Source organism: Phacochoerus africanus, chromosome X (assembly GCF_016906955.1).
Source record: "Phacochoerus africanus isolate WHEZ1 chromosome X, ROS_Pafr_v1, whole genome shotgun sequence".
Lineage (NCBI taxonomy): Eukaryota > Metazoa > Chordata > Mammalia > Artiodactyla > Suidae > Phacochoerus > Phacochoerus africanus.
The window spans coordinates 14,698,441-14,842,619 of NC_062560.1; the positions used below are offsets into that span (position 1 = coordinate 14,698,441).

General features: G+C 40.5%; 2 protein-coding genes across 7 annotated transcripts; one reads left to right on the forward strand and one right to left on the reverse strand.

Annotated features, from left to right (window-relative positions):
• Positions 1-6,831: 6,831 nt before the first annotated feature.
• On the forward strand, positions 6,832-35,463 carry ZRSR2 (zinc finger CCCH-type, RNA binding motif and serine/arginine rich 2). The gene is made up of 11 exons (XM_047764996.1): positions 6,832-6,912; positions 7,316-7,395; positions 11,311-11,413; positions 16,130-16,238; positions 16,454-16,540; positions 19,361-19,399; positions 20,009-20,127; positions 28,463-28,676; positions 31,831-31,886; positions 32,658-32,767; positions 34,951-35,463. Exons 1-11 carry the CDS (start codon positions 6,872-6,874, stop codon positions 35,424-35,426), a joined length of 1,434 nt encoding a protein of 477 aa, XP_047620952.1. The 5' UTR covers positions 6,832-6,871; the 3' UTR covers positions 35,427-35,463.
• A 2,693-nt stretch (positions 35,464-38,156) lies between these two features.
• On the reverse strand, positions 38,157-68,482 carry AP1S2 (adaptor related protein complex 1 subunit sigma 2). 6 transcript variants are annotated; one of them, XR_007132816.1, is made up of 7 exons: positions 68,343-68,482; positions 66,025-66,203; positions 58,912-59,020; positions 58,160-58,297; positions 53,611-53,705; positions 40,773-40,781; positions 39,688-39,703 (listed from the first exon to the last, which is right to left on the reverse strand). XR_007132816.1 is itself a non-coding variant. In XM_047764680.1 (6 exons), the coding sequence occupies exons 2-6, from the start codon at positions 66,201-66,203 to the stop codon at positions 39,656-39,658; spliced, it is 483 nt and encodes a 160-aa protein (XP_047620636.1). In that variant the 5' UTR covers positions 68,343-68,482; the 3' UTR covers positions 38,157-39,655. The 6 variants fall into 6 exon arrangements, 4 of the variants coding, with proteins under 4 accessions (XP_047620636.1, XP_047620638.1, XP_047620639.1 ...); XM_047764680.1 differs by lacking the exon at positions 53,611-53,705 and having other exon boundaries at positions 38,157-39,703; XR_007132815.1 differs by lacking the exon at positions 40,773-40,781 and having other exon boundaries at positions 39,642-39,703.
• Positions 68,483-144,179: the final 75,697 nt, after the last annotated feature.

Genomic DNA, 144,179 nt, shown 5'->3' on the forward strand with positions numbered 1-144,179 from the left:
TCAAACGTACACCACAGCAGTGAAAACTGAATCCTTAACCACTAGGCTACTAAGGAACTCCCGTAATGTCTTTTTTATGTCTGACATTTTTGAGCTATCTTTTTATGTTTATCAATTGGTGGTTCTATAGAGTTATAGCAGGAATGATATTTAACAACTGATAAGGCAGAGACACTGACTCTCCAAAATGTAGGCTTTTAACAAATGGTCACTGGGCCCAGACTGGTTCTTCTTGGCTGAAAAGTGGCCTCAGTTTTAAGTATATTTTATTTTAAAGCAGGAATGTGTAATCTTTTATAAGGCCTTCTTGATGGGTATATTTGCCTCTCTCTTTAGTTGTCATTACTGGTACATGATATGAATACTTATTTACTATCAATTTATAATATAGAAGAATATTTTGTAATCTTCAGAAAACAAGGATTCATTTATATCCAGATAGCCTTTTGCATTTCTGAAGATTAGATGTTTTACTTAAAGGCTTGATCATAGAGAAAGCTTATGCAGAACATTTTAAAGAAAATGCTTTAAGTGCCTAGAACTTAAATTTCTTTCATGAACTATTTACAGAAATATTTTTTCAAAGACTAGTAGTATAATAGTCTTACGGTTTACAGTCTTATCTTGCATTGTTTGAACACTGTTTTGTAGAATATGGCAATCTTTTCTACAGTGAAAGAGCTATCTTGACTTCTCTTTAAAACTGTCTGAACTCTATTTTATTTCATTAGTTGAGGTTCTGTGCAAGGCAGGTGATCAACATAAATCTCCCAATTCATACAGTGGTTTAGAAGACTTATGCTATAATAAGGAGAGAAACTTGTCAGATAGGCAAAAATCCAGATAATTCTACATATTCTAAGGAATCATACCACTGATGCCCTTGCTTGTAAATATCTGGAATATTTTGAATTGCCTATAAGCCTGTGTTCAAACTCAATATTTCATTTACTACTGTATTCCTTTCATTAATATGCCAGTCATCTGACCTGCAAGACAGGGCTGGATGAATATACTTAACACTACTGAACTGTACACCGAATTTTAATGTGTATTTTTATCACAATTAAAGAATAATAAATTCAGTAGGGAAAAAATAGGGTTAGAGTTGCACATCTAAGTTTGGGGCATATCTCTGCTCTTTAAAAAGGGAGGGAGTGAAGGCATTGTTTCTAAAGTGTATGCCTTCTCTGGAAAAGGGAAGCATGAATGCCCTAGGAAATGAATAAAATTCTTTAAAAGATTAATACAGGGGAAAAAGTTACGTTAACTTTATATAATTTATATGTTATAAACCACAGTTATCTTTAAAAGGTAGGAACACAAGATATGCATTTTCCAAGGCACATAAGGCTTCCTTCCTAGGCCTCTTGCAAATTCCTAGTGCAAAATTCTACTGTAGTGAGTCTTCCAAACTGGAGTGAGAACCAATGCATAGAAGGCCTGATTTGCCCTCCATCTTAGAGATACAAAAGGTGTATTCATAGGGTGTGTCCGCATCTGCCACCCCTGATTAACTGACACCTGGCCTTCTGGTGTAGCTACTAACAGCGCCCAGTCTTTCACTCTCAGCCCTGTCCTGCTTTGCATGATAAATTCTTGGTCAGCTTCTCTGCCAAGGTTATGGAAACTGCCTTGGGGACGTGTTTTCTTCCATGCCTTAGTCAGATGACCAAGGGGGTGGTGTCAATGCCCTGGCTACTGATACACCCTAAAGAGAAGCTTTTTAAGTCTTTTATGCCCCCCCCTTTGGTTTTATTTGTGCCTTCCAAGATATAAAGGGGAAAAATGGGCTTAAGGTCTGTCGAAGGGCTTGACAAAGAATTTTGTATTAAATTGCTGCTCATCTTCATTAAAAAATACAATAAAACCTTTTCTTTATAATATTAATATTTGTCAAATGACTTTTTCTTCCTATTAGTTTTTTTTGAGTATGTAAGATGTCTGTAAAATTAATGACACAACATGAAGATCACAGAGTGACTTAGACTGGAAAACTCACAAGAGATTTACTGGAGAAGCAGGAATGGAAAGATCCCCCCACTCCTCCTTAACTCACCAATTCCCATGGAACCAGTGCACAATCTGCTGACATCACCAGAAGGGCAAGCTGCCAGCCCCTTTCTCCTTTTCCAGGGCTACATGGGTTAGGGTCAAGTTGGCTCTTCTAAAACCAGGGATCCACCTCAAAAACGTTTAAGATGTCTTTCCCTTGCTCACCAAGGGGGCACATTCTTTAGCACAGGATTAGTAAAAATATAGTATTATAATCACTCTAGGTATTTTTCTTTTCACTAGACAACTCAACTTTTGATACCTATTCTACTTATTTTTTTTTTTTTTGTTATTGTTGTTGTTGTTGTTGCTATTTCTTGGGCCGCTCCCGCGGCATATGGAGGTTCCCAGGCTAGGGGTTGAATCGGAGCTGTAGCCACCGGCCTACGCCAGAGCCACAGCAACGCGGGATCTGAGCCGCGTCTGCAACCTACACCACAGCTCACGGCAACACCGGATCGTTAACCCACTGAGCAAGGGCAGGGACCGAACCCGCAACCCCATGGTTCCTAGTCGGATTCGTTAACCACTGCGCCACGACGGGAACTCCCAGAAGTCTGTTTTTTTTTTTTTGTTTTTTGTTTCCATTTCTTGGGCCGTTCTCGCGGCATATGGAGGTTCCCAGGCTAAGGGTCTAATCGGAGCTGTAGCCACCAGCCTACGCCACAGCCACAGCAACGCGGGATCCGAGCCACCTCTGCGACCTACACCACAGCTCACGTCAACGCCAGATCCTTAACCCACTGAGCGAGGCCAGGGATCGAACCCGCAACCTCATGGTTCCTAGTCAGATTCGTTAATCACTGGGCCATGACGGAAACTCCTACTTATTTTTTAATTGTCATTTTAATTTAACTTTGTTAAGTTCTTTCATGTAAAATTTTATTGACCAAAATGGACACTGTTCAATTACGTGAATAAGCTCTAATTTTTACCATATAATTAGTACATATTAACAATATTGGCTACTTTACATATAAATACTAATGCATTCTTGCTATTAGGAACTGAATGTTTTTGCCCCCCTCCCCCAATTCATATGTTGAAACATAACCCCTCAATGTGATGCTATTAGAAGGTGGGGCCTTTGGGAGATGACTAGGGAATGAGGCTGAAGCCCTCATAACGGAGTTAATGCCCTTATAAAAAAGACCCCACAGAGCTCTCTCGGCCTTTCCACCATGTGAGGATGCAGAGAAAAGATGGCCATCGATGAACCAGGAAGGAGGTACTCACCAGACACCTGCTGACACCTGGATCTTGGACTTCCAAGCTTCTAGAACTGTGAGAAATAAACTGCTATTATTTATAAGCCATCCAATCTATGGCATATTGTTATGGCAGCCTGAAGAGACTAAGACAGTTATCCCTATGTACATTTTGATTCCTGCTTTTCAAATTCAACCTACTTGTCAAAAATGGTACTTTGGTTTGGATTCTAGGAGGGAATATAGACTCTGCCATCACTCTAGCAGTTGTGTTGCTTTGAGCTTATCACTAGACAAAAGAATCAATAAGAATATTGACTGAATAAAGGATAACTTTATTCACTAATAACTGAATAAGGACTGAATAAAAAATTGTATAAAGAATAACTACCACTGGATAGCTCTCTCCTCCAAAGAAAACTTTTAATCAGTTATAGAAATAGAGACTTGCTTTATTTTCATATTCATATGCATTCATAAATATCTTGCTATTTTAAGTTAGAACTGTACTCTGGAAAATTTATAAAGCACTTGGCATGGCAATGAGTTTGGAGAGGAGTTGAGACCTCGCTGTATCTCCTTGAATAAATCTGGTGATTAATACTGAAATTAATGACAGGTGAGAAATAAAATGTTCTTTCTTGAGAATTTCTGCATTGACCATTCATTGAGTCCTTATACCACTGTTCTATTAGAGCAAAAAAACAAAAAAACAAACAAAAAACAAAAAACCAAATTAATTGAAAGAGTCCCAATCTGGCATTCAGAGCATAGACATTTTTTTTTTCTTGCTCTCCCTTTATGTTTACAATAAATGGAAAACTAATTTATGGATAATTCTTTGGTCATTTTATGATAACTAAGACTCATATAAGGTAATAGCATTATATATTACACCATTTATAAAAGTAAAATATTTTCTTTAATTTTTAAAGATAATCAGCTATTTTCTACTGACAATGTAAAATAAAAATTTAGGCGTTTCCCAAAGGGGATAAACCAAAACACACATACTTGAGAATAGGTAGATGTATTTCAGGCACCAAGAGAAACAGAAAATATATGTTACATTGTAGAGTAAAGGTAAATTTTTTCTATTTATCAGAATATCAGAGTAGAATGTATCATTGCATTAAATTTTTACATATAGTATTTTTAGCTCATGATTTAGAGAATTCAAATGACGGTAACTGTAGTTTGGAAATGGAATTGGTTTTTAGAGTAACCTCTGTAATGAAATTAACTTGAGCAATTTAAGCTTGTTCATGAAAATGAATTCAGCAGTTAATTGTTGAAGATAAATACCTAACTCTTATCAAAGGAGATTCACATTCATTTCTAAATCATGATAGAATAAAATCTAAACCTGTACATTTTTAAAATTAGGAGTATTTTCCTAGATGACAGTCTTATTATTCTGACACAAAAGTCTGGTCTGATTCACAAGAAATGTTACAGCAAACCAAGCATTGACACTTTCAGAATGGCAGCAATTTTCAGTGTAAGTCCTGGTCATAGGAATGAGCAAAATTGGAGATCTGCACAGCTGTGTTTTGTGCCACTCAGGGCATTCTCTAGTTAGGGGATATAGCTGCCAAGTCTCCACCTTCAAGGAGATTAAGATTTAGTGCAAGATGCAGACTTATGAAGGCAAGAAAGTACAATATAGTGTGATAGTCATTATCAAAGGTGGAATACTCGTGCTAGGAGCAACTGCAAGACAAGTCCTTAGACTACTTTTGAGGGGATTGGGAAGTTTTCATGCTGTTGCCATTAATAACAGGTAATGTTTGGGGGACAGTAACTATTGCCAGGCATTATGCTAACATACAGCATTCCTCTGATTTTTACAGATGAGAAAACTGAAGACTAAACATTTGGAATTTACTTGAAATCAGAGAGCTAAGGCTTGAGCTTCCCAGTCCCATGCAACTCCAAAGTCTATGTCTCTAATTACGGATGACCTGAGCTGGACAAGGTCAGCTTGGAGGTGTGTTACTACAGCAAGTTGTCTTTGTAAGAGGGATTAGGGCAGAGTTTATGCAGAGTGTGGGCTTCTGGTGAATGTTTTCAAGGAGGCACTAGGAAAAACGGGTAGTTTAGAAATTGGGTACCTCAGTAATTTTGATTTGGAGGAGAGGAACAAAGGTAAACCAGGGAACTTACCCAATTATCAAAAGATTAGGGGAGTTCCCGTCGTGGCGCAGTGGTTAACGAATCCGACTAGGAACCATGAGGTTGCGGGTTCGGTCCCTGCCCTTGCTCAGTGGGTTAACGATCCGGCGTGGCCGTGAGCTGTGGTTGCAGACGCGGCTCGGATCCCACGTTGCTGTGGCTCTGGTGTAGGCCGGTGGCTACAGCTCCGATTGGACCCCTAGCCTGGGAACCTCCATATGCCGCGGGAGCGGCTCAAGAAATAGCAAAAAAAAAAAAAAAAAAAGAAAAAGAAAAAGAAAAAAAGATTGGGGTTGTTAATCATGTTGCAGTTACAATGTGTCCTTCAGGGAAACATTTTTTCTTGGTCTTGTCTCCGACGTTGTATGTGTACGTCTAATTATTAGTAGGGTTAATTTTGCTTTCTCCACCCCTTACTCTCATTGCCCAGTTTAATCCTGTGTCACTTCTCACCTAGACTGCAATATTCCAGCTGTATCTTTTATATTGCAAACCAGAGTAACTTACCTAAAACACAAATATGATCACAACAAACCTTAAGGCTTCTTGGAATGGCCCTCCTCCATAACCTAGCCCCAGCCCTATCCCTACCGCTCACCTCTTCCTCTCTCCCTGCTACTCTCGAATTGCCCTTTATATTCGATGGCCAAAATTCTCGTAGTTCTGGCAGATTCCACACTCTCACCTCTCAGTGCCTTTGCTTATGCTGGCTTACCTGCAGTTCCATCCCCACCCTTCGTCGCCTGAGTAAAGACCGTCTGCCTTCAAAATTCAACTCAGGCGTCAGAAAGCTCTCCCTGAATCCCCAAGGGGACTATGTTAAATAAACTTTGTTGTCTATGAATTATCTAGTCTATGAATTGGTCCTTCTCTGCCTTTAGAGTTCAAATTCCTAGCGAGCAGAGATGCTACTTTGTAGCCTCAGTTGTTAAATTCGGCGGCAGGTGTAAAAGGAGCGGGGGCGGAGTGTGGAGCTTTGTCTGAGGCGCTGATAGGTGGAACCACGGAAGGAGGCAGAGCCTGGGACTGGAAAGCTAGGGAGCAGCGTGTGTGGGAAGAGGCTTCGTGAATGGACAAGAGAAAATAAGAGGAGGTGTGACTTTAACTTCTTTGCCATAAGACACCTCATTTTGATGTGGAGAGAGGCAGTGATAACGCACTGGGGAAGCGCTAGGAGGAAAGAATTACTTACAGGGTAGAGGGGGGACACCAGATGATTTTTCGGGAAGGAGACATTTAGTTGTGCAGGGTTTCGGAAGACGAGGGACCTACCTCGGCTCCTCCGTCTTTGGTCAGCCCCGGCTGAGGCAAGTTCCCCGCCCCTCTCGCCTGAGAGGCCGCGCGGCGCCCGCGCCTGCGCGCTGCCGCGCGCGCAGGCCCTCCAGCCCGCCCCTTCCGGCTGGCACTTGGGGGGGCGTGGCGGCGCTGGCAAGATGGCGGCGCCCGAGAAAGCGTTGTTTCCTGAGAAACTAAGGTGAGCCGGGCTGGGGATGATGAGCTGGGAAAGGGCGGCCGAGCGGGCGGAGGCTGGCCATGAAGGATGTACAGGCAGGGAGGAAAAAGGAAGTAGGCTAAGCAAGCAAGCCACCGCGGCAGCTGGATCTCTGCCCAGGGCGTGCCCCGGACTGTCAACGGGCGTTGGTGGGCTCGGGGAGGCGAGTAGGGGTACAGGCGGTGAAATGGTGAAGATCTGCCCTCTGGGCACGGGACGGCGAGGCGGTGGTAAAAGTATGTTCTCTAATTAAAACACGGGAAGCAAGATTTCATTCTCCAGCACCCAAACAAGTTCCTGTCACTGGGCACGGAGGAGAGGAACTCAGGCAGTGCTGCAGGTGCGGCCACTGACGCCGCGGTGTGTTTCTGTCTTATTTCCCCAGCCACAAAAAGTACAGGGCCGCCTTGAAGAAGGAGAAACGAAAGAAACGTCGGCAAGAACTCGCTCGACTCAGAGACTCAGGTAACGGACTCATCCTGTTTTCTGTGAGTGAAATTGCTCCGCCTATTGCCGTCCTAACTTGAGACCCTAGTGTCAGAAGGAAGCCAAGTACAGTATCTTATAAAGAATTGCTGTGGTCACTGTCTCCTCCAAAGTTATCTTAGATCCGTGTCAGAAACAATATTAAAGTACTAAAGAGGGAGGAAGAAGTCACAGTAAATCATCACCCAGTGGTTAACTGTATTTATGAAGTATCTAATATTACAGGTGCAGGCATCATTAATTACAGCAGCTAGCACAGCTCTTTCACATAGTATTCGGTGAATGTCCTTTGTAAAACCAGAAGGAGTTGAGGTCTTTAGGCATTTTGCACGTTTTTTCTCAAACTTCACTAACTTAAGAGACCCGTTGTTGGAGTTTCCCTGTAGCACAACCGGGATCGGTGGCGTCTTGGGAGCGCTGGGACCAGGGTTCAATCCCCGGACTGGCACAGTGGATTAAGGATCCAGACATTGCTGCAGCTGCGGCTTAAGTCGCTACTGCGGCTAGGATTTGATCCCTGGCCTGGGAACTCCATATGCCACCGGGCGACCAAAAAAGAAAAAAAGAGAGAGGGAGAGACCCATTGTTGATGTTATGTAAATATATATGCATAAAACTAGTGATGAAACTTAGTCGACTTATAAAACAATATACTTATAGATTACAAAACCAAGTGAAATTATGCATCCAGTAAAATTAAAATCCACGTTAATGTGATGTTAAGGACGATGGGAAACATGCTCACAACATGAATTTGGTACCATGTGGATTTTGGAATGCCACTGCTACTGCTGTCCTGTAGTTATTTTTCATTTTTTTTTCCTATTAAAATACTGTTGGAATTCCTGGCATGGCTCAGCAGAAACGAATCTGACTAGTATTCATGAGGAGGCAGGTTCCATCCCTGGCCTTGCTCAGTGGGTTAAGGATCCAGCATTGACGTGAGTTGGGGTGTGGGTCACAGACCCAGCTCAGATCCCACCTTGCTGTGGCTGTGCGTGTGGTGTAGGCTGGCAGCTACAGCTCCGATTCGACCTAGCCTGGGAACTTCCATATGCCTGGGGTGCAGCCGTGACAAAAAAATAATAATAATAAAATAAAAATACAATGAAATATACTGTGGAACTGTGCTGGCCATGGTGTCATTTGACCTTCACATGGCGAAATCGATCATTTGTGTGTTGTTTGTTTTTTGTTTTGTGTTTTGTTTTTTGTTTTTTTGTTTTTGTTTTTTGCTTTTTAGGGCTGCAGGTTCAGCATATGGAGGTTCTCAGGCTAGGGGTTGAATCAGAGCTATAGCCGCCAGCCTACACCACAGCCACAGCCACGCGGGATGGATGCGAGCTGTGTCTGCAGCCCACACTACAGCTCACAGCAAGGCCAGATCCTTAACCCACTGAGTGAGGTCAGGGATCCAACCCGTGTCCTCATGGATACTAGTCGGGTTCCTTAACCACTGAGCCACGACCAGAACTCCTGCAAAGCATGTTTGGAGTGAACCTTGGTGGAGGGGCAGATAGGTGTGTCCTTTAGCAGTTTAGTCAGTTGAAGGATGGAGCTCATTGATCTGGTCGTGATTACATGTGGCTAGTGGCAGATTCAAGACTAAGCACTTGTCTCTGGATGACTCCTCTTGCTTTTGCTTACTCCAACTCACAAATTTTTTTTTTTTTGTCTTTTCTAGGGCCGCACCCTCAGCACATCGAGGTTCCCGTGCTAGGGGTCAAATTGGAGCTGTAGCCGCTGACCTATGCCACAGCCACAGCAACGCAGGATCCGAGCCGCATCTGCGGCCTACACCACAGTTCACAGCAACACCAGATCCCTAACCCACTGAGCAGGGCCAGGGATTGAACCCACAACCTCATGGTTCCTAGTCGGATTCGTTAACCACTGCGCCACAACGGAAACTCCCCAACTCACAATTCTTTACTCAGTGGGTCTTCATGAGTACTGTGCCCTACCAAACACTGCTGTTTGTTATTGTATACATTGGATGGGCAGACACTTCCCAGAAGGGTAGAGAAGAGATATTCTATAAGAAATGCTGTAAGAGTGAGTTGGCAAATGATTAGTAGAAATTTCTGGAGTATCAACCTCTCTATTATAGGAAGCCTCTATTGTAGGAACCCACTTCTTGAAATAACCTGAAATGAGCTACCTTATCAGAAATTAAAGTAACACAAAGTATAAAAAAAGCAAGTTGCAAAACTGTAGCATGATTCCATATATGGTTACATTTATAGTAGAGTTAGATACACAGTTGACCCTGGAATAGCATGGGTTTTGAACTGCCAGGTCCACTTACATGTGGATTTTTTTCCAACAGTAAATGCTATAGTACTACATGATCTGCAGTCAGTTGAATCCCAGGATGCGAAACTGCAGATGTAGAGGAATTGGGGATCTGGAGAGCCTGTCTGCAGCTGCGTGAAGGGCCAGTGCCCCTCACTCCTGTGTTGTTCAAGGGTCAACTGTATGGCAATCCTCGAGGACTGGATGAGCCTTGAGTTAGACCTATACTTAATATATGTCACAGACAGTATCTTTTTCCTTTTAGTCTGAGATCTTTTGTTATGTTTCCTTAAGATCACTTGTTTTCCTCCTCTTTTCCTTAAATTTAAATTCTGAGTAGAAGCGGATATAAATTTTTGTTATATTAAAAATTATTTTCCTTTGTTTTCATTTTGAAAATGTCCCAATGTGTAGAAAGTTGGAAAAAATGATACAATAAACATCCATGAATCCTTCCCCTAGATTTGTCAGTTGTTACCATTTTGTCTTTCTCTCTTTCTATAGATAGATACATATGTATAAATATTTTCTGAACCCTTTGCATGTCAGTTGCTTATACATAGCCCTCACCCTTAAATACTTAAGTTCGCAGGTCTTAAGAATAAGGACCACAAGGCGTTACCGTGGTGGCTCAACGGTAACAAACCCGACTAGTATCCATGAGGATGCAGGCTTTATCCCTGGCCTTGCTCAGTGGGTTAAGGATCCGGCATCGCCGTGAGCTGTGATGCAGGTCCCAGACACCGCTCAGATCTGACATTGCTGTGGTGTAGGCTGGCAAGTGCAGCTCTGATTTGAGCCTGGGAACCTCCATATGCCACAGATGCAGCCCTAAAATTAAAAAAAAAAAAAAAAAAAAGAATAAGGACCACAATACTAAACAATAAACAAGTAAAGGAACAGTAATTCAGTAATATGATATACAGGTCATATTTTAAATTTCCCAAACCAAGATTGATTATTTTGAAAAGTTCAAGCCAGTTGTCCTATGGGATGCATTCTAGATTAGTCTGTCTTCTCCTGATGAGCTTCAGGTTACACTCTTCATTGCAAAGTACTCATAGTTGATACTGTATTACCTGTCCTTAGGGGCCTATAATGTCAAGTCCTTCTACTCCTAGTGATGTGAACTGTTGCAATGTGAAGTGTTGCCAATGAGTTGGCTCCATTGTGAAGGATGTCCCAGCTTTGTCATTAGCACTCATCTCTAGGCTGATATTTTGAGACAGTGTAAATAACCCCCCAGTTGTGCCTACAGGGGTTTTTGCAGACGTGAGTACTTCTCTACTTAAGTCTTTGTACATTTTTTAGTTGCCATGTTCCTATAAAGATAGATGTTCCCTCCCAGACGCCACCATCTTTTGGGGTATCACTATGGAGCCATCACTGATTTTTTTTAATTCAGTGTGTTACCTACTACCATTATGGTTCTTTTCCATATTCCATTTTAGGTGATCAGGGCCATTTATTAGAAAGTTTTAAAAACAGATTTGTACCATAATTGTGAGGACGAAAATTGTGTATCTTTTTTTTTCCTGAACTACTGATCGAGGTTTTATAATACACGGGTAGTTTAATAAAACATTGAAATTCCCTCAGGACTCTCACAGAAGGAGGAGGAAGAAGAGGCGGCGGTGGCGGCAGTGGATGCTTTTATTGAAGAGCAGCAACTGGAGGAAGAGAGGCTGTTAGAGATAGAGAGGTCAGCACTGATGGAGGCGCTTCCTGCGAACCCACTTATTTTACTTGAATTTTTAAGTCTTTACTAACTAGTATGAGTCTTCTTTATAAAATCTGCTACAAGATAGGTCTTAGAAACTACCCTGGATCAACTGTTTAAACCTCTAGCTGATGGGCTGAAAGGATAGCTTGTCTTTAAATATATATATATATTTTTTTCACTCTTTTTGCTAATTGGTAAATGTTTTTGAAAAAAAAATACAAATAATTTAGAAGTATAAAAAGTGAAAGGGTGGAGTTCCCTTTGTGGCTCAGTGGTAATGACCCTAACTACTATTCATGAGGATGTGGGTTTGATCCCTGGCCCTGCTTAGTGGGTTAAGGATCCAGCATTGTGGTGAGCCGTGGTGTAGGCAGGTCACAGATGTGGCTGGGATCTGGCGATGCTGTGGCTGTGGTGTAGGCTGGCAGCTGTAGCTCCAATTTGACCCCTAGCATGGGAACTTCCATATGCTGTGAGTGCAGCCCTAAAAAGCAAAAAAAAAAAAAAAAAAAAAGTGAAAGGGCTTCAATAAACTCAGCACACCCAAAGATAGCTATTGTTAAGAAAGTAAGGAGTTCCCATCATGGCTCAGCAGTAACGAATCTGACTAGCATCCATGAGGCCACAGGTTCGATCCCTGGCCTCACTCAGTGGGTTAAGGATCTGGCATTACCATGAGCTGTTGTGTAGGTTGCAGACACGGCTTGGATCTGGCATTGCTGTGGCCATGCTGAGCTGCAGTTCTGATTCGACCACTAACCTGGAACTTGCATATGCCGTGGGTACAGCCCTAAAAGACCAAGAAAAAAAAAAAAAAAGAAAGAAAGAAAGAAGGTATACGTTTATCGTGGGATCATATTTATACATATTTTTCTATAAATTGCTCTTTTTGATAAATATATAGGACATTTCACTATTGGTGCAGAGATCTAATTCAAGCATTTCAATGGCAACATAGTATCCATTGTATGGATGTAGCATAATTTATTCTTTATTCATAATTTATACTTCTCTATTGATGGACATACAGGTTATATACTATTAAATAAGGTTCACTTACCACATCCTATTAATGTACTATTACATTAATTTACACTCAGGCTTCTTACTGTTCTATAAAAAGTTGTGTTGAATATTCATGATTATATATCCTTGGTGATTGTCCTACTATTTCCTAAGGAAAATGCCTAGAGAAGCACATATAAAATGTAGGTAGGCAGGTAGGTAGGGCATCCCATTTTGCAGCTTGCAGCAAATTCAACAGTAAAAAGGTGTGCATCTCTGCATAGTTTTTTTTGTTTTTGTTTTTTTTTTTTTTTTTTTTTTTGCTTTTTAGGGCTGCACCCGCAGCATATGGAGGTTCCCAGGCTAGGGGTTGAATTGGAGCTACAGCTGTTGGTCTACACCACAGCCACAGACAGCAACACCAGATCTGAACTACATCTGCCACCTACACCACAGCTCACGCCAGCAACTGACCCTTAACCCATTAAGCAAAGCCAGGGATTGAACCTACATCCTCATGGATCCTAGTTGGATTGTTCACCGCTGAGCTACAAAGGGAACTCCATCTCTCCATACCTTCGCTCACACTAGGCTTTATCAATTCTTAAAACTGCTGTAGTGAAAAGTTATATTTCATGGTTTTGAATGTACATTTCTTAATTAGTAGGATTGAGTATCTTTTTATGTATTATCTATTTGTAGATTGCTTAAGTCTTGCACCTTTCTCTTTTGGGATACAATTTTTTTTTAGTTTGTTATGTAAACAGCGTTATTACTTGATTAAGGATATCAATCATTTAACTGTCATGTGTATGAAATATATTTTTCTTGCTTGTCCTCAGTCCTAACTTGACTTACAGCATTATTACCATCATTTGATTTCCATGTTAGCAGCTTTCATCATGTTATCTGGCCTTGGTGTGTGACTTAAAAAGGCCTCCTCTGTCCCAAGATGACAAAAACATTCTGCTATTTTTTCTTTTAGTATTTTTCAGGGGATTTTTTTTTAAGTGGTGCACAATAATACAAATGTACCTGATGCTACTCAACTGTAATACTTAAATGGTTAAAATGATACATTTTATGGTATGTATATTTTCCCACAATAAAAATAAATAAATAATTTTTTTAAAGGAGAAAATAGCTTTATAGACATTCTCTAGCTATTTAGTGTGTTCACTGGAAATGTTGCTTTTCTTGTAATTAATTCCTGTTACCTACCTAAACACATAAATAGGTGGAAATATAAAAATGCTGAAGGAAAAAAAAAAGTAGTAATGATTGGGAACATGTAGTTGAATTTAGCCAGATTTGCATCCCAGTCCTGGCTCTGCTGTTTACTAGCCGTGTTCAAATTGTTTAATCTCTCTAAGTTTCAATTTCCTTTCCTTAAATATGGAAGTGGAATCATTCATAGTACCTACCACATAGAATTGCAAGGATTAAATGAAACTAGCAGGTGGTAAGTATAGAGTTTTTAACAAAGTGTAAGCAGATAGGAGGTGTTGTAATAATTCTGGTTGTTCTTATATTAGAGATATCTGTTATGATGAAGATGATACGTATATGGTATGAAATAGGGAAATAATTTTTTTTTGGTTTCCATTTTACTTGACATGCTTCTTTTAAATCACATACACATGCCTTTGTGGTCTGTTAATTTTTTTAAATTCCTATATGAGTTGCATTATACTTTATTGTTGAAAAGCAGGAAAATTCTGTGAAAATACTAGATAGCTGTACGTCCTTCTTAGAAGCAGATGTACAGTGTCAAAGGTAAACACAGCCGGACGTCGAAGTGGCAGAAACAGACTTTATTCAGTAACTCCTGACAGTATGAGGAGAGCTCAGCTCCATTTTGGTTCGTGCACAGGCAATTTAGGCATTTAAAAGGCAGAGTGAGGAAAATGCACAGTACAAAGAGTTGGTCCCTATGCAGGTGTCTAGGTGGCCATGAGGGACAAAGTTAGGGCTCCATCCTCCCACAGGGACTGGGAGGCAGAGGCCTCATCCTTCTTCATGATCACCTCTCCCAGGTATGGCTCTCAGGTCCTTGAGCGAGACCCTTACGCGGGGCAGGTGACACAGTCACAACGATGAGCCCTTGATAGCGATGCTCGAAGAGAGGGAAGGCAGAGGCCTCTCGGGTGTTAGCTAGAGCCAACGTTCTGTTTTCCTGGCAGCATTGAGGTGTCTCAGGCCTGGTCATGTGTGCTGCGAGGGGGCGGGTGCTGAGGTCCCCTAGGGCAGCAGCCTTCTGCTGCTGGAGGCCGTGCTTGAGTTTGTGCAAGTCCCTTAGGGCACGGAGTTAACACAGTTGCGTGCCTAGACTTAAACCTTGTAACATTTTACTTTTTTGTGGTCTTAAATACGTATACACTTTTGTTCAGCTTCTATACAATTAGTATGGTTCTTAAAAGATACATGAATCGGAGTTCTATATACTATATACACACCCTCTAGCATACACAGGAACGCTGACGTATGCAATATGCCAGTCTCTACCGTGGCTAAAAGGTGTATTCCTGGAATCTGTAGTTGGACGTGGAATACTTTTTTCCTATAAAGTATTTGAAATTGTGGTTGGTTCCCCAGGCTAGACATAAAACCTTATTTAACTCCTAATGTAATATAGAACAATATCTCATATTTCATTTTCCTTTCATAGATTCAGTAGGGAAATGCAGTCTAGGTTTTAAAAACCCAATTGGGAGTTTCCCATTGTGGCTCAGTGGTTAACGAATCCGACTAGGAACCAGGCGGTTGCGGGTTCGATCCCTGGCCTTGTTCAGTGGGTTAAGGATCCAGTGTTGCCATGAGCTGTGGTGTAGGTGGCAGACGCAGCTCGGATCTGCTGTGGCCGTGGCTGTGGTATAGGCCAGCAGCTACAGCTCCGATTCGACCCCTAGCCTGGGAACCTCCATATGCCATGGGTGCAGCCCTAAAAAAAATAAAAATAAAAACCCGATTGGTTAGTAAATTTTTGAAATATAACCCATCTTTAAGTTGGAAACTTGTGACACCATTTTAAGATTGCTGTTTATAACTGGTCACTTTTAAAAATAAACTAGACACTAATTTTTTTTAATAACTCCTTGTCATCTTTTCTTAAAGCCTGCAGCTTGTGTTATTTTAAAGACACAATCATGATTAGTTTGCCTTCTCTCAGCAGTCTAGGTGCTCAGGGCAAACCACAGGAGTCTCTCAGCTGTAGAGTAGCAGTTCATGAGTTTATGGCAGGAGATGCCAGGTTTTCTTGGTGCTGCAATCCTGTGATTGGCACTTTCAAAATACACAGAACAGGAAGGGTAATACTTTCTAAATGTGAAATGCTGGATGTTGTTTTGAAACTTATTACTCACAGTATTGGGACCTAAACATCACTGTTGTCAACCTAGAGGAAAAGCTGGAGTGTCATCGATTTGCGTAAAGATATTGCAGATAGGAAATGTACAAGTAGTGATTTTACACTGTTACCCTCTGGGGGATAGTTGCTAAAATGTAGTGCCTTTCCAAGAGCACTATGTATATCTTTTGGTCTTCTTACCCTCACTTAACTACTTTCTAGAAAATATCTTTCATGACACTTGAATCATCCCCAAAATGTCATCTTGCTCTCATATCTGTGTGTGTCTGTATTTGTAGATTAGTGCCCATTCTTTTTATTTGATTACATCATTACATCAATAGGCAAAAATTACATGAGGAATGGTTGCTGCGGGAGCAGAAGGCACAGGAAGAATTCAGAATAAAGAAAGAAAAGGAAGAGGCAGCTAGAAAACGGCAGGAAGAGCAAGAGGTATGGTATTAATCAGACACGTAGTTAACTAATTAGTTAACCAAAATTACTCTCTTTAAGAGAATCATGACATTAAGAGTCATGACTACCCTGAACTTTGAAAAACAGGTATTATCCGTTTTGCCAGTGTTAAAGTTTTTCATTTATTTGCCCCATATGTTAACTGCTTTAAAGCGAGTCTGAAAAAAATTATCTTTTTTTTTTCCTCTGCAAAGAGAAAGTTAAAGGAAGAATGGGAAGAACAGCAGAGAAAAGAGAGAGAAGAGGAACAGCAGAAGCTACAGGAGAAGAAAGAAAGAGAGGTGATTCCTGTCACAGGAGGATAAACGCACTGCGTATCCTCTTAGTGAGCGGACGTGGCGGGTGATGGGGTTGAAGAATAAGCTATAGACACAGCAGGGCTTGGGCTTTGCTTTTTTCTTTAGAAAGGGTCATGTTTTTAGTTTGTATATACACTAGCATTTCCTTATGATGTTCTTCTTTGGGTGTGTGCTATGGCAGATGCCTTAAATTAAGGTTTTTCTTCAACTCCACTTACCTTACTCTTTATACCAGGGATTGGCCAGCTTTTTCTGTAAGGGGCCGGAGAGGAAATACTTGAGGCTTTAATGGTCTGTACGGTCTCTGTTGAAAACATCCACCTCGGCCCATGTCCCATGAAAGCAGCCATAGGTAATGCATAAATGAATGGTTGTGGCCATGTTCCACTCAAACCTTAATGTTTTATTTATTTAAAAAAAAAAAAAAAGGCAGCTGGCCCCTGCTTTATACTGCGTACCATTCTAGAGCAAATGGTGTTTTTCTGAAGTTTTTGTTATGTATGGGTTGACTTAAACCTAGAGAATACTATTTTGTATAGTCTCCACCTTTAATTGGTTCATAAGAGATTTCACTGCTTTTGACATGTCATCAAGAACTAATTGAAAGAAATCAGAAACTCAAATATTGAGGAATTAGGAACTATTTTTTTTTGCTATTAAATCTTGACTTCCTTTCTAACTTGGGCTCTAAAGGCAATTGTAGCTAACACATAGTTGCTCACCGAAAAAAGAATCTATATGGTATATGTATATGTCTTCTGTATCTTCCAGGATTCTTTTAAAAAATTGCTGTGGTCTATTTTGCTGCTGTTCCTTAACAGTGTATTTATTCCAAAGATATCACAGCTCATCTTTCCTTGACTGATTCATCAGGATGTATCTTTTCTGTGATATTGCTATGTTTGCATAGCATAAAACTGGGTAATCACCTGATCATGGGGAAAAATGCATTTGTTTACATGCCGGGGTAGAAGCAACCTTTGTTTTTTGTGTCTCAGGCCATCACTTAATTCCAGCCAGATTTTAAATGCACTTACTTGAGTACTGCATTCCAGATGAGGCAAGATCATGCTAGGTTTTCAGGGGGCAGGAAAATTATTTGGAGCTTTTTTTTTTTTTTAGACAGTAATAAACTCCCATTTTAACAGTGGAATGTTCTTCAACTGAGGTCTTTCTGGCACCAGATAAAAGTTAAGACTTTTGTTTCAAAGAGAGCCTGGGGAGACATGAAGGAGAAGTGGGTAAAATGAAGTCGAGTCTAAGCATATAATATCAAGGAATATGCCTTCTGTGTTTCTCCTCTGAGCTAGATAATTCTCTGGTGGTCAGAGATAGGACAGAAAAAAAGATCTGCACTCACTGAGTTTGGTTTCTAGATGAGGGGAGCTAGATGATAGGCAAGTAAAGAAGATCATTTTAAGTGCTCTAAGGTCATGTTATGTGGTATAAAGACATAAAGCAGAAGGTCACGTGACAGAGGGATGGGGAGGAAGGTACTTCTTTCAGCTGCCCTCAAGGAAGACTTCTCCAAGGAGAAGCATGTGTGAGCTGACGCCTGAGAGCGGACATCTCAGGGGGAAGGGCTCTGGGCAGAGGGAGGAGGCCTGAGCATGGAGCTGGAAGGAGGTCAGGGTCCCTGATTCCTAGAGACCAAAGGCGAGAGCGGCAGGGGTGGGGAGGAGGTCGGGAGGGTAGCAGGGTCAGATCCTGTAAGGCCTCCTGGGCCAGCGCGGGGGCGGATGGAGGCATTTTGATTTTACCTGAAGTGTCAGGGGAGGCCATTAAAGGGATTTTCTGCAGGTTGGTGACTTCATCTAATCTGCATCTTTAACAGATCACTCTAACTTTTGTACAAAGAATGGAGGGTGGGGTAGAGAGTGGTAACCGAGGAGGCGAGAGTGGAGATAGGCTGACCGATTAGAAGGCTGCTGTTGCAGAGAGGACGTGATGGCCCTCTGGATGGCCACCTTGCCCAAGGCAAAGAAGTACACAGGTCTGCGGGCTTTGCGGCAGAGTCTCTGGAACTCTAGCCGGCGGGCCGAATGGACGGGGAGCAGAAAGAAGGGCAAAGGGATTCTAGCCATACCTTTAGGTTTTTAGTTTGAGCAAGTGAGCAGAAGGCAGTACCCTTTACTGAGATGGAGCATCTAGGTGGCTCGGGGCAGGGGAGAGCAGAGTTCCATTTTGAGCAGTTAAGTTGCGGAGGACCCTGTGTGATCAGGTGGAGTTACTCAAATAAGCAGCCAGAGAAATCAGGCTTTTATGTGATGCTTTAAGGAGCTGGGGAAGAGAAGTCTGTGGAGCATAATTGAAAACTTATTTAAATGCCAAGAAGGTCAAACTTTCCCAGCATAATTGCAGAACTGACTTTGCCTTATCGGAAAGTTTGAGGTTTTTCATCAATCCCAGTTGCTTCTGTTCATGTCATCGTGTAGCACCTGTTACGTGTTTGTGATGTTTCAGCTAGCATCGTCTTTTATGCTATTCACTAATACCTCATCTTAAAAACTAGAATGTGGAATACACATTTAAATCTACTAACTGCTACTCTTATTGAATGTTAGAAGATTACGTTTTGCAATGTGAGCTGTCAAATGTCCTTGTTGACTAAAGCTTCTCAGCTGTATGTCTTTTGAACGCTTTTCAGAAGATCTGTGCTATAGAAAGCAAATTAGACCCTGAAGCCTTTTGTGTGCATGGGTTTTAAAAAACTGTTACACATGAGATTCTTAACCAGCGAAACCAGATGTGACTTACCTGACTTCGAGGTTTTCATTAGTCCTATGTTTGCACCATTTGTAGGAAGCTGTGCAGAAGATGCTGGAGCAGGCTGAAAATGAGGTATTTTTCAAAACCTTCCATTAAGAATTTGAAACCAACGAACGTTTCCTTAAAAACAATACTTCCAGTAATGTAAATTTGGTGGTAAGCTATTAAATTGTGTCTGAATGCGGGAATTATCTCTGTGGCTCTGTGATTTGTGTGTATAGTGGCAACAACAGACGTTAATGGACGAACAACAGCAAAAACCACCCCTGTGGACTGGACTTGTAGTTCCTAAAGTGTGTGTGAGCAACATCACACACTCCCCCCGCAGGTGGATGGCTTAACTGGACTCAGAGTACCTTAGATTGCGCTCAAGGGGTGGGTGGGGTTAGTCCTAATACCTCCTTTGGTCCTTTTCAGAGTGGGTGGACAGGAGGGAGATCTCGTGACTGCTCCTGGTAGCTATAGTGATGCCCGGTGATGGGCCGTGACTGGGAGCCGGGAGAGATGCACAACTCACATCTCACAACAGTTGTTTGTCGAGTCTCGATTGTGTGATACAGCTGAAGCGTGTATATTCTTACATGAGTCTGTTTTATTTTTGACCAAAATATTCGATACCTGTTGAACATTTACCTCTCTGTGAATTTTTACACCAAGTAAAGTCATGGTTATTTTCAACAGCTGGAAAACGGTGCCACATGGCAAAACCCAGAACCACCCACGGAATTAAGAATAATGGAGAAAGATCGAGCTAACTGTCCATTCTACAGTAAAACGGGAGCTTGCAGATTCGGAGATAGGTAACCGATTTTGCTTTCTCACGTCCGTCCGAGTTGAGTGACTCAACATGGTGAGGTTTGTGAGTTCTCCCTGGGGGAGCGGCACGGGCGTGAGTTTGAAATGTTCACAGTCAGGCATCTGCTGCGTTCGTGCTGTTGATCCCGTTCCCCAGCTGACCGGCTCCTGCTCCCCCTGTGCCTCTTCCCTCCCTGGGTGGGCTTGTTCACTTCTCTGGCGGGGCTGCCTGTGCATTCCTTCCACAGCTGTCTGAAGACTTTTTGCTTTAGTTTCCCTCCTGTGCCTGTATTAGCCCCACACGGGACAACTGGGATAGAGAATCTCTTTCAAAAGACTGGCGCAGCCTGGCTTTAGTTTTTGAATGGCAAGCACTGGGCACAAAAGAGGCTTTAATAACTGGCATGTCCAAAGGGAAATCTGTGAAAGACAGGATCTGAGGGAGTAGAGGAAAATTCTTTTTTTTCTTTTTTTCCTTCTTTTTTTGGCTGCTCGCGAGGCATGTAGAAATTCCCAGGCCAGGGATTGAACCCATGCTACTGCAGTGACCCAAGCCACTGCAGTGACAACACCAGATCCTTAACCCGCTGTGCCACAAGGGAACTCATGTAGAGGAAAACTCTAATGCACATTCTCAGTCAGAGGGTGGGTTCCAAAACTGGCTTTAGCAGCTGTCACTGGGGGAGTTTCTTAAGCCCTCTGTGTCTTCGTTCCTTCATTTGTAAAATGGGGATTAAAAATAGTATCCCCCTTCTAAGGTGGTTGTGAGGCTGAAAAGAGTGAATGCAGGGAAAGCAGGCAGAACATGCCAGGCCCATGGCAAGTGCTGAGTGTTTGCTGATATTTTCATTTTGTTATTGTTGCCCTTATTCTCTGAGGCACTCTTGTTCCCTGCCTCTTTTGAATCAAGAATTTTAAAACGAGACATTCATATGAATAAAAACTAAGTGTTAATGTTTTCATTCATTTAGCAAATATTTAAATACCAACTACATGCCAGGCAGTGGTGATTTTTATAATTTGACTTGTTTACGTGAATAAACAACTTAAAGTAGATAAATAATTCATAATGGTGAATAAATCCATCTGAGGCAAAATCTAATTATTACTTGTCATTCTGCAGAAAAAAAGGTCAAATTATATCTTGTATCCTATTCATCATAAAAAGGGATATGAATAGGCAAGTTCGTATGTATTTAATGAGAAACCGTATGTTGTAGCTCATGCTTAGTTTATTCATAAAATTATCCAGGCTATTTTATTTTCTTCTTTGAAAATATGAACCTTCTCTAGCTTTTTCTTTTTTTCTTTTTAAAAAAAATTTTTTAATGATTTTATTTTTTCCATTATAGTTGGTTTACAGTGTTCTGTCAATATTCTACTGCACAGCAAAGTGACCCAGTCATATATATATGTACATTCTTTTTCTCACATTATCCTCTGTCATGCTCCATCATAAGTGACTAGATAGAGTTCCCAGTGCTATACAGCAGGATCTCATTGCTCATCCATTCCAAAGGCAATAGTTTGCATCTATGAACCTCAGATTCCCAGTCCATCCCACTCCCTCCCCCACCCCCTTGGCAACCACAAGTCTGTTCTCCAAGTCCATGAGTTTCTTTTCTGTGGAAAGGTTCATTTGTGTCATATATTAGATTCCAGATATAAGTCATATCATATGGTATTTGTCTTTCTCTTTCTGACTTGCTTCACTTCGTATGAGAGTCTCTAGTTCCATCCATGTTGCTGCAAATGGCATTATTTTGTCCTTTTTTATGGCTGAGTAGTATCCCATTGTGTATATATGCCACATCTTCTTAACATCCATTCATCTGGCGATGGACATTTAGGTTGTTTCCATGTCTTGGCTATTGTGAATAGTGCTGCAATGAACATACAGGTGCATGTGTCTTTTTCAAGGCAAGTATTGTCTGGATATATGCCCAAGAGTGGGATTGCTGGGTCATAAGGTAGTTCTATATTTAGTTTTCTGAGGAACCTCCATCCTGTTTTCCATAGTGGTTGTACCAGTTTCCATTCCCACCAACAGTGTAGGAGGGTTCCCTTTTCTCCACATCCTCTCCAGCATTTGTTACTGGTGGACTTATTAATGATGGCCATTCTGACTGGTGTGAGATGGTATCTCATACTAGTTTTGATTTGCATGTCTCTAAAAATCAGTGATGTTGAGCATTTTTTTCATGTGCTTGTTGGCTGTCTGTATAGCTTCTTTGGAGAAATGTCTATTCAGGTCTTTTGCCCATTTTTCCATTGGGTTGTTGGCTTTTTTGCTGTTGAGTTGTATAAGTTGTTTGTATATTTTAGACATTAAGCCCTTGTCAGTTGCATCATTTGAAACTATTTTCTCCCATTCCATAGGTTGTCTTTTTGTTGTTGTTGTTTTTTTTTTTTATGGTTTCCTTTGCTGTGCAAAAGCTTGTCAGTTTGACTAGGTCCCATTGGTTTCTTTTTGCTCTTATTTCTGTTGCTTTGGGAGACTGACCTAAAAACACATTTATGAGGTTAATGTCAGAGGACGTTTTGCCTATGTTCTCTTCTAGGAGTTTGGTGGTGTCTGGTCTTATGTTTGAGTCTTTAAGCCATTTTGAGTTTATTTTTGTGCATGGCGGGAGAGTGTGTTCCAGTTTCATTGATTTACATGCAGCTGTCCAGTTTCCCCAGCACCATTTGCTGAAAAGACTGTCTTTTCCCCATTTTATGTTGTTGCCTCCTTTGTTGAAGATTAATTGACTGGAGGTGTCTGGGTTTACTTCTGGACTCTATTCTGTTCCATTGGTCTGTATGTCTGTTTTGGTACCAGTACCACACTGTCTTGATGACTGTAGCTTTATAACATTGTCTGAATGCTGGGAGAGTTTTGCCTCCTGCTTGGTTTTTGTTCCTCAGGATTGCTTTGGCAATTCTGAGTCTTTTATGGTTCCATATGAATCTTTGAATTGTTTGTTGTAATTCTATGAAAAATGTCATGGGTAATAGGGATTGCAATGAATCTGTACATTGCTTTGGGTAATACGGCCATTTTTACAATATTAATTTTTCCAACCCAGGGGTGTGGAATATCTTTCCATTTCTTTGAATCCTCTTTAATTTCCTTGACTAATGTTTTATAGTTCTTAGCATATACGTCTTTCACCTCCTTGGTCTCTTTTTTAATTTAAGCCCTTACATCTTTTTACTTTTTGTTTTGGCCACGCCCTTAGCATGCAGTTCCCGGTTCAGGGATTGAACCCACACCGCAGAAGTGACCCAAGCCATGACGATGACAGTGCCAGATCCTTAACCCACTGGGCCACAAAGGATCTCCCATTTTACTTTTTTTTTTGTCTTTTGTCTTTTTTGTTGTTGCTATTTCTTGGGCCGCTCCTGCGGCATATGGAGGTTCCAGGCCAGGGGTTGAATCGGAGCTGTAGCCACCGGCCTACACCAGAGCCACAGCAACGCGGGATTTGAGCCGCGTCTGCAACCTACACCACAGCTCACGGCAACGCGGGATCGTTAACCCACTGAGCAAGGGCAGGGACCGAACCCGAAACCTCATGGTTCCTAGTCGGATTCGTTAACCACTGCGCCACGACGGGAACTCCTCATTTTACATTTTTTGAGAGCAATTGTTCTTGACCTTGGATGCGCACTAGAATTGTCTAGAAAGCTTGAATACAATTACACCCTACCTCAAATTGAGTAAATCAGAGTTTCTGAGACTTGAACAGCCTGATTTTTGCACTGTTCTCAGGTGTTTCTAATGTGCCCCAGGATTGAGAGTCACTCATGTAGGATTTGTCACTCCTTTTATATTTTATAGCTAGGATTGTATACACCCAGAATATCTATGAAAGGATTCACAGGCTCTGGTCAGTAGTGAAAGCCTCTCTCAGGGAGGTAAGAACTACGGAGGAGAGATACTTTATCCCCTTCCTATTCTTAGATGTGTTTCCCAACTGTATGTTTAATTTCCTCAACAAATAGTAATGACTGGTGTAAAACATCCTCCACCAAAGGAAAAACAGACAGTGGGTTACCTTTGAAAGACAGCCGAGACTCAGTATGAGTTCACATTTGCATGGGGTCGGGGGTTTGAACCAAATTGCATTTCAGGTTTCCTGGCTGCAGGATTCCTCACTTGTGATCTATCGCTCACATCTCCTTAACCGTTGAGACTTGTGGTCATCTGCTTCTGAGTGCCTCTTCTGTTGGGCCTCAGTGAGAGAAGGGGAGATGTCCTAAATGGTTTCAGGAAGCCAGGTGGCAGCACTTGTTTGTGACAAAGTGCGAGAATGGACTGTCAGGCTCTCAAAATGCACCCCTCAGAGCTGCTGCAAGGAAATATTGACAGTGGTCAGCTTAGCGTGTGAACATTCTTAACGTGTTCAGAGGCATGCGACATTTCACCATCGCAACTATCCAAACAAAGTATGAGAGCCATTCGGGTATTTTCTTTGTGCGAGTGATGAGTTGTGAAATAAGATTCCATGAAACTAGCAGTTACAAACTTCAGCACCATCCCTCCAAAGACACTGCTCCCCTTTTACAGAGAGCCCAGTGACTTGCTCCAGATCACACAGCCGTTCTTTTCTGTCAGTCTGTCACTTCATGAAACACGTGCATAAGCTAAGCACTTCTTCAGGTGTTTTGTTTTTGTAATTAGTACAGAGTTCAATTCTGGAACCCTTCTGGAGTTGACATTTCTTGGAGTCATAGCCTTGAGGGGTGTTCAGGTGTTTTTGTCCTAAAAGAACATAATCACTAATGAAAAGTAACATTGATTGATCAGAAGTTATTGATACCTCTCTTGTTTCCAGAAGTGACTTAAAGAAGGCTCACCATCTACTGCACTAAGTTTAATAAAATGAAAGAAATTGGAGTTCCCGTCGTGGCGCAGTGGTTAACAAATCCGACTAGGAACCATGAGGTTGTGGGTTCGATCCCCGGCCTTGCTCAGCGGGTTAACGATCCGGCGTTGCCGTGAGCTGTGGTGCAGGCTGCAGACGCGGCTCGGATCCCGCGTTGCTGTGGCTCTGGCGTAGGCCGGGGGCTACAGCTGCGATTTGACCCCTGGTCTGGGAACCTCCATATGCCGCCGGAGCGGCCCAAGAAATGGCAAAAAGACAAAAAAATAAAAAATATAATGAAAGAAATTGAAAGCAGGGAAAGGAGAGGAAAGGAAGTTATTGTGAATGCAGATTCATTTGGCTTTGGAGGTTTTACATCCCAGGCAGAAGCGAGCCATGCAGTTCTTGCCAAAAAGGAAGAATGAGTGGTATCTCTGGAAAGGCAAAGAGTTTCTAGGCGTCGGATTCTTAATGTTTTTCTCATGGAATACTGTATAAAAACATTGAGTAGGAAGGTGGACAGTACCTTTTTGTTTGCCTGACAGTTGCATATGGGATTTTTCGAGATGATTTCTCACAAAGACCTTCAATAAATAATCACAGCCTGACGTTTGCATATAACTTGATTCAGTGACGAACAAGGGTAGTAGGTGCCTGGAATATGTTCCCCTGAGAAGAGAAAAAGGGGCATTTGGACACCCATGCCATTTATTGGCTGTCTTTCAGCTAAGGCAATGTCCTCCTACATAAGATTCTGTAGCAGTCTAACTTGCTTCAAGCATCTGAGTAATGGATAAATCGCATGGCCTACCCGAGGGGTTCAAAACATGGCTCACCTTTCGGACCAGGTAGGGAGTTACTTTGAAAACATGGGTTCCCCACTCTGTGAGGTCTGAACAGATGGTTTGGGGCAGGATCTGAGAAATTTCAGTTCTTCCCAGGTGATTCTGAGAATCACACCGGTTTGGTACCACATCTTTAGACTGTCGTCCCAAATCTCTCTCATCTTAGCTGACTTCATTGGGGCTGGCCTGAAATTCACTCAGTTTATATAGACATTCCCCAGGCCAAGTAAGGATCTTCCGGGCGGGGGGAGGGGGGGGGATTTTGGCACTGTTCTGGAACTTACAAACACTCATTTGACATCCTGGGTATCAGAGCCAAGTTCATTCAGATATAATAATCCCTTGTTAGATTGGTTTCTCATTTAATTCTTTTTTTTCTTTTTTCTTTTGCTTTTAGGGCCACATCTGCAGCATATGGAGGTTCCCAGGCTAGGGGTCTAATCAGAGCTACAGCTGCCGGCCTTTGCCACAGCCTCAGCAATGCAGGATCTGAGCTGTGTCCGAGACCTACACTACAGCCAGATCCTTAGCCCATTGAGTGAGGCCAGGGATCGAACCCACAGCCTCACGGTTCCTAGTCAGATTCATTTCTGCTGTGCCATGACGGGAACTCCTCTCATTTAATTCTATATGTGCTTCATACTCATAAAATTCTGGTCCACTGCTAACACTGCCAGCTGCGTTGAATGCTCGTTCTTTTTTCTGCGAGTACCTGTTCTTGAGAAGGTGGATCTCATTACAAGGTCTCTGACTGAATAACGGGGGAGGGTCCTTTGAAAAATAGAAAATTTCACATTCATAAACACTGCATATTTCTGAGCTGGGCGCTGTGTGTTCAAGGCATACTTTGTGCATTATCTCACTAGGCCTACAGCTGTGTGTTACCGACAATGGAAAGTGACCATAAGTTGAACATTTACTCCTTTCAGGGCCATTGTTTTTTCTAACACTGATCTTGTTTTTCAACTTTTTTCTTCCAAAGCTCCGGGGATTTTTTTCCTAAAAATTTTGTTTTAACCCCTTTTTAAAAAAATTAATTTTATTTTATTTTGTCTTTTAGGGCTGCACCCTCGGCATGTGGAGGTTCCCAGGCTACGGGTTGAATCAGAGCTATAGCCACTGGCCTACACCACAGCCACAGCAACACCAGATCCGAATCACGTCTGCAACCTACACCACAGCTCACAGCAACGCCGGATCCTTAACCCGCTGAGCAAGGCCAGGAATCAAACCTGCATCCTCATGGATGCTAGTCAGATTTGTTTCCGCTGAGCCACAATGGGAATTCCACCACTTAAATTAAAAATCTAATCAGGAAGATTGTGGTGATTTGGAATCTTGAAATCTATTTTTCTCTATTTTATTTTATAAGGAAGTAATAAGGAATTAAACTCATATAAAAGATTTTTTTAAAAATTATTCACTTACAACCTGGTCTCATTTAAACTACAAAAAGAAAATTATTCCTGCTGTATAGCACAGGGAACTATATCTAGTCACTTGTGATGGAACATGATGGAGGATAATGTGAGAAAAAGAATATATATATATATGTATGTGTGACTGGGTCACTTTGCTGTACAGCAGAAATTGACAGAACGTTGTAAACGAACTATAATTAAAACATTTTTTTAAAAAGAAAATTCCGGAGTTCCCGTCAGTGGCGCAGTGGTTAACGAATCCGACTAGGAACCATGAGGTTGCGGGTTCGGTCCCTGCCCTGCTCAGTGGGTTAACGATCCGGCGTTGCAGTGAGCTGTGGTGTAGGTCGCAGATGCGGCTCGGATCCTGTGTTGCTGTGGCTGTGGCGTAGGCCGGTGGCTACAGCTCCGATTGGACCCCTAGCCTGGGAACCTCCATATGCCGCGGGAGCGGCCCAAGAAATGGCAAAAAGACAAAAAAAAAAAAAAAAGAAAGAAAGAAAATTCCTCTTCACAATAGTTAACCTCCTTCATTAAAACCCAACTCGACATTTAGCACATCATATAACCAACAGGCAGTAGACTATGGCTTAGCTCTGGAATCTTCTCTCCCCAGCCATGTGACGTGGGTACCTGTGCTTCTCTAAGCTTCACTTCCCTTCTTTCAAAGTGAAGAAGATACTAGTCTTAGCTGTCCTGGCAAGTTGACAGGATCAGAGGAAAAAATATAAAAATGCCATGAACACTCTGGAATGCTCTCCATTTAGCTGAGACTCTCACAATACCCTGTTCTCTCAGTGCTGGGTTAGTTGGCAGTGTATGGAACCAGGGTAGCACTGTTGTCACCTTCTCCTGAGCGCCCCCACCCCCTCCCCCGCCATGATGTCTGTGGGCCTGGCATCGTGGTATGTCACGCCCATGAGCTTCCTCTTTCCCTGTGCTGCCACATGTGAAAGGCCTCCTGAACTTCAGTAAAAGACAGCCGAATGGCATCTGAGCTTGGAAGTAATTCTCAGCTTTACATTTTAATGAGATCCAATAAATTGGTCAGCCTGAGAACAGTGTTGTTGAGTGTTGAAATTTAAAGTCTGAATGTGGCTTGTCATCTGGCACTTCTGTCAAAACAGCTGTATTTCTTGAGCCTTTTCATCTCAGAGTGTAAAGCCAGCTTTTTACGTGCGATTTTCCAACACTGGACCACTCAAGTTTTTCCTTCATACGCAGGTGTTCACGTAAGCACAATTTCCCGGCATCAAGTCCCACCCTTCTTATTAAAAGCATGTTTACGACATTTGGAATGGAGCAGTGCAGAAGGGACGACTACGACCCCGACGCAAGCCTGGAGTACAGCGAGGAGGAAACCTACCAGCAGTTCCTGGACTTCTACGAGGACGTGCTCCCGGAGTTCAAGAACGTGGGCAAAGTGGTCCAGTTCAAGGTGGGCATGCGCAGTGCGCGTGGCGGAGCGGACGGGCTCACTTCTCCCTGAAGCGCGGGGGTGGGAGGGGCGTTGAGAAAGTTGGGGCACAGGCCCTGGGCCTGGGTGGGGCGGAGCGTGATGGTGCGGCGCCCCCCACTGTTGGAAGGAAGGTTTACTTCCGTTTCTCTCCCTCTCCTCCCGCCTCGTTGCCCAGGCGGTGGAGGTAGCACATGAAATCAGTGACCGGGTCCCAGCATGCCGGTTCCTGGGTTCTCAGGGGAAAGGATCTTTTCAGCCATTCCGTACCTTTATGGTCCAACTCTTTTTTTCCAGCTGCCACATTTTGTGCATAAGGTCCTCTGCCGATAGCTGTCCCAGCGTTCACTCAGAGGCTGGCGCCATGAGAAACGCGCTGCCTCCCTCCCCGCCACGGTCGGTCTCCCCTGAGCCCGGCCTGCACAGTGGAACATTCCCCAACTTAACTCCACACACCGAGATTGTTGATTTGTCCTTGCTGTATTGTGTTGACCGTGCCTGCTTGCAACTTCCACCCAAGGTGCATGTCCCTCCTTCTGGGCTACCCAAGAACGTAAATCGTGATGCCCCCACCCCACCCATTTTTGGTCTTTTTAGGGCCGCACCTGCGGCATATGGAGGTTCCCAGGCTAGGAGTCTAATCGGAGCTGTAGCCACCGGCCGACGCCACAGCCACAGCAACGCCAGATCTGAGCTGCGTCTGCAACCTACACCACAGCTCGGGCCAACGCGGGATCCTTAACCCACTGAGTGAGGCCAGGGATTGAACCCGCAACCTCACGGTTCCTAGTCAGGTTTGTTTTCGCTGTGCCACGACGGGAACTCCGCCTCCCCCTGACCCCCCCCCCCCCCTTTTTTAACGTTGTCTTCTCTTAGATGCAGCATTGGGGGTAAAAGGCATTCAGATGACACAGAGTTATTTTTAACATTCTTTAAAGCAAGAGTCAAGTCAGCTGTAATGATTGTTGCTCCCGGGCTTGAATCCTGACACAGGGAAGCCTTCTGCTGTCTGCAATTTGATCCAATCTGAACCTGAATGATTTCATTATGTTGGGATGGGGGAAATGGCCCATAATTTGGGAAAGATAGGAATAAAGCTCTGAAGGTTTTTTTTTTTTTTTTTTTTGCTGTTAGTTGGACATGACAGTGGGAATTGGAACAGCCAAGGAACAGAGCAACTGCTAACCAGCAGCACTCTTGAGATTCAAGGCCATCCTTTCTACTGATTTCAAGATTTTAAAAAATTCTTTGGCAGTTGCTCTTTTCCCTTTACCTTTTGTTTCTGTTGCGTGCACTTTCCTGTCTTCATACTATTTCTCGCTGCAGCCAATAAACACTCAAGCGGAAGTGCCCAGCCACACGCATCTGGGTGCCCATGAGAAGCACTGCTGAGGAGTTGGTGTGCTGGCTAGTCCTGGGCTCTTGAACACGGCACTGTATCTCTTCGTACCTTGTCCTCATCCCGAAAGTACTCCATCAGTGTTCTTGTGGGGTCCCTACATCATACTGCTTCTGGGAAATTAAGAGGTGGAGCTGCTTTCAAAACCTCAGACTGCTCAGTGGAAATCACCCCACTGTTGCGAGTGCAACCGGCCGCACTTGCTAACCACGGGGTGTTTTGCTTCCTTTTGTTGAGGATTCTGTCAGCCAAGTTCAGCTAATCACATTGGCAGTTATAAATGGAAAGCTGTTTAATACATTTTCAGTAGAAAAATTTCCAAAATATCAAATTCACCATGGAAAATTAATAACAGGTCTTAGGAACTGTTGGCTTAAATGACCTCTAAAGTCCTTGGTGTGGCTGATTGGCCTCCTGAGGCCTTTCAGTCTTCCCTCTAAGAATGGTGCTATAAACTGTCAGTCGGTATGGCTCCTGCCTCTCGTGGGATGCTCTAATAAAAGTACTCTGGAACAAATTTGTAAAAGTATAGATTTATTTTGAAAATGAAAGCTAAGTATTAGTATGAAAATTTGAGGACCTTTTTATACCATGACATAAAACCAAATCAGGTTTGTCATTGTCGAAGGCAAATGATCAGATATTCAACCTCACTAGTAATGGGACAGTGCATATTCGAATGAGATGTTATTCATACCCATCAGTTAAAGAAGTATGCATTCTAATACCAAGAGTGGGCGAGGTTGTGCAAATTAATAAAACCACGTTAGAGAGCAGTTTGTCGATAATCTAGTAAGGTTAAAGGTACGTGTAGCCTATAAATCGGCATCCTACTTCCGGTCATGCAGGCTAGACAAAGTCCTACCATTCGGGCATGCTGACTGCAGTACTGTTTATTGATGAAAAATTGGAAGCACCTTGGATATTCCTCCTTAGCGGAGTGGATAAATAAATCTGATAATCTGATATATCCAGTATACAGCAGTTTAAAATGAGTCATTAAGTTTACATGATTACATCTTAAAAAAAAGGATGTGGGATAAATATTATTATATAACAATAAATTTATAATAATTTTATTATATAAAATTTTAAAATGTACAAAGCCATACTGTACATTATTTATCAATGTGTACATGCTTCTTTGCATATGTATTCATAAATAAGTATATACCCATATATGCATAATAGACATGTAATTTTTTGTATGTCTGTATATTACATATATATTTTTTTATGGCACACATATGATATATGTGTATAGGCATATCTGTGTGTATGTATGGCTATGGGTATTTGTGTCTATGTAGATAGGAGTGTGTGTGCGTGTGCGTGTGTGTGGGTATTTAGAAGGGGGGGGATAGGCCCAACGTCAGAATAGTGCTCACCTATGTGAGAGAGGAGGAAGAAGAATATCGTGGAAGGGCTTCAGCTGTGTCTTTCATGTTTTACATATTTAAATATTCTCATTCAAAAATGGGAAATGTGAGTCTTAAATCTGGGTGGTGTATGTATGGGCTGATTTGTAGTCTGTATTTTTTCTTTTTTCTTTTCTTTTTTTTTTTTTTTTTTTTTGCCACACCCATGGCTTGTGGAAGTTCCTTATTCAGGCAGGGATCAAATCTGAGCCACAGCTGCATCCTGCGCCAAAGCTGCAGCAGTGCTTGGTCCTTAACCCACTGCAGGAACTCCCTGTTTTGTTTTGTTTTAATGATGGAATTCTTCATTGCTCCTTAGGTCAGCTGCAACCTGGAACCTCATCTGAGGGGCAATGTGTATGTTCAGTATCAGTCGTAAGTATTCTGAACATAAGCATCTTCATGTTTTATCACAGGATGGTATCATCTTTATGTTGACATCTGGGGTTTTTTTCACGAATGCATAACTTTCATATGCATGGTATTTTTAGAAATGTATGTTAAAGAGCTGATCTAGAAATATAGAAGGGGTTTGAAAATAATACGTTTGTATTTCATTCTTTGTATACTTACAGAGTTTTTCATCTTTTGCAATAGCTATTTTTTTTACTTATATAATTTTAATAATTAAAACACAAGCTGAAAAGGGATAACTAGAATAGAGAACAGAAAACTATAAATCGAGAAAGAGCCAGAAGTTGAAGCCTCATATAATTTCAGTGCATTCGGCCTGTTAAAGGAGCAGTTAGTGTGTCATTTCTGCTGTCTTGCTGTCTGTGCCGTGCCATAGCTAACGGGTTAAATTAACCCTTGTAATAAGAAGGACAGTGATCTGAGCTGAGAAACCACACGCTCTGACAGTGGAAAACACTGCTGCATCTTTAATGGTCCAGTCTTTTGGTTCAGGAAGCTTTCACTCAAGCTGATTTCCTTGCATCACAACCTCTGGGAGGGTAGGAAAAAGAGTTCCTGAATAAATTGTGAGCTTCAGGAGCTGGAATGTGGTAATGAGGACTCCCTAGGGAGCTTAAAAGCACTGAATGTGGTGGACCTACAGTAAACAAATACATGGGTTAAGGAAGAGTAGGATGAATCTACATATTAGAAAGTAGCTCTGAAGTGCATCCTTTCATTTGTGGTTTAAAGGGAAGAAGAATGCCAAGCAGCCCTCGCCCTGTTTAATGGACGGTGGTATGCAGGACGACAGCTTCAGTGCGAATTCTGCCCAGTGACCCGATGGAAAATGGCCATTTGCGGTAAAATTCAACATAAGTTTTTCCCCCACTGTTCCACTGTCACACAGAGATATTCCTATGGCGGGGGGTTGGGGGGGACACCCAGTCTTTTAAAGGAGTGAAGCCTAACTTTTGCCTCCACTGGGGTAGATGAGCAGAGATGATTACATAAAATACACCGTAGACCTGTAACCAACCTCGTGGGTCACTTTACGGATGAGGTGACAGAGGTCATGTTGTGGCTTGAAGTCCCGGGCTCAGCAGGAAGCCCGAGAACGTGGCTCCGCAGGACACCTTCTCTGTCGCCGGCTCAGAGCTGTTTTCCATTCCCTGGCTCTCCTCGCTTGAACTGCGTTCCGGTTGTTTTTCTCCTTTTCCATCTTTGTCCTCTGATGAATCTTCTGTCAGCTTTGCCACCTAAAACATTACCTATAACACTTCCTGCCTGATGGAAATGCATGCTTTTGTGCCGTAGAGATTGATTATAGCTGTAGAACCTGGTCGGGACACATTCAGTCAGACTGACTCATCCGACAGTGGCTGGAGAATCAGGAAATGAGTCAGTCCTTCGAGGCGCCAGCACTTTTGAAGGGCTCTTGCTTTTTTGATTTCTGTCAGATGGGCTTCGCCGAGCGACGTGTTGTCAGGTGCTCAGGAAGCAGCGAGGGGCGCGGGCCATGCCTTGGGGGCGCACGTCTCTTACTTAGCCTTTGCTTTGCTTTATACTCGCCTGCTCAAAACCTCTTATTTAAAAATCTCTGATTTCCCCGAGTCTGAATCTTTGGCAGCCTGGTCTTAATGGATGTCCTCCTCACGTAAAAACCGCTTATTTGAGGAGGGAAAACAAAGACTTTAGAATTCCTTGCTTTGGCCAACCAGAAGAACCATTTCACCTTATTCAGAGTCCTGGGGGCTGAAGGAGATGGGTGTTTTCTCCATGAAGGTGGTTGCCCTTGTCTCTTGCTAAGATTCCAGTGTGATTTCAATGATGTGCTTCTGAGTGTGACTTTGCTTCCCTCAAAGCAGGAAAGTACTTATTTCACTTATAATTTTTGAAATAACAGCTTTATTTTCCCTAGTAACTAATGATGTTGAGCATTTTTTTCATGTCCTTATTGGATTAATGGCCACAGTATACATCTTTGGAGAGATGTCTGTTCAGGTACTTTGCCCATTTTTCACCAAGTTATATGTCTTTTTATTACTGAGTTGTAAGAATTCTTGATATAGTACACAGAGAAGTCCCTCATCACACCCATGGTTTGCAAATATTCCTCCCATTTATGTGCACTGTCTTTTCACTTTGGTTGTGTCCTTTGAAGTACAAAAGTATTTAATTTTGATGAAGTCCAATTTATCTTTTTCTTTTTTTGCTTTCACTTTAGGGGATTTACTGCTTTTAAAAATGTTTGAAAATTCCCCAAGAGATCTCTAAATTATTAAAGGAGATTTCACCTTTGTCAAAAATCTCCCATATTTAAAGCTCCTGGTAAATTAAAGTGTTAGCCCAATGTTTATCATCCTCTTGAAGTGTTAGAAAATACAGGGTCCTTTTCTTAAAATAAGCTCTTTCTTACGCCATTGATTTTGTCCTGCGCCACTGGGCTTCCCACGGCTGCTTCTTCAGTGTTAATTAGGGTTCTACATTGTCAATCCGCAGGATAGTAAAACCCTAGGAAAAATAATGTGGTTGCCATGTGGTGGGTTGCCCTCCACACCATAATCCAGTAGGGGAATAGGACATTTGGGTCAATGAATAGTTCTGATCTGTTACTTTTCCTGGTGCCCTTTGTTAGAAATTCAGGGAACCCAAACTATGACATCAGTGGACTAAGGGGAAGATAGTCCTATCACATGGCCACATCAGAAATCTACCTTCTGAGAGTCCCCGTCGTGGTGCAGTGGAAACGAACCCGACTAGGAACCACGAGGTTGCGGGTTGGCTCTCTGGCCTCGCTCAGTGGGGTTAAGGATCTGGTGTTGCCTTGAGCTGTGGTGTAGGTCGCAGACGCGGCTCGGATCCCGCGTTGCTGTGGCCGTGGTGTAGGCTGGCAGCTGTAGCTCTGATTAGACCCCTGGCCTGGGAACCTCCATATGCCGCGAGTGCGGCCCTCAAAAAAAAAAAAAAAAAAAAAAAAAAAGGTACCTTCTGAGAAGGATGAAGTGCCCGCAGCAAACGCCGTTTCCTCCCTGTGCCATTGCAGGTTTATTTGAAATACAGCAGTGCCCAAGAGGAAAACACTGCAACTTTCTTCATGTGTTCAGAAACCCCAACAATGAATTTTGGGAAGCGAATCGAGACATCTACCTGTCTCCAGATCGGACTGGCTCCTCCTTCGGGAAGAACTCGGAGAGGCGCGAGAGGCCAGGCCGCCACGAGTACAGCCGGCTGCGCAGGAGGCGGAGCCCCGGGCCGGCCCGCTCCTACAAAAGGAACGGGGAAGCCGAGAGGAAGCGGAGGGGTAGCCACGGGGCCAAGAAATCTCACAAACACAGGTCCAAAAGCCGGGAGAGGCACAGCTCCCGCAGCAGAGGAAGGAAAAGAGACCGCAGCCGGGGCCGGGGCAGCCGCAGCCGCAGCCGCCGGAGCCGCAGCCACAGCCGGAGCCGCAGCCAGAGCTCGTCGAGGTCCAGGAGTCGTGGCGGGAGGAGGTCAGGAAGCAGGGACAGAACGGCTTAGAGGCCCAAATCCAAATAAACAGTATGTTCTTCGGTGATTGTACATCTTATTTATTATGGCAGCTGCATACCTGGATAGAGGGCCCTGAGCGCAAAGGCGTTGCAAGTCTGGCAGAATCCTATGTAGTCTGGAACCCTATTTTGCAATACTTTTATATTCAGATAATCAATGTGTTTAGTATGGAAAACCTAGAAAACACGAAAATGACTTTTAATCCTGACCCTTAAAGATAATCACTTAACACTGGAGCATTGTCTTTTATTTTTTCTCCTTGTGAGTGTGTATATTTTTTTTCCCCCAAAATCATATATGCCTGCAATTGAAGATGCCTTTTTTTCAACACCACTCTCCTCTGTCATCAAACCCTGTTCTTGCTGTTTTTACTCACTGCATAGTGTGGATCTATCAGTTAATTCAACCATATCCCAATTGTTGGGGTTTTAAGTTATTTTAAATTTTGCACTAATTAAAGAATCCTGTGGTATAAACAATCCTATGGTGAATTTCCATAAATACTCTCACACATTTCTGATCATTTCCTTTGGGTAAATTACATTGAGATGAATACTAAAGCATTTCCAAATTGCCCTCCATAGAGATAACAACAAATATTTATCAAATTTTGTTCCCACACCAAACTACTTTAATCTTTGCCAGTTTGATAAATTTCATATGTTTAACCATTCATTTCCGTAGATACTGTTTAAGCCAAACACTTTTTTTCCTGTATTTAATGGGCATTAAGTTTGGTTGTTGCTTTACTTCAAAACTCTCTATTTTAAAGTACTGAAGGGTACAGTCAGTTTTTACTCCTCCCTCCTACCCCATATTCGCAGTCCCTCCCCAGCTGGTTTTGCTTTAGTATTTTTTTTTCTTTTTTCTTTCTTTCTTTTTTTTTTTGACTGTGCCTGTGGCATCCACAAGTTCCCAGGCCAGGGATGAAACCCATGACACTGCAGTGACAAAACTGGATCCTTAATAGGGTGTTCATCTTCTTTATAGTGTGTTAAAGAGCGCATTGCTATTGAATGTGCCTGGTATTAAAGGAATTCTGGTAAGAAAGAACGGTCATAGAAACTTGTTTAATATTTTTAAAGCTTAAGGCAAAATACCCTTAGATTTCAGATCATACAAAAGATGCTCTTGTACTTCCTTATATATATATATTTCTTTTAGTCTTTTTAGGGCCATACCTGTGGCACACGTAAGTTCCCAGGCTAGGGGTCAAATCAGAGCTGCAGTTGCTGACCTACGATACAGCCACAGCCATGCCGGACCTGCGACCTACACTACAGCTCATGGCAACCCACTGGGCGAGGCCAGGGATGGAACCCACATCCCCATGGATACTAGTCAGATTCGGAAATGCTGCACCACAACGGGAACCCCCGTGAGTATCTGCTGAAAATGAGTTCTTTAGTCTAAAAGAAAGGAAGTATGTGGTCCGGAAAACATTTTACTTTAAAAATTGATTTTTTTTTCCCCTGGGAGTTCCCTGGTGGTCTAGTGCTTAGGACTCAGTGCTTTAGCCACCGAGGCCTGGGTTCAGTCCCTGGTCTGAGAGCTGAGATCCCACATCAAGCCACTGCACGCCATGGCCAAAGAAAAATTGCTTTGTTGCAGACTTTAAATGCCTACTTTACCCTAAAAATGATTGAAATTTTCTGTAATTATCTACGAGACTCGCTAATGCTACATAATTCTCACTAAATTCAAAAATTTTACTTTCTTTCCTAAATACAGCCAAAGATATATGCAACTAAATGTGGCATTCGAAGCTGAATAGTCTTAGTAAATCATGGAGGAAAAGACAAGATAAATACCAGATTGTGCTCAAGGTAACAGAGATGGTAACTTTCCCCTCCAGTGTTAATGGGCAATGTGGGAGCGATGGAAGAAAGCCGTTTTTAAGGTCATTATCCTGATAAATGCCCATCTTAAACTTATGAATGTGTCTTAAACTTGTAATTTGATTACTACTTGTGATTCAAAAATTCCAACTCTTATGTTGCCAGCAGAAGCCCACAAGCCTATTTTCTGTGAATAGATAGCTGCATGTTGGAGGCCCTAAATCTACACTTTTCCCCCACACATACCCTTTTTAGCAGACTAGCAACTGCATTTGATAGTTGTTTCCTTATTCATTTTAAAATATCCTCATTTTCCTATAAAGATTTTTCCCAGAAATCAGAGTATACTAAAAAAAAAAAAAAAAAAAACCTTTTCAATAGGATTAAATGGGATTTTTAATAACATTTCCTCTCCGTAGTTGATAGCCCAGTCCCTTAACTAATCATAACCAAAGCTTTGATCTGCTACTTATATTAGGCAGTCCATTTTGGCAAGTGTACCAGCACCTACAATTCCGGGGGGAACTCAGGTTGACTTGGCGTACCCTTGATTACCTGGAGTACTTTGACTTGTGCTCAATGAGAAAGAGTAGAAACAGAGTTTCCGTCATGGCTCAGTGGTTAAGGAATCCAACTAGGAACCATAAGGTTGCAGGTTTGATCCCTGGTCTCGCTCAGTGGGTTAAGGATCCGGCGTTGCCATGAGCTGTGGTATGGGTCGCAGATGCTGCTTGGATCCTGTGTTGCTGTGGCTGTGGTGTAGGCTGTCGGCTACAGGTCCGATTAGACCCCTAGCCTGGGAACCTCCATGTGCTGTGGGTGCAGCCCTGGAAAAAGACAAAAAGGACAAAAAAAAAAAGTAGAAACGTCAACTGCATCATGGTTTTTAAAGCGGCATTTATTGAAAATAAATGTGTAGATAAGCTCTCAGTAGCATGGACTCCACATTTTTGATGAGCTTGAAATACATGAAGACGCCTTAAATCTTCCACCATTTATCTCCTGTGTGCTTTTAACCACCACCACATTCAAGTGGAGGTGAATTTCCAACATTTTACCCAAAAATCGTTTTAAATTCTTCCTTCAGCGGCTCTTTATAGTTTGACAAGCTTTTGGAAAGAGACAGATAGAAACACACTACAGTGGTGTACATTTAACATTTATTACAACTAACTGGCGATGTGATAATAAGACAGTGCTTGAGTGGCCTGAATATTGGTCACAATCACAACGAAGCTTAATCCAGCCCAGCAGATACAAATGAAAGTGTAAACTCTGAAGACATGTTTACATACGTAGAAGAAGTATGTATAAAAGTGACACTGAAACAATTGTACAGCCTTAAAAAATATAGAGCCCACTAATAACATTTTACCTCATTCAGCTCACACTTTCATATTAAAGGTGGTGTCTTGTTTTTATATTTGACTTCTAATAAGCAGGCAGTGCCATGGAAGGGAAGGAAGCTGCCCAAAAGTTTGCTGCACTTCTAAGTGGAGGGAAGCAGTAGGGGAGTAAAAGAAATTTGGCTCTAACAAGCACCCCAGATGGAGTATTAGTGCTTTAAACAATGACTTATGCAACACTTCGTGAAGAGAGTAACACATTTTCCATAAGATACTATTATTAAGAATCCCTGGTAAGTCAGTATTTCCATTTTATTTTGAGGGCATCAAAAATAATCTAAGTAACTAAATGATTATGACCAAAAGTCAAAAAAATGTTCCTTGGCCCTAAAAATAATGTGCTTACTATTATGAAACAGCTGATCTGTTCCTCATCACAGATCTGGAATGCCTAAGAAATTCTTATTGTAAAACAGCATCATTCCAATTTAGGCTTTTGTGTTTCCCTTTGTTTTAAGGTATTTACTTTCTAATAATGGTCTTTGGTATAAATTTGGTTTTGTTTTTGTTTTTTAAGTTTCAACAGAGTGAAATTTTCATTCATTTGATATGTGACCTGTCACTTCCCTTTATTTGCATATATACTGAAATGCTGCACTAGTTTTTGGTTTCCTATAACCAGACTTCACATAATTAAGGTTTTTTTTTGCCAAAGACAGTAATTAATAAAGGTGTAATGCCTGACTGTGTCATTTTCATAGATACACATAATCAGATTAACAGACCTGTAAACTTTAAAATAGAAAAGTTAACTTTTTCTGCATTCATTCTAATTTATATTAATTCCCTTGTTATCACCTGATTAACCAAAGTTCCCTTTAAAAAAAAATTATGTAGGCCTGAATGAAGCAGCTTAGCAGAATAGTAATACTGATATGACGTCATCTTACACCATTAGCTAATATGGACATGAAGGCAGTGACCATCTACAGTGTGTGAAATGCCACAAGAAGTCATCAACAGGGGAGGAGAGTTATGTCAGTCCAATTTCTTCAAGAACACTACGTGGGGTTTCAGCTTCCTGTGGAGGGAAAACGTGAGATTCTGGTAAGCAGATCCGTGGAGGCTTGAGAATGTGAAATTGACACAGAAAGGTGTGCAAGTTTCAGAGATGAAAGCTGACCACATGCAGTTCAGTGGTATGGGCCCTTCTATTTAGAGTCAATGCTTATTTAGCAATTTGTGTCCCAAACATCAGAGACCACAGGAGGTTATTTTCAGCATGCATTAAATACTTACTGATTACCTATCGATGTGCTCGGCTCCATTGCTATAACACAAAAAGCATCAAACCCACTGGCAGTTTAGGAAGTCATTTCCACAAGAAAGCTAAGTTACCTTAGTGTTAAAACTAAATAAAGAGCAGGGAAACCCACTGAGTTCTCCCCATTCTTCAATATTTTTCTTTCCTCTGATTTTTTTTTTTTAAAGTCGCATGTACTTACAGAAATGTCTTCCTCTCTGAGTTTCTACTCATTTTTGAACTTAACCACCCCCAGCAGCAAGGCGGAAGAAACTCACCTTCCTAGACCTCCCCAAAGCAACCAATGGCTTCAGTGGAAGCAATATATATATATAAATAATTCGCTGGCACAAAAGCGCCTTTTGTCCTGTCACAACCAATACTCATTTTTGTTTTTTTTTGCTTTTTAGGGCCACACCCACGGCATATGGAGCTTCCCAGGCTAGAGGTCTAATTGAAGCTATAGCTGCCGGCCTACACCACAGCCACAGCCGCACCAGATCCGAGCCGCATCTGTGACCTACACCACAGCTCACGGCAATGCCGGATCCTTAACCCACTGAGCGAGGTCAGGGATCAAACCTGAAACCTCATGGTTACTAGTCGGATTCATTTTTGCTGCGCCACAATGGGAACTCCCCAATACTCATTTTTGAATGTCAAAGGAGGGCCAAAGTCATACAAGAAAAAAATTTTTTAAATTTTCTGAAGTCTCTAATTTTGTACATCACAAGACAAAAAAGGACCAAGTAGATCAAATATCAAGCATTACAAGCAACAAGTTTGTGATTAAAAGGCACACAAGATCTTAACAGAGGACAACAAGTTTTGTATCCAAATAACTTACTTTTGCATCCTAATTATGGTACAGCACAAAATAAGGAAAAGAAAAATTAGTTAAACCATAAATCCATACATTAGATTTAATTGTATGTAAAGCACTACATGGAATAATCTTAATTATTTAAACTCTAAGGTCTGTTTCCTTATTTGGGAAATAAGGATCACAGTACTTACCTTTATATGTAGAGGTTAAGAAAGATAAGGCTTAAGTGCCTGATTCACAGAAAGTGCTCAAAAAATGTTAGCTGATACTTTACACAACTGCAATCTAAAGAAGGTATTCTTACTACAAACCAACTCTATATAAAAGTTCATTTAATGACCCTTCAAGTAACTGTTTGTGTATTAGTAAAAAATGGGTAAAAGTCAGCTATTGGTGAAAAAAGGTTTTTTTTCCCTGCCCCCTCAACACCTGGCCCTGCTTCCCAAATTAAACCTCAACCTAACGAGGCTATAGACTAAATATATATGGAGGATAAGAAAACACTGCCATTATAACCTGCTAAAATACAAAACCTAGGAAATTGTACAGCATGGGTAACTAACAAAAAAAGACAAGGGAGCGAAAAAGCAGGAGTTGTTAAAGATTATAAGAGATTTTTCTCTTAGGGATATATACTGAATTATTAAAGATTAAATGATAGGATGTCTGGGGTTTGCTATAAAATACCCAGGGCAAGAACAGGGGGTAGGGTGGTGATTTAGGAAACTAGTACTGAGTTGATGGTTTTTGAAGCTGAGTGATGTGTACATGCGAGTTCCTTATATTATATTTGTATGTCTGTTTTCATGATATAGCTTTAAAAGAAAGTTTAATGGGGAGTTCCCACTGTGGCACAGCAAGAACAAATCTGACTAGTATCCATGAGGATGTGGCTTCGATCCCTGGCCTCGATCAGTGGGTTGGGGATCAGGCATTGCCATAAGCTGCGGTGTAGGTCACAGATGCAGCTCAGATCCCACATTGCTGTGAGTGTGGTGTAGGCCAGCAGCTGCAGCTCAGACTCAGCCCCTAGCCTGGGAACGACCATATGCTGTGGGTGTGGGTGTGGCCCTAAAAAAAGAAGTTTAATGGAGGAGTCACCATCTTGGTTCAGTTCGTTAAGAAACCAACCAGTATTTGGAGAATGCAGGTTTGATCCCTGGTCTCGCTCAGTGGGTTAAGGATCCAGTGTTCCCTTGAGCTGTGGTGTTAAGTTGCAGATGCAGCTCAGAACTGGAGTTGCTGTGACTAGTGGTGTAGGCCGGCAGCTGCAGCTCTGATTTGACCCCTAGCCTGGGAAGTTCCATATGCTGCAGGTGTGGCCCTAAAAAGCAAAAACAAAACAACAAAACAAAACAAAAAAACCCCTGCCCTTTCTAAAAGGCCTAGTTTCAAAGAACTGTTTACATATTTTATTCCTTTGAGACAAACAGTACATTAGAGTTTTTAATCAATTATATTTATAACATAAAATTAATTTTCACACATTCACCCTGAAATTGTAGCTCAAAATTATCTAGAAAAACTATTAACTAAGTAGTCAAATTTATAGAAACAGAAAGTTGAAAGGCATTTACCAAGGGCTTAGGGGAGGGGAAGTGGGGAGCAGTTGTTCAAAATGGGTACATAGTTTCAGTTCTGCAAGATGAAAAACCTCTGGAAATCTGTTGCACAACAATGTGAATATATTTAACAATACTGAACTGTACAGTTAAAAATGGTTAAGCTAGTAAATTTTTATCTTTTAACTACAATTAAAAAAAAAACACCTAGAAAAACTAAAATATGAAATATATATCGAAAGGATGGAGAAGAAAAGAGTCATTCACATGAAACAAAGTACATGCAATACTTTTATTTTAGACATGCAAAGAAAGCTCTTTCAGAATCTACTACTTTAAAGCAAGAAGCTGTATACAGATAACAAAAGAAGCAACATCTTGTTACAGCTAGCACACAGCATTCAAAGCAAACAGGCATGAGACAATGCATATTTATGCAGCATTAAAACCAGATGAATGACATGTTGTAGGGCTGGGGGAGGAACAGCGGGAAAAAAATGGAAATGAAAGACCAATCTATGTTTCCCAATGCTTTCAATGTATAATGCTGCTAAATTTCTCATTTAATAGCCCATCTAGATGCTTTGAAATGTAATACAGTGGGAATGGTAAGAACAGAAATAACTAATTTGCATACCTGCCTAATACACACTTTCACAGGTCTTCTTTCAGTGTCAAATCAGTCTGAGCATCTTTTGAATTTATTGTTTAGTGATACCTTACTTAACTCAGGCTTTAAACTCTCTAGATATAAACAATGAATTATTTGGTAATTTCCTCTTTATAATAAAATGCTCCATGTTTTATTAAAAATATACACAAAAATGATCAATAGTAAAGGTTTTAATATTCAGAAATATAAAACCATATTTAACAAATCACTATCTAAATGGAGCCTTAATTATAAAACCGTAACTAGTAAAATATTAGTACTTAAACAATATTAGAATTTTAACTATATAAAATACACTCCATATTAATACTTTGAAAGGGTTGCTTACTACTGAACAATGCTACAGGAGAGATTTTTCTGACATAGCTTTCTGATAGATCTTAAAGGGATTGTTTGATATCACTGTATAGCACAAATGTGATTTAATAAATGTGGCATAACAAATTACTTAAAAACTGTGCGTGTTGTACCTTAAATACTATGTAACAGTACAGATTTTACTTTCTTTTGTATTATTTCCAAATACTTTTATGTGATACCTTAGAAAACATATGCTCATATTAACTGTATATATAATCACCCGAGAGATAGTTTTCCCACCAACATTTGAAGACCAAACCACACTACTTATTATGGCACTGCTTATCTTGATCTAGCATTTCAGCTATATTTTCTTTGGTAAACATTTTAATGACTGCTAGATAATCCTCTTACAGAGTAATCAAAGACTCACAAATTCATAAACACCCAAGTTTACGATGAAACATTACTCAAAATGGTCACAGGTCATATTTTTTAAAGAAGACATTAAACGAGTTGCAAGCAGGAAAAACTGTATCAAGATCACATATAGAATGAAAATAAAACAGAAAAGAGGATGAGAACAGGAAAAATGTTACATTATAAAGGTATTGGCTCTGACATGTTCTATTATTATTATTATACGAGATAATCAGTCACCAAGCTGAGGATATTTTCTTTCATAAGCATATCAGCCTCTATTTCCTCTGTGAAATTCTGCATACACGATGAGTAGTCATTTAGTACACAGGGACATTAAAATATTCATGACGTGGCTACAAAAGAAATGCATATATTCTTACACACAGTATACAGACTGATATAGACACAATCAGATTTCCAGAATGTTTAGTGTACAGTAAAGAAAACTTATGTAAACTTAGAAATTAGGTTTTTAGAATTTTGGTTCATGGCTGAATATTTAACTTCTAAAATAATGCCCAGGAGGTTCAGATTCATCTTTTATAACTTTACTATATATAATAATAACTAAAATAATGACCTATGTCCTACAAAATCCTAAAGCACTGTATTTACTAATAAGTCATCCAGGCAAAACTGAGTTAACTCAAAATCCAGTTAGAATACTTCCTCCCACCAGTGTTCAAGTTCATCTGGATTTTATTACACAAAGCAAAGGAATTTAATCCCTTAATGAAAATCATTATACCCTAAAATGACCATGAACTCTTTTACAGATCCTAAAGGAAAATTTTTCCCAAGAAAAAGTGGAAAAACTATTGCCCATTTGGTATTTTAAGTAGCAATGGAGGCTTTCAAAGGTTCATTTAGCTTAAAAAAAAGTTCAAATATGCCTTTGTGACTAAGGATATTACTTTTAAAATAACCCTCAAGATAAATTTTAAAGGACTCTCCAAATAGATCTCTTAAATGTCTATGCCTATAAACATATCTCAAAGGATGTTTCTCACATCCACTAGGTAACCTGAGGTGAGGTTTTAAACTGACCCTAGAGTGATCAATTTCTAGGGACTCCAAAAACTCCCTGAAACAAGAAGCAAAATTAGGAAGAACTTTTCCTGAGCAGAAGGCCCATGGCCCATCAGACTCTCAAAGGGATTATACCCTGCCAAAAAGCTTGAAACTCAAATTTAAGTTTAAAATTGCTTATATGAGTGCTTTTAAGATACCTTCAATTTAAAATTTATTCAACTTGGCACTTTGAAATGTTAGGCTACAAAGTCATATAAACTATTTCCATAAAATAAGTAACATATCTTATATATAATAACAATACAAAAGTATTTGAGGAAAAAAGCCAGTCAGGTTTTAATCCTTAGATAATTCCTAAACAGTTTAAAGATACAATTGCCTTTCTTCCACTTAGAATATTATGGAATGAAGCACCAAGCTAAAATAATATGAATAATAAGTCGAACCCTTAAATGCTTCATTTTCATGAGGGAATTTTATTTTTGAAACTATCAATGGTATTAATACTTTTTTGGTCAATGAACTCTGAACCTATTTCAGTATTCTCTATGTACAAAAATATATTATAAGCCTCAGAGCAAAATTCCCTATGAACATATAAATGAAATAATTGGGACTATCTCTTGGGATTTAATGTAATCAAACTTTTCAGGTAATGCTAAAACATAACAAACTTGTCAAAATTATAGTTACAAACTGAATTTGTATATCCTGCTACATTTTGATGCAAGTCAGTACTCCAGCTCGTATTCTAGTATGCTCTCTTACACACAATGAAACTCTTGCTGTGATATATATTCTCTGTTTTCTGCAGAGAGAACAAGAAAAGTGTAAGTCTATCAAATAACCTTTCACCTAAATAATACCAGTACTTTGAGCCTTTATATTACAGCTTTACATCTATCTTTTTGGTTTTTCTCTTAATTTTTTATCATACCATGTAAAAACCAACCATTAAAGAAAAAGGTAGTTTCCCAAATAGCGCTCCTCCCCAGAGACTTACTCTAGCAGAAGAACTAATAATGCCAAAGGAGCAATTCTCAACTGTGACTGCCCCAGGCATTTCTGACAGACCTTTTACTACCTTTAGCAAAGAAAAGGGTTGGTAAAGCCAAACTAGTCTTTATACCAATGATCCATATTACTGTGCTTAAACAAGAAATTAGCATCCAAGCAACTGTGAAGAATATTTCTTCAAAGGGAAAAAAACCTCTTCACCAGAAAAACATCCTTCAAGAAGAAAACAAACTAAAATGCATAAAAACAAATGTATTCTTTCACCACTTCTAAGTTGCTATGACATGTTTAAATAATTTCCCAGTTTACATTGCTAGGATCTGAAAACATCATGCTATAAATAAATGCCTTAATGACCACTTAACATTTAAAGTTGATTTTTAGATAAATGATAGATATGCACATAATTAACCAAGTTATTTTTTTCTCTTATATACAGGGAAAACATTATAGTGGATTAAATATAACTCCAATATTCTGAGCCTTCATACCACCAGTACATCTTATGAGTCATGGAATAATTATATTAATTAAGAATTGGGGAGGATGAGAGTAAAAGTCTCTTATAACAGATTTTATAGTCCTGTGCAGAACTAGACCTACTGCCTTCTGCTACCCAGCAAAGTGAGTTTAATACACCGTGATTTAGATTGTGCAGGAATAAAGACCAGAATGAAAAGAGAAAAAAAATTTTAATCCAGTTGTATTATATAAATATAAACCAGAAGTTGCCCTTAGAATAGATTCTTTGAAGACTTATTTTTTTCAATAAAGATTAGATATTTATTCAGTATTTTCAATCTGAAATGGGCCTTCAATCCTGGGCAAATCACTGATTTGCTGCCCCTTAAGTCTATTCCAAACCCTCAAGTTATCGTTTTCCTCAAGTTATCTACCTCTTCTTTCTCCTCAGTCCTCAGCAGGCTTTCCTCTAGATGAAGTTTCTCAAAACCAAGAAAATGACAACTTTTTCTATTTTGCTCATCCAACTCATGAGGAAAAAAATCGACAGCTTTAAGAGGAGGGAGAAGACTCATCTTACCCAAGACCAAAGCTTTTTTTTTTGGGGGGGGGGGGGCATGCCTGTAGCATGAAGTTCCAAACCTGCACCACAGCAGTACCAGAGCCACAACAGTGACAACGCTGGATCCTTAACCCACTGAGTCTTTGGAATTGCAAGACAAAAGCTTTTGATTCCATTCCTATTCACCCTCCCAATATATCTTTTCTCTTTATTCTATTCATATTTTTCATCCTTCTCCGCATTAGCTCCTTCTCCTTAGTATACATGCATGTTCAGCTTTCCTCCATAATACAAATAATCTTTTTCTCAGTCCCCTACAAAAAAGACTAGATGTAGTGCAAAGCATAGGACAAGAGAACAGAGAGGAATGAAGTTAAACCTGTTCTCAAAACCACCTACGTTCCTAAGAAAAGACAAATCCCTTTACCTTAAAAATTCCCAGACATTCACTACACTAAGCTGATGATGACTCAAAAGTAAAATGACCTGATAAACTACAATGAAAACTGGTAAGCAAGCAATTATCTGAAGGTTTAAGTCTTGTTGAGATGAGGAGTGCTTAAATAAACTCATGGTATGGATCCAGAGTTGTCCTGATTTTTCTTTCTAGTGAACAGTTTAAAGAGAAAATAATGTACATTTAATAAAAATTCATGTATAAAACAAGTTTAATTCCAAGTTACTTCTCTACTCGTTTTTCTTGTAAAGGGATCTCACTTATTCCTTGCACTACAAAGTAGTATCCTTTGTCCTTCATGTTCTAGAATACAATGGTCCTTTTTATTGGCCCTCAATGAATACTATGACAAAGTCCTCACTCTCAATTCTGGAATTCTATTCCTTAAGCTAAAGACCAAAGGGCCAAGAGTATCCAAATGCACTGAGCTCTATTTTTAGCAATGAATAAAGAGAAAAACTGCTATCTCTTTATAAGGTACCTTTTACACACATGGGTCTTGGTGTCTTATTTCAATGAGCATGTATGAGACACTAGGAAAGTTCAGCGATTTTTTTTTTTACACTAAGCTAGCAATGAGTGGCAAGAGCATTATAGTTGCTCCAGATGATTAGTATCTAAAATAGCCGAGAGCACACAACTGCTTCACTTTACCTACTGAAACTTTCTTTTTAGTAAATTCTACTCTAGTTTCACCTAAAGAAGCAACACAATGTAGTTTTCCATTCTCACAGCAGCATTTTGTCACTTTTAGTAATTTATAAATTAAAAAAAAAATTTATACTTAAGGAGTTCCCGCCATGGCACAGCACAAACAAATCCGACTAGGAACCATGAGGTTGAGGGTTCACTCCCTGGCCTAGCTCAGTGGGTTAAGGATCTGGTGTTGCCATGAGCTGTGGTGTAGGTTGCAGACCCAGCTTGGACCTGGTGTTGCTGTGGCTGTGATGTAGGCCAGCAGCTGTGGCTCCGATTAGACCCCTAGCCTGGGAACCTCCATATGCCACAGGTATGGCCCTAAAAAGACAAAGGACAAAAACAAAAACAAAAACAAAACAATTATATTTAAAAATAGGTGTTTTATACTTCTAGAAAACAGGAGGTAGGGAACCTCAAACACCTCCAGAGGTAACTGTTAATTTCCTACTCCTAGGACTTTTCTTACATGATACACCTTGAGTATCTTTCCACATCATTACTAGAAATAGATCTCATTCCTTTTTTAGCCAGTTAATGGTTTCACGTATGGTTGTACTGTAATTTTATTCACCTATTTCCCACTGAGGGACATTTGGTTAAGTTCCAATGGCTTACTTAATATTATACTGAGCATGTGTCTTGATGCACTTGTGTATTTCTGTTGGATAAAATTCTTTCAAGTACAACTAATGAGGTAAAAGGTGTACACGCTTACTAAACTAATCCTCCAAAAGGAACACAAGTTTAAGTGCTCATAAGCAGCACACAATTCTGCTTTGCCAATCCAAGAAACAAACCAAAGAAAAAGATCTGATATTTTAATTTACATTCCCTTAGTCAAAGGACCACTTGTTTTTTCTTTCATCTGTGGAATCTTATTCACATCTACTGTTATCTTACTCTACTGTGCTGTTGATCTATTTCTATTACATGTGTCTTAAAAATAATAATGATGGTAACTTAACAACATCTTACAAAACCCTACTCTAAAACCCATTAGTGATAAAATAGTAAGGACAAGTCACTTTCTCTGGCAGTTAATTGTACCTTTATTAACTTTTTTCTTTTTAGGGCCGAACCTATGGCATACTGGAGTTCCCAAGCTAGGGGTCGAATTGGAGCTACAACTGCCGGCCTATGCCAGAGCCACATCAACGTGAGATTGGATCCACGTCTGCGACCTACATCACAGCTCACGGCAACATCAGATACTTAACCCACTGAGCAAGGCCAGGGATGGAACTGGGATCCTCATGGACACTAGCTGGGTTCTTAATTGGCTAAGCCACGGTGGGAACTCCCTAATTGTTACTTTTTAAATAAAGAAGCAGAAATAGTTAACTTAGCAAATATAACTTTAGACTGTCAAGAAATAGTTTTAACCATATTTTAGGGTAATTGTATTTGCCCTGGTCTTCTATTTAGATCATAACTTGAAAGCCCTTATATTTAATCAGGATATTCAAAACATACAAGATTCCTTGGAATCACTGAATTTCAAATATTCAAACTCTATCTTTACTAAGTAAATTCTTAGTAAAGGCTAATAGGGTATAAAAGAAAGGCAATAGTGTATAAAAGAAAAGTCTATATGTATAATATAAGTCTATATATGCAAATTCTGGTCATTTAAACTATTCATCTTAAGAAATTATCAAGTCTCTAAGGTAATGGGGAAACCAGCAGAAAATTCAAAAGTGTTCTAACTGCCTGCAGGGTATATACTCAATTCTGTTTCCAGGCAAAAACTCAATTACCTTAATAGATGTTAACAAATTTGGCTGTTGTTGAGGAAATTAAATTATAAAGTGATATCCCATAAGCTTTGCTGTGGGTTATCTTCAGTTATCAAGTAAAAGTAATTTTGGTGAATCACAGAAGTGATCTCCATAGCCATTTACAGGTTCTTGAGCACATCTGTCTTTCTCGATTTTTAGTTGTTTTTTTTTTCCTTCCTACTTTTGATTCATTTTCAGCTAGTCATTTATAATATGGACTATATATTATGTTGAAAAGATGTAGCAGTCTGTAAATGTAAATGGAATCTATAAATGAAATTTTTATATATTCCGTGATGTTAAGTTAAATCAGGGTTTCTGACCCTAAACAAAATGAAAAGACACCCCACAGAATGGGAGAAAGTCTTTGCAAATGAATCGACTGACAAGGAATTCATCTCCAAAATTTATAAACACCTTCTGCAGCTCCATACCAAAAAAACAAACAACCCCATCAAAAAATGGGCAGAAGATCTCAACAGACAGTTCTCCAAAGAAGACATACGGATGGCTGAGAAACACATGAAAAGATGTTCAACATCACTCATTAGTAGAGAAATGCAAATCAAAACCATGATGAGGTACCACCTGACACCAGCCAGAATGGCCATCATCAAAAAGCCTACAAACAATAAGTGCTGGAGAGGGTGTGGAGAAAAAGGAACCCTATGACACTGTTGGTGGGATTGTACATTGATGCAACCACTGTGGAAAACAGTATGGAGATGCCTCCAAAAACTAAACATAGAACTACCATTCGATCCAGCAATCCCACTCCTGGGCATCTCTCCAGAGAAAACCAGGACTCGCAAAGACACATGTACTCCGATGTTCCTTGCAGCACTCTTTTCAATAGCCAAGACATGGAAACAACCTAAATGTCCATCCACAGGGGAGTGGATCAAGAAGATGTGGTCCATATACACAGCGGAATGTTACTCAGCCACTAAAAGGAACGAAATACCAGCATTTTTAGCAACATGGATGGACCTAGAAATGATTATGCTAAGTGAAGTCAGCCATACAATGAGACACCAACCTCAAATGCTTTCACTGACTTGTGGAATCTGAAAAAAGTACAGACTGAACTTCTTTGCAGAACAGATGCTGACTCACAGACATTGAAAAACTTATGGTCTCCGGAGGAGACAGTTTGAGGGGTGGGGGGATGTGCTTGGGTTGTGGGATGGAAATCCTGTGAAACTGGACTGTGATGATCATTACACAACTACAGATGTGATAAATTCATTTGAGTAATAAAAATAAATAAATAAATAAAATAAATAAATAAAAATAAACCAGGGTTTCTGGACCTCAGCCCTGTTGACATTTGAGGCCAGATAATTTCTTATACTGGGAGGGCTGTCCTGGGCACTGTTGGATGTTTAACAGTCTTTGATCTTTACCTACTAGATGCCAGTAGCACTCCACGGCTAGTTGCAACAATCAACAATGTATCCACATAGTGCCCAGTGTTCCCTGAGGAAACACAACTGCCCCACCTCACCCCCATCCCAGTTGAGAACCAGTTAATCTGGTTGGTGAGTAAGATTATGTTCCAGTGTGTTTGCCTGTATTTATTTGCTAATTTTTCTACAATGGGAATTTTTATTTATTTATTTAAAAAGACAACAGAGAAAACACTGAAAGAAAATAAAAAAGAATGTGTCAGTAGGAGAAAAAAACAGCTCAAACTTTGAAATTTTTCAGAAAGCACTTGTTAGGCATTCCTGTCGTGGCTCAGCAGAAACAAATCTAACTAGTATCCATGAGGACTTGGGTTCGATCTCTGGCCTCACTCGGTGGGTTAAGGATCTGGCATTGCTGTGAGCTGTGGTGTAGGTTGCAGATGTGGCTTGGATCTTGAGTTGCTGTGGCTGTGGCGTAGGCCAAAGGCTACAGCTCTGACTGGACCCCTGGCCTGGGAACCTCCATATGCTGTGGTATGTCCCTAAAGACAAAAAAAAAAAAAAAAAAAAAAAAAGAAAAGAAAAAAAAGCACTTTTTAAAGAAAAAAATGTCAACTTACTTCAATTTAAAAAATAATAAAGAAAGAAACAAACAAAATCATCATCAATAGCTAGGAATATGCTCTTTGCAAGTCCCTGTGCAGGTCCCAATCCTAGGGCTCATGCCATCAGTTTTTTAGATCAGGATCAGCATTGGAAAAAAAAAAAAGAGTAGAAAAGAAAACACAAGATTATACAATAAGAAATAAGAGTAGGTATATATTATTTAGCTAAAAATTTTTTTGGTTTATACATGTGTAACTATTGTGATACATAAAAATGTACTTATTACTGTGGCTTCTTGTCAAATACTTTGAAACTCAGATTTATAGATACTGAATATTTTTATTTCAACTTATTACAAATAGCCCAGAGTAACAAGTTGGCTCAAAATGAATTAAAATGAAACAGCAAGGGGGAAATCTTCAAATTTCTGAAAAGTAGATGAAGAAAAAGAGCTCAAAAAAACACATGAACATATACCAAAATGATTACAACCTGAAAATCAGTGACCAAAGACAATGGTCAAATATGTTCTTATTAGGAGTTCCCGTTGTGGCGCAGTGGTTAACGAATCCGACTAGGAACCATGAGGTTGTGGGTTCCGTCCCTGTCCTTGCTCAGTGGGTTAACGATCCGGCGTTGCCGTGAGCTGTGGTGTAGGTTGCAGACGCGGCTCGGATCCCGCGTTGTGGCTCTGGCGTAGGCCGGTGGCTACGGCTCTGATTCGACCCCTAGCCCGGGAACCTCCATATGCCGTGGGAGCGGCCCAAAGAAATAGCAAAAAAAAAAAAAAGTGTTCTTATTAAATGTAAAGTGAAAGGCAAGATTTGTTCTGCTTTTTGTTTTATCTGTAGCCACCCTTCTGTATTTTCCATTTCAAGTGTTAATATAAGTAAACCTCATTTACCTAGGATTTGTTCTAGCAGATCCCAATTAAGTTTACCTATAAAAAATTATAATATGCTGGTATAAAGGACTACAGTCTTGTTAACTTTTAACCCAATTGAAAAGAAAAGGTTTATTTAGGCGTAAAAGGTTTTTAATATCAATAAAGTAGTTACAAAGGAATTACAGGAGTGTCATTAAAGCCAATCCTGAGAGGATTTTTATCAAAATGCTTCTTGCTATTACATTACTGTTATATATTTCAAAGTATCTGTTTTAAAACAATGTAAGATACTGAGTTTGGTATTCCTAATTAGCAAGATTTTAATTTAAAAACCCCTAAACTTATTAAAAGTATGTTATTAAATACTTCAATAAGTTCTTACTTAAAATGCTTTTAATTTACAAAAGATTCACTTTTAAACAAATCACTTCTTCTCCTAAGATTCTTACCTTTCCACTTTTATGCAGTCCAACAGATTTATTATTACTTCCACAAAGATGTTGTATAGTACTAAGATATAATCATGCAGCCCCAGCACTAAAACAAATCAATTTCAGCAGCACTAATTCTCCACAGAGCACCACTTTCTAGACGAGGCAAATTAACAACTGTAAATCCAATAAATCTATTCATAAAGTGGATCACCTCAAAGTAGAAGCAAATTCATGAGTGTAATGCTTGCTTTTGGTACTTCACTTATTTTTCATTTCTCAGAATACTTTGGTGAGATACAATACCAACAGCAAACAAGCTCAAAAGGAACCCCCCCAACTTCAAAATGATGCTGTTAGTATAAAAAAAAAAGTTGACACATCTCAAAGCGCTGATCAACACCATCATGCATCTACCGCTGAAGGTTAAAGCCCAATGCCCATTATTTAACTATTTGATCTTCACGGATCAAGCAAGGACTTGAAATCATCTCACGTGCAACAGTCTTTGCATAACACCCCATTTTATCCATGCCACAAAAATGGTAAATTTAGTAGTTACCAATAAATAAGTTGGGGGTCAAAGGGACTAAAGCCTTAGACTGCTCTTTATCATAAGATATCCTCAGACAAACCTCCCCATTCTTCATTTTGGCTCTATAAAATTAAGGAGCAGAGAAAAACTGGTAAGTGCCTGACTTTACAAAGAAAATGTACTCTATATTTCCTTTGTCATTATATGTAGATGTAATGTTTACAAAATAAACCCAACTGTACCACTCTCTCATGCCCTCCCTCCAAAAAAATCTAGCTTAAAATAGGTATTTAATTGGTGCTGGGGAAAATGTTTCAAGTGTTGCAAAAACAAAAACAAAACAAAACAAAAAAGTCAATTTAGTAATGTCAGCATGTTGCACTTTAATAATTTAAGAATCAAGTTAAGTACCAGTGGCATGTTAATAAAACATGTTTTAAATTCCAACAAACATCAAAAATTGGATAATGGACCAATTTTTCTGGGCTTTACCCCCAAATCTAATTATGTATTCATACAACGGAATACCAAAAGGGATAAACATCGAGTTTGGTCTAGAAATGTCAAAACTAAACCCTCCTTTACCAAGCAATTAAATAAAATAAAAAAGATACCTTTATTATCTAATCATAATATTTGCTTTTTTAGTAATTATTATTCAAATACACATTTATGTTACATTCTCATTACTGAATATAAAATACTAACAGAAAATCTACTTTATCCATAGACTGTCTGTCCTGTTTGCCTATGACGTTTACAAATTGGTCAAAAGGGAAATTTTAAAGAAATTTTTCTGAAGTAAATAAACATTAAGGATAGAGGTCAAAAGGAATAAAACCAAAATCATTTTGTGATTTGCATATATCTTTAAGCCAAGAGATATTTTCATTATAAATGCAAAGCCATCTTTGGTATTTAGAAATAATCAATTCAAATAAAAGACCTGACACCAAATAGAAAAAAAAACAAAACAAAAAACACAATACATGAAAAACTAGATTAGAATCAATTAAGTACGATTTTACAAATTTAAGGCTACACTTAGATAAGTGTCTTTATAGCTATATTTATAATTTTGCAAGTAAAATCATTTCATGACTTAGACAAAGTGAATATTATACCCTAAATTATAAGACCAAAAAAGCTACTATAAATCCATTTTGATAAATCCAACAAGAAATGATTTTAAAAACATTATTTACAGCTCTATATTCGATTAATAAATTCCAACTTTTGATAATCTGGACAATCAAAATTTCCAGTCTGAAGAGTAAAAGGTGGCATCAGTTTTAGGAAAACTCTGTTCAATACAGAAAAACCTCCAGGAGAAGTATTTCTTTACTACACTACTGAGACATACAGAAGTTGGTATCTAAAACAGAATGTTTAAAATATACATACCGAGAAAATATATGAATGGGGGCTGGGGTGGATAGAGCACAGTGGTTAAGATTTCATAAAGCTCTGGGAGTGCAGCAGATCTGGGTTTAGAATCCTGGTTTTGCCAAGTGCTACCTAGGAGCAGTCACTGGAACCTCACAGAGCCTCTACTTCATGTATTAAAAAGGCTCTCCTGACCCATTTTCAGGGCATCCTGATAATTAGCATAGGATGCCTCGCATCTAAGTGCTCAATAAGCATTAGCTGTCATTATAGTTCATTTTTGTTATCATGGTTCCAGACAAATCTTTGTTAGCAGTCGGTGGAATGCTTTTTCTCATCTTATTCTATCATCTATTTTATGAACACAATATTCAAATACTCTCCCAGAGACGTAAACTTCTATCATCTATCAACATATAAATGACTCTATTTTAGGAAACAAACATCTTGTCATCCTGGATTTCTTGTGATAGTATGTTGGTGAATAACCTGAATAAAGAGGTTAAGCTGTTAACCTGAACAGAGTAACCTGAAGCTTAAGTGCCCATACAGACTTTAGCTTGGCTTCATAAAGACCTTAGCCTCACTCTAAATTCAGAATGGACCAGCCACTTTCTGCCTCCTCAAGACTAAACTAAGTGGTTCACTTGGACCAATGAGTAGAAAATGTCTTAATGCAGTATCAATTTTGTTTATGTATAAAACAATGTAAAGGTAATCACAGATGAGAAATAGGGCTAAAGCTCTCTTCTAAAGACAAGGAACTGTAATTAATAGCAGTCAATTTTTTTTTTCTTTTTTCTTTTCTGAAACTAGGGTGAGCGGAGTTCCCTTCGTGGCATAGTGGAAATGAATCTGACCAAGAATCATGAGGTTGTGGGTTCGATCCCCGGCCTCGATCAGTGGGTTAAGGATCTGGCTTTGTTGTGAGCTGTAGTGTGGGTTGCAGACAAAGCTCGGATCCTGCGTTGCTTTGGCTGTGGTGTAGGCTGGCAGCTGTAGCTCCGATTTGACCCCTAGCCTGGGAACCTCCATATGCTTGCTGCGAATGCGGCCCTAAAAAGCAAAAAAAAGAAAAAAAAAAAGAAAAGAAAGAAAGAAACTAGGGTGAGATGGGGTAAAGAGAATTTTGCATGGGACCATGGACATTCTTCTTTCTCCATTCCTACCTGCTCCAATTAAGATACAAAGATACCTACTTCAAAAAAGAAGGCATTATTTCTTTTTTTTTTTAACAAGTGGCCGCACCTGCGGCATATGGAAGTTCCCAGGCCAGGGGTCGAACCACAGCCACTGTAGAAGCAACGCCAAGTAGTTATGTTGTGAGCCACATGGGAAGTCCAGGCATTATTTCTTATTAAAATACTTCGATAGGGGAGATACACACACATTCACCAATAAACATGTACCTGAAATAACTTTTTTACCTTCTAGTACATTACTCATATACATGCTATAAAGTTAATATAGCATATATGCTACACTGTAAAGTATACAGCGATTTCCCAGTAGAGTTTAAAAACAATCCAGACACGAGAAGGTATCAATGCCTTAAACATTAGTCTCCAGAAAAATCGTATTAAAAGCTGAACTTACACAACTTTACAAATGTGTTGGGTTTTTTTTCCATAGCACTAGGAAGTTCCTGGGCCAGGGACTGAATCTGAGCTGCAGCTGCAACCTCTGTTACAGCTGTGGCAATGCCAGATCCTTTAAACCACCCCGCCAGGCCAAGGATTGAACCCATGTCTCCGCAGCGACCCGAGCCACTGCAGTCGGATTTTTAACCCACTGTGCCACAGGGGGAACTCCTAGAAATGTTTTAAGGCAAATGTAATTAATCAGGAAATGATGATCTTGGAGGAGATACCAGGATCTGATAGATCGGAATACAGTTCCATAATATAAAAGTGACCAAGGGAAGGAACATAAATGAAAAATTCCTAATTTCTGACCCTGTTTTGACTGAATTTTTAGAAAAGCCTGATTAAATCTCCAAATGACATGTTTGCAATCAATTAATAAACGACCACGGCAAACTGCACACACGGAAAGGGGGCTGTACTCATTTCACTACTGAACAGCAGATGGTATTAGGGCTGTCAAAAAAAGACTTCACTTTTGCAGGCACCTTAACCACTGTTTTGGTAACTCAAGATCATTAAATGAACAAAGCATGGTCTCATATTTTATATATGTATGGTCCAGATGATGTCATCACCGCTTCAAACAATCCCCACAACTGACCTAGTCAGTGACTGATGCAGAGGGGTTATGGAGGGCTCCCCACTCTCCTGATTGAGGCCAACATTTAAGAAGTTAAAATACAGAAGATCTACTCTGAGTTAAAGCCTCCTTTAATGATAAATTACCTTAATGAAACGTTACATTTTTTTTTTACAATGACTAGCTCCTTCTCCTCATGCTAATGAACTTTCTATTTGATTAAAATCACAATTATTACTAAAGCATAATTCAACTTGGTACCTGAATTAAGGTATCATAAAGTTTTTAGGAAAAGGCCACCTAATCCATGAAACTTTTAACTTCAGAAATGGAAGATACAGAAGCATCAAATATACAATTAACCCAAGACAGCTGTGCCAATTAGAAAAGGAAGGGGGTTTAATCAATGGTTGGCAGAATATGGTTTGTTATTTAAGAGAAGTATAGAGAAGTAGAAGTACTTTTTAGTTTTGCTAACACAAAACTAGGATTCTACAAAAAGTGTAATTACAACACTATCATTTGCTTGGCTACATTTGCACTCAATGGACATGAGGTGAAAATATGAACAAACTTGGAATGAAAATGTCATAATCTCACAGTCAACTCCTGATTATCTATACTAATAATGAGAAAAGGGGTTATCTTAAATAATTCAGAACAATGGATAGAGAGTTCTCAAATTACTGTTACCTTTCCCATTTTAATCTGTGCTCTAAAGGTTTAGACTCTAGTGTTCTGGGGTTCAAAAACGGGCCACTAATAGGGTAGACCATCCATCCATAGATAACTGAGTTGATGTGACTGACACATATTCCAATCAATAAACTGACCACGGACAGTACATGCCAAGCATGCTTCAGGGTAATTTTGGAAATTGTAAGAATGAGGGAAGATGACTGAGACTTCCCTAGGAAGAGCAAAACATGCCAGTGTTTAGTCAAGAGAACCGTGAGTAGCTTACCTCCTGTAGTAGATCGGCCTGCTCAATTGCTTTAAGAACATTTTTCTTGGATGTTTCCTGAACTTCTCCGCCCAAAAGAAACTCATCCAAAATAAAATAAGCCTTCTCAAAATTAAAGATGATATCAAGTTCACACACCTGAAAAGCAAAAAAAAAAATATATATATATATATATACACATAAACTGAAGAAAGCAATAGATATTTATCAAGTAGTCAATAAAATCTGACCAAAATGAAGAAATCTTAATTCTTTCTAAAAATTGCAATCCTGCTAAGCATCACTGATTTAGTCAGCTTAATTTTCAAATCTCAAGGACTTGAAAAATACAATGCCTACAAGCTAAGACAGACCACACTCTGTAAGCTCCTAGCAAGCTCAACTTAATAATTTTCTACTCAAACTAATCTTTTGAAATATGTATTTCTGGGTAATATGATTATAACTGCTAACCAAATCTAAATTCTATACTAAGCACTTCCAGTATATTAGTCTTTATAGTTGGACTCCTTTCTAGTTCACTATTTTAAACCTCATTCTCACTAGCATAATTAAGTGAATAGGTCTGTGGGGTCAAGCAATTCTGGCAATTAACTGACTATGCACACTGACAAGAAATAGAGTTATTCCTTCCCTTTCCTGCACTTAGTTCAAATAGAATCCCAAAGACAATCAAATAATAAACTTGTGACAGAAAAGGTTAAAAAAAATATACCATGGCGTTCAATTTCCTAAAACAAAATACTACTCACACTGCCAAAATACTTGTCAAGTAATTCCACATAACGATGAATTATTTCCAGGGTAATTAGTTCATTGTCCTGATCCTCAATAGCACAGCAAAAATACAGACTGGCATATCTGTAACAAAAAAAATTTACCATATAATCATCTTTAATAAAATACATTTTCATATCCTATTGTGAAAGACCCCAAGCTTATACAAGTTATTTCCTCTTATACAACAAATTGTTTATCTCCTAGACTATAAAAGTAATAAATGCACAAAGAGAAATTTTGAAAAGTACAGGCAAGCAAAAAAGAAAAAAAAAATCTCACTATCTAGGAAATCAACTTATTTTTGCTCTTCTCCCATTCAGGCTCCTTTCTGTGAATATTCTAAAAAAGCTGACCCAGGTTGTTCTGAAGTTTACTTAAAACAAAATATACCAGGTGACTAATTCAAACTATAAGTAAACAAGGAAGAAGATAAACTCTTCAACTGAAGGACTTATTGAAGATATTGCCAATGTGAAGTCAATATTCTGGAACATTTTATGGAAGTGTAATATACAGACAGAGAAGACCACAAGTCATAAATGTACAGTTTGATGAGTTTTCAAAGTGAACCTACCTGTATACCAGCATCTGGATGAAGAAACAATTATTACTGAACGCCTGAAGCTTCTCATGCAGCCTCTCCAGGTCACAACCTCCCACCCCTAAGGGTAACTACTCTCTTAACTTCTAACAGCATAAAATTATTTTTCAAAGGAGGTTTATAGGATTGTGAAATAAACCTCAAGAAAAAAACAACAGTTCTAAGTAATCACAGAAATTAGAGAAAGACAACAGGGGAAATTGAGACACGACCTCAAATGTTCCACATTCCACTTTATTAAAGTTTAGGTTATTTACCCTTAAAGAAGTAATATGGTTGAAAACCCAATTCTCCAAATTAGGATTCTAGAGCATGGGAGAAGGTTATACTTGGCCTAAGGAAGCCAAAACTTACTAACACACAACTTTAAGGCATAAGGAACTATGACCTAACCAAGTCCTCTGAGGAGGATTCAGAGTATTTCAAATGGTTTAAATGTATTTAAGGCTTCTGAAAAGAAAATAAAGACCTAAGACATTCTAAAGTCTCAGCTGCCACTGTAATTTTCACACTGAGGAGCATTTAAGTGACTTTTAGAAAACACGATGGGCAATTACTACCCATAGCATTAATGTAAAATAATACACAAACACACAGTCTCAGTTTTGAAATTCAATGAATTCCTGCTCTTCAGTATGAGAATTACTTGGATTTTCCTAATACTCTATTAATTTCAATATTATCAAAAACATTCCATCTTATTGGATCTTTCCAACAGGAAGCACCATCATCCTTGATTACGGAAGGAAAAAAAAGACGTCACAGAGTACAGGGCCTGTTAAGTGGTTGTACTGAGACAAGAAATCTGATCTTCAGACCTAACTCCAGGCCTTTTTTCACTCTACTGTACTGAATCCCTCATCATACACATAGACTTTTTGCCATGTCCATTCTGTCCAACTGCTACGTTCACTAAGTTATTTCATTTTATTTTTTTTTTTTGTCTTTTTGCCATTTCTTGGGCCTCTCCTGCGGCATATGGGAGGTTCCCAGGTTAGGGGTCTAATCGGAGCTGTAGCCACCAGCCTACGCCAGAGCCACAGCAACGCGGGATCTGAGCCACATCTGCGACCTACACCACAGCTCACGGCAACACCGGATCATTAACCCACTGAGCAACGGCAGGGATCGAACCCACAACCTCATGGTTCCTAATCGGATTCGTTAACCACTGCGCCACAACGGGAACTCCCCACTAAGTTATTTTAAATGGTGGGTTTCCTGCAGTCTTAGAGAGAAGGCATTTAAACACGGTCATTTATCACCATAAAGGATGTAACAGGGCACCACCTCCAACTTTATTAACAAAGTGCTTCCTCTCCTTAGCGCTATCCTGTTTTATCTCTTTAAAAGGCAATGGGACATTTCTGCTGCCAAGTAGGAGGGGGGAGGGAGTGGAATGGACTGGGAGTTTGGGCTTGTTAGATACAAACTACTACCTTTACAATGGATAAGCAGTGAGGTCCTACTGTACAGCACAGGGAACTATATCCAATTTCTTGGGATAGAACATGATGGAAGATAATATGAGAAAAGGAATGTATGTATGTATGACTGGGTCACTTTGCTGTATAGCAGAAATTGGAACAAAATTGTAAATCAACCATTCAACCATACTTTAATAAAAAAGATGTGCACCCCCACACACCAAAAGAGGCAGATAAGGAAGTCCCCTTGTGGCACAGTGAGTTCAAGATCTGGCAGGATGTAAAAAAAAAAAAAAAAAAAAGAGAGAGAAAGAGAGATAAAAACCAGACAGGACAATCTAACATGAACAGCGTGTTAAATAATTTCATTAGAATTTACTAGCAGTTCCTGTGGTGGCTCAGCAGTAACAAACCTGACTACTATCCAGGAGGAAATGGTTTCAATCCTTGGTCTTGCTCAGTGGGTTAAGGATCCGGTGCTGCCATGACCTGTGGTATAGGTAACAGACCTGGCTCAGATCTCGAGTTGCTGTGGCTGTGGTGTAGACCAGCAGCTACAACTCTGATTCAACCCCTAGTCTGGGAACCTCCATATGCCGCAGGTGCGGCCCTAAAAAGACAAAAATAAACAACTGAAAAAAGAAATTTGTAATAGTCAATGTTGGGTAAAATTCCTTTTAATTTCAATTTCTTCCATGCGTTTAGACAATCTAATGCTTTCACCATCTTTGGTCTTTATCCACAGCATTGCCTCTTTACTTCCAAATAAACAGCACTTAAACATTAGTCAAAGGTCCTAGACTGTATGAAACATTCAGAATTAATGTTTATTAATTAATAAACATATTAATTTAAATATCACCAGGACTGATTATGTCTAAGCACTGACATGATATTTTAAAAACCCTGCAACACTATCTAAATGTTTGCATTCACTCAGAATGCAAAGAGAACCATCAAATTAAATGAACTCTTCATTATAGATGAATATCCAGTTATCAAGATTATAAGAAGGCTTCTCTTTCCAGAAAGCTTAAGAAAGAATACAGAGGTATAGTAACAGGTAACATTCATTGGAGTCCTCACTCTGAATATAGCAATAAATGTTAGCTAAGGCCTTAGCATAATTTACCCTTTTAACCCTCACAAAACCCTCCCTTCCAGAAAGATATTGTTATTACCTGCATTTGCTGGAGACTCAGGATTAATTGAATAACCTTCCCAGGAACAGTGATTTGACTCTAGAGCCCAAGTTTTATATTAAAAACTATAGCCCAGAACTATATTAAATAAAGTAATCCTGCGCCTGGCAAAAATTAAAACACATTCAAAGCAATATTTCACATGCTCTGAAGAGGGAGAGAAATAAAAATTGTTATACTGATTTAGTAAAAGATTACCAGAAGGTGAAGTATACTATTTTTAGAACCAAGTGGTTTTAAAAAATTCAATAATGAGCTCATGTTGTTCTCTAAGTGCATATTTGTAAGTCTAAATCTGAAGTAAAATTATTAATAGACTAGTAAGAAAGGTATGTTTAGTTATTTTTAGCAGAGTAGATTAAGGCTTACTCTAATTACTGACACTCAGAGAACATCTGAAAGTGCCTATTCTTACATTCAAAACACATGACTTCTCCAGTTAGCTAAATATCAGCTGACTGAGGGTGAATGTAACCAAATGGTTCTCAGTATTCTCCTGGTGTGTCATTATAAATTCCTTTGTTAGTAAAGAGAATCAATGCAGTACTCTTGGACAAGTTCTTAAGCTAGTAATTTGTAGATGTGTATTTTTAAATTAATTTTAAGACTTTAATTCATAACATGCTGCACAAAACAGGAATCAAAAAAGCAGTGTTCTTTCTTCATGGGCTCTTCAAGATAATTTAGAGATGAAGAAACAAAAGCAAAATGACTTGTTCAAAGTCACTACACTAACTAATGGCACAAAGAAATAGAATTCAAGTCCCTAGATTTTCAGTCTACTTTTTCAGCTATATTAGCCTTGTTGCCTCTCACCTCTCCCTCCCCAAGACAGGCAACTCTAATGAGAAAGGTTCAGGGAGAAAGAATGTGGATGTGGCAACCTGAAGGAGGCAGACATAAAGATCACTTGCTGATATGAATAGCAAAAGTGCTAGTTCAGAATTTCTCAGGGGCTAGCGGTAATTCTTATGCTTAAAAGGTCTTCTCTTCCAGCTGGATTAGGGGAAAAAACCCACTTGTTCATATCTACAAAATATATGTCCTCAAGTACCATAGATGACCTCTCTCGGTATGAAATGGGGAGATGCACAGGAGAACTGATTATAAATTCCAACTCTTGTACGTGAATTTTATTTCAGCAAAGCTGTTTTAAGTGTACCTTTATTTATAGGAGCTTGATGTAAGTATCAGAGTCAGGTTAGATGACTGCTCATAGCCTTTAAAAGAGTGGTGGTCCGACATGGTTGCGCTGAACGAACTCTGTGCACAGAACACTAATTAATGCTTTCTTTCCTTCTGTTTAACAGGCCATTTCCTTCAGCTGCAGGAATCTTGATTCGTGGGACTGATTCTCTTGCTGGTATTTTTCTCCTCCACATGGGGGACTCCTTCCCCTGTCTAGAAATAAGCTTAAGTCTCTCATGCCTCTCTCTCTCTCTCTCTTTTTTTTTTTTTTTTTTTTGCTTTTTAGGGCCGCACCTGCAGCACATGGAAGTTCCCAGGCTAGGGGTCCAATCGGAGCTACAGCTGCTGGCCTACGCCACAGCCACAGCCACTTGGGATCCGAGCCATGTCTGCAACCTACACTGCAGCTCACAGCAACACTGGATCCTTAATTAACCCACTGAGCGAGGCCAGGGATCAAACCCGCATCCTCACTGATACTAGTGGGGTTTGTTACTGCTGAGCCACGATGGGAATTCCTCTCATGGTATTTTTTACCTCTGTCCCCCACTCCTGCTTATGCTTGGCTATTACCTCTTCAGTCCTTCATTGCAAAACAAAGACACTGTTTTAATGTCTCCACCTCTTCACACTTTACCCCATTTCTTTGAGAGTTCTGTCTCCACTATTACACTGAAAATGTTCTGACAAAGGGCATTTTGTGAAATGCTCACTGTAAAATCTAATAGATTCTTTATTTTACGCAACATTTGGCACTGGTGACCCTATTCCTGAAACTCTCTCCCCTTCCCCAATGTGGCTTACTTATCCTTTGTCTGCCACCTGAAGGCTGGTGATCTAAGACTTTATGCCTAATTCCCCAGCCCCACCTGCATGCCTAAACCCACCCTGAGAAAACTAGGCATCTCCAAATGGAAGTAGCACAGGCCCCACAAAGTCAACCTTCTACCTCACCCCCATCAGGTGAACCAGAAAACAGTGGAATCACCGCACTCCTCCCCTTCTTCCACTGCCCTCCCAGCTTCCAGCAGGGACCAAGTCTTAGAAAACTTACCTCAGAACAGCTCTTTCCACCTGTGGAGCCCACAGCAGAGGTCTTCCTACTGGGCCTCAGGAAATGCAGTCTCCTAACAGATTCCTCAGGTGCCAGTCTCTGCCCGCCCCTACCCATTCTCCAATTGCAGATCTTTAAAGAAATGCAAATTTGCCTTTCCCTTCCCGGTTTTAAAAACCTTGCCTCCAGGCTTAAGATTTGAGTCCTGGCCCCCACAGCTGCCACTAGCAACTGCCCTTGGACTAATCACCTCTCCCAAATTCTCATTTTTTATAAAAACTCAAGTTTGATCAACAGCAGTGATTTTTCAGTCGCAGGAACCATTCCTCGGCAGAGGGTGGAAGCCAAGTGAGCAGAGATACAGTCCTGATTTCACGTGAGCGCCTCCACTTTTATCATTATCACGTTTATCATTTAAGGGTCTATCCTTGGGGAAAAAGCTTTAAAAAAAAAAAAATCGCCTAACTAGATTACTCTAAGACATTTCCTATTTCTAAAATGCTATGCTTTTTCTCAACAATACTAAGCCAAATACTGGATACAAATTCATCCCAAGATGACTAAATTCATTCTATTGTAAAAAGGGGTCTATGGTATTTAAAAAATTCTAGATGTTCTATAATCATGACTTTATCTGCCATCTCCTCCACAACCCCCACCCATACTGGAGCAGAATAGAGGAAAACTGTGATAAAACCCAGACTTCTCTTTGACCTTCCCCGTAACCCCCCCATATTTAGTTCCCTGCCCATCCCCCACAGAAGAGAATTTTTTAATATGCAGGAACGTTCTTAAACTCAGGAAATTATTTGTAAAGGAACAGAAAAGGGGAAGAAACATAGTAATTATATTTCTTTAACTCGATTAGCTATCTTAAGAAATTTATTTTAAGGTATTAAAAAGTTTCAGATATTAATAAAGATGTATAGCATTTTTAAAAAAGCTTAGCATTTGAAGCCAATTTATGAGTCATTTTGCAACATCAAAATTCTAAAAAATCTGTTCTTGGCAAAATTACCTATCTACCAGATCTAATGACACCTCCACCAACAGCAACAAGTATACTTCAAATTAATAAGCACTATGAACGAATAAATCCTGTGTATGTCCAGTTTTTAAACATCTATGATTGAAATAATCTATGTATCCAAGGTGTTTACAAGTAAGAGATCCTAAAAGATTTCAAAGCATGTCAAATACCAGTCATTCCTTGAAAGATTTGTGGGGAGAAGTGTGTATGTGGGGGAGGGGGGCACGGATAGATGCTTATCTAAATTCAGAGAATTACTCACACAATTTAAAATACTGATCTTACTTTCTCCTGCAAAGAAATGCATTCATTGAGTTTTCCTTCAAAGATGATCAAGCATGAATTATCATTTGTGCCTTTAGTTACATAATTCTTTTAAAAAGATTTCCATGATTTTAGCATTTTTGCCTGGGTAATCAATCAAAAGAACAGTTATTAAAAAAAAAAAACCTTAGGCCTATTTCATGCATATCTTTATTAATCATTATTTATAAATGTCATCTCTCAAGATCCTGCATTTTTCAAATTATAGATGATCTAACATATGATTCTATTTCACCTTTCTAATAAATAAAAATTATACCTTTTGTAAACAATCTTCAGATCTCGCCACTCAAGAAAGCTGCACATTTTAGGTTTCCGTGCTAAAACGGTTTGAACAAGTTCTCTTGTGATCTTTTTCTTCTCTTTGTCTGATAATGGGACATACCATTTCTGCAGTCGTAGCTTTCCCTGACGACTAAAAAGCAACATAAACTGCATCTGTTAAGATAAATAAAATGAAGATTACAGGCAATACTTTGAGTCTATAAAGTTAAGATTAAGATGACAAGTTGCACAGAGAAGCTTTGGGGGACAGGGCATTTAGCTAACAAATGATGAGTAGTCATCAATATTTCTATGCCATTTCAAACAGTAGGAAATTCTTGTAGAAAGATCTTCCCAGCAGATGCAAATCATCCCACCCCACCTTGTTTCAGGTAAGTTTGGAGGGTTGGGGGGAGAACAAACATAGGTGAAGTGAAAATTCTAAGAAAAAGAAAGAATTCTTGGAATTTAATAAACTATCGCGTACCTGAGCTATCGGAATGTATATGCATCAATAGAGATTGTTGACATCAACTGGTTTAGGTGTATTTTAAAGAAACAGATCTGCTATTTTTTTTTACTCTAAACAGAACAGGCTATTCTAGCTCCAGACCGAATTACTAGTAGACAGATAGCTATCACTTAGAATGCTCTCTTCAGTTTACGCTTACATAGTTTAATCAAAACAAACGATCTAAAATATGAACCAAAGAAATCCCATAAGCACAATTTTTCTTAAGAAAAGCCTGACTCAAGTACCCCCTTTCACCTCATTTTAAAAATACCAATATAAATATACACTCAATAAAGTGAGTTAATATATTTTTACCTAAGAGAATATAAACCTTTAAAAAGCCAAACAGCTACACACATTCAGAAATTACACAAAATTCATTTAAAAGGATAAAAAACAGCATCTACAGATGGTGCGGTTGCTGAACTCTAGCGTATTTTACACAAACTATTTTGTACACGTTTATTTGGAATTTGGAAATGTTGGTTAGTTTACATGTTTAATTTTCAAGAAAAGTTTCTTATAATTCAACTAGTCTTCTCAACTGCAAACAGATAAGCACTGTTTCTACAAAGGTAATTAATTTAAAGGTAGAATTCAGACATATTTTTTTCTTTTAACTGTTCTAAGTTCCTGCAATAGTGCAATTAAGATTCAGTCTGACTTACATTCACCGCACCGTACTCCATCTGAACATGGGGTGGGGGAATTTACACAATCGATTCCGAATAAACTGGGCCCCACGTTTTGCTAACAAATTATCGTCGCTTTTTGTAATAATCCAAATGGGCATCAATAAGATATTTAGAAATTTACGATGTGACAATTTAACTTTATTAAAGTTAAAACTGGCTGATCATACCTCACTTAAAACGCATCACTGGCACGAAATAAACGAATAATACTCGTGGTATCAAAGCGCCTCACACAGAAGTGCTGCTAAGATAGCGGCACTAGAAGGGGACAGCAAGTAAAGCATCAACTGGACCACGTTTCACGCAAACCCGTTAGCAGAACTTGGAAAAGAACAGACCCGGATTCCAGGATCTCGGGGACCAGGAGGGCTGGGGGTTTGCTTTCAAAAGGAGTATGGACTCAAGACAGTCTATGGTAGGGTCCTGTACCTCCCCCCCTCCACCACTTTTTCGGACAAATAAATCATTCTCTCCTGAAAAATAAATTATATGTTAGCACGGGACGATACCCGGTCGCCAGGCACAAGTATTCCTTCCCTCTAGTTAAAAACCAACGCTTTGATCTTGCTGCAAATCACAGGGCGCCTCAATTCCTCGAGACTGGTATTAAAAACAATGGGCTCGGCCGCGGAGCGGGCTCGGGGCCAGCGTTACCCCGTCCGGCCGTCTCCGATGGCTCCCCGCCGCCCCACGGGGCCGCACTCCATCACTGACCGAGCCGGGGCGAGGTGACAGGCAGGAGCGGGGCAGACAATGGCAACCGCCGCCGCGCAGGGGGCGCCAAGGGTCCTTGGTCGTCGCCGCCCCCGGCAGCCGACCTCTCCCGCAAATGCCCGGCAAAACTTGAGGTGATTCCCGAACCACAGGTGCTGCGGGGACGCCGCAGCGTCCGAGGCTGGCCCCCGCATCCCGGAGCGCGGCGCCGAGCGGAGAGGGGCGCGGACGCCAAAAGAAGTGAGTTGCGGGGCGCGGTGCCCCAGAGCGGGCCAGGCGGGTGGGCGCGGGCAGGGGTGGTCGGGGCGCTCGCGGGACGGCGGGGGTCTCGCCCGACCCTCCCTCCTCGCCCCCTGTCCCCGGCACTCCCGCTCGTCTCCCGGGACTTACGGCGGCCGCGGGCCGCGGGCGCGGCGGGGCTCGGCCGGCGGCGTCGGCGGCGGCGGCGGCGGCGGCTGAGGGGAAGCCCCTGTCGCTGAGCTGAGGAAGAGAAGCCGTGTTGCTGTGGGGAGGGGACCCGGTTCGCAGAGGGAAGGCTTAAGTGGCGAGGGGAGGGCGAGCCGACAAACCCCGCCCCGGGGGCCGGACGAGGGAGGAGCCGGGGCTGCGGCGAGCGGAGGGGCGGGCTGGGCGGCGCGCTGGAAGCTGCTCGGCTGTCGCCAACGGCACTGGAGGCAGCTCAGGTGACCGCGCAGTCCCAGGAAGCCGATTGGCCGGGTCTCTACCAAGAGGGGTGGGGGGGTGGGGGTCCGGACCGGAAGCCAGGCCACGTGACCCGGAAACGGCTATGGGCAGGGCGGGCGCGCATGCGCACTCCTGAATGTGCCTCAGGGACGCGCGCGCGCTGCAGTCCCGGCAGTTTAGTGGTGAGAAGATAGGATTTCGCGGTGCCCTTTGTCGACCCTGCTCTGCGGGGCGGGGAAGGTCTGGACCGCCGAGAGGCGTGTTCGAGCTACCACAACTCCTTGCTCTGAGAGGGTGGGATGGGGAGGTGTGCTGCTCGGTGATGTTGGTGAGGGGAGAGAGGGACTGCTGCAACTCTGGGGAAAACAAGTCGGCTCTTCGGTGGAGCTCGGGTACGCGTTCAGAGGGCTTTTTGCAATTACTTTGCCTCAAAACTGTCCGGAATCTGGCCCCTCCTCCCCATCACACTGCTACAGCCCTAGACACCTTTCGCCCCAAGCTGTGCGAGTGTCTCTTCCCTGGGCTTACCTCGCCCATCCTCAGTGCTGCGGACCTGAGGAGTTACTGTACGTTCTCCGCAGAAAAGCCCAGACAGCACCTCATCTTCAAGATTCCGCTTCCTTCACACGGAGTCACCCCCCTCCTCCCTCACAGCCGCCTGGGTTCCAGTTTAGCATTGCCGACGACTTGCTCTGCCTGGCATGCCCTTGCTCTCAAATGTCACATCTATGAAGCTTCACTCTCAAACCCTGTAAGAATGAACCCTCTTTCGCCCATATGCCTATTAACCTATTTAGCACATCTTGAGTTTTATTCATTTTGCATTCCCCTGTGCCTATTAACTTTCTATTTAGCACATTTTGACTTTTATTCATTTTGCATCTCAACCTAGTTCACTGCCTGGTGTATAACCCCAGTAATAAACACGAGTTGACTGGTGAGGACTGTAAAATGATAGATTTGTTAAGAGCCATAGTGCTGAGCATTGTATCTGGCACATAATGAATGTCCATAGTTTTTTGAATGAAAGAATGGATGAATCATCTAGTCCGACTCATCTTTTACAGATGAGGAAAGGGGAGCCCCATGGGATTAAGTGACCTTGCTTGAACAGACACGGGTTTCTCATGTCGAATGCTATTCATTATCCCAGTCACTTAGGTTCTTACAAAGGAAGCTAGAAAATTGCTTTTGTTAAGCTGTGCCCTTTTTGCAGAGGTACCCAAACATAGTCACCAGAATTTTTTAACAGTCCAAAGGGAAAAAGAGATGCTAAGTTTTCATGAAGCTAAATTTAATCAGTTTAAAAGAATCTTTCATTAGGGGTAGTGCTCTTTTTGTGCGTGTGAAAATGTCTATAAAACTGAGGTAGTATATAATAGAGATTTGAGGGCATTTTTTAATGCCCTTCTTTAGCAAAATAAAAATGTGCAATACCTCCCCTTTTAAGCACTACTATGCTACTTGGAAAATTACTAAATGTGCTTATGCTTAATGTATACTGTAGTGTTAAATAAGTGGTCAACACAAAACACAGAACTGGCTTTCTGGAGATCTTTAGGCCCCACCGCCCAAATTTCTCTCAGCACCTTGACCAATCATGGCTCAGAGGCACATCTCTTTTCACCCTTACTACACAAAACAGATGCCATTAGCCAGTCAAGGATAGATCTATTGCTATGCAATGAAAACTTGACCTTTGAATCCAAATGCTACTTTTCCCTTTTTTTTTCTGGACAAAACTCATATATCCTCAAAGGTTCCTGAGATAACTGGATAACTACCTCCAAGTTTAAGCTCATTGGTTATGCTCCTAATATTGGTCTATGGTTCTGAAAACGAGGATGAAGACAGGAGACTTGCTGATGACATATTGGCAGTCTCTGGTGTTCCTAGCCAGGAAAAGGGGGGGAGGGAAAGGAATTATGGGAAAAATAATTAGCAGCTGAAAGCAGTTATTACATAATCTTGGCTGCTTATTAATTTAGCAGAAGGAATGGCTTATTAAATTCTAATAGCAACAGCACAACTGCAAACAACCTAGCAATTAACCGTGCAGGGCCCATTATTTTGTTAATATGTTCTCTTCTTTTGGCAAGTGTATAAGAACAAAATTTATAGAAGCAGATGGTCTTTTTCAGTAGATTATAGATGGTTTATTCCCCAGTCTTAGTATTGAGTGCTAATTGTGCATTCACCGTGAAAGACAAAAGAAGCATTGTTATTGTCTTTGTTGGTAGTTAACTGCTTGACTTTGATTCCCACAATTTCCACGATTTCTTTTTCATATAGCCAGTTCTTCTCACCTAGTATCTTCTTCATCTGTCATGTTAATAGGGTATCTTTTTTTAATCTACTGCTTTTATTATCTGGGTGGTCCTGATTTCTTGGTTGTTATTGATTGATGGTACAGAAATTATTTTTTATGAAAAACTAAAAATCAGATTTTATCCTTTTTTTTTGATACAGGAGACATTTATTACAAGACTGTTTCTCATGGAATAAGAACATGTAGTTTCATGGTGCAAGGCTGCCTGATGTTTCCCAGGTTTGAGTGGCCCTGGTAGAAAAAGGAAAATTCGACAAGGTCAGGAGAGAGAAGAACATATGTATCCTAAAATAAGAATGATGACCGTGTCCCACGTGTACAGAAGGGGAAGAAGAGCTGAGGTATTTCTGGTAACCTGCTTTTTATTTTATTTATGTTCTTATTGAGATTAATTGGCATATAACATTATATTAGTTTCAAGTGTAAAACATGATTCAATAATTATATATACTGCAAAATGATCACAGTAAGTCTACTTAAAATCAGTTTCTTTTTTTTAAAAAAGGTGCCTAGCTTTTATTTGTGCTAAATGCAAGGGGTGAGGATAAAATAGACATTCCGTCTTCTAACAATAAAATTTTGAGACTTTATATGTAGTCTTTTATAAGTTTTCAAAACTTATAAGTTTTAGGTTCCTTTGAAATGTGTGATGGCCATATGCTTTTATCTCCTCTCCCTCTCAAAATGCCATTAAATAGAGGGAAAAAAAAGAGGAATATTTAAAGTATAGACCCAAATGGACAATGAGGGAAGGGACATTAGCATGAGGATATCAACAAGGATGTCAGGGTACATCATTAAACATTGAAGATTGAAGTAAAATTTGTAGTAGGTTTATATTGAGAATATGGAGGACAGAAGTAAGGGGATGTGAAATAATATTAAATCCTCATGCAGTAGCAGTAAGAAAATAGATAAGATCTAACATAAATCATAAATAGAGTTATTAGCATATTCTTTCAATACCAGGGAGTAAATTCCAGAAGCAATGATGACTTTCATTCCAGGGACCAATATTGAGGTAGAAAGTAATAAAGGTTATTATTAAATTTTGTTTTAGTGTAGGTTTTCCTTAGATAATTTTTTAAAATACTGTAATGAAATAGATAAAAACCCTTCTGTTAGTGCTAACACTGTATTATGGATTTGTACAGTGTTCCTTCAGCCAGTCTATACATTATTTAAAATTTATTAAATAAAAATGTCTTATGATGAAATTCAGTGCTGAATCAGTATAGAAGATCACAGTAAGTGTAAAAAAAAGATGCTTAGAGTTTGCGAATTTGCATTTCCAAAGATAAAGTTGTTTCAAGAAAGACCGGCCTAAAATAATGAGGATTTGAGAACCAAATCATTTCTTATAGATAGAGCTGTCACTGCCAAAGTCCTGAACAATGAGCAAAAGACATATGCTCTTTCTTGAAGCCTGTTTCCATAGTTTTGAATACAATGCAGGAAAACTACTCTTCTCCATTTAATTTTAGGTTAGAGCAGTGATTCTCAACCCGAGCAATTTTATCCCCCACCTGGGGACACTTGGCAGTGTCTGGAGACATTTGGGTAATCACAGTGGGGTGGGGGTTGAGTTGGTGATGCTGTTGCAATGTATCGCACAGCTTCCATCACAAAGAATTAGCCAACCCAAGATGTCAATAGTGCTGAAGTGGAGAAACCCTGAGTTAGTCACTGAAAACGTTGCCACTCAGCAACGGAGATAATCCATAGACATTTCAAGAACTAGAATAAGCACTTATCTTCAGAGGGGTTTCTTTTCTATTGGGGGAGTTGGAATCATTCTTAATATTTGATAAGTAAAATCCTTAACTGCTGAAAAGACTGGCCACATACATGAGGAAGTCAGTATTTTTTAAAGTAACTAGAATGAACTATCCAAATGGGATTTTTTTTTCAAAGTGATCCCAGAATATTAGTGGAAGTTATTTAGAACTGGGATGCAGGAGATGACTGTTCCATTCATTCATTCATTCATTAACATAAATGTTTATTATGTGTCTGCTCTGTGCTGGGCACTGTGGAAGGCAGTGGAGATACAAAGACAAGTAAAATGTTAACTCTGTCCTAAAGCCCCAATACAATTTCTCCTGACACAGAATTCCGTGTCTTTTGGCCACCCTAAGTAGTCAGAAGAGCTGCCACCAGTCAAACATATTAATATATTTTCTTTCAGGAAACCCCTTGAGACGCTCCATAGAACCTTTGATTCTGTAACTGACGTCTTTGGAAACTATTTGCCCTAGTAACCTCCCAGAGGTCTTAACAATCTTTTCATTCTGTGAGTTTTCTACAACACTCTTAATTCAGAGCAGTATAAGAGAGAGATTCGATATGCTTTCAACAAAACAATTTCAAATAATTTTCTTTTAACGTTGTCCTTAAGATGAAATGTTTCAACAGTGATCTAACTCAACTAGACCAGTGCTTCTAGTTTTCTTTAGAAAACTCGTGAGAACACAAGATGGCTGGGCCCCATCCCCAGAGTTTCTGATTCAGCAATCTGAGGAGGTGAGGCTGAGAAGTGCATTTCTTTTTTTTTTTTTTTAATAGTTGAAGTATAGTTGATTAACAATGTTTTGTTAGTTTCTGGTGTCTAGCAAAGTGATTTAGTTATCTATATCTATAGATATTCTTTTTCACACTCTTTTACATTATAGGTTATTACAAGGTATTGAATATAATTCCCTGTGCTATACAGTAGGTCCTTCTTGTTTATCTCTTAACATAGAGTAGTGTTATCTGTTAGTCCCAGATTCCTAATTTATCCCTCCCCTTGCCTCCTTTTCCCCTTTGGTAACCATAAGTTTTCTGTGCCTGTGAGTCTATTTTTGTTTTGTAAATAAATTCATTTGTATCATTTTTTAAGATTTCACATGTAAGTGATATCATATATTTCTCTTTGTCTGAATTGTTTCACTTAGTATGACAGTCTATCTCTGGGTCCATCCATGTTGCTACAGATTGCATTATTTCGTTCCCTTTTATGACTGAGTAATATTCCATTGCATATACGGACCATATCTCTTTATTTCATCTGTTGATGGACATTTAGGTTGCTTCTATGTCTTTTTTTTTTTGTCTTTTTGTCTTTTTTGTTGTTGTTGTTGTTGCTATTTCTTGGGCCGCTCCCGCGGCATATGGAGGTTCCCAGGCTAGGGGTCGAATCGGAGCTGTAGCCACCGGCCTACACCAGAGCCACAGCAACGTGGGATCCGAGCCGCGTCTGCAACCTACACCACAGCTCACGGCAACGCCGGATCCTTAACCCACTGAGCAAGGGCAGGGACTGAACCCGCAACCTCATGGTTCCTAGTCGGATTCGTTAACCACTGCGCCACGACGGGAACTCCTCTATGTCTTAACTATTGTAAATAGTGCTGCTGTGAACATTGGGGTGCATTTGTCTTTTTGGATTAGGTTTTTTGTCTTTTCTGGATATATGCCCAGAAGTGGGATTTTTAGATCATATGGTAGTTCTATTTTTAGTTTTTGAAGGAACCTTCATACTGTTTTCCATAGTGGCTACACAGTAGTTTACATTCTCACCAACAGTGTAAGAGGGTTCCCTTTTCCTCACACCCTCTAGGATTTATTATTTGTAGACTTTTTGATGATGGTCAGTCTTCAGTGTTATGTGATATCTCATTGTAGTTTTGACTTCCATTTCTCTAATAATTAGTGATGTTGAGCATCTTTTTATGTGCCTCTTGGCTGTCTGTGTGTCTTTGGAGAAATGTCTGTGTAGGTTTTATGCCCACTTTTATTTTTTTTAATTTTTAATTTTTTTATTTTTTTGCCTTTTCTAGGGCTGCACCCACGGCATGTGGAGGTTCCCAGGCTAGGGGTCTAATCGGAGCTGTAGCCACTGGCCTACGCCACAGCCAGAGCAACGCAGGATCCGAGCCGAGTCTGCAACCTATACCACAGCTCACGGCAATGTTGGATCGTTAACCCACTGAGCAAGGGCAGGGACCGAACCTGCAACCTCATGGTTACTAGTCAGGTTCGTCATCCACTGAGCCACAATGGGAACGCCTATGCCCATTTTTTGATTGGGCTGTTTGTTTTTTTGATTTGAGCTGTATGAGCTGCTTGTATATTTTGGAAATCAAGCTCTTGTTGGTCACATCATTTGCAAATATTTTTCCCTGTCTGTAACTTGTCTTTTTGTTTTGTCTATGGTTTCCTTGGCTTTGCAAAAGCTTATAAGTTTGATTAGGTCTTATTTGTTTATTTTTGCTTTTATTTCTTTTGCCTGGGAGTTGGACCTAAGAAAATGTTGCTGCGATTTACTTTATAGGGTATTTTACCTATCTTCTCTTCTAGGAGTTTTATGTGAGACTTGCATTTCTAACAAGTTCTCAGGTGTGGCTGATGCTGCTAGTCTTGGAGCCACACTTTGAAAACCACTGCTCTATACCAAAAAAAAGTTATGATATCTAACATGATAAAAGCCAGGATTGTGATAATTTTCCCAGACAAATGATCTAAAGGAAATTTGAGGTCTGAATATTTTTTATTGTTGACCTCATTAGGTCTGATAACGTTGGAAGACTAATATTCCTAGTTATATGATCCTGAAACTAAATCTATATGCACAACCCACAGTGCCTACGATCATGGTGTGCCCTTACAAGCTAATGTGCTCTAAGAGTCTAAGCTAGAAATTAGAGCACTTAGAGAAACTCGAAGGTTGCACCATTAAAAATCAGATGCTTACTTGATGAATATCACTACTCTAAAAATATTTTCCAACTCCTCATGCCAAGTAGGAATCACCTCTGAAACACTTTGTTGGCATTTACAGACATGGAGTGGAAAGGAGAGGGTTGAGAGGGACCAGCTAGACAGAATCAATATCCCTGGATAGGGCAGAAACCACTACGTAGTAATCACAATTTGCCCTTTTTCTTCCTTGGCACACAGCTAGACCCTGTTCCTCAGCTAGGTTCCTGTTCCTGCAGTTAGGTGTTCTCATGGGGCTGAGATCAGGCTATGAAATGTGGATGGAAGAAGTGATAACAGGCTGGGCCCAGAAAACCTTCTACAGGGAAGCCTCTTCCACCTTGCTCTTGCTCCATCGATGTTGATACCCAGGGTGACCTTGGAAGTCAGGCTGTTAAGATGGCTGAGTCTCTGTCAACCTGGGTTCCTGAATAACTGCATGGAGCAACCACACAGACCACTACCACCATCATCATTCCTACTACCAGTTGTACTTTTAAGTGAATGAGAAATAACTTTGTATTAAGCTAGCAATTTTTCCTTTTTCTGGGTTCATCTCTTATAACTGTTAGCATAACTGGCCATTCTTGCAAGCTGTTACACACTTCATTACAAAGAGAAGGAGCCATGGTAATGGGGAGAGGGGAACATTTTCAAGTGGCTAGCTCTTTGTATCCATTCTAAACCTGCTTTTTACGCTCCTTCTTGTGTCTCCATTGACATTTAGAGAATCCTCATACAACCTGAGCCCAGAAGTTAAAACTACTCATCTGTCAAAGGGGCAGGAAACCTGATTTTAGGTTTTTCTTTAACTTTACATTCCTCTGGCCAAACCTAGTGTTTGTACCAGGCAATAGATAATGCAAAAATTTAAAAATCATGTGGCTGAAAGGCCCTCATCCTCATGGATACTAGTTAGATTTGGTTCCGCTGCGCCACGACAGGAACTCCTAAAGCACTATTTAGAATACATGACCATTTTATTTGAATGAGTTGAAAAACTTTTAGAAATAATGCACACATTTTAAATATAACAAATACATAAAAGAATAGATTTTTAAAGCTCTTTCACTCAAAAAGTTCATTTTACAAAGGGAAATTAAGCCCCAGAGAAGTAAGCAAATTGCTCAAGATTATACTGCCTTGTTAGTGGTAGATGAGGAACTAAGAGCCCTGTATTATCTCTAGGCAGTGTTTTCTTACCACAGTCCACTATCTGTTGCACATAAACTACTAGTCCATTATCTGTAGACAAAAACAAACAAACAAGTAAACTGGAAAACCTCACACACACACACACACACACACACACACACACACCCCGCCCCCCCAATCATAAACTCTTCATTTCTTTTTCTTATCTCTCTGAAACAAATACTGACTCCACTAGCTGACTGAAACTCTTGCAATCTCCAGGACTGAAATAGTATTTTACTCATCTTTATATCATAGAATCTAATACAATACTTTGCATAGAGTAGATGCTCAAAATGTTAATTACTTTGAATTGGATGCCAAAAGAAAATTTAGTAAGCCTCTATATCATTGCTTCTTGAATGTTACCAGTTTTTTTCTGGTCCTCTCCACCTACCATAGCATAGGAAGTAATCGCCTCCTTTCCATCCCCACTAATATTGCTGTAGGTCAGACCAGCAAACAACTTTGTCTCAGCTACTTCCCGCCATCTGATCCCATTACTACGATTCCTTTTGTGCATGGCCAACTGAGTATTTTTTCTGAAATATTAATGTAATAGAGATAGACTCTGCTTAAAGTGCTTCAGTTTCTTTATTACTTCAGTTTCTTTGCCTGAGTCTGGGCCAGGTACTCCCTGAGTACTTGGATAAAATAGAGAACAACCTAGATATATGGTATAAGGGCAGGGGGCACAGTTTATAACTGGCAGTCCCAGTACAGTGGGGTAAGTGTTTCAGAGCAGCAAGGGCAAAAGCCAAGGTGCTGTGAGAGCATGTAGGAGAGGGCCCAACCTGGAGTTTTGGTGATAGTGATAGGTGGTGGGGTCAGAGAAAGTTTCCTGGAGGAAACAGCCTTTAGGCCAAGATTGAAAAAAAAAAGGCGGGGAGGGGGGGTTGGGGGGAGTTAGCCAAGAGAAGACAGGGCAAGAGTGTTCTGCACAGGGAGAATAGCATGTACGAAAAGGAAGGGGTTAGTGTGCGACTATCTTAAGGACCTGAATAGAAGGTCTGTGTGGTCAGAGAGTACATGGGTAAAGAGGAGTCTGCAGAGAATAGCAGGACCAGATTATACGGGACATTTTAAACAAAATTAAAACATTTGGGCTTTATATAAGATACTGAGGGACATTGAAAGATTTTAAGCAAGGGCAGTGCCATTATTAGATTTGAGTTTTAAAGTTTCAGAGAAATCACTCTGGTTGAAATGTAGTTAATTGCAGAATATACTGTACTCTGAGTTTAGTTGCAGATAAAATTAATCATTCTAAGTAATGCAAACAGAAGCAGTCTAAAAATGATTGGAAGAGCAAAATCTAGGCTGAGTTTCCAGGAAAACATTCCAGAATAACACCGCAGAACTTGACTATCAGGGAGCCAGCGTGTCTGCCATGATCAGTGAGCTGGAATACTAAGAAGCTGTCTCCATAACTGCTGGCTTCAAGCCTATACCTCCTTTGCTGTGATTGAGAAATCAGGAATCTGCTGGCAACAAAGTGGGGGCCACGGGTCCTCGCTCTTTTCACTCATGTGGCTGGAAACTAGACACTGGACTCCTGCTACAACTGCCACCGAAAGCCAGATGCCTCCGTAACATGCTTACCCACAGAAAATAGCAGAGACGAGGCCCCCTTTTCATGATCTGTCACTTCCCCTTCCAAATCTTGCATAGGTGCACCTGGTTGTTGGAATCTTCATCACAACCGGAAACGTTGCTATGGAATGTAGCTTTTTGTTTTCTGGAAGGAATGAACACTATAAGGAGGTTGGAATGGATAGTGAGCAAGCAGAGCCACTATGTCCACAGTAGGGGTGGCTAAGAGACCAATTGAGAAGCTGTTGAAGAATTCACATGAGAGGTGAAGGTAGCCTAACAAGGAATAAAAAGAAAGACGTTGACTGGAGAGAGTTTGGAGGTAGAATTGCTTTGATGTAGGGGCAGGGGAATGAGTGTAAAGTCAGGGTGTCCCTGAGGGAGGATCCCCTGAGAGATGGAACCTAGGAAGAAGGCACACTGGTAGTGAAATGATGAACTCAGTTTTCATCCTCCAAAATCAGCTGTCTGTGGGGCCTCCAAGTAGGTAGTGGGAGTTGTTGATATAAGTCTGAAGGCTCAGTAGTGAGGTTAGGGCTGGATCTAGAGATCTGTGAGTCATCAGCATAGAGTTGGTAAATGAAGCTGAGTAGGAGGATGAGATCATTCCAGAAGAATGTATACATCTACGTACGTACATACATATATATATATTTTAATTATTATTATTTTTTGCTTCTTAGGGCCACACCCACAGCATATGGAAATTCCCAGGCGAGGGGTCGAGTCAGACCTATAGCCGCTGGCCTATGCCACAGCTACAGCAATGCCAGATCTGAGTCACGTCTGCTACCTACACGACAGCTCATGGTAACGCTGGATCCCCGACCCACTGAACAAGGCCAGGGATCAAACCCACATCGTCATGGAAACTAGTCAGATTCATTTTCACTGCACCACAGCGGAACTCCCTATGTATTTTAAAGTACAGTGAAAGACAGAATTATAAGGTGATTCCCACGATGTTATGTTAGGCTAAACTACTTGGCCAAAGGGAATTTGCAGATGTAGTTAAGGTTACAAATCAATTGATCTTAAAATAGAGATTATAAAACTAGGCCTACATTAATCATATGGAACTCTTTAAAAGAAGAGATTTTTTTCTCCAGCTAATAGAAGAAGAAGTCAGAGAAATTTGAAGCATAAGAGGGATTTGGTGAGGGGGGGGTCTTCATTGGTGAGGTAGAGAGTGTGATGTGACAGGACCTGAGAGAAGCCTCTAGGAGGTGAGTGTGAACCCAGCAATAGCCAACCAAAAAAGGGACCTCAGTTCTATAACCACAAGGAATTGAATTCAAGGCTTTTAGTATATTTATAGAGTTGTGCAAACATCACCACAATCAATTTCAGAACATTTTCCCCACTCTAAAAAATAAACCCCACACCCCTTTGCCATCTCCTCCAGTCTCCCCAACACCCTTCACCCCTGCCCCAGCCCCTGGCAGCCGCTGATCAGCTGTATCTAGATTTACCTATTCCTGCCATTCTATATGAATGGAAGCATATCATATGTGGTCCTTTGTGTCTGGCTTCCTTCACTTAACATAGTATTTTCAAGATTCATCCATGTTGTGGGAGGCATTGGGATTTCATTTCAGAGCACATTTATTTATTTATTTATCTTTGTCTTTTTGTGGCCGCACCCACAGCATATGGAAGCTCCCAGGCTAGATATCAAATTGGAGCTGTGGCTGCCGGCCTATGCCACAGCCAGAGCAACACCAGATCCTTAACCCACTGAGCAGGGCCAAAGATCAAACCTGCATCCTCATGGATACTAGTTGGATTTGTTACCACTGAGCCACAACAACGGGAACTCCTCAGAGCACAATTTTAATGGGTAGAAAGAATCTCAAAGGAGTTTAGGGGTGGATGCAAGGCAGACACTTCCCCTGTACACCCAAATCAGCTCTGGTCATTAGCATTCAGTGCTGAAAATGTTATAAGTATGTCCTTCTCTTGGGAGTATCTAAAATAAGTCAATATCAAATGCTAATGCTTTTTGCTTCTTCTCCTCCCCTCCCCCAGCAGTAAATATAACTGAAAGCCTTGCTTAATGACAAAAACTGAGTCAGTCATTGTTGCTTCATGTTAACTACTTGCCTAAGAAACACGCTCATCTTATAGAGGAGATAATGAGCAAAACTGGCAATGCCCTAATAAGCTCTAAATTAAGCATACATAATGTTGAACACAATATAAGAATCAGCAAAAAAAAAATTTCTACTTATTGATCATTAGTGTTAATGAGAACAGCAGCAAGTGGCTCTATTCCTGTTCACTTAGAAAGTATAAAAACAAGGTAAGCAAACAATTAGGAAGGTTAATGCAAGGATTCAGTTTTCATCTTGATAATGGAATAATTTATTTTCTAGCCTATTGACCTTGGAAGCCCTCAACGGCTTTATTTTCTCTGGTCTTTGGCTAATTTTCAACCATGTTAGTAACAGAAACTGCGAAAATGGGATCAGGGCCTACTAAAAGCAATAAAACCAAATGAATGCATCTACCTCCTGGAAATGTCAGTTACAAATAAGCAGAAAGCGCTGCTGTTTATATGAAGGGACTAGAGCCCCTTATTAATAACAGTGGAGGAAGTAATCCAAGAGACTAAATGTGCTGGTGAGAGGGGCTAAGGCTCTCTGAGGAGTTCAGGTTGTAAAAGACATGTAAAAACTTGGGAAGAAGGAGGTAGCAATCAAAGAGTAAAACCAAGAAACAGCACAGAGCTGTAATACTAATGCAAGAAAGACTAGCTGGAGAGAACTGAGACTTGCTGAAGGGTATTTGAATTTGAAGATTCAGTGCTGCAGTGGAGTCGCTTTTGTTTGCCCAATATCCCTCACTCCTTCGAAAAACAATGCTCCCTTTCTTTGGGGAAGCTTTCCTCTCCCCCTGCCACCTTCACTCCCATTCCACAGATGCAGACTGAAAGAATGCAGGTCTTCAGGTTGGGAGAAATCATATCTGAGAATATGAAAACAATTTTCCAAGGAGATCCTTGAAATATTATCTGCAATCTGTATTTCACGTAGATTAGAAATAGAAGTGCTTCCTGGAGATAGGAGATGGGCACATGTCATGGTTTTCAAAAATGAGGAGAATGTAGGTGATACAAATGTTAACAGGGATTTCAAGATTGATTCTCCATTAAGAATATCAAATGCCTGGTGTGTGAACTCCCAGAGAGAAAAGAGGTGAGCCTTAAAGAAACCAGCACGAATTCACTAAGAAGAGACAGCCTGACAGACAGGCCTTGGTGTCTTTTGTTATATGTTTATTAGACTAGTAGATGAAAGGAATCCCGTGGACATGGAGTGTCTGTGTTTCTGCAAGGCATTTTTTAAAGACTCTCATGGATCCTTGCTGAAAAAATGGAGAAACTGGATGGATGATAGGATAATTTAGCAGCATAATCATTCTATCCTGAGAGTGCTGATGAATGGATCTTTGTCAAATCTGGCAAATTTTGTCAAAGATCTCTTTGGAACAGGGTTGCTTTCCTAGCATGGTCCTTTTTAAGTAACCTGGATACAGGCTGAGTGGACCTGGTTATCAGTGTAGAGAAAATAAGAATCTGGGAGGCAGTTAGATGACAAAGCAGATTCCAAACTGGCATTGGCCCAGCAATGATGTATCAGCTAGTATCTTTTGGAAAAAGGCAGGATAAATGTGTAAATAAGTGCATAAATGTTCATCTCTATTACAATGAAATTTAAATAGGACAAGTTTTAGTGTTCTACCTCTGGAGCCCAAGTTAAGGATATAGGGAGAACTTGCTAAATAGCAGCATGTGGAAGAGAAGACTTGGGAATTTTAGTGGCCCGAAGCTAATAAGAGCCAAGAGCATGATAAGGCTATAAAATGAAAGAAAGAAAAAAAAAAGAAAACCCACAGGGATCTTGGGCTGTTAAAATAGAAATATAGTATTCTGACTGTTCTGTGCTTTTGATAATCAGTCTTACCATACTTTGATTTATTATGTTCAATTCTGGGAAACATATTTCATGAGGGATGTAGACCAACTTCAACTCCTTCGTAGGAGTCATATCATATACTGCTATAAATTATGACATATGAGCAACAGCCGAAATGAGTAAGGTTAGTTAGCTCAGGGAATAAAATACTTAGGGGCAAAAAAGATGGCTCTTTTATAGCATTGAAAGAGATGGGGCATAAGAGAAAATTCTGTTTAGTTCCAAGAGGAAAACAAGGATCTGTGGATGAAAGTTACTGGGGTGGTAGAGTTCAGATAGAATATAAACAAGTAACTACTAATAATTCGGAGTCTGGAATCAAAGTAGATGAGCTCTCAGTTGTTGGAAATGTTCAAACAAATGACATGGCAGAGGGGACTCCTCTACTATATGAAGGGCCGGACACTCAGAACCTTAAGGCTCTTTTCAACTTAGGGATCAAGTCTGCTGTTCTTTTGGGATTTGAGGGTGTGTGTTTGATATTGTTTCTCTCCACCCTAAACAGAAATGAAATGTTTCCTGATTTATATGTCAGAGGTCTAGAATAGTCAGGCACAAATGGCGTAGAAGGCCAGTGTCTGGAATTTGCTTTGGATTTCCCCCATAATGCCTAACCCACAGGCACTCAATAAAGGGGCTCTTTTCTTTTCTTCTTAATTAATTAATTAATTTCGCTTTTCAGGGCCCCACCCTTGGCATATGGAGGTTCCCAGGCTAGGAGTCCAATCGGAGCTATAGCTGCCAGCCTACGTCACAGCCATAGCCACATCAGATCAGAGCTGCGTCTACAACCTGCACCACAGCTCAGGGCGGCACCAGATCCTTAACCCACTGAGCGAGGCCAGGGATCGAACCTGCAAACTCATGGTTCCTAGTCGGGTTTGTTTCTGCTGCACTACGACGAGAACTCCTTAAGGTGCTCTTTTCTTGAAGCTCCCCTGTTTTTCAGGAAAATGCTTTCCTATTTTATATCTCATTTATATTCATGATTTCAAGAATTCAAGAATTGAGCCACTTTCTCTCCTTCAACTGCTTTCTTTTTGCTCGTGGATATCTCCTAATTTAAGAGTGAAGAATTGTGTGGTTTTTTGTGCTGAAGAAACTGCATCTCCCTACTATGATTTCCATCATTGCAAATTCACATTAAGTAAAAGTAGTTTCCTAATTCTCATCCTAGTTTCTTTCTAATAGGACTTTGATTTGGAAAATATTTAATGTTTGTCACAAAAACCTGGGAGAGCTTTTCAGGGTGCCATACAAAATGTAAAGCTTGCCCTTCAAGTCAGACAGACTCAGGCTTTAAATCATGGCTTTTCTGGGTTTCATAATCAGCTTGCTTAATCTTTCAGAACCTCAGTTTCCTCATGTGTTAAATGAGGTTGATAATATTTATTTCATGGAATTATGTTGAAGATGAAATAAAATAAAATATGCCAATAACCTATCATTATGCTTACTACATAGCTGACATACCATGGAATGTCAATATTATTAATTCCTAACACAGTAACTTCCTCATAATCTTCAGTTCCCCTTAAAATAACAGATCAAATTTATCAGCACCGTATTATTTGTTTTTTAATTTTTAAATTTTTTATTAAAGTATAGTTGATTACAATGTTCTGTCAATTTCTACTGTACAACAAAGGGTAATATTTGTATTTAAAATATTTAGTGCCAGCTTTCCATTTGTTTTGCTAACTTAATCATTTAACTACATGTCCTAAATGACATAACTTTATAATTATTTATAGGTTTGTTAAAAAAAATTCGTGTGATGGTAACCAAGTCCAAGGCATGTGTTTATAGTTAGCCTCGAGGAGTTCCCGTCGTGGCACAGCAGAAACGAATCCGACTAGGAACCATGAGGTTGCGGGTTGGATCCCTGGCCTTGCTCAGTGGGTTAAGGATCTGGCGTTGCCGTGAGCTGTGGTGTAGGTCACAGACGAGGCTTGGATCTGGCATTGCTGTGGCTCTGGCGTAGGCCAGTAGCTGCAACTTGGATTAGACCCCTAGCCTGGGAACCTCCATATGCCTCGGATGCGGCCCTAAAAAGGACAAAGGACAAAAAAAAAAAAAAAAAATTTAGCCTTGACGTTTTCTACTACCTATTCTGTGTCTAGATCTGAAGCTCTAGTTTTCCCAAAATGCCTTGCCCAAAGCAAAGCAGTTGCAGGGTTCCTGCTTCTTCAGCCTGCCCTAACCAAGCCTAGGACACTGATTGTTTCCTTCTGTACTTTGCAGAAATTGGCCTCCTCTGTTTGATTTGAAGTCATGAGTTTGGATCACAGTGAGTGGTACACTCTGCTTAATGAATCATTAGTAGAACAGAGAAAAGAACAGACTCAATTACATGCTGAGTTGGTTAACCAGCCTTTCCTTGAACACTGCCCTGCTCCAACCTACGCTGAAACAGGGAGGCTTTTGTATAGCAACGACTCCCTCGCCAGTAGTTCTGTCTGTTGAACCTAAGACCCATATTCTACATTCTTGATTGATTTTAATCTGACTTGGCAGCTTTCTTAAGTACTGCAGCCATCTGCAAGCAGAAATAACGAGGGCTTTGTACAAACAGCATAGCTGCTGGGCTCCCGGCCTCATTTCCCCCTTTCTGTCTTCTTGACCACATGCTCGCTCTATCACCTGCAGGTATCAGACTCTGCATAGTGGCCCTTTGGGGTCAGGCTCTTGGGGCTTGCTCAGGAGGTGATAAGCCCAAGAAATAAGGAGAAAGAGAGCGGGAGACAGATAAATGATAAAACAAATAATCAGGTGGCGATAAGTGCTGTCCTTTCCTCTCCTGCATCTGCGCTCCAGACTCAGTGTATTAAAGTTCTGCAAATGAGCTCTGTTCTCTCCCACCTCAGTGCCTTTGAACACCTGTGGGAACCTTACTCAGCCCTTTTCACCTCTTCAGTGAGGCCTCCTTGATCGTGGCCTCTCCTCTGACCTACTGTTGTCTGTCCCCTCCTACTAGTCCAGAGGCTGCTTACAAGCAGGGACTATGTCTCTTTATTTCCCGTAGTTCAGAGACTTAGCACAGTGCCTGACATATAAAAATTGCTCAATAATTCCTGGTTGATTGACCGAATGGGTCAGGGGAGAGTTGAAGGCCAATCTCGATTTATTACATAAATAATACTGAGCCCCCGTGATAACCCAGGAGAGCCAGACAACCAAAATATGAACACATAAATCTGTCAGGTGGTGAGGAATGCCAAGAGGTGAGGGGAAGAGAGTGACAGCAGGAGACACACAATAAGCAGATAAACAGGTCAGGAGGTGAAATAGCACAGGAGAGAAATGGCAAACAGGGGCCACGGGGGGTTGCTATTTCAGATAGACCCATTAGGGAAGGCCTCTCTGGCAAAGAGATATTTGCACATAGAGCTGAAGTCAGTGAAGGAATGAACCAGTGGAATCTAGGGGGTAAGCTTTCCAGGCAGAGAGAACAGAGAGTGCCAAATCTTAGAGCTCAGCATGAGGAAGCGGGCCATAGCTGACGTCATGAACTGCAAGGAGACCATTGCGGCTGGAGTACACTGGAGAGTGGTGAGAGGCGAGATAGGAACAGCCAACAACACGCAAACAAAGGGTGCAGCATGGATTGGCTGTAAGTGAATGTGATAAACCATCAGAGAAAACTTACACATGACACCCTGAATGTCTATGGTTGGAAAGTAGGAGAAAAGCCAGAGCAATGGAGGCCGTCTGTAAGGGGGTCCTAATTCAGCAAAAAAGGAGACAGCACCAAAAATAACAGCCTAGTTTACTTGATGTTACTCCCAGGTAATTGATTACAATATTCAAAGCATGATTTATAAGCACCCGCATTGGAAATTAGTGACCTGTAGGAGCTGGGGTGGTGAGGGTCGCAGAGAACATCACATCAGTTACCAGATTTCCTTTTACTTGTACCTTCACTAGTAATATTAGGCCAGTTGATCAAAGTAATGTGGTACAAATAGCATACGGAGATTTGTACAAGGTATTTGGCAAGGCCTTGGTATCCTCATAGACAAGATGGACATATGTGCTCTGAATGGTCACCTTGTTAGATGACTTTGATCTTTTTTATTATTATTTCTTTTTCTTACTGCATAAAATACACATAATATAAAATTTATCATTTACTGTTTTGAAGTATACAATTCAGGGGTATTAAGTGTATTCGCTATGGTGTGCAACTATCACCACTGTCTAGTTCCAGAACTTTTTCATCATCCCAGAAGGAAACCCCCATTCTTGTTCTTCATTCTCCCCTACACCAATTCCCAGGCAATCATTAATCTGCTTCCTGTATCTATGGATTTGCTTATTCTGGATATTTCATATAAACGGAATCATGTAATAGGTGGTCTTTTTTGTCTGTCTTCTTTCATCTAGCATAATGTTTTCAAAGTTCATCCGTGTTGTAGCCTGTATCAGTACTTCATTCCTTTTTTTTTTCTCTCTTTTTATTTATTTGTTTACTTATTTTCTTTTTTGGCTGCCCCGCAGCAAATGGAGTTCCCGGGCTAAGGATTGAACCTGTGACCTGGCACTGCAGAAACAGTGCCAATCCCATTGCACCACAGGAACTCCTTTATTCCTTTTTTATAGCTGAGTAATGTTCTATTATATGGATATACCAGATTTTGTTCACCCATTCGTCAGTTGATGGAAATTAGGGTTGTTTCCACCTTTTGGCTATTTTGAATAGTAGTGCTCTGAACATTTGTGGACAACTTTTATTTGAACACCTGTTCTTAATTCTTTTGGGTATATACCTAGGCGTGGAATTGCTGGGCCATATGGTAATTCTGTGTTTAATCTTTTGAGGAACTACTGAATGTTTTCCGCAGCAGCTGCTCTTTCTATAGGAAGTGTTGGGGGCAGGGCACAATTGGAAGGACCAAAGGTTGGCTCAGGGTGGGGGTGGGAGCAGGAAGGGCTGTGCTCCTGTATTTCTAGAGGAGTTGGGAAGGGCACGAGGCATGAGATCAGGAGCACATCATCCGGCGTTAGGAGGGCTTGGGTTAATGGTCAGTGGAATGGCCCTGCTGAAGGGAGATCCCTCCTTATCCGGGATGTGAGGCATCTAGAATTTGCACACAGCGAATCCTCAGCTGAATACCTTGAGGTCCTTCCTGTGAGGTAGCCTGTCGCTACGCTCTCTGAGGGAAGGCCCAGGCCAGGCCAGCAGGTATCTATCTCTCTTGAAATGACAAACTGATCACATTTTCAGATGACACTCAGGTGGAAGAGATACCAAATTTAGAATCAGGATTTTGAAAGATTAAAGCAAGCCAGAGAGATGAATAAAACAACCAGGTGGTGTTTGCGATTTTTTTTTTTTAAATCTTTTTTTTTTTTTTTTTTGGCAAGCAACAGCAGTGGATGAGATAGGTCAGCCATGGAAAAAACACAGCGATTTTGTAGACCAGTTGTTAACATATTAATATATATTTTTTAACCTGGGATTAATTTCAAGGATTTAATTTTTCCTTCAAAGGGCAACAAAACTAGAAAGAATAAATGCCTGCTTAAGAAAAAGCAACATGAAAATAGCTACTCCTGCTCTTAACAAGAACCCAGAGACTACCCAAGTAAACCTACCAAGGATGCACTGAAGGTGCTTGGATTTATTTCCAACATCCCATAACAGGTCAATGTTAAAATTTCAACACTATATCTCTTTCTAAATCAGCAAACTCAAAAATCACTGGTTACCAAACATTTTGCTTGGTGTACTGACCCCTCTCCTCCTCCGTTAGGAGCAGCTTTCACGGAGGACCTTCCCCTCCAGGTGTCATACATAATGCAGTTAATGAATGGAGTAGGTACCGGAGGGTGGGAGTGGAGATAGAAGTACAATTTAGACACCAAATCAGAAACTGTATTTTTCCAGAGTCAACCTCTGCACCATCAATTTTTTAAAACCTCAAAATCCATCAAAATGCTTATATAATATTTTTCATCTTCAATATCATGAGAGTACCAAAGAACAAGCCAATTACTTTCTAAAAAATTTATGAAAAAGTAAATCATAGAATACCATTCAATTTTTAACTATGTATAATATTTATGAGTCCACAAATTGCAGATGAAAAATAAGAAAAAGGTGATAAAAATGATTTGTTTCCAACTGGGAAACATGCATTAGAAAATTCGAATCTGCTCTTGCAAAGTCTTGTTCACCAGATTTTCTCCTGGGGGCTTGGGCATAATACGTACAGATTTTCAGCTAAAGAATGCCTCCTAAGGCTTGAATTTTCACATCTGACTTAATTTTTTGACAGTTTTAGTTAATATCTGGCCAAGGACCTAACTCTTGGCCAGACCCAGAGAAAAAAAATCTACATAAAGTGAGGTAGGAATATCCATGCCCCCTGTCTAGTTCTGGTCACCACCATTTATAACATTTACCTGATTTAAACTTAAATCTTTTGTCTTGCACTGTTCCTTGAACATGCAAACAGCAGTCAAAGAAAGGGAGTTGATAAATAAAAAATTCATGAATATTATAATTTCCAAGTGTTGAAAGAAAGCTCATCTGAGCAGGCATGATTTTAAAGTAGTATTTGCTCTTTGAAAACACAAACAAGTATTCTATATTATGAGGTAGTGTTTGAACTTAACTGATTACTTGAAACTTTTCAGAATCACAAATTCATATATCAAAAATATGTCTACCCTAGCAAAGAGAAACACAAGAATTGTTCCGATACTCAGAGTAAAAATGTAAATACCTTTTCTGGAAAAGATGACATCTTCATGAACAACACACATAAAATTCAAGTCATTCTGAGTCTACTGGATGATTCTGAAACAGCCAAACTGAGTCTTACGTAGTCCTCAGGTAGGAAACCCACAAATTGTAGTCACCATTGATCTCAGTACAATCCGTTTCAACACTTTTTTTCTCTTGAAGTTACTTGCAGACTAGAATGTTAATATTTGAGTATTTGGTAAGTTATAAAAATAAGTACAGATGAATTGGAGTTCCTATTGTGGCTCAGTGGAAACGATTCTGACTAGCATCCACGAGGGCACAGGTTCAATCCCTGGCCTCGCTCAGTGGGTTAAGGATCGTGCGTTGCTGTGAGCTGAGGTGTAGGTCGCAGACAGTGGCTCGGATCCTGCATTGCTGTGGCTGTGGTGTAGGCCGGCAGCTACAGCTCCGATTCCACCCCTAGCCTGGGAATATCCGTATGCTGTGGGTGTGGCCGTAAAAAGACCGGAAAAAAAAAAAAAAAAAGTACAGCTGAGGACAGTCATCCCAATAAACGTTTCTGGAATGCTGGTAACAAATAATCATCTCTTTTGGATAAAAATCTGCCTTAGAGAAGATGTGAATGTATTTTGAGTTTTTCCAAAAATCTGATTTCTAGCTACAATCCAAAAACCAGTGGTAAAGATGAAAAGTTCCAAAGAAAAATGTTGAAAAGAGCATTACATCTTCCCACTTCCTCAAAGCAAATGTTATATTAATTTAGCACAATGAAACAGGTGTCTATATGTATTTTTTACATTCTACCATTTTGTAGTCTATCCTAGGCCTGTAGTAATAATTAGCATCATGATCTGGAAAACTACTACTGTTTCAATTCATATGTGAACATCTCCATATTATTATCAAGAATAAAAGTGTTAGACTACAGACCTAGCCCAACCCACTGGTCTCCCCATACTGACATGGAATGTTCCAGTAGCAGTTGTTGGCTAAGACAGGAATTATTTATGTATTTGGGGAACTGTGACAATACCGGAGAAGACCAAATATGCAGTCACTAGTGAATCCAGCTTCTCTTTGGAGGGCCAGTGGATTAAGAAAAAACTCTGGACGTTCAAGGCTTCATTTGTGAATGTTAGAGCTTAGACATTTTAGGAAATCTGTATTTTCTTGAAAGTAAACATAAACCTAAAAGTAAATATAAAACTAAAAGAACCTTACCTACATGCATAATGTGGTACCTCTCATATAAACTAACAATTTCTAATCTTGTTTTTAAGGAAATGCCTTAAAATTCCTTAAAATACAAATAATAGAAATCCAACCAACAGTAAAAAGGTCCAAACTGTAGAGAAAAGATTGCAATTCTACTAAAAAGGAGCCCTACTTTCTTGGAAAAAAAGTGCAAGGTGGCCAGCCCTGACTCAGCACAGATGGGACAATAATAACTTAAATTGAGTTCTTCTACTGCAGGATTATCCATTTCATTAGGGATTTAGACTCAGAGAGAGAGAGCTGTGCATTTTTGCTCATTCTTATTCCGAAAATAATAATATCTTTTCCTCGAGCCAGTCAATTTTATTTAAAATTTTCTATAGCTAAGACTGCTATAAGCTATAATACCCAGCAGAATCTTTGGCATGTTGCAAAGAAATGGCAAAGGTATATTACTTTTTATGGTGCAACCCCAATGATCACCCCCTTTCTATCTCATTTTTACTTAAGTAATAGGAGGGCAGAAAAACATTGAATTTCTCTGTTAGCCCTAGTCTGTAACCCATGCTAAATTCTATTTATCTCAATGAAAAAAATTTCCACACCACACATTTTAACATATAATTTTGCATAATGAAACATGAATGTCTATTCATGATAAAAGTTAAAAAAAACCCACCTGATATTGTTGCACTGATTGCTTGAACATTCACTGTATAAAACAATAGAATTATTTCTAATATTTGCTTGAATTGGCCATTTTTCTTGTGAAGAACCCACTGAGTCAAAGAAAGTCAGCAGAATGCGTGCGTACAAAGAAAAGTTAATCTCTGCCTCTCTTTATTATGATAATGGTGTACTTTTCTCTTAAGAAATAAAAGAGAATTGTATCTATACAAACCCCCTTGTGATGTTGTCAGGAAATATTCTCCTCCTTTAGTGATTAAAATGAGAGGGCTTGTGAAAGCTCTTTGTAAGCTGTAGGGTAATATTCATATATAAATTAATGTGTGTGTGTGTGTGTGTGTGTGTGTGTGTGTGTGTATATATATATATATATATATATATATATATATATATTAGTATATTGGCCTAATTTTTTTTTTCTTTTCTGGCCACCCCATGACATATGGAGTTCCCCAGCCAGGGATCAGATCCAAGCCACAGTTGTGACCTAGGCCACAGCTGCAGCAGTGCTGGATCCTTTAACCCACTGTCCTAGTGGAGACTGAACCTGCGTCCTAGAGCTGCCTATTGCCACAGCCGGAACTCCACCCTAATGCTTATCTAAATCTGAGGCTAAAGTGAAGCACCTGGAGGTTATTCTAGTCTGGTTCTCCCAAAGCAGACCCTGAGACTAGGATCCTGGTGCCAGGAGAAAACTGGGGAGGTGATCCCAGGAAGCATGAGTAAGGAGGTGGGGACCCGTGGACAGGCGAGGGAGGAAATTCCCCAAAAGAGTGAGTTGTGGGTAATTATAACTGTGCAGATGAGCAGATGAAGCTCAAGGGAACCTAGTAGCCTCCCAATCATGCTGCTGTGGACCCGGAAGCAGAGAACTTTAGCCACAGGCTTCTATCCCTCATTGGTTAAGGGCTGCCCCCGGGGATGATAAATCCCTGGCACTTCCTAGACACCCTGTGCATGACTGAGCCCGCTCCGCTCTAAAGGTGCTAGCAAAGCCCTCGGGCAGAGATATAGACACGGGTGGCTGCTGGAGGTGAGGAGCTGTCAGCAGGTACAAGACTGTCTTCCCCAGGCCAGACAAGGGCACACAGACAGGACATTTGCAGTGTGTGCTGAAAAGGCAACCATCATACACAAGCTCAGAAGCAAAGTCAAGAACTGGATTCTGGGATCTGATTTGTGCTGTCTGTCTTGGTCCCTGGCCTGTCATAAACACTTTGCATGGGTGAAGCATCCTAGGTGAAATCACCCTGAGTTTCCTTTAATACTGTGTATTGGTGCCACTATTAGCTATTTTTAGATGTTGAGATTGAAGTGCTGTCCAGCCTCATGAAATTTATTGATATGATTTGGGAGGCAGTACATTCTAGGACAATTTGTTCTAAGCTTGGTTTTTCATTAGAATCATCCAAGGAGCTTTGAAGGAAAATATTGGGTCTGACCCCCCATTTAAAATCCAGATCTCTAGGAGTGGGGCCAAAGTCTTGGGGGTGTGGTGTGTGTGTGTGTGTGTGTGTGTGTGTGTGTTGACTGTCTAGATAATTTTTACAACAGCCAAATTTGAAATCCCTGGTTAATGAAGAAAACATAGCTTTGGAAGAATTTTGAAATCGGATAGCCCTGGGTGGAGATTTCAGCCACTCCACTAAGCAGCTGCAGAGCGTTCTATGAGTAACACATCTTCTTTCGGCTTGGTTTCCTCATTTGTAAAACAGGGATGCTACATCTATCTCACAGACTCCTCTGAGAATTAAATGGATGCAAAAAAGCCCACTCTTGGGCCTGGCACACAGTCGGTGCTTAATAAATGTGTCAGTTCTCACCTTGCCAGGACTGTCAGACTTGCTTTAAAAAGTATTTTTCTGTCTCCATACATTGGAAAATGAAAATTAAGTTTTCACATGTAGGTGGAGAGGGTGGAGAGCTGTAAGAACAAATGGAGGAGGGTAGGATAGGATTGTTACACTGTCAGAAGTTAAGGAAAGAGAACATAACAAGAAAACAACTGGCTGAAAATGGAAACAAGAAAACCACTAATTGACTGAATACAGTTATGCAAAGGCATCTTCTGGAACAGATTTAGGATGGCATGAGATCTAGTCCCTGCTAGGATAAGTGGATACTGTGGGGTCAGGCCTTAGCTTCATGGAGTGTCTGCATGGAGTTGAAGTCCCAAGTAGAAATACCTTAAAGTTCAGGTAAAACGTTTACTAGGAGCATTTATAACTCTAGGTTAGTCTAAGTACCTTCTTCTGGGTTTCTTGGGTTACCTTTAAATTAGCCTTCGATATTATATTCAGAGTAACTATTTGTGTGTTAACTAGAAGACAGTTTCTTTGGGGCAGGACTGCTTTCATTCATTGACAATACCAGTACACAATTGAAGTTCAACCATTATCAAACTAAACTCAGTCAAAATAGAGCCTAGATCAACATGGCAGACTTTGAGATTGTCTCTCCCAACAAATAGCAGCCTTAATCCCTTCCCCCTTTGCTTCAGGAATGCCGAGTTTGTCCACGTAGAGAGGAGTTTAACATCAAGAAAGACAGAGTCTGCACCCATTTTGCTTCTATAAAGAATTCCAGTCTTGGAGTTCCCGTCACAGTGCAGGGGAAATGAATCTGACTAGGAACCATGAGGTTGCGGGTTTAATTCCTGGCCTTGCTCAGTGGGTTAAGGATCCGGCGTTGCCGCGAGCTGTGGTGTGTCACAGACGTGGCTCGGATCCTGTGTTGCTGTGGCTATGGTGTAGGCTGGCAGTTGTAGCTCTGATTCGACCCCTAGCCTGGGAACCTACAAAAAAAAAAAAAAAAAAATTCCAGTCTTAAAATAGTGATAGTGATAGGAAGGCAGAGCAAAGAGTCACAAATAAATGCAACTGGGACTCTTACTACTGAACTTTGTCAGTTATGTGAGCCAACTTTATTTAAGTTGGGGTTTCTGTACCTTGCAAGCCAATGTTTCCAAGTGGATTTGGGAAAGACAGGGTCAAAAGGCAATCTTTTGACCCGTGATGGCCAGATAAGAAAGGGCCTTGGGCCTAGAGCACTTCCTTTCCAAGAGATAAGGGGCCCACACAGCCTGTGGCAGGCTTTCTGTCTTGTGTGGAATATCGATTCCTCTTTCACGCTTAGTGAACATTTCCTTCATTCTTTGGAAGTGTGTATGTCAAAAGCCCACAGTCATGCACCCAGCTTTCACCATTTCAGACTCCACAGGGAGGGGTCAGGATCCTTCTGCAGCAGCTCAGGAGGGCGTACACAGGCCAGCTCCCTGTGTTGGCTGCCTGGGGGACCTGCTGGCTCTGAGGGACTGACACCTACTATTGAAGCTTATTTTGCTCTGTCCTCTTTCTAAGTACCTCATCATTCCATCTGGTGCTTTGACTATGTTGTGTTTTCCTTGGCAACTCCCATATCAACACATAATGGGCAGAAGTGTTTGGAGTCCTCCTCTGGGGTTGGTAGTGGGTACACGGTGTTCAGCTTGATGGTTATATATAGTCATATTTTGCACAAAAGTATAGTGAATGCCTTATCTTTAGATAAGCAGGATGATGACTAAATTTCTTAGCATCAGTAGTTGTATAGTTGGAACTTTTCAAAACAGATGATAAAGCAAACAAAAAGGACGTTAGATAAAAAGGGATTTATTGAAAGCATCTTGGGATAATTCATTGTGCAGTTTGTCTCAGTGGGACAGTGATGTGATTGGTGGAAAGATATCCATAGACACAGTTAAAGGAATATGTTTTTTCTCTGATGTCAAAAGATGCGGAAACTGAGCTACACTCACAAAGCAGGAGACAAAGCAGCTTGCATCCTAATTCTGCTGAGATCCCTTTAAGGACAGTGAGCACAAAGTGAGAACTTTGCTTTTCTCTTCTCTTTGGGGTCTTTTTACTCTCTTAGCCCCTTTCATTCATACTGGAGAGAGCCCAGCTACCTGCTTGCCTGCTCAGCAGGTATAAGGAGTAGACACTAAGAAAAAGAAGATAGAAGAATTAGGCACATCCTTGGCACAACATTGTAAATCAACAATAATTTAAAAAGTAAAAAAAGTAGGCACATTCCTCATTTGCCATAAAACTGGTGACATTAAAGGTCAGTTTATTACCAGTTTCTGGGTTTGAGCCTTCAGCCCTACCTGAGGTCCATGCCATACTTCTAGAATAGAGGCTAAACCAACAAACCAAGTCTTGGGGAATCAAGAAGCAGGGTGGCCCTGGGAACCTCAGGGACAAGATGTGGATCCCCCTCTCCTCAAGACTACCTCCCTCCCCATCTCAACCAGGATGTTGAAACCCTGGTTGATGGTGGCTCAAGGGCTCACATCCTCCTGGTACAGTTCCCTTAGGGCTGATGTGAAAATGTCCTGGGAAGGCCTCTGACAGAGCAAGCTCGGGCCATGTCTCCTCTCCTATGAATTCAGTTGTCTTAGCTCGAGTGGCTCTAACATAGTATTATAGACTGAGTGGTTTAAGCCACATTTATTTCTCACAGTTCTAAAAGTTGGGAGGTCTGAGATTAGGGTGCCATCAAGGTCAGATTCTGGTGAGAGTCCTCTTCCTGGTGTACAGAAGGCTGCCTTCTTGCTGTGTCCTCACATAGCGCAGAGCAGAGAGAGGAAGCAGGCCCTCACCTCCCGTGGGAGCACCCATCCCATTCATGAGGACTCCATCTCCTGACCTAATCACCTCTGAAAGCCCCTGCCCCCCTATGCCCTCACCCTGGTGCTTAGGATTTCAACATAGGAATTTTCTGGGGCGGGGATACATTCAGTCCATAACATGGGTTAAGGAGAGGGGGCCATGGGTGCTTGAAGGAGGCTGTTATGACTGGCAGTGCCATTAAAACTACCTAGTTGGAGCAGTGAGGTTGAATCCTCCAAAAGAAAGAATGAGTCGTTCTCATAAGGCGGGGTAGTGGCCATGTAAGATAAGTAGATCCCACCACAACAGTAAATAGTAAAGCTTCAAAATCCAAATAACCTTCCCCACTAAATGCCACCGACTCGTTTAGGAAGAGAAATCAACCCCAAGGGCCTTGGCTCTTAAAGAATGGTGCCCAACAGAGTTTTCTTTTTCTGTTTTTTTTTCTAAATTTATTTTATTAAAGTATAGTTGAGGAATTCCTGTCGTGGCTCAGCAGGTCACGAACCCAACTAGTATCCATGAAGATGCAGGGTTTGATTCCTGGCCTCACTCAGTGTGTTAAAAGATCCAGTGTTGCCATGAGCAGTGGTGTCGGTCACAGACGCAGTTCGGATCTAGTGTTGCTGTGGCGTGGCACAGGCCAGCAGCTGCAGCTCCACTTCGACCCCTAGCCTGGGAACTTCCACATGCCTCAGGCGCAGCCCTGAAAAAAAAAAGGGTAGTTTGATTTACAATGTTGTATTAATTTCTGCTGAACATTCTTTTTCTTATTCTTTCCATTATGATTTCTCACAGGGTATTGAATATAGTTCCCTATGCTATGCTATAGGACCTTGTTGTTTATCCTGGAAAACCCTGGTCTCTCTCTCTCTTTTTTGTCAATTTCTTTTTAAAAATTTTTTATTGGAATATAGTTGATTTACAGTGTTGTGTTGGTTTCAGGTATACAGCAAAGCAATTTGGTTATACATATACATGTATCTGTTCTTTTTCAGATTCTTTTTGCTTATAGATTATTACAGAATATTGAATAGAGTTCTCTGTGCTCTACAGTAGGTCCTCGTTAGTTATCTATTTTATATATAGTAGTGTGTATATTTTTTCTTTGCTGTGCCCACAGCATATGGAAATTCCTGGGTCAGGGATCGAACCCAAACCACAGCAGCAGTTCTAGCCACTGCAGTGACATCACCGGATCCTTAACCCACTGAACCACAAAGGAACTCCAGGTGTGTGTATTTTAATCTCAAACTCCTAATTTATCCTTGCCCTACCCAACATTTCCTCTTTGGTAACCATAAGTTTGTTTTCAAAATTTGTGAGTCTGTTCAGAGCTGTTTTTCTAATCATGTTCATCCATGACAAATACTGCTGTGTTCCTATCCCTTCAAGAAAGCACTTTAGCACAGAGGGTGACTGTGTGGTTCTCCTTCTATAAAATGTCTAGACTAGGCAAATTCATAGAGACATTAGGTAGATTAGTGGTTGCTGGGGGGAGGTGGAGGTGAGAGCTAAAGGGTATGGAGTTTCTTTTTGAGATGATGCAAATATTCTTAAATGATGGTGATGGTTGCATAACTTTGTGGATATACTAAGAACCATGGATTGTTTGTTTGTTTGTTTGTTTGTTTATTTATTTTGTCTTTTTGTCTCTTTGCTGTTTCTTTGGGCCGCTCCCGCGGCATATGGAGGTTCCCAGGCTAGGGGTCTAATCGGAGCTGTAGCCACTGGCCTACGCCAGAGCCACAGCAACGCGGGGTCCGAGCCACGTCTGCAACCTACACCACAGCTCATGGCAACGCCGGATCGTTAACCCACTGAGCAAGGGCAGGGACCGAACCCAGAACCTCATGGTTCCTAGTCGGATTCGTTAACCGCTGTGCCACGATGGGAACTCCGGATTGTTTACTTTAAATGGATGAATTATATGATACGTGAGTTATATTTTAAGCTATTAAAAAAAAATAGAGGGCCGAACGGTTTCCTCTTAAAGAATCTTAGAAACTGGAAAAATAAGAAAAGCAGTCAGACACCCTAGCAGCAAACCAGACACACACTGAAGATAGTGGATGGGGATAAGGTCATGATTTAACTCAGAGCTGTTCAAGTGTGGGGCCCTCACCAGCAGCTGCATCTCCTAGGAGCTCCTTAGAAATGTGAATTCGTAGGTCATATCCCAAACTACCAGTCAGAATCCTTAGGCATCACTAAAGTTGAGGAAGTATTAATGTAACCTGTTCCTTTTTTTCCGCACCCACAGGGTATGAAAGTTCCTGGGCCAGGGGTTGAACCCATGCCATAGCAGTGACCCATGCTGCTTCAGTAACACCACTGGATCCTTAACCCACTGCACCGTAAGAGAGCTCATGTTGCTTTTTAATGAATAAGAACTCCTTCCCTAACAGTGTGCAAGGTGCTTTCTAAACTGCAGGCCCAACAAGACTTAAAAGCAGCAATAAGGTAGTTTATAAAAATGTTACTCAGACAAAGGAACCTTAATTCTGTACTTTGCGGGTAATGATACCAACATAGCAGGGCTTATTAGCAACCAATGGTTATTTGCAGAGAAGGTGGTTATTTGCAGAAAGCTACTGAAGCAGTTAACCAGACTGATGTGCCCCGAAACTGCACATATTTTCTCCATGACCTGCCAGAGAGATACCTCTATCATTTTTCTCCAGTGAAGATGCTAAAATTGGTGCGAATGCAATGAAAGCTGAGATGCAGGTAGAAATTCAGAGATAGTTTTGTCATCTTGAAAGCCAATTACTTGCTCCGGTGCCACATTTCCAGATCCAAGGTTTGAGGACAAATTTATCTCCTGTGATCATGTGAAGCATTGTAAGTGCTGCACACATATTAGAAATAAAAAACCAGAGCAAGAAAAACAATCTTAAGCCTGCTCCTGAAAAATATTCAGAAATAATCTTTAAACCATGTACAAAGCTCAGGTAGTGAGCCTGCTTCAGTGAAATTGCAGTGTCACCATCCACCTAACCTTGGACAACAGGAGGTAAATTTTGACCTTGGTCAGTTACTATTAGAAAAGAAACTTAATAAATTGGTAACAACGTCACTAGGAGCAGAACTCTGTGCTGGCGGTACTGGCCAAAAACATGGTACCCTGTTCTGACTTCACTTGAAGGTGAATATCCATTTGGTACAAAATTGCAAAGGTTGAAAGTGGTTGAAAGAGCATTCCAGCAGTTTTCTTAGCCTAGATGTTTCTGTAGCTCCAATAAACTGTCATGCTTTATTATTTTTTCTTTTTTTCTTAATGAATTTTATTACATTTATAGGTGTACAACCATCAGCACAACCAAATTAAACTGTCACACTTTAAAAAGCGACTACTATAACTGTTAATAACAAAATTGTAATATTTTAAACTGAAATTTTATACATGGATGTTCATTCTAGGATAGAGTATTTGGTTCTGGCCTTGCTTGGGCCATTGGGCATGTGGTTGAAATGTGTATTTTGTGTCTCCCTGCTTTACAATGGACAAAACTTAAAATTAACATTGGATATCCTGGTTCTTAAAACAATTCCTTGGCCCCCTCTACAGCTCCGTATCCTCTTGTGTCCTTGTTAAGCTCTCCCTCTCTTCTTGCCCTTCTCTGCTTTGTTCCTCTTAGGAGACAAATAGAAATTGTTTCTATTGGAGTTTCCATCATGGCATAATGGAAAGGAATCTGACTAGTATCCATGAAGATGGGGGTTCAATCCCTCGCCTCGCTCATTGGGTTAAGGGTCTGGCTTTGCTGCGAACTGTGGTGTAGGTTGCAGATGAGGCTTGGATCTGGTGTTGCTGTGGCTGTGGTATAGGCCGGTGGCTACAGCTCCAGTCCAACCCTTAGCTTAGGAACCTCCATATGCCACAGGTGCAGCCCTAAAAAGCAAAGAAGAAAAGAAATTGCTTCCATTTTCTTAGAGGGGCAATTCAGCCCTCTCCCACCTCTGCTTCCAAATTTACCTAGGGCCTGTCTTCTCATAGCTAAGGTCTTGTAGTAAGTACTGAAAACTAAAGCAACGCTTCTCCAGACTCTTACAGAGACCAAAGTACATATTAGCAAATATGTAATACAACATAATATAGTATATGTATAATATATGTGATATGCAAACGATACAAGATAATAAATATAAGATACTAAACAGAAGAAACTAAAAAAAAAATAAAATAAAAATTAATATTAAGCTAATATCGGAGTTTTGTTGTGGCCCAGTGATAATGAACCCGACTAGTATCCATGAGAATGTGGATTTGATCCCTGGCCTCATTCAGTGGGTTAAGGATCCGGCGTTGCCATGAGCTGTGGTGTAGGTCACAGACGCAGCTTGGATCTGGCATTGATGAGGCTGTGGTATAGGCCGGGAGCTGTAGCTCCAATTCGACCCCTAGCCTGGGAACTTCATATGCCATGGGTGCAGCCCTAAGGAAAAAAAAACCTAATATTAAAATAAATAAAAATAGGGGAGTTCCCAACGTGCCTCAGTGGAAGCAAATCTAACTAGCATCCATGAGAATGCAGGTTTGATTCCTGGCTTCTCAGTGGGTTAAGGATCCGGTGTTGCTGTGAGCTGTGGTGTAAGTCGCAGACGTGGCTCGGATCTGGCATTGCTGTGGCTGTGGTGTAGGCCGGGAGCTGTAGCTCCGATTCAACCCCTAGTCTGGAAACCTCCATATGCCATGGGTGCAGCCCTAAAAAGACAAAAATAAATAAATAAAGCAGTTCACAGAACACCAAAAACAGTGCCCTCTAAAAAATACATAAATAAATATTAAATATAAAACTCTTACAGAGACAAAAATACATATTAGCAAGTACATAGTATAGAATATGTATAATATATTTGATATGCAAATAATACAAGATACTAAATTTTAAACCAAATAAAAATTTCCAATTTTTCTGTAAATCTAAATTTATTCCAAAGAATTAAAAATTATTTTAATAATGGATGGAAGAATAATATGTTGGAGAAAGAAAACAATATTGACAGCAAGACCCCTCCATATCAATATAGAAGAAAAAAGACACATGACACAGGTAGTCAGCAGAGCAGAAGAAAGAACAATGTTTTCTCTTATCTTCCAGAAAGACAAAGGACTGTGCCTTCTATATGTCTCCTACCCATCCTTTGAGAGAGCCTTTAGCTCATTCCAAAAGTACACATATTTGCACATCTAGAGATTCCTTGGTCCTGGCCTTGGAGATAACTCTGTTGTAAAGACTGGAGACTGGGCTTAATCCCTAGAGAGATTTTTCTCTATTCCAAAGATTAGAGTAAGGGCTCAGATTCACTCTGTCCCTGTGTTTTGGGAAGCACTCTGAGAAAAGAGGTGGGTGGGAAAATGGTCTCTTTGTAAGCAAAGGAAATAATTTTATTTGCTTTTGCAATACCCAGTATGGAAGACGTGCAGCAAGGAGAACTGATATTCTGCTGGTGAGGATGTGAATTGGTAAGCCCCTTTGGAAAATAATTTGGCATCATCCGGAAAAATGAAGATCCACCTGCCCCATGGCCTTATTGCTGCTCTCTAATCTCATCTGTGTGCACCAAGAGACATTAAAAAATGACACAGAAGTATTCACAATAGCAGCAAACTGGAAACAACTCAACAGTTCATTGACAGAATAAGGAATAAGTAAATGGTAATATAGTCACACAATGGAGTATGGTAGTACAGTGGTCATAATTATACTAGACGTTCACCTGTCAATGTGGCTGAGTCTCACAAATGCACTAATGAGTAAAAGTCACAGAATATAGCATATAGAGTATGAAAACACAGCTATGACATTCGAAAGCAAGCAACTCTAAACAAATATTCTTTAGGGGTATGTGTATGTATGTGTGTATATATACACATATGGTAAAACTCTTAAGAAAACCAAGGGGGTAATAAAAAGGAAAAGTAATTAACAGAATTCAAGATAGTGATTACTACTGGGAGAGAAAGGAGTTTAGATAGGGGCCTTGAAAACATTGGTAACATTATTCTTAGACTTGAGTGGTAGATACTTAGATATTTGTTTTATTATTCTGTATACAGTGTAATAGGTAGTATAATCTTTTAAAATATGAAGTAACTCATGATAGATCGTTTGCTTTAATGGATGGTAGAAACAATAAAAAGCTAAGGGAGAGATTAGCTCTGGCAGGATTTCCAAAGCAGAACCCTTCAGGAGGAGCTGAGACTTCAGCCAGGCCTTTGAAGGGAGGAATCATGTGATTTTTCAAAAGTGGAAATGAATGTTAGCGTTCACTTGCCCTGCCCCTTCCTTTTGCAGATGAAGAAATAGAGATATAGGGAAGTATCTTTCAAAAAGAAAAAATTTAGTATATTTTCTACACTGTCAGACTAATTGCAAGGTGGAAAATTTGAGTGAAAAGCTCTTTTGAGAAGAGCATTTTAGAAGTTGAACACCATAGCCCTACAAATGTCAGGCTCTGGTTCTCTTTTTCTCAGTTTTGCATGCCTCTCTGCTCAGTAGTGTTCCCAGGCCTATTCAGGGGGCCCCCAATGGGTCGTTCAGCTATTACTGATCAGGTGTGACAGGCAGCTTCCTCTTTTGCCCCAACTCCCCCAACTGGAAGGTGCTTCCTGGGGCTTATTAGATTACATCTGGGGTAGAGGACAGTGCCAGAAGAACATCCTGTCCGCAGCCTCTTAGAGTCCTAGGTCATCAGCCCAGCACATCTAGAGAGTGCTAGCAGTGGTATGTATTATTTGCTTCATCTTTAAAGAGCTACCTTACTTCATCATAGACGCACACAACTACTCAGTAACAGAATTATATATAATCTCCTCTCCCACCCCTGACTTTTTTTTTTCATGAGAGAGGAAATGGTTCCACAGAAAAGAAATGCATGGACTTGGAGAACAGACTTGTGGTTGCCAAGGGGGAGAGGAAGGGAGTGGGATGGACTAGGAGCTTGGAGTTAATAAATGCAAACAATTGCATTTGGAGGGGATAAGCAATGAGATCCTGCAGTATAGCACAGGGAACTATGTCTAGTCATTTGTGATGGAACATGATGGAGGATAATGTGAGAAAAAGAATGTATATATATATATATATGTGTGTGTGTGTGTGTGTGTGTGTGACTGAGTCACTTTACAGTAGAAAATTGACAGAACACTAAACCAACTATAATGGAAAAAATAAAAGTCATTTAAAAATAAATAAAAGAAGACATAAAGACTCAGAAAAGTTAACTCGTTGATGATCACACCTTCAAAAATGACATTGTCAAATTCCAACTCAGAGTTGCCTGGCTGCAAAGTATGTGCTGTTTTGAGTATACCCCACTGACTGTGAACTATGTTATCTTTTCTTCAACAACAACAACAAAAAGTGATTTATTTGCGACACAACCCAGTTCCCATCCTTTAGTGCAGCATAGGAATAGGAAAGAGTCACAGTAACTACTTAACCTTGTTTTCCCCCTGCCATGAATTAGCAATTTATTTGTAATTATTTATGATATTAGTACTTAATTGGGAATAAACTTGCCAGATTAAACTGTGCAGTATTTGGGACATGTTTATACAGAAATGTATTTGTTATGTGAAATCCTGATTTAACTTGGCATCTCCTTTTTTTTTAGGGCTGTGCCCGAGGCATATGGACATTCCCAGGCTAGGGGTCTATTTGGAGCTACAGCTGCTGGCCTACACCACAGCCACAGTGACACGGGGTCCAAGCCGCGTCTGCGACCTACGCCACAGGTCATGGCAATGCCGGATCCTTAACCCACCGAGCAAGGCCAGGGATTGAGCCCTCATCTTCATGGATTCTAGTCAGGTTCATTACCACTGAGGCACAACAGGAACTCCATGCATCTTCTATTTTTAATTTGCTAAATCCAGCAATTCTAGCTCAACATCTTTGAGTAAATACTTTATTACGTCTAGTGAGGCTTTCCCCCTCATGAGGTAAGTAGAAACCCATGGGCTACGTTGGCTACTGCGCGAAGACCTTACAGAAGTCTTCCTAAGTCTTAACTGGAGGTGATTTTGCCCCTTACAGATATTTGGCAATGAGTGGCAACATATTCAGTTGTCCTCACTGGAGGAGGGCCTGCTACTGGCCCTTTGCGGGTAAAAGCCAGGGATGCTGTTAAATACCCTACAGGGCACTGGACAGCCCCATAACAAATAATTATCTGCTTCAAAATGTCGGTAGTGCCAAGGTTGAGAAACCTTGCTTTAAAGAATCACTCATCTAAGGTAGTAAAAATCCAGAAAATTTATATATAATGCTAAAAAAATAATGCCAAGCTGTTTATTTATCTGAACCAGTTAACTCATAATTATGAGTGCTGGTGGCAGTGGGAGTTGACTCAAATTTTTACATACTTTAGCATGTATTAAAATAGACTTGTGGAGTTCCCGTCCGTGGCGCAGTGGTGAACGAATCTGACTAGGAACCATGAGGTTGCGGGTTCGGTCCCTGCCCTTGCTCAGTGGGTTAACGATCCGGCATTGCCGTGAGCTGTGGTGTAGGTTGCAGACGCGGCTCAGATCCCACGTTGCTGTGGCTCTGGCGTAGGCCGGTGGCTACAGCTCCGATTCAACCCCTAGCCTGGGAACCTCCATATGCCGCGGGAGCAGCCCAAGAAATAGCAACAACAACAATAACAAAAAAAAAAAATAGACTTGTGATATCAGTACTCTTAGCTATGTTTTTTGAATAATTTTTTACATATTTTTTATTATTATTTTTACAAATAAAATGCTTCATCTGAATAATAATCAAATCCAGTTGTAAACCGTAGAAATGAAGAAATATGTGAGGGTAGATGAATTTTTACTACAGAACTCAATTTTTTGATAATTTTAAGGAGCAGTGATACACACTATTTGTTAACAAAAATTTTTAATTAAACTTCAAACCCTTGTACTAGAAACTAAGTAGAGATACAATAGGTATAAAAGAACTATGCTTCTTGGAACTTTTCTATCTGATCTATAGGAGAAGACATTCATTTCCCAATCCAGTAAGTAGCGTGTGAACCAGTTTAAGGTCATTAAGTCTTTTAGAACTACTTCCAAAACGAGATCAACGTGGGCTAGAATTTTCAGGGACAAGGCAGGATTTTTGAGCAACTGCATAACAATTTTGGCCCATTCTTTTCTCTTAACGCTGATAAATATTGTAAACTCACTTCTCTTGCCCAGTCCTGACTCCAAAACACACATGCAATTATGTATACAGTTTCAAAGTTTTCACTGACCCCCTGAAGCCTATGCACAAACTCCAAAAAGTGTCCCCAACCTTGGTGGAAAAAAGCCTTGTTCTTTTAGAGAATTAGATATGATTAGACTGGTGAAGTAAAAAATAGGTTTCTAAAGATAAGAAAGCAGCCAAAAATGGCCAAGCACCTCCTATACTATTTGGTACATATTGAACAATGCTCTTGATTTGTACTAGGGCCCAGGTTAGAATTAAGGTGGTCTTCAAAGGCAGTCTCCATATTAATAGATTGAAATATCTGATGGTCAGAACTGGTTGAATGTTGGCAGTTTCACGTGGCTGGACTTGAGGTATGCCACATGGTGAGATGGTACATAATGAAATGCACTCTATTCCAATCTATGCTTCCTATCATTTAGAACTTTGGTTGGTCCCCAGAGTTGCCGTAGCTATTTGTCCTGAGGTAGCACTTCTGCTGAGTGGTTGGAAGACGGCTTTAACTTTTTGTTTTAATAACCAGTGGAAGTTGGGGAACTTGTCTTTTAGCTATTCACTGTGCCAGTCCTTTTCTCCTTTTCTGTTTCATTTCACTGATGTTGGCACTGTAGAGCTTGGACCCCCAGGTACACAAAATGTGCCCAAGTCTTGAAGAGCAAGTAAATCAACCAGTAAAGATAATTCTAACTACAATTTGTAGCTGTTAAAATTTTATCTAGATTTATCTCCAGGCCCTAAAGTGAAGAAGGAACAGTGTATTCTAAGTTTATTTCTTGTCAAGAGCCCCTAGAGATGGGGGACATAAGAGACTCTTGTTCAGTATCCTTGAAAGTGAATATTAGTTGTATTTTGGTGTGCTAGATTTAGAAAAAGAAACTTCTTTGTTTAACAAAAAGACTAAAGACAACATATACTAAAATGATTTGAATTTTACAGATGATACCCTACTAATATTTTTAGTTTAGCACCATCTGTTTATCTGAAATTAAATTTCTGACAAATGGTCATGCCAGGAGATGCTGTTTTTATTTTTATGTGCAGCTGAAACACAGAATAATAAAAATCTGCTTGAGTTGAAGAAATATGTTCATAAAATGTTTCTTTTTTAATCTGAGTTGGCTGAGAAAATGACTTTTTAATCTAGTGGCAGCTGCTTTCATTTGGCTGGTGTTCAGTCTAAATAGTTTATGTTGGAGACAGATCATTTGTTTTATATTCGGATGCAGTATAACAAACAGTGCCTTTTGAGCTATGAGGAGGACCCAGATATCAGAAACATCTTATTTTACCTATTAGCCTACCTTTCTAATTATTTCTTGTTTCTTTGACAACACAAGTGGCATGCAGTAGGTTTGTAAATTAAAAGCGCAAGTGGCAAATTGCATACCACCCAGTTGCTGTGTTATTTTTATTCGACTCTAAGAAAGTCACATCCTACACATTAATTGGCATTTGTTTACAGGAGGGGAAAATGATGGCTTTTGAAAATATGACTCAGTGGAAACACTTCTCGTCACACTGGCTTGCAAATAGAATCACTGCACTCCCTTTGGGTACTATGGGTGATTCCACTGGGAGCCCAGTTCTTCCCAACAGAGTGTTAATTAAAGAGAGCCACCTCTTGGCACCTCTCTTGCTGCAGCTACACTTCAAAATCCTCCAGCCGCCTCTTTAATCAACAGCATGTGTTCGATGTCTACTTTTAGTGTGAGGCACTGTAGCTACCGCCCTGATTTCAAAGGCAGTGGCAAGGACGGGGTTTTATTACATTACTTCAAAGTCAGGGCACCTAAACCTACGTTAGCAATGCCATTTATGTCTACCATTGACTTGGAATGATCGAACTTCCCGACTCAAGTGTGAATTTCGTAGAATAGAGAGATCTTGCCTTTTTGTCTTTCCACCCCAGCACCTAGTGTATAGGTCTCCTTACGTGTATCTAATAACCTACTTTTCTTTCTGGGCGGTAATAAATTAATTTTGTGTGCTCACATCTCAATACTGAAAAAACAGGAGTTCTCATGTAGTGGTTAAGGATCTGGCACTGGCACTGTAATGGCTCAGGTCGCTGGTGTGGCATGGGTTCGATCCCTGGCCTGGGGACTTCCACGTGCTATGAGCATAGCCAAAAAAAAAAAAAAAAAAACCTGAAAAAACAATGCATTATTTTGACATACAGAGGAGGTTAGTCTTCAGTGATAAACTTATTACTCAAAAAAGTAAAATATACATTTAAGAAAATTGATGTATATTTGTCAGGTCAGGCTGCCATAATAAAACACCATGGACTAGGTGGCTCAAACAACAATAATTAATTTCTCACAGTTCTGGAGGGTGGGAAGTCCAAGATCAAGGTGCCGGGTGATTTGGATCCTCGTAAGCCCTGTCTTCCTAGCTTGCTAATGGTAACCTTCTGTAGTTTTCTTGCTGTGTCCTCACAGGGGAGAGTGAAAGAAATCTTCTCCTTCTAAGGCCACAGTCCTATAGGATTAGAGCTCCATCCTTATAACCTCATTTAACCTTAGTGATCTCCTAAAAACCCTATCTACAAATCAAGTCAGTTTGGTGCTTAGGACTTCAACATATGAATTTTTGGGGTGACACAATCCAGTCCATAGCAATTGGGCTGGATTAAAAGTGGCACTTAAAACTTTACCACTCTCGAATTCCCATTTTAAAAAACTTAAAAAATTTGTTTTTCTTTTTACGGCTGCCCTGGTGGCATATGGAAGTTCCCGGGTTGAGGTTGAATCAGAGCTGCAATTTCTGGCCTATGCCACAGCCACAGCAACACCAGATCTGAGCTGCATCTGTGACCTATGCCTCAGCTTGTGGCAATGTCAGATCATTAACCCACTGAGCGAGGCAAGGGATGGAATCTGCATCCTCATGGAGACGATGTTGGGTCCTTAACCTGCTGAGCCACTACGGGAACGCTAAACAATTTGGTACTAATATTACCTTTTAATTTCATATTTCAAAAATAAGGCAGTTTTGGAGTTCCCCGATGGCCTACGTGGTTAAGGATCTGGCGTTGTCATTGCAGTGGTCTGATTCACTGCTGTGGTTCGGGTTCAATTCCTTGCCCAGGAATTTCTGCATGCCTCGAGCACAGCAAAAAAAGGTCGGGTTTTAGAATTTTATTTAAAGTTTGAAAATACACCAAACTAGTCTTTGGAGTATTAAGACTCAGGAGAGCAATTCCTGGGAAGGGGAAGGATATAATGACTGAAAGAGGGCACATAGGGAACTTCCCTGGTGCTGCAGTGCTCCATTTCCTGTTTGGGTGCTGATTCAAAAGATGTGATCAGTTTGTGAATACTTGCTGAGCTGTTCATCCATAATGATTTGTGCACTTTCCTGTATGTGTGTCAACCAAAAGCTAAAGCACAAAAGAAAAATAAATCTGAATGATGCATTTACTACTGGAGATAAACTACACAATTATCCCATTTTATCCCAACCTAAAGAGTAGAGAAGCTACTCCTTCTTTGTCTTTTCGAGTTCAAAAAGTCACTAGAGGTTAAAATCTAATGAGTCGGAGCGTACAAAGACTAGCCTTGTGTAAGGTGGATATAATATTATCTTCCCACCAGCACCAGCAGAACTGTAGGCACAGTGAACATTTCTGCCTGACATTGCTTGATGCTGTTTTTTTCCGCCTGCCAGTTCGGCAGCTGGAGGCTACAGAGCAGGGTTTCCAGGGAGAGGAAGAAAGCTTTCTGGGGAAGGGACATTGTGGGCTCCAGATCACGGGCCATAGCCAAGGTCCCCTCGGGAGTGGTGGCAGTTTTAAACAGGTTGTAAACCAACATTGTCATGTTGTTTCAGAAACTTCCAGCTGTCCTAGGAAGAGGCTTTGGATCTGTGCAAGTGCCAGAGCCGGCTTTCCTAGATAAAGTGTGGAAGTGGAGTCCAATGTACGTTTTTAACCCTGGATATCAGTGTCCCTAGAAGTGTCACTCTCACACCTCCAAGTTGGAGCTTGTCTTCTGGAAAGACAGTAGCAGTTAAGGAGTTTGTACCCCGTGACCTTTTAGACCAGGCAGTGGCCACTTTGCAGAGACCTTCCAGGTTTACAAATAGGTTACTGCTCGAACCCAAGGACCATGCTTCACTGTTCCCAGCTCTCACATTCAGTATTTGTTTCACATTGTGCTTTTAACTTCCTCCAGAATGTTAACAGCAGAAGCCAGACGAACGTTTTCAAAACCTTTTACGTTTGTGGAGCTGACTGTGCCACACAGGCAAATGGAAATTTCTTTGTTCCAGGAGGGCTGGCTCTGTCAACAACCTTGGTGTTCTTGTATTGTGTGTCATGTGTAAAACAAGTACATTTACCTCCACTTACCTCTTCTGATTGTTGAAATGTAATTTTTAAAAATAACTGCATAAAGTGCTTTCACAGTAAACTTTGGAGCTCTTAGTTGTCATTTCTTTGCGGAAATGTTCCGATGTGGAAAGAAATGATTTTTAAGTTGCTCAAGGTGTTGCAAAGTTCTGACTTGGTGTCTGTGGGTTGTGTGTGTACTGGTAACAGGGCTATGTATCTCTTGGTGCTTTACAAGTTAAAAGACTCTAGACATGCATGATCACAGTAGTTTCTAGGTGTTGGTCAGTTTCCAAGCCTTTGGGGATAGAGGTTTTTTCCTCCACCACCTTGGACCACCAGCATCGGATCACCCAGGAGCTTGTTAGAAATGCAGAGTCTGGGGCCCCACCTTAAATCCGGTCTATCATAGCAGAATCTGCATTTTAACAGGCTTTCCAGTGACTCCTACATACATGCCAATGAATCAGCAAAGAGGCAGTGGCAGGAACTGAGAGGTCCCTCTTCTCCAAACATCTCCCACCAAGCCAGTACTGCTATTATTTAGGATGAATTTCTTGAGTTCAAGCCACTTATGAAAAAAATCCCTGACCTGTGTAGCTCAGTAAGTCCTTTTCAGTTCAAAGCCTCCACCTGAATCCATCCCCTTGGGCCTTTCCAACTCGACAGATGGTGGAGAGCAGGTTGACTGAGGAGTGAGGGTGGGAGGAGGGAAGTGGAGTAGAAAATGCCAGGCCTTTTCCTTGATGGAAGAAAGCAGACTGACTCCATGGGCACCCCGGAGTAGTGCTGCAGGGGTGGCAGGAAGCAACAAAGTAGTGACGACAAAGCAGTGGGCTTCACAGTGGTAAATGACTGCTGGGATTCCTAAGCTTATTTATTGGACAATAACAATCAGCTGGGGAGGGGGGTCTTCTTAAAGCCTGCAGGTTCCCCAGAGGCAGGGAATTGTGAAATATTCACCCTGGTTTATGCTTTGTTCACCCTGGGCTTATGACATCTGAATCTCTAGGGGAGAAATAGCTGTATTTTTAACAAGGGCCTCAGGTATTCACATCCACAGCCATGACTGAATGAATGGACAGCTTGGATCCTGTGCCTGGTGCCCTATAAATATTATTATTTTCAGAGCTCACCAAAAGCCGACAAAATCTTACAGCATTTTACTAACTACCTTTTGTAACAGAGAAATTCAGTAGCTTGCCCAGGGTCACGCAGTCAGTGGGCAGCAGATGGAGGATTCCACCCCAATCCGTATGACTCCAAAGCCTTTGTTCTTTCTATACTCTGTCCTAGATAACCTTCTACGAAGCCACTGTGGCCCAAAGGTTATTCTACCCAGGACACCCTCTGGTTGCCCCAATCCCACTTTTGGGGGGGTGGTGGCAGTTTTTGCACAGGTTCCATAACTTGACCTAATATTATGACATAAACATTCGGGTTTGGGTGAAGTGTTCAAGGAACTCACACTGATGAACTAGCAAGAACGCCTCCTCCTTCCTCCTCTCCAGCTGCAGTTAATAACTCCAAACTGGTTATTCTGGTCCCAGAGTGATGAAAAGCAGGGCTCTCTTGGGTAAATGAGAATTTCTGGTTGCCTTGGTATCAAAGCAGTTTCCAAAAGTGATGGAAGCAGGCACATATTGCTCCTGCCCTCTGAAACCTTATTTTGTTTCAAGAAATCCCTAGAAAGAAAACACGCTAATTTAATACAGCAATGTTAAATAGTGATAGTAGCAAGAATGGGGCACCATCTGGTACATTTGAATAATTGTCAAGGTTGGCTTTTCTTTAAATGCTGCTTATTGCTCAGTCCACCCATCTTCAGTTACTAGAGCTAGAAGTCATCTGGTGGTGATGTGTTAGTATTACAAGAATGTACTTTGCATATTAAATTGCTCAACTTGGTTTCAGTTTGGGAATTCAAATGCAGCATTTGACCTTCATCTCTATTTAATCTCCTGGGGTTTTTTGTTGTTGTTTTTTGTTTTGGTCTTTTGTCTTTTTAGGGCTATACCCATGGCATATGGAGGTTTCCAGGCTAGGGGTTGAATCGGAACTATAGCTGCCTGCCTACATCACAGCCACCGCAACCCAGGATCAGAGCTGCATCTGCGACCTACACCACAGCTCGTGGCAACCCCAGATCCTTAACCCACTGAGCGAGGCCAGGGATCAAACCCATAACCTCATGGTTCCTAGTCAGATTCATTTCTGCTGCGCAACAACGGGAACTCCTAATCTCCTGTTATTGGTTATAGCCCTCATTATAGATTTGTTTCAGAAACTTTTCTGATTCTGTTGTCCAGGACAGTGGTCTCCCATGCAGGGTGTGTAAACCCCCAAATGATCCACTGGGATGTGGAAAACAAATATTTCCTTTCTCATTACAATTTTTATTTTATATGTATCTTATAATGTATATAACATCATGAAATAGTAAGTAGAACATGTATAAAATTTGTAAATAAACACATATATTGGGGGGCAAAGTACATGATTAAAAAATTCTGGCCCTTTGCGATACTGGCTCAAAAAAGTTTATAGAATTTTCATGTAGTTAAGTCAACTCTTCCTACCAGCATCATGTTTTCTGCTTACTTGATAAGAGTGCCTTCATGCTTGTCAACTCCTTCTGTTTATCCTATGTAGAATCAAGCTAAATGTTCCAGTGTTTATACAAGGATAAGGCATATTTTATTGCTCTTAGGAAGTTTACTGTCTGGGATGGAGATGTTGATAATGGTAGTGATTTTGGAGGACGTTGCAAGGGTCATGGGGGTGATGATGATGGTAACGGTGATGATGATGATGGCCAAGTAAGAGAAAAACGAAAGCCTTGTTTATGGTTGACATTAAAGCGAAATTGGAGTTAACTGCTGCTTCTTCCTCCTACCTGGTAATGTGACATCGTTCCTTAGCAGCGATGCTCTTCCTTGCTTGTTCATCTTGCTTCCAGTGCAGCTTAAAAATACTTTTTAGTCATCTTCGGCATGTACCATAATCCTCAGCTCCCTGGGATTTAAGCCTTGGGAACAGGAGGTTTTCCTAGGCCCCTGCCACTCTTCCGTATTGTATTTTGGTCCTCGTTGCTCCACAAGCTGTGAAAGCTGTGAGTCATGACTTGCATATGGTGGGATTCCCTCCCTTCCCCTCGATCCACATGCCTGGCCAGCCATCTGCTGCCACTCTCAAGGTTATGGAGCAAGAGATGACACGGGGAAGGGAAGGAAAACACCAGGAAAATGAACAGTTTTAGAAATAAAACTGAAAAAAAAGTATATATTTTCTTATTATAGAAGCAGTTTGTAGGAGAATCAGAAAATGAAGCCTAAAAACAAATCAAACAAAACACAGTCTCCCTCAGAGCATTGTTAATTACTCTGACCACCTCCATGTTTGTTTTGCCAAACCTGTCTCCTATATCTACCTATGTAGCTGGCTATCAAACAAAATGGGATCATTACCACATTATTTTGTAACTGTTTTTTTAAACTGAGTTTTGAGCATCTTGCCGTGTCCATGAATATACCCCCTGCCACTAGCATTTTTAATGTGTAACGGATATCTTCTGTGCAAGGCATTATTCCAATTGCTGCAGTTTATATACAAAAATAGCCAAGATCATCTCTGCCCTCATGTGGGTAACATAATTTTTTTCCATATGTAATATTTAGGTCATTTCCATATTTTTGCTTTTATAAGCAATGCTGTGATGAATCTCCTTGTGGTTAAATCTATGCATATACTCATAATTTTTCAATGATTACATTGCCTACTCTGTTTGCCCTTCTGGGTTTACTCCCCATCCTTCTTTGTCTTGCTCTGTGGCTCACATCATTAGGCTCATTTACCCTCTGCTTGAGAAGCGCACGCAGGACATGGAGGGAGGGTAGTGGAAAGAAATGGGTGATATATTCTGGCTCCCACCCTCCATCCTTGTGGATTGTCCTGAGCTCCATTCTTGTATTGATGATGGCTTCTGTGCCTGGGCACCCCTCTCCCAAGGCTCAGTTCTCAGGGAGTTGCTCACCCCAAGGCACTGCACTACTCTTTGTTGGTTTACCTTAAGCTTGCCCTAGAGAGTTCTTCATTAAACTCTTCTTACTTACCCCATGGGAATATGCTGTACAGGTAGAAAATTTGTCTCTTCTTCCCTTCTAGGTTCTTTGGCTGGTATAGGAATCAAATTGACACATGACAGATTAACAGGGGAAAACAAATTTAATTTTTTGAGTAAAGGAGCACCATTAAAAAAGAGAGAGAGAGAGAGAGAGACCCAAGGGTAAGTCAGGCAATTGAAGCCTATATCCCCTCCTGAGCTAAGGAATGGGATAGGAGCCCCAGGCTTCAAAAGGGAGGTGGGTCATTCACAGGATGATAAGAAGAGCAGATGTTTGGTAATTAGATGTTTGCCCTGCCACACAGATAGGTCATTCAGATAAAAACTTATCTCTGATGAAAGCTCTTTTTCTGGGCTAGGCTCCCTATCTAAATTCTTTTAGGTAGTTAAGAGAGAGGTAAAAGTTTTTCTTGAATCTACTGGGTCTTGATTGCCTCCAGCTCAAAACAATTCGCAAGCCAAAGTGGCAGATTTGGGGATAGCCTATTTTGCTCCCCTGCCATCTGTTTCCTAGCAGGGCCCTGGATGGTAAAAGCATGCTCCTATTCCTAGCGTATTCTACTTCCCTAACTGCTTACCTATGTTAAGTATCTAGGATGGATCATGTGAAAGGTCAAGAACTTCCTTTTCTTTCTTTCTTTTTGGTCTTTCTAGGCCCCACCCACAGCATATGGAGGTTCCCAGGCTAGGGGTCAAATCGGAGCTGTAGCCGCTGGCCTATACCACAGCCACAGCAACGCCAGATCTGAGCTGCTTCTGCAACCTACACCACAGCTGACGGCAACACCGGATCCTTAACCCACTGAGGAAGACCGGGGATTGAACCTGCGTCTCCATGGATGCTAGTCAGATTTGTTAACCACTGAGCCACGATGGGAACTCCACATTCTTTTTTGACCTAAGACCTAAACACCACTGACCATTGAGCAGCCTTTTCTGTCTCCCAGACTTCCATAACTGCCATAGGGATCCCTCCAGCTATGCCTAAGGCATTCTGGCAGGGAGTGCAGAAAGGAACCAAGAGGACTCTTCAGCCCTCCAGTTTGGAAGTTTGATTGCAGGGTCTGTGCTACCTTCATTTTGTTCTTGATGCCTGAAATCCTTGCTGGAGTCACAGTGAGTTGGGAAATGTCGTATGACCATTTCCTAACCTTCTAAACACCTGAGCTCATAGCAAAATTTGTTTAATTCTTTCTCCACTTTAGACTTAAGTGGTATTACAATATTCTTATTAAATAGCCAGAACTATATTTTTAGAGCTTCTAGCTTGAATTTGAGTCACCTGATACTATCTCTTCCACGATTCTGTCTTTTCTGTGAATCGGTAGAAATGTATTTTCTTAAAAGTTTACATCCAGTTTTACCTTCCTTGCTTTTTGGATTTTTAGTTAATACTATCTCTTTCTTCAAAGGTTCTTTCTACTTCTGTTAATTTAGTTGATTGTTCTCAGTTGTTCAGAATTGTCGTGTCATTTCCTTTATCTACCTTCTGTTCAATGACATTACTAGCAAGACGAGTCCAAGAATGATCAAATGCTCTTCTTTTTAGTGAGATGAAACTTTTTTATGTGTACGTATTTGGGGTTCCCGTATTGTTGCTGTGCTCTAGGCCTCTGCTCTTTGGTGCTTTACCTTGTTCTAAAATTTCAGTTCCCGGAGGTGGGCACTTAGAAGGACTTTCAGACTCAGAAAGATCTAGAGTTCAATCTCATCAATTATTGTTTTGTCACTTAAAGGCTTCTATCTTTACTGGGTCTCAAGTTTCCTGGCTTACCTTGCAAGGTTGTCAGGAGAAGGAAATGAGATGACCCCTATGGAAATAATCTAGTATTGCAAGTGGAGGTGTGGTTTCTCAGACTAAGTCTCTTTCTCCTCCATCCCTCCCCCCCCCTTCCCACTTCTGTTCCCTCCTCTTGCCCCCTCCCCCTCCTCATACTCTCCTCCTCCCCTTCCCTCTTCTGTTTCCCTTTCCTCTCCCCATTTCATTCACATTCCCCCTTCCAACTTACCCTTTCTCCCCTTCACTTCCCTTCTGCATGCCCTTCTCCTCCCATCCCCATTCCTCTCCATTTTTTCTACTTGTGAGACAGACCTGAGTGTAAGAAGGATTAAAAATCATTTCTCCTTAAAAACAGACCGTAAAAGTGCAGGGAATTATATTCTGAAAGAAAACTCCTAATTATAAATCCAGGCCCCAAAAGGCTTTTCCAATACTTCTAAGTTCTCTCATGAGCTCTGTCCTTGTAGCATCAAGGACAGAAAGAATGATGGGAAGTTCCTGATAATGGTCATTATTTTCCCAGTCTTTGAAAAATGCCTGTCCAGTGTTCCAGACTGGAGATTTGTTGTGGTGAATAAGATAAACTCTTAAAGTGGTTACATCATATGTCAAATGGTCTTATCTGGTGGAAGGGTGCTGGTGGGCTAACATGAGGCAGTTCAGTAATTCTGAGATGTTTGGAGTTGGGTTGGAAGGATGATCCTGGGTTTCATCAAAGTGCTGTATCAGCCGATAAGGGCTACTCTAAAGGCGAGCTGGAGAAATACACTGGGAGTCCTTTGCACCAGGATTCAGACTTCCCTTAGACCCCCTTTCTCAATTCTCACATATTCTTAGCTTTTAAGGAGAATCGATTGGTCTTAAGATCTTTTAAGAATTTGTTTCTCAATATTATGGTAGAAAGTATATTTATATCTTAAATTTTTATCACACATTTTATGTATGTAAAATAAGAAATGTAATATATAATATATATGTAAATTATAAAGAATATTAAAGTATAAGCACACAGGGCCTGAAACATTAATATCTGGGCTCTCCTCCATGATTTCTACTTCTCCCTCAAAAATAACTGCTCTTCTGAATTTTGCATTCCTGCTCATCAAAAACAAAACACTTTTACCATATATAGCTGTATTCCTAAACAGCTTGCATAGTTTTGTTTGTTTTTGTGCTGTATAAAAATGGCATCATGATATATGTAGTGTTTTTTCTCTCCAAGTTTCTAACATTCATCATTTCATCTGTATTGTTGTCTGTAGCTGAAGTTCATTCATTTTTACTACTGTTTCTGTATTGCATTCGTTGAACATACCACAATTCATTTATCCATTGTCCTATCTATGCACATTTCACTTATTTATTGTTTCCAGGTGGTTTTTTTTAATAGTCTCATTAGCATAGATGAGAAATATACTAATAAGAATTTTTAGTATTCTTTTGTCAGATTGTCATAAGCACTAGATTGATTTGTATAGTGTCCCTTTGAGCTTTTTCTCTTTTATTATTGATATTTATCACCTAAAGAAACTTAGATGCAGGGATCCATGAGGATGCAGTTTTGATTCCCTGGCCTCGCTCAGTGGGTTAAGGATCCAGTGTTGCCATGAGCTGTGGTGTAGGTCACAGACCCGGCTTGGATCTGGCGTTGCTGTGGCTGTGGTGTAGACCGGCAGCTGCAGCTCCAATCGACCCCTAGCCTGGAAACTTCCATATGCCTTGGTGTGACCCTAAAAAAGACAAAGAAAAAAAAAAAGAAAAAGACAAAAAAGAAACTTAGATGCAGGGGGGAAAAAAATGATTTCCTCATACTCTTTTGTCACTGATGCTATTTCCACCGCTATTAATTTCAAGAACCAGTTACATCCTCTCTTCATTCTTCTTGTCTGAACAAAGAAGAGCCCTTTCCATTCTGACACCAGAACTAGAAAGATATTTATTTTGATCTCACCAAACTTATGATCTGAGACATTGTGTCATGGTGAAAATAAAGTAATTTAAGCTCATGAAGCAGACAGATTGGGTTTTAAAATGCTGGCATGGACACTTGTAGCAGAGGTAGTCTTGTACAAATTACCTTATTCTCCCAATCCCCATTTCCTTCTCAATAGGGTGGAGATATTAGTGCCTTCCTCACAAGATGGCTTGCTGATTATGTCAGGTAGGGTGTTTGAAAGGCCTAATCATCACATAATAAAACAAGGAATAGAGGAGGCTCAGAGCCTGACCAATGGGGCTCGTGATCTCAGCCTAAAAACCCGCATAGATGGAATAGAAAGAGGTCAGTTTTGGCTTGTGCAATTTCTAATCCTTCTGTGGATAGTTCTGGCTCAGAACAGAGGGATGGCGAGGTCCTGTGTTGATGGTAATGTAATGTTTTGGCTTTGCTTAGGGTATCAGCTTTTTCTTCCCAAACCTATCTCGTGGATTGTTTTAACAGTTCTGTCATTAGTAGCATAAAATTCCTTTGTACTTTGTTTGACTGGCAAAGAAACAAAAACTAATCAGTGTCTAATAATTAAGGATTTCCTCTGAAGAAAAATTTAAGTTATTTAATGGGAGTTAATGTTAATTTGCTAATTAATGTTAAAGCCATTGAATAAAGCATTTAAATCCAAGTATTGGGCTGGAGCTCCAAAGAGAATGTGACCTAGTCTGTCTTGTTTCCCACTCTGTCCCCAATGCTCAGCACAGTGACTGTACATAATGCTTGCTAATAAATATTTGATGAGTGAATGAATAAGTGAAAGGACTACTTCTTTTGTCTTACGGCAAAGATCATATTTTTCTCTTGTTCCAAATCTTGAATAATGGCACCTTGAGATACTGTATGTGTTCATCAACAAGTAGGCATTGCCCTTTTGGAGCATTTATCTTTGAAATATAAGTATTCTTGGGAGTGTTGACTTAAAAAATGAAGACTGCAGCCCAGGAGGCAACATTTCAGACAGCTCTGAAATACTTCTGCAAAGAAGGGAAGATGTTAGTATATATGTGATTGTGGTGAAGGGGGAAGTACTTGCAACCAAGCACACATTTTGCAGAAGGTTGCTGCTAGTCTCGTGAAGGTTACTGTGAGTCAAGAGCAGATGCCACCATGAAGGATTTTGGTGTTTTTCTAGATACGAGAAGATGCAAGAAGTGAGCTCATGAAATCTTCTCCTGAAAATGTATGACTCTCTGAAGACCTATTCTGTCATTTTTCCAAGAGCACAGAGGGCCTCACTCCTGATCCCCACCCTGAGCTCCTTTCAGGGGGTGCTGAGGGTGAGCAGCTGCAGTGGCTCATGATTCAATCTGTGTAGAGGCAGATGGCAGGTGCCAATCTCCCCTTTACAGGAGTAACATTATGATGCTAAAGAACTAATGGAAATGGCGAATTTGGCTAACTCTTAGGCTCATCCTCAGCCTGAGGGCTCAGAGAGGCGACTTGGGGAAGGGAACTAGAAAGCACTAAGACCTTCATGAATTAGTTTAACTGGAAGCTTGCCTGCCACTTGCTGCTACTCATAGGGAGAAGGAAGGAGACTGACAGAATGGGGACAGGAGAGTAGTATGGACCTCTGTGAGTGAAAGGAGTCCTGAGTGGAGGGTATCTGAGCAACCTGAAGAGGAACTAGAGGGTACACCCTGCATGAAAAAGTAGAGGGACAGGTAGACAAACCATGTCTGCATACTCCCCCCACCTTTTAAGAACTATAGTTGATTTGCAATGTTGTGCCAGTTTCTGCTGTACAGTAAAGTGACCCAGGCATACATATCACATACCCTTTTTCTGGGGGGTAGGTAAATGGAGTTATGGTATCCTGCTATAATAGATCACAGAGATCTCAAGGTAAAGAGTAATAGCCTTCATTCATTCATTCATTCGTTTATTCAACAAACAGACAGTGAATGCCTTCATTGTTCCAGGCATTCTTCTAGGGGCTTGGGATACATGAGTCAAGAAAACAGAGATCACTGTCTTCATGGAGCTTATATTCTAGTAGGGAGAGACAGACAGTAAGCAAAAGATACAATAAATAAGCAAACCATATAATATGTTAGAAAGTGATACTAGAAACAGAAAAAAAAATGTAGAGCAGGAAAATAGACACTGGGTGTGGGAGGAAAAGGGGAGTCACTGGAGAATTTTGAGCAGAGAAAGCAACATGATCTGATGTGTGGAGGTGGCAAAATTTTCCCTTCTTCCCTTATAGGTTCTTTGGCTGGTCTAATAATTTAATTGATGAAAAACAGATTAACAGGAGAAAAATTTAATTTTGTACATATGGGAACCCCAAGGATATGAGAACCAAGGGCAAGTTGGACAGTTGAGGCTTATATCCCACCAATTATGACAAAATAATCCACATGCCAAAGTGGCATCTTTTTGGGATCATGTATTCTGCTTCCCCTCACATATCATAGAAGGTTCCATCCCTCTGGCTGATAGAGTATGTGTGTGGCAGGGACAAGTTTAAGCAGGGAAACCTGTTGGAGGGTATTACAGTTACCAAGGCATAAGGCCAGGTGCTTGGACCAGCATGGTACCAGTGAGGTATTAAGAGATCAGACTGTGGATATATTTTTAATATAAAACCACTAGGATTTCTTGACAAATTGGATATGGGGTGACAGAAAATGAAGGAGCTTGAGAATGTGTCAAGATTTTTTGGTTGAGCAATTGAAAGGCATGTGTTGCCATTGCCTGAGGTGGGAAAAGCTGCTGGTGAAACTACACAACTCAGATTGGGATGTGAACCCACTGTCTTTTAATTAAAATCACATACATGGAGAGTTCCCGTCGTGGCACAGTGAAAACGAATCTGACTAGGAACCATGAGGTTTCGGGTTTGATCCCCAGCCTTGCTCAGTAGATTAAGGATCTGACGTTGCCGTGAGCTGTGGTGTAGGTCACAGACAAAGCTCAGATCCTGCGTTGCTGTGGCTGTGGTGTAGGCTGGCAGCTGTAGCTCCCATTCGACCCCTAGCCTGGGAACCTCCATATGCCACAGGTGCGGCCCTAAAAAGACAAAAAGACAAAATAAAATAAAATAAAATAAAATCACATACACGGTTCTCAGTACAGAAGGAAATCAGCAAGAGGCAAAGTGATAGGAAAGAAAGAGATTTATTGAGAGAGACAGAGTATGAGCTGTCTCATAAGGAGAGAGCACCCTGGGAGATACACATTCCATAGACAGAATGTGGTCCATCTCAAAAGACCAGAGAGCAGCCCTCAAATATGGGGTAGGGAGTTTTTATAGGCTGGGTAATTTCACAGGCTAATGGAGGATTATTCTGACTATGTCAAGGAAGGGGTGAGGATTTCTGGGAACTGGGCCACTACCCACTTTTTGGCTTTTTATGGCCTCTCAGAACTGTCATGGCACCTGTGGGCATGTCATTTAGATGCTAATGTATTAATTACAGTGAGCATATAATGAGGCTCAAGGTCCACTGGAAGTTGAATCTTCTCCTATCTTGGACCTAGCTGGTTTTAACCAGGCCAGTTTATGTCATATCCTCAACCGCTATATCTTTCTTTTAAAGGTTGTGCCCTGACTCCTTCCCCCCTGTTTCACTGGTGGAGAAGGTTTGGGGGGAAAAGATTTGGAAATGTTGAATTTGAGATGCCTGTCACATGGAATTGTTGAGTTTAGAGTTGGATGTAGATGCCTGGAGTCTGGATAGAAGTATGGGCTGGAGACGTAATTGGAGGAATTAAAAGCATTTGATAGAAAATAAAGCCTTGAGATAGGCTGAGATCATACAAAGAGTGGCAGATAGGGAAGAAAAAGAGCCAGGATTTTCCCTGGAGCATTACAGGGAAAGAAGGAGAACCCAGCAAAGAGACTGAGAAGGTCCAACCAGTGAGATGAAAAAACCAAGAGAGGGTGGGTCCTGGAAACCAAGTGAAGAAGTGTGTATCAAGGAGCAGGGATTATTGACTATGCAAAATGTTGCTGCTAGGTCAGAGTAAGAGAAGACCCAGTCATAAATTCAACAATGTGAAGATCATTACTGAACTGTGAACTGTGGAGAGCAGCTTCAGTGAAATGTTGGGGTCAAAGGCATAACTGACATGGATTTAAGGGAGAATGGGAGGGGTGGGATTGAAGATGGCAAGAATAGAGAACTATTTTGAGGAAAGACCTACCTTCCTGGAAAGTTATTTGACATATTTTTCAAAATAAATAATTACATTATTTTAATTATTAAAATTTAAAAATTAAGTAACATGCAGTCTTCCTATATATATATATTTTAAAGAATGCTCTCTGACTCAATAATTCTAAGAATTTTTTTTGTTGTTATTTGTTCTTTAAGAAAAAATAATCAGAGATTTGCACTAAAGCCTAGATCTCTAAATATAAGGATGCACATGGCCTCCCCATGTGACTTGGGCTTCCTCACAATATGGTGGAGGGTTTTCCAGGGCAAGAGAGCCTGGTGAGAGCTACAAGCTAGGATCACCTAGGGGGATTTTTTAAAATGTCTGCCTTCAACTCCCAGCGATTCTAATTTCATTGGTCTGGAATAGATCCAGGTATCGATATTTTTGTACCCTCCCCAGATGATTTTGTATGGTCAGGGTTAAGAACCACTGCTCTCATGAAGAGCACACGAAACAAAGAGATTTGGCTTCCCAGGTATCTGCTGCCAACAGTACTTGCTGTGCCATCTCTTGTATTCCAGAGGTTCCACTCATGTCATGTGACATTCAGGAGCCTGCCAAAGAAATTAGATGAGGAAAATGCTCGAAGCAGTCAGGTAACTAATTGCAGTCATTACAGAGCTCCACAGCTCTCCTCTGGCTGCTTCAAAATGACGGTGGATGGGCCCATAGCCCATGTGTTTTACTAGGATATCCTGGCAAGGTTTAAAGGCTGAGTGGAAGAACTAGACTGGGACTCCTGGTTGCCCTGTTCTAGAGGTGGCAGTCAGATCAGTCAAATGCCAAGTGGAATTTTGCCCATCATTCCTGAAGATATAGTCTCTGTACCTGACAAATGCCCCTATTTTATTATTTGATCAGCAGCTAAAAGGAGCAGATAAAGATGAATGTTAGCTGGGGCTCATCCAAGTACTCCCAGTAGACACCACAAGGAATTAAGTTCCTGTTACTTTTTAACCTGACACAAGATGTCACCATTGCTCCTGTGCTTTTAGCAATAAAAGTATAAAGTTAAACAGCAGCGAGTTTGACTCCCTGATTATACAAGTTTTTTTTTCCCCCCCTCCCAGGGAGATGAGTGAGTGTGTTCTGTTGATGAGGTTCATTAATCTATAGTCCATTCTACCCATCAAAGTTAAGGTATTTGTATATAAACACTTATTTAATTTTTTCCCTTTACACCAGATATAGATCAAATTTAATATCTCTTAGCGAATACTCTACAGAGGAACTTTGGCAGAGGTGACTGTAAAGCAAGATAAGCTGACATTTTTATAGGATAACTGGAGAATTGCAGATTATGTTTTTGTTTGCTTTCACTGCTACTGACAGTGTTGAAGTGATCGCCTATAACTATGCTTAGTTTGATGCTAAAGTGGGAAAAAGGTATGGACGTTATCCCAGGGTACCAATGGCTAAGAAGTGGGGTGGGTAAAAGATCATCGGAGGACTAAAACATCATTGGAAGTGTTGCCGAGATAAAGAAAGCCATATTGATAGAACATCGCTTACACACAGCGCTGTGCATGGTTGCAAGGAATACTTTGCAAAGTCACTTGGAGGTTAAGATGGCGAACTCAGAGTAGAGCTGAGTGAAGTGTAGAATTTGGGGAGTGGAGTTGAATTTCTGGGAATAGTAAGAGAGGCTGGAACTAGTAAGCATCCTAATACTCTGCCATTCTCAATACTGCCTCTCTAAATAAACACTAAACATCAGTAAAGGATAGCCATTTGAAGGGGTGCCTAATTATTACTTTGCTCTTGGCTTTCACACCAAAATATTAATATCAATTGGTTCAGGCTTGTGGAATTATGGTGATTCATTTCTTTATATTCCATTTTTCTATGAGCATATAACTAGAAAAAAAAAAAAGACCTCAAAACAATGCATACTCTACACTTAGGATATGCTTCCAACAAGTACATTCTTGAAAAGGCAAAACTATGAAGACAGTTAAAAAAAAAATCAGGTGTTGTGATGGTTGAGGGAGGGATGAATAGGCAAAGCACAGAGGATTTTTAGGGCAGTGAAAATACTCAGGATGATACTATGATGGTGGTTACATATCATTGTACATTTGCCCAAACCCAAAGAAGATAACAGCACCAGGAGTGAACTGAAATATAAACTATGGACTTTGGGTGATTCTGACATGTCAATATTGGTTCATCAATGGGAACGGCTGTGCATGTGTGGAGGCCAGGGGTATGGGAAATCTGTGTACCTTCTCGAATTTGCTGTGAAGCCGTAACTACCATAAAAAATGTCTTTAAAAACCCATGATTCCAGAGATTTTTAAAGAAGAGAGGTGTATAATTTACATTGTTATCATATTAATAAATTATCATTATTATTTAAAGTTAAGCAAATATTATCTTCTACTTTTTAGTCAATTTAGATGCAGATGCAGCTAAAGCTTGGGATTAGTCACGCTCCTGCGAGGAAGTACATGACACATTCAATTTGGGTAGTTGGAAGAGAATTCTAATGAAGAGACTGTTTCCGAAGATGTGGGCAGAGTGGAGGGAAACCAGAAGGGAGAGTACAGTAGCCCAGGATAGATGGGTGGGGCTGTTACTGCCATTAGGCCTAGAGGGCAAAAAGAGAGAGAGCTTTATGGACCACCCAACTGGATTTGTGACCACCTGTCCTTCTCTCTCCTAGCTCTGTCATATAGCCAGTTCAACTAGGACTGTTAGTGGGGTCCACGTGAATCAACTTCCCAGGACACTCAAAGAGAAGAGCAGGGCAAAGGGTAGATCTGAGGGGGAAAGGGAAGATGTACAGCTATGATTTTTATCAAAAATTAATTTTATCACAAGATTCTACAGATTCATATGGTTCTACAAGGTTTTCCAAACAAAATGAACCACCTCTTTCTTCATCCTTCTGCTTCCCCATTGCCTGCTTTTAAGAATCCACCACTTTTGATTCCGAAATTAACAATTTTTTTCTGGAATTTATCCCCTTATTTTGAATCATCACTGGTATTTGTAATTTTTTTCCAATTTGACATTATTTATTGATTTCTCTCTACTGAAGGTGAGGAATTAACTCTCTTACCCTCACAGCCCCTTCCTATTTCACACTGAGTTCCAAAAGACGCATGCTTACTCTATCCCATTCTACACTACAGTTATACCAAATTTTTAAAAAACTGGATCAGAATTTAGTTTTCATGTTATGATTTCATAACTGCTATGCATAAATGAACAACGTAGTATATACAATTATTACACTTCTTTTGGAGGCCCTCATATGTGAGTATCTGTTACCAACCAAATACTAAATATGTTAATACTTCTCAGAGATCATTCCCTTATCTGGAAATTAAGTGAGTGGCTGCTGGCGTTCTCAGAGCCAAGCAGGAGATAGGTTGGGAGTATATCACTATTTGGGATATAATAACCCTGAATTAATTCTTGGTTTTAGTACAGTACTTCTTCCCTCAGCTATGGCTATTTTTCAGCCTTTCACCACTCAGCCTTCAGAAGTACTTGGGTGTTGCCATTTTCTGAGCATTCCTGGGATTCTACAGCTCAAATTGGCTTTTTCTTGTCACTGCTCCCTGGCCCTGAATACTTGTAGATACTCAAATTCTAGCTTTATGCTAAGTCAGTTACCACTTAGCCCTCTGCTTTCCAGCTTTTAAAATTCTATGGCCATCTCTCATTTACTCTTTTTCTGACCTTATGGCCTTCCTAAAAAATCTTTTTTTTTTGCCATGTTTAATCAGAAATCTTCCAGTCCTCTTTTTATTTTGTATCTAGAATGGAATGAGTGGTCAGGAGAAACTTAAGTAGCTTGGGGTTGTTCTACTTCTCAGGGTCATTTCTCCCTCAAGCAGTTGCCTGCTGGTGATCTTAGGAAGCTCCATTTGCCCTTATAAACTTTCTTTCTTCTTTACTCTATTGTCCTTTCTCAGACATATGGCCCATTACAGCCATTAACTTACTCCCCATTACATCAAGTCTAGTTCCTTTATTCCTAAGAAGACTGGAGCCTTGCACATGATCAAGGTTGAAATGAATCAATTTCTGCTCTATTTATAGAAATGGGGTGACGTATCTCCCAAGGTATACATAGAACAATGAGTGTTGACAAGATTTTTCTGTAACCATGGATACTCTGTAATTATTCCTGAAGCATACTCATTATTTATCCGTATCTGAATTTTAACAAACACGATTCTTCCTGCTAACCCAAATTTTCCAATGAAAGCATAACAGCCATTATTATCATCTTCTCATGAGTCAGGCTCCATCTTTCAAGTTCGAATTCAGTCATATACTTTGAGAGGACTGAGTCACTCATGATTCTTGGATAATGGTTGAAAATTCATGATGAAAATAATAATGGCAACAATGATGATGATGACCATGTAATAAGAACCAGTAGCCCAACAATCTTGTTTCTTAAAATAACTCTAACGTGAGCAAGTGTTATCATTAATCTCTGCTTTTTACATGAGGAGACTTGAGCTTCAGAAAGTTCCACTTACTGCTCAAGATCCCACTGTTAATAAGTAACTGAGATTCATAATTTTGCTGCCATCGAACATTTGCTAGATGCTTACCATGTCTCAGGCACTGAGGATGCTGTGATGAACTATATACAGTCTCTGACCTCAGGTTGCTCACAGATTGGTAAACAAGTGAATAAATGAACAAGTAAACAAACACTTGGGAATATGCACTGGGGCCGGGGGCGGGGATGGGGATGAGGGAGACATAAAAAAAAAAATTGCCAAATTGCATGCTGATTTCCATGAGCCATACGGAAGGATCAGAGAGGGAAAGCTTTGAGATTGTATCGGTTAGGTCATTTTAATAAAAGGGTAGTTAGGAAAACACCTGACACTGGATCCATCAGCTATCTATGGTCATTTACTCAGATATACCATTTGGGAGAATATCTGCAAAAATCATTGGACAATATAGCTTTATGCTCTTTAGGATTGTTTTCAAATTATATGAATTCCATGATGGATCTGTCTAGAATAAGTAATACGGTATAACTAGTTTAGTGAATATTTCATTTAATGTACTTAAACTGGTTGACCACTCAGCAATTCACTTAATTTCACACTCTATTTCCTCATTTTTAATATAGTACACCATAGGCATTTCAAGTATAACAAATTTTTTTAAAATTTCTGAATGTGTAATAAACCTCATATTTTTCTTAAGTATTTTCTTTCCTCTGGGTTGTTACATCCCCTGAGTTAGCCATACTCTATTTATAATGATACATTTGAATATAGCCAAAAGCTATCATATCACTAAATTTCAAATAACCAAAACTCATCTTGAAAAACATTCTGGAATGTCTTTCTGATGCTAGAAGGTGGATTTAAATTATTCATGTTGTTAAGATACATGTTAAAGCCACTGGTTTTGAATAAAATTCCAGCTCTCTCTCTTTTTACTATTTCCACCTTTCTGTAGAATAAATACATAATATTTAATATGTTAAATTAATGTTGTATTAAAAAATAAAGTCCCCAAAATGCCTAGGCTCACTTAAAAACTACATGCTTAGGGAGGTATTCTCCATACTCTTCCAGATGTGGAAGTACACTGGGTTTGATTTCCATATGGTTTTATGATTTCCCTGGAGTGGGTCAGGGTGCCATGGGAGCTGTGAGAAAAATGGAAGGAGGGATGGGGTAGTTCTGTCATTTGAAGGAATAGAAGGGAGCAGTATTCAGGGGGGAGGCCTTCCATTGGGATAGTGAGTATTTGTCCAATGCTTCCAAGTACTGAAGGGAAAAGGAGGTGTGAAAATTAAATCTGCTGCTAGAAACTCTTGAAAACCAACCTCGAGGTTGGAATGGACCTATGTGCATTGCTGAACAAGGACATGCCTCTTGTTCTTTCCCACTTGGGAGTTTGTATCTAGTTCCAGCTCTCATCTACCACAAAGAAGCATTACTCATGTGAGTGTGCCTACAATTGCTTGCAGAGACATAACATTGGCCTTCACTGATAATTGTACCCATAAAGCATTTGCCTTTCCCATCAAAGAATAAAAGATAATGTTCAAGATCTTCATTATCCTGTATTCTGCATTAAAATTTCTTTCCTCTGGAAAATGCCTGCCTCCAAATCACTGGCTGATTTGAAATTCATAAGAATTTTGTTATGATAGAAATGTTAAATTGGACAAAAGTGTTCAGAATAGCTTCTTTTTTCTCACTTGTATTTTCATGGCAGAGGATATACTTTTTTTTTTTTCCTACAAGGAATATTTGTAGTAATTTTACCTAAGAATCCTGCATGCTAATTGTATTAGACAGACTATATCTCTAGCATTGTCATTCCATTAGAGATTTTGCAATAAATCTTAATGATACATGCAAATACACCAATCTAATGGTCCATTATAAAAGAAATGACTGACTGTTACCATTTGTTTCCAGGAATTATCTTATTTCTCAACTCCTGCTGGTAAAAATTTCCAGGAGGCAGGGAACTCAATATATATATATTTTTTAACAGCAAGGCAGATCAGAGTGAAAAGGGAAGACTAAGAAAAAGTATCGCTCTTTTCTTGGATCTGCATTAAAATTTTATAAACTTTCATAACCTGGCATACTTTTCAGCTTTTTGATTTGAAAACCACCTAAAAGTAGTTATATGTTGATATTTTTCTTTTATTTACCTTGCTTTGGCACATGTTTGTTTTCAGGCTAAATCCCATTTATTTCACTTAATAAAAGAGATCTTGTGATCTCCAGTATTGAAACCCACAGGTCTAATACACAAAACTAGGGGTTTTTTTGTTTTTTTGTTTTCTTGTTTTTGTTTTTGTTTTTTTGGTCACCCCTGTGGCATGCAGAAGTTCCCAGGCCATGGATTGAACCCACACCATAGCAGTGACCCAAGCCACAGTAGTTGGGTCCTTAACCCACTGAGCCACCAGGGAACTCTGTCCCTTCATCTAATGCTGGACATTTAGGTTGCTTCCAGGTCTTGGCTATTATAAATATTGCCGCTATTAACACTGGGTTCGTGTATCCTTTCAAATTAGTTTTTGTCTTTCCTGGTTGTGTGCCCAGGAGTGAGATTGTTGAATCATATGGCAACTCTATTTATAGTTTTTTAAGGAACCTCCATACTGTTTTTCCACAGTGGCTATACCAGTTTACATTCCCACCAATGGTGTGGGGGTGTTCTCTTTTCTCCACACCCTCTCCAGCATTTATTGTCTGTAGACTTTTTGATGATGGCCATTCTGACTGGTGTGAAGTGTTACCTCATTGTAGTTTTGATTTACATTTCACTGATAATTAGTGATCTTGAAAATCTTTTCAGGTGCATGTTGGCCATCTGTGTGTTTTTGGAGAAATATCAGTTTAGGTCTTAGGCCCATTTTTTTGATTGGATTGTTTGTTTTTTTTGATTTTGAGCTGTTTGTATATTTTGGAAATAAAGCCCTTGTTGGTTACATTATTTGCAAATATTTTCTCCCATTCTGTAGGTTGTCTTTTTGTTTTGTTTATGATTTCCTTTGCTATGCAAAAACTTTTAAGTTTAATTATGTTCCATTTGTTTATTTTTGCTTTTATTTCCCTTACCCTAGGAGAAGAATCAAAAAAAAAAATATTGCTGCAATTTATGTGAAAGAGTATTCTGCTTATGTTTTCCTCTAAGAGTTTTATTTTATTTTATTTTTGTCCTTTTGCCATTTCTTGGGCCACTCCCGCAGCATATGGAGGTTCCCAGGCCAGGGGTCTAATTGGAGCTGCAGCTGTCGGCCTACGCCAGAGCCACAGCAACTCGGGATCCTAGCCGAGTCTGAGACCTACACCACAGCTCACGGCAACGCTGGTTCCTTAACCCACTGAGCAAAGGCAGGGATCAAACCCGCAACCTCATGGTTCCTAGTCGGATTCGTTAACCACTGCACCACGACGGGAACTCCCCTCTAAGAGTTTTAAAGAAACTGGTCTTAGATTTAGGTCTTTAATCCATTTTGAGTGTTTTTTTGGTATATGGTTTTAGAGAATGTTTGAACTACATATGTTCTTTTAAATGTAGCTGTCCAGTTTTCATAGCACTACTTACTAAAGACACTATATTTTCTCCATTGTATATTCTTGCCTCCTTTGTCATAGATTAATTGACCACAGGTGCATGGGTTTATGTCTGGGCTTTCTTTCTTTTTTTTTTTTTTTTTTTTGATCTTTTGTCCTTTTTTAGGGCCGCACTTGTGGCACATGGAGGTTCCCAGGCTGGGTCTAATTGGAGCTGTTGCTGCCGGCCTACACCAGAGCTGCAGCAATGCCAGATCCAAGCTGTGTCTGTGACCTACACCACAGCTCACAGCAATGCTGGATCCTTAACCCAGTGAGCAAGGCCAGGGATCGAACCCGCAACCTCATGGTTCCTATTCGGAGTCATTTCTGCTGTACCGCTATGGGAATTCCTGGGCTTTCTATTTTGTTCCATTTATCTTCATGTCTGTTTTTTTTTGTGCCACTGCCATACTGTTTGATTACTGTAGCTTTATAGCATCGTCTGAAGCCAGGGAGCCTGATTCATCCTGCTCTGTTCTTCTTTCTGAAGATTATTTTGGCTATTTGGGGTCCTTTGTGTTGGCATACAAATTTAAAATTTTTTGTTCCAGTTCTGTGAAAATTGCCATTGGTCATTTGATAGGGATTGCATTGAAGATTGCATCTGTGGATTGCCTTGGGTAGCATGGGCATTTTAATAGTATTCATTCTTTCAGTCCAAGAACACTGTATATCTTTCTATCTGTTTGCGTTGTCTTCAGTTTCTTTCACCAGTGTCTTATGGTTTCTAGAATACAGTTCTTTTGCCCCTTGAGGTAGGTTTATTCCTAGTATTTTATTCTTTTTGATGCAGTGGTAAATGGGATTGTTTCCTTAATTTCTCTTTCTGGTATTGTGATGTGCGTGTGTAGAAATACAACAGATTTCTGTATATTAATTTTTTATTCTGCAACTTTACCAAATTCATTGATGAGTTCTACTAGTTTTCTGGTAGTGACTTTAGGATTTCTACGTATAGTATCACATCCTCTGCAAATAGTGACAGTTTTACTTCTTCTTTTCCAATTTGGAGTCCTTTTATTTCTTTTTCTTCTCTGATTGCCATAGCTAGAACTTTCAAAACTATGTTGAATAAAAGTGATGAGAGTGGGCATTCTTGTCTTGTTCCTGATCTTAGAGAGAATGCTCTCAACTTTTCACAATTGAGTATAATGTTAGCTGTGAGTTTGTCATATAAGGCCTTCATTACGTTGAGGTAGGTTCCCTCTGTGCCCACTTTCTGGAGAGTTTTTATCACAAATGGATATTGAATTTTATCAAAAGCTTTTTCTTCATCTACTGAGATGATCCTGTGTTTATTTATTTATTTTTTAATGGCCACTCCTGTGGCATATGGAAGTTCCAGATGCAGCTGTGGCAATGCCCTTTTAACCTTCTGCGCTGGGCTGGGAATCAAACCTGGGCCTCTGCAGTGACCCAAGCCACTGCAGCTGGATTCTTAATGCACTGCACCACAGTGAGAACTCCTGATCCTATGGTTTTTATTCTTCAGTTTGTTAATGTGGTATATTACATTGATTGATTTGCAGATATTGAAAAATATTTGCATCCCTGGGATAAATTCCCACTTGACTGTGGTGTATGATCCTTTTAATTTATTATTGGAGGCAGTTTGCTAGTACTTTGTTGAGGTTTTTTGCATCTATGTTCATCAGTGATATTGGCCTGTAATTTTCTTTCTTTTTTGTGTGTGTGGTATCTTTGTATAGTTTTGGTATCAGGGTGATGGTGGCCTCGTAGAATGAGTTTGAAAGTGTTCCTCCCTCTGCAGTTTTTTGGAATAGTATCAGGAGGAGGACAGATGTTAACTCTTCTCTAAATGGTAGAGTTCACCTGTGAAGCCATCTGGTTCTGGACTTCTGCTTTTTGGGAGTTTTTAAATTACTGATTCAATTTTAGTACTGATAATTGGTCTTTAGCTATTTTTAATTTCTTCCTGCTTCAGTACTTTTCTAAGAATTTGGCCATTTTTTCTAGATTGTCCATTTTACTGTCATACAGTTGCAGTTGCTCATAGTAGTCTCTTATGGTCCTTTTTATTTCTGTGGTGTTGGTTGTAACTTTTCCTTTTTCATTCTGATTTTATTGATTTGAGCCCTGTCCCTTCCCCTTTTTCTTGATGGATCTGGCTAAAGGTTTATCAATTTTGTTTATCTTTTCAAATAACCAGCTTTTAGTTTCATTGGTCTTTTCTATTATTTTTTCAGTCTGTTTCATTTATTTCTGCTCTGATCTTTATATATATATTTTTTCAGTATTTTTGTTGTTGTTGTTGTTGTTGTTGCTATTTCTTGGGCTGCTCCCACGGCATATGGAGGTTCCCAGGCTAGGGGCTGAATCGGAGCTGTAGCCACCAGCCTACGCCAGAGCCACAGCAACGCGGGATCCGAGCCGCGTCTGCAACGTACACCACAGCTCACGGCAACGCCGGATCGTTAACCCACTGAGCGAGGGCAGGGACCGAACCCGCAACCTCATGGTTCCTAGTGGGATTCGTTAACCACTGCGCCACGACGGGAACTCCTGATCTTTATATTTTTAATTCTACTAACTTTGGATTTTGTTTGTTCTTCTTTCTGTAGTTCCTTTAGGTGTAAGTTTATGTTGTTTACTTGAGATTTTTCTTATTTCCTGAGGTAAGAATTTATTGCTATAAAGTTCCCTCTTAGAACTGCTTTTGCTGCATTCCATAGGTTTTGGATTGTCATGATTTTGTTTTCATTTGTCCCTAGGTTTTTTTTTTGGTTTTTTTTTTTTTTTTTTTTGGCTTTTGTTGTTGTTGTTGTTGTTGCTATTTCTTGGGCCGCATTCGCGGCATATGGAGGTTCCCAGGCTAGGGGTCGAATCGGAGCTGTAGCCACCGGCCTACGCCAGAGCCACAGCAACGCGGGATCCGAGCCGCGTCTGCAACCTACACCACAGCTCACGGCAATGCCGGATCGTTAACCCACTGAGCAAGGGCAGGGACCGAACCCGCAACCTCATGGTTCCTAGTCGGATTCGTTAACCACTGCGCCACGACGGGAACTCCTAGGTTTTTTTTTTTTTTTTTTTTTTAATTTCCTCTGATTTTTTTTCAGTGATTCCTCGGTTGTTTAGTAGCTTATTGTTTAACCTCCATGTGTTTGTGTTTTTTGCAGTTTTTTCTTATAGTTGATTTCTAGTTTCATAGCATTATGGTCAGAAATGAGCTTTGGTGTTCTTTTTTAATACCCTTCAGGGTAGAGCTATTTATAAACCCAGTATAAAAAAACCAGAGAGGTGTAGGTAAAAATCAGATCACAGGGGAAAAAATACTTTTGAAAGGATTTCCTTTTTTTAGGAAAGCAGTGGAATCATCTCCTTTTGCCTCTAGGCTACTGAGTCATCTTCCAACTGAAAGATCTCAGCTCCTTTTTTGCTAGATATAACTTGATGTGTACATACATTATAAGAGTTTAGTTGAGAGTCACTTATGATAGCAACTTATGAATTGCTGGGCCACATTCATGTCTTATTCATCTGTTCAGTCTCCAGACCCAGCATAGCATAGAACCTCCGTTCGAACTCAGTTTATCAAATTGAATCCAATAAGCCAAACCAATAACCCAACCTCTTATCATTGTCTTTATCCCTAGTAGCAGTGATAACATATGGCAGGCAGGATGGCTCTATTGGTGGAAAGTAATACATAGCCACTCAAAGAAATATACACTAAGGAGTTCCCACTGTGTCTCAGCAGGTTTAGAAACCAACATAGTGTCCCTGAGGATGTGAATTTGATCCCTGGCCTCATTCAATGGGTTAAGGATCCAGCGTTGCCACGAGCTGCAGCGTAGGTCCCAGATTCGGCTCAGATCTGACACTGCTGTGGCTGAAGTGTAGGCTGGCAGCTGCAGCTCTGATTTGACCCCTAGCCTGGGAACTTCCATATGTCATAGGCGTGGCCCTTAAAAAAAAGAGAGAGAAATATGCACTAAGGATAGGAAAGGGGGTTGGAGAGCACATTAGAAAAATCAATAAATTTCATGCTGGTTCCAGTGTACCACATTGGAAGGACCACAGACAGAAAGGCTGGAGTTGTATTGGTTAGGTCATGGTAATAAAGGTAGTTTGGAAAGCACCTGACACTACCTACACAAGCTATTTATGGTCCTTCCAGTTTATCTACTTGAATTTAATATTTGGGAGAATATCTGTAGAAGGCATTGATCCACATAACTACAGCAAAGGAAGGGCTATGCTGTCTCTGATTCCCTGTCCTCTGTCAGTAAGCTGGCTCTTTTGACTATTCCATAAACATGGCCAAAAGCTGTCTGTCCCTATCATTTCTAAATTTACATCTCCTTTGTTCAAATAACCAGTAGAGATAGCTTTGTGATTTTGATCCCGGATCCCGAGTCTCAGAAGAGAGTAATGAGTCTGCTTACCTTGGTTAGTTTCTTTCCCTGACCCAGTATTCAAGGATTAAGGCATACATTATGTAGTTAGAAATATGACTCAGGAACCACTCTTGTCTGGAGAGCAGTTCTCAGAGAGGAGAGCTGATGGGGTGGGCAGATAGCCTAGAAGGCCTCTAATACAATGAAAAAAAAAAAAAAAGAAAAAGAAGAAGAAAATCTACTTTTCCTCAAAAAGGAATGAAAGTACAAAATGAATAGGTTATACGGACGAGGCAACCAATAAACAATATTTGAAAATTTATAGAAGGCAATTAAGTTGGATCAGTGGCTATCATAAATAAAATCCATTCATCTAGTAGCACAGGAAAAACCTCAGCAAGCCTTTTTTTTATGAGACTGATGTGCTATCTCCAGTGCTGAGGCAATTTCACCAGCCTTTTTAAATTAAAATTTTCTTTTCAGCGCTCAACCTGAGAAATGACTGTGAAGAAGAATACCTGCCCAGTATTCATACCCCTTCTTCTGTTAACACATTTGGGGCATTTTTCTGCACAGCTAAAAGAATACATTTCTCAGCCTCCTGTGTGGCAATATATTGCCAATGACTTGTAGCTGAAATTGTCTGCTCAGAGTGGTATTTCCCAGGAATAGTTGGTTTTGTTTGCTTTGTTTTGCTTTTTAAAGGGGCACATAGCTAGTGTATGTCCTTTATGCTTTTCACTTCTTCCCCTTCATCCTAACTGGAATACAAACATGATGACTGGGCCCCAGCATCCATTATGGAACATGAGGTGACAGTGAGGATAGTAGTCACACTCTAAGAAATATAATAGGTGGCTGGGCCCAGGATGATACCTTGGAGCTATTATACTATCACTGCACTGCTTGACTACAGACTTTTTTTATATAGGAGAGAAATAAACCTCCATCTTGGTTAAACCACTTTTTAAATCTCCAGTCCCCATAACAAGCAGCTGAATGTAAATCCTGACTTGGTTAATGAGCCTCTGTTCAGTGGGGGAGAATTATGTGATTGACTGATGGTAACTGATAAAAACAAAATTTATGACAAGACCCATCATAGGGTTCTGGTCCTGATCCTTTTGTTTTCATAGTGGCTAAAGCATATTAAAACAAAATGATATTTTTTCTTTCTCTTTCTGACTTACTTCACTTAGTATGAGACTCTCTAGTTGCATCCTTGTGGCTGCAAATGGCATTCTTTTGTCCTTTTTATGGCTGAGTAGTATTCCATTGTGCATATCTACCACATCTTTTTTTTGGTTTGAGATCTCAAGTAAGATTTATTGACCAGGAGAGAACCACATCTTCTTAATCCATTCATCTGTCAATAGACATATGGGTTGTTGCCATGTCTTCATTATTGTGAATAGTGCTGCAGTGAAAATAGGGGTGCATATATCTTTTTGAATGAATGTTTTGTCTGGATATATACCCTTATATGTGGAATCAGGAATATTGCACAAATGATCCTATCTACAAAACAGCAACAGATCATGGACGTGGAAAGCAGATTTGTGGTTTCTGGGTGGAGGGGGGAGGGATTGGGATGGACGGGGAGTTTGGGGTTGGTAGATGCAAACTATTACATTTGGAGTGGATAAGCAATGGGGTCCTACTGTACAGCACAGGAAACTGTCCAGTCGCTTGGGGTAGAACATGATGCAAGATAGTATGAAAAAAAAGGAATGTATGTATATGTATATGTATGACCGGGTCACTTTGCTGTACAGCAGAAATTGAAGAAACATTGTAAATCGACTGTAATTAAAAAATTTCAAAAAGTCATATACAGATAAAATGGATAAACTCATGTCACCTTTATTTTATTTATTTATTTATTTGCTTTTTTATGGCTGCACCTGCAGCAGATGGAAGTTCCGGGATCTGAGCTGCATCTGTGACCTACACCACAGCTCATGGCAACGCTGGATCCCCAACCCACTTAGCAAGGCCAGGGATCAAACCTGCATCCTGGTGGATACTGGTTGGATTCCTTTATGCTGAGCCACAATGGGAACTCCCTCGTGTCACCTTTAAAAGAACACTCTGTAGTATAGGTGATGAGGATGTGCTTTGAAGAGCTGCAGGGAGTGTAATTGACTGATGACCCTTGCTCCTGGGTTCTGAAATACATCTCCAAGTTCAAGCCAAGGCCTTGTTCCCAAGGGCTGTTCCCAGCCAATGAGGTATGGCAGGTTTTTTTCTGGAAGGGCATAGGATTCCTCCAGTGGCCAATTTTGGCTTGAGGATTTCCTGATGGACTTGCTAAACCTTCCTTAGAATACATGGCAGCACACTGCCGCCCAACTTTCTCTCCCTCTCTTCTTCACTCTGGGTCACACTTGCATCACGGCCTCATGACCCTTTAATTTTTTTGACTCGCTCTCCATTTTCCTTCACAGGCATTTCTCTTAGTAAAATCCTTGTATGTTTAATGCTGTCTTGGCATCTCCTTCTGTTAGAATATGGACTAATATGCTCATTTGAAGAAGCTAAACATTTTCTCTACTCTTGCAGCCATTCTATTTTTCAGGCCCAATATATGCAAGGATAGATGATTTTGGGGGCAAAAAAGTCCATGGAACGTCAGGCTCTTCTCCTTTTCTCTTGTCTTTAAAATGAAGAAAAAATGGGGGAAAAGAAATCAATCACCTATAGCAAAATTTTAGTGGAGGCTTTTGATAGTGTGCTGTGCTCAGAGGCCTGAGATACTGAGAAGAATGAGTGATAAGATAATGTAGTCTCTCTTCTGCTAGCTCCTAATTTGGTTTGGAATATGAGACATTGCACAGGGCTCTGCCCTACACACTGTTCACAAAGCCAGGCAGACCTAACTCTGCCTTCTTTAATGAGTGGGAGGTAAGAGGGTGCAGGATTACAAGGGAGGCTTTTAGAGGCCGGGGCCAGAAGTGGGATATATAACTTCCTGCCTACATTCCATTGGCCAGGAATCTGTCACATGGGAGGCTGGGAAATGTACTCTGCCTGGGAACCAAGGAAGATATAGAAATGGGTTTGGGGAACGGTTAGCTAGTTCCTTCCCCAGCCACTTACAAGAAGAACAATAGAGCCTTGGTTTCCTCAACAAGGGACATTTCTTTTCAAACTGTCGTTTCCATATCATGCTCTCTCTTTATCAATACTCTGGCTGCATCACTTTGATAGTAAAGCATACTTTTTTTTTTGTCTTTTTGCTATTTCTTGGGCCGCTCCCGCGGCATATGGAGGTTCCCAGGCTAGGGGTCGAATTGGAGCTGTAGCCGCCGGCCTACGCCAGAGCCACAGCAACGCGGGATCCGAGCCGCGTCTGCAACCTACACCACAGCTCACGGCAACGCCAGATCGTTAACCCACTGAGCAAGGGCAGGGACTGAACCCTCAACCCTCACGGTTCCTAGTCGGATTCGTTAACCACTGCGCTACTACGGGAACTCCTAAAGCATACATTTTTAAGGGGATATAGAATATAATAAAATATTGTATCATAGTTAAACTGTCTTAACACCACTTAAGTTACTTGGAGATTTGTTATGCAATCAAGTATTCCCAGACTATCTTGAACAGATTGCAAAGCTGCCTGATCAAAATTCTCATTTCTTATTTATAGGCAAATTATAGTTCAGATCCAGATGTTGAACCAGGGAACAGGTAGGAAATTTTGTCTTGTGCTTCAGAGGCATATCAAATGAAAATACGAATTGTATTTTCTTTTAAAAGGCACAAATAGATGGATATGAATTGGACCCTAAATGAAAATATATTCAGGATCTAATCAGATGTCTATCAATTTGGATACAGAAAGGCTATTTTGTAAATTTGAAATAAAACCCTTTCAATATGATAATAATTTATGAAATAAAACCATTTCAATATGATTATAATAATAAAATTGTTAGACATTTTGTTTTTAGCAGTGCATCAACCAAATCAACCCTTTACTTTGACTCTTGCCAATTTCGGGGGGTGGAGAGGGCAAAGGAACATATATAAAATGTTCCGAAATGACATTTCATTTAACATCTGCCTAGACTGTTAATATATATTTTTCTAACTTGCATTAGTTATTTGGCAATTCCAGCTGCCTGGTAACAGTTGTAGGATATCAATTTCTCCAGCTAACTACTGCATGAGACCACACAAAATCAGAATTACATTTAAAAATGACATTTGAAAAAGGATAGCAGAGTAACCAAAACCATCATTTTTTAGTTTGTTTCCACCAATACCCGCAGTTAAAGAAATTTTCTTGCCAGTAACACTATGAATTCAGCACTTTAAATTCAGGAAGGATCTTAAAGGTCAACTGGTCCAACCTTTTCATTTCACAGTTGAGAGAACTGAATTTCAAAAAAGCTGAAGGTTACATAACTAATGAGTTTCATGGCCATGTTTAGAAGCCAAGTCCATCCATTCATTCATCTATCCATCCAACTATCCAGTCAACAAATATGTATTAAGTGCCCACTGTCCAGACACTTGTGTGATGCTGAGGATACACTGGTGAACCAAACCAGACATAGTTTCTTTCTTGTAGAAAAGACAAATAATAATCAAATGGTTATATTAATATAAATACACTACACTATGTATGGAGAGCATGTGACAGGGGCCGACTTTTTCTGGTAGGTGGGGATGGCAAAGAAACCTTCTTTTATGTCAGGCAGTTTACACTTAGAAATGAAATTTGAGTGTGCATTAACCAGGCAAAGAGGAGAGAGAATGCACCACGGAAACCCATGTGCTGTGATAGAAGTAAGAATAGCATGTTGGTGAGCTTGAAATAGGCCAGTAGAGCTGGAGTGCAGGGAACAAGTGAGAACATGATTCAAGAGGGTGCTAAAAGATGGGTAGAGACTATAGAAAGAGACTATCTCTTATCCTAGGCAGTTGGCGTGAGGATGTGAGGTTTGGACTTGAGCTGCCATTTTGCTGCAGCAAGGGGTAGGCCAAGGGATGAGCTTGAAAGCCCTGAGGATGGTGCCAGCACCATGGCAGGCTGAGAAGAAACTACATAGTGATAAACCAGGTTCTTGGTGACACTGCATGACCTACAGAGTCCAGTCTCACATGAATAAAGAAATAGTGTGGTACCATTCGTTGTGGTTTTGATGATTTAAATGTTTAAAGTGGATTTTTTGTCACTTGTAGCCAAAACTCTTTCCCTTAGATAGTCAGCCAAATTAAAATGGCAACCACTGTGTACTTGTTGAGATGTTTGTCATTTTTTTTTAGTAATTAATGAATATTTGCTGACTTGAATGCTTACATCTATCATTGTGTGGATGTGTGGAATGCTTTCTATGTCTCTTTAAATCCTACTCATCCTCAAAGCACAGATTAACCTCCCTTCCTTTCAGGATGCTGAACAATTACCTTCATCTTCTTTTCAACAGCTTCTGTCCTTCTTGTTGGTCTATTAATAGTATAACTCAGTCAACATGATCTTGCATTTTAATTTAATTTTTAATGAACAAGTCCCTCTGACCCATTTTTTTAGTTGAAATACAGTTACTTTAAAATATTGTGTTTGATGTGTATAGCAAAGTGATTCAGTCGTGTGTGTGTGTGTGTGTATAGATGTATATGTATATTCTTTTTTAGATTCTTTCCCATCATAGGTTATTATAAGATATTGACCTGTGCTATACAGTAGATTCTTGTTGTTTATGTATTTTATATATAGTAGTGCGTATCTGTTAATCACACATTCTTAATTTATCCCTCTTCTCCCCCTTTCCCCTTTGGTAACCAATAAGTTTGTTTTCTATGTGTGTGAATATATTTCCACTTTGTAAATAAGTTCATTTGTATCATTAAAAAATTTTTTTTTATTTTTTATTTATTTATTTTTAATTTTTTTTGCTTTTTAGGGCCACCCCTGCAGCATATGGAGATTCCCAGGATAGGGTCGAATGCCACAGCCACAGCAATCTGGGATCCAAGCAGTGTCTGTGAACTACACCACAGCTCACAGCAATGCCGGATCCTTAACCCACTGCGTGAGGCCAGGGTTCGAACCCACAACCTCATGGTAACTAGTCGTATTCATTTCTGCTGCGCCACAATGGGAACTCCATGTATCCTTTTTTTTAGATCCCACATGTAAGTAATATCATGTGATATTTGTCTTTCTCTTTCTGATTTATTTCACTTAGTATAATAATCTCTAGTTGCATTCATGTTGCTTCTAATGGCATTATTCCATTCTTTTTATGGCCGAGTAGTATTCCATTGTATATATGTACCACATCTTCTTTATCCATTTACCTGTCAGTGGACATTTAGGTTGTTTCCATGTCTTGGCTGTTATGAATAGTGCTGCCATGAACATAAGGGTGCATGTATCTTTTTGAATGAATGTTTTGTCTGGATATATGCCCAGGAGTGAGATTGCTGGATCACATGGCAGTTCTTTCTTTAGTTTTCCGAGGAACCTCCATACTGTTCCATAGTGGTTGTACCAATTTACATTCCCACCAACAGTGTACGAGGGTTCCCTTTTCTCCACACTCTTAGAACTTTGAATATATCTTGCCACTCTATTTAGGCATGTATTGTTTCTGTAGAGAAATCAGCTGATAGCCCTGTGGGGGTTCCCTCATAATTAATTCTTTGTTTTTCTCTTGCTGCCCTTAAAATCCTCTTCCTATCTTTAACTTTTGCCATTTTTATTATAATATGTCTTGGTGTAGGTCTCTTTGGGTTCAACTTGTTTGGGGCCTTCTGCTGTTCTTGTATATGGATATCTGTTTCCTTCTTTAGATTTGGAAAGTTTTCAGCCATAGTTTCTTCAAATACCTTTTTAAACCCCTTTTCTTTTTTTCTCCTTCTGGAATCCCTATTATGCATAGTTTGGCATGCTTTATATTATCCCATAGATTTCTTTCTTTTTTTTTTGTCTTTTGTCTTTACAGGGCCGTACCCATGGTGTATGGAGGTTCCCATGCTCTGGGTCAAATCAGAGCTACAGCTGCCAGCCTACACTGTAGCCACAGCAATGCCAGATCTGAGCTGTGTCTGCAACCTACACCACAGCTCATGGCAACGCCGGATCCTCAACCCACTGAGCTAGGCCAGGGATTGAACCTGCAACCTCATAGTTCCTAGTCGGATTCATTTCTGCTGTACCACAGCGGAGCTCCCCATAGATTTCTTTTCTTTTTTTTTTTTTTTTTTAATTTGGCTTTCTGTCTGCTGTCCTGATTAGGTGATTTCTGTTAATCTATCTCTCAAGTCACTTATCCATTCCTTTGCATTATTCATTCTGCCATTCAATGCCTTTAGCTCAGGTTTGTCTCTGCAAATGAATTTTCTAATTTTCTAACTTTTCCTGGCTCCTCCTTATAGTTTCTAGTTTCTTTTTAAAGTAATTTGCATTACTGTTGATAGCTGTTCTTAATTCCTTCAGTATTTTCATTACCTCCATTCTGAACTCAGTGTCTGTAGAGTGCAGAGGTCTGTTTCATTGTTCCTTCAGGGGAATTCTCTTGGTCTTTTAACTGAGGGTGGTTCCTCTGCTTCTTCATTTTATTTATATTTCTCTTACTCTGTGAATTTAGGAGAAACATTTATCTACCACAGTCTTGGAAAGCTATTTATATGCAGGAGCATCCCTATGCAGTTTGTGTGTGTTTAATATTTTTGGCACAAGGGCTGCTTTTGGTTTGGATGCTTGCTGTTTCTTTTCTCAGTGTTTGCAGGCCATTATCGCCTTTGATAGAGGGTGTGCAGTTGTATGGTCTATGCATGCTTCCAGGGAGGTGGGGGCAGTGGGTAGCACCTGTAGGTGGTGCCTGGTTGCAGGGCCCTTGGCAGTGGCAGAGACCCATGGGGAAGTGAGAGTGGCAGGCTGCTCCTGGATACAGGGCCCTTGGCAGTGGCAGCGACCCTCAGGGAGATGGGGGTGGTGTCCAGAGCTCTTGGCAATGGCAACAGTGGGGCATGTGTGCTCTCAGGGAGGTAACGGGTGGCACTTGGTTGCAGGGCCCTCTGAGGCAATGACCCCTGAGGTGACTGGGGCCACAGGCAGTGCCTGTTCAAGGGACCTTTAGTGGTGGTGGTCCGTGCCCAGCACTGGAGTCCAAGATGGGTGTGGCAGTTTGCATCTGCCCCCATAGTCCAAGCAAGAGGCTCCCTGTGGCTGAGAGCCCACGAATCTGTAGAGAACCAAGTTCCTATGACACTCCCACCCCCCTCTTCTTGCCCTCTGCAACAATGGAGCCTTGCATTTCTGGTGGTCCCAGGCGTCCTCCTGCACTCCCTCGACTGTGGCACACCACTCCCCAGCCCCCTCAGGCTGTTTTCACACAGCCAGTCCCAGTCCTCTCCCTGAAACTGACCTCTGGGCTTTAGTGCCCAGACCCCACTGGAGTGTCTCACACTGTGGTTGAGCAATGGTACTGATCATCTTTGTGGCTCTCTCTGCTTTGCCCTCCTCAGACCGGCTGCTGAGCTCTTCTCTGAGGCTTTGAAGCTCCCCTTCCAACCCTGCTGATTGCCTTGTCAGGTAGGTAGCCTCCCAGGGTGCAGTTCCTTTGTTTCACAGCTCCCTCTCTGAAGTGCTCATTCCATCCTGATTCCTTTTTCTCTCTTCTCTCTCTCTTTCTCCGCCCTCATCCCCGACCCCCAGCCTTTTATTCTACCCAGTTATATGGAGGGTTTCTTGCCTTTTTTGGAAATCTGAGGTGTTCTGCCACAGTTCCGTAGATGTTCTGTGAGAATTGTTTTTCATGTAGATGGGGTTTTTTTTAAATGTGTTTTTGGGACAAGGTGAGCGCCATGTCCTATTCCTCCACCATCTTGATCCCACCTACTTTTCTCATTTTCATATATGAAAATTGGCAAGTTTAACAAAACAATGGAGAAGTTAAAAAACTAAGAATTCTTACAAGCCCTAGTAACAAGGGTCTGTTTTAATTGCCTTCTCTTTACCCCACTGGTGATAAATGGATCTCCACCCTGGAGTTATGGAAATGTCCTAGCATATAGCATCCACCACTGGAGAGATGAGATGGACAGTGGTTTATTAGTCACCTATACTCACAGTCTGGCACAGGAGGATACCACATGCCATGTAGGGGTACATGGGCATTGTACTCAGAAGCAGAGTGAACAACCAGGGGCTATGAGAGGCAGGATTCATGATATTGAGAGAGGTGTACTCTGGCTCTTGTGGGAGGATGTGATTTGCTTGTGTGAATACTTTTGAGCGGTGCTTGGTCCCTGCGATAAGGAGAGATGTTTAGCTAGAGAACCTTTGATGCAGAGTGGAGAGAGGAGCTTGCATTTAGGCCATTTGAGACCCTACCAATTTTACCAGATGTCAAGGCAGCACATAATATTAATTTTAGGCCTTCACCACAGGGTCTCTAGTTTTTTTAAAAAAAAAATCTAAATAGGGCTAGTCTACCTCTTTCTGGCTCCTGGTTTGTCTCTTCAATGTTAGTTGGGAATAGACTCACCCAAGTAATTTTCTTTCTTTTCAGGTTTTATGTCTCCACTTTCCTCTGTAAGCCTTTGGGGTGGACTCTGTAAAAGGTTCTTTGGTTTTGTGCTTGCCCTAAACTTGCATGATTAAGCAATAACAATGAAACTGGATGGACTGTTTATTCCTTCCTTAGGATGGGTTCCTAGAAGCAGAGCCTGAGGCAGAAAGTGGAGTACACTGAAGTAGTGCTCTTCAGGAAGAACCCTTGAAGGAGGGAGAGAAGCAGGAAGGGGAGTGGGTAGGGCGGCTGAGCTAAGAAGTAGTCTCCCTTCCTTAAAGAGAAGCTCTGAGATACAAACCACACCTTGGAGTTACCCCTGCGTTGAGAAGAGGAGTCTCTTTTGTACCTCCCTGTCAGTCAGTCATTTGCTATAGGCCATGGGGTGGGGTAACTTCCTGGAGCACATGGCTACCATCAGTCCAGGGCACTTCTGCAGAGAAGGAGGCATCTGGAGTAGTCAACAATCTCCCCAGCTGGGGGATGGGTATTCTGGCCTGGTAAATGGGATCTGGTACCAATTGAGTCTGCTGCATATACTTCATCTCCATTAACCTCCTCAACAACCCTAAGAGGCAGATAATATAATTACTCCATTTTTCAGATGAGAAAACTTAAGCATAGAAAAGGCCTGGCTAAAGTGAAGTCAGTATTCCATCCCAGACAGCCTGGTGCCCATTTTCAGAGCATTGCTGGGTAAACATGCCTGAGAATTCCAAAGTCTCTTCTAGCTCTTCATTTTATGCTTTACGTTTTATTCAATTCATGAAGTATGCATTGATCACCAATATTGTGTAGAGTTGCCTTGTGGGAGTATTTTGCTGAAGGCTGCAGTACACTGCATCCTTCTCCACTGGAGGCTTTGAT

Bases quoted from the DNA above. Each gene is read 5' to 3' on its own strand.
- ZRSR2 (XM_047764996.1), top strand. From the start codon at position 6,872: ATGGCGGCGCCCGAGAAAGCGTTGTTTCCTGAGAAACTAAG. The intron at 16,239-16,453 runs GTATGGTATTAA...TCCTCTGCAAAG, and splicing joins AACGGCAGGAAGAGCAAGAG to AGAAAGTTAAAGGAAGAATG. The intron at 16,541-19,360 runs GTGATTCCTGTC...CACCATTTGTAG, and splicing joins AGGAGAAGAAAGAAAGAGAG to GAAGCTGTGCAGAAGATGCT.
- AP1S2 (XM_047764680.1), bottom strand. From the start codon at position 66,203: ATGCAGTTTATGTTGCTTTTTAGTCGTCAGGGAAAGCTACGACTGCAG. The intron at 59,021-66,024 runs GTATAATTTTTA...TTTTTGTTACAG, and splicing joins CTGAAGATTGTTTACAAAAG to ATATGCCAGTCTGTATTTTT. The intron at 58,298-58,911 runs GTGAGTAGTATT...TTTGCTTTTCAG, and splicing joins TTGACAAGTATTTTGGCAGT to GTGTGTGAACTTGATATCAT.